General features: G+C 34.5%; 11 protein-coding genes, 4 long non-coding RNA genes and 1 pseudogene across 20 annotated transcripts; 4 read left to right on the forward strand and 12 right to left on the reverse strand.

Moving 5' to 3' along the window:
- The first annotated feature begins 8,115 nt into the window (after positions 1-8,115).
- LOC109187613 lies at positions 8,116-24,790 on the forward strand. The gene is made up of 3 exons (XR_002055287.1): positions 8,116-8,127; positions 8,589-8,594; positions 24,716-24,790. It is a non-coding gene; the product is annotated as an uncharacterized LOC109187613 (long non-coding RNA).
- Positions 24,791-49,312: 24,522 nt separating this feature from the next.
- LOC109187345 lies at positions 49,313-50,107 on the reverse strand. Its single transcript, XM_019337534.1, has one exon. The coding sequence runs from the start codon at positions 50,105-50,107 to the stop codon at positions 49,313-49,315; it is 795 nt and encodes a 264-aa protein (XP_019193079.1).
- Positions 50,108-53,165: 3,058 nt separating this feature from the next.
- LOC109187607 lies at positions 53,166-54,650 on the reverse strand. The gene is made up of 2 exons (XR_002055285.1): positions 54,620-54,650; positions 53,166-53,404 (listed from the first exon to the last, which is right to left on the reverse strand). It is a non-coding gene; the product is annotated as an uncharacterized LOC109187607 (long non-coding RNA).
- Positions 54,651-55,350: 700 nt separating this feature from the next.
- LOC109187587 lies at positions 55,351-56,624 on the forward strand. The gene is made up of 4 exons (XR_002055283.1): positions 55,351-55,622; positions 55,738-55,801; positions 56,254-56,343; positions 56,547-56,624. It is a non-coding gene; the product is annotated as an uncharacterized LOC109187587 (long non-coding RNA).
- A 10,350-nt stretch (positions 56,625-66,974) lies between these two features.
- Positions 66,975-70,468, reverse strand: LOC109188210 (probable amino acid permease 7). Of its 2 annotated transcripts, XM_019338785.1 has the most exons (8): positions 70,069-70,468; positions 69,690-69,923; positions 68,771-68,864; positions 68,322-68,536; positions 68,047-68,180; positions 67,707-67,934; positions 67,177-67,603; positions 67,108-67,124 (listed from the first exon to the last, which is right to left on the reverse strand). In XM_019338785.1, exons 1-7 carry the CDS (start codon positions 70,193-70,195, stop codon positions 67,202-67,204), a joined length of 1,434 nt encoding a protein of 477 aa, XP_019194330.1. In that variant the 5' UTR covers positions 70,196-70,468; the 3' UTR covers positions 67,108-67,124; positions 67,177-67,201. The 2 variants fall into 2 exon arrangements, with proteins under 2 accessions (XP_019194329.1, XP_019194330.1); XM_019338784.1 differs by having other exon boundaries at positions 66,975-67,603.
- A 4,647-nt stretch (positions 70,469-75,115) lies between these two features.
- On the reverse strand, positions 75,116-77,653 carry LOC109188212 (probable amino acid permease 7). The gene is made up of 7 exons (XM_019338786.1): positions 77,556-77,653; positions 77,227-77,451; positions 77,032-77,125; positions 76,722-76,945; positions 76,356-76,489; positions 76,033-76,260; positions 75,116-75,731 (listed from the first exon to the last, which is right to left on the reverse strand). Exons 1-7 carry the CDS (start codon positions 77,632-77,634, stop codon positions 75,330-75,332), a joined length of 1,386 nt encoding a protein of 461 aa, XP_019194331.1. The 5' UTR covers positions 77,635-77,653; the 3' UTR covers positions 75,116-75,329.
- Positions 77,654-86,337: 8,684 nt separating this feature from the next.
- On the reverse strand, positions 86,338-94,990 carry LOC109188173 (enhancer of mRNA-decapping protein 4-like). 2 transcript variants are annotated; one of them, XR_002055362.1, is made up of 13 exons: positions 93,925-94,990; positions 93,249-93,298; positions 93,009-93,165; positions 92,709-92,927; positions 92,083-92,211; positions 90,039-91,622; positions 89,534-89,881; positions 89,206-89,325; positions 88,705-88,875; positions 88,245-88,391; positions 88,035-88,160; positions 86,516-86,933; positions 86,338-86,462 (listed from the first exon to the last, which is right to left on the reverse strand). XR_002055362.1 is itself a non-coding variant. In XM_019338731.1 (12 exons), the coding sequence occupies exons 1-12, from the start codon at positions 94,762-94,764 to the stop codon at positions 86,625-86,627; spliced, it is 4,200 nt and encodes a 1,399-aa protein (XP_019194276.1). In that variant the 5' UTR covers positions 94,765-94,990; the 3' UTR covers positions 86,402-86,624. The 2 variants fall into 2 exon arrangements, 1 of the variants encoding a protein (XP_019194276.1); XM_019338731.1 differs by having other exon boundaries at positions 86,402-86,933.
- A 4,012-nt stretch (positions 94,991-99,002) lies between these two features.
- LOC109187585 lies at positions 99,003-99,919 on the reverse strand. The gene is made up of 2 exons (XR_002055282.1): positions 99,845-99,919; positions 99,003-99,316 (listed from the first exon to the last, which is right to left on the reverse strand). It is a non-coding gene; the product is annotated as an uncharacterized LOC109187585 (long non-coding RNA).
- A 1,753-nt stretch (positions 99,920-101,672) lies between these two features.
- On the forward strand, positions 101,673-106,340 carry LOC109188381 (DNA damage-inducible protein 1-like). Its single transcript, XM_019339030.1, has 16 exons — positions 101,673-101,998; positions 102,099-102,131; positions 102,232-102,362; positions 102,819-102,927; positions 103,087-103,203; positions 103,326-103,391; positions 103,492-103,554; positions 103,645-103,689; positions 104,161-104,222; positions 104,674-104,767; positions 105,101-105,193; positions 105,299-105,368; positions 105,487-105,557; positions 105,640-105,688; positions 105,902-105,927; positions 106,008-106,340. Exons 1-16 carry the CDS (start codon positions 101,933-101,935, stop codon positions 106,134-106,136), a joined length of 1,224 nt encoding a protein of 407 aa, XP_019194575.1. The 5' UTR covers positions 101,673-101,932; the 3' UTR covers positions 106,137-106,340.
- A 2,129-nt stretch (positions 106,341-108,469) lies between these two features.
- LOC109188382 lies at positions 108,470-109,988 on the reverse strand (annotated as a pseudogene).
- An 8,008-nt stretch (positions 109,989-117,996) lies between these two features.
- LOC109187346 (heavy metal-associated isoprenylated plant protein 47-like) lies at positions 117,997-118,538 on the reverse strand. The gene is made up of 2 exons (XM_019337535.1): positions 118,454-118,538; positions 117,997-118,283 (listed from the first exon to the last, which is right to left on the reverse strand). The coding sequence occupies exons 1-2, from the start codon at positions 118,536-118,538 to the stop codon at positions 117,997-117,999; spliced, it is 372 nt and encodes a 123-aa protein (XP_019193080.1).
- A 4,381-nt stretch (positions 118,539-122,919) lies between these two features.
- On the reverse strand, positions 122,920-124,230 carry LOC109187347. The gene has a single exon (XM_019337536.1). The coding sequence runs from the start codon at positions 124,228-124,230 to the stop codon at positions 122,920-122,922; it is 1,311 nt and encodes a 436-aa protein (XP_019193081.1).
- Positions 124,231-125,882: 1,652 nt separating this feature from the next.
- On the reverse strand, positions 125,883-126,377 carry LOC109187348. Its single transcript, XM_019337537.1, has one exon. The coding sequence runs from the start codon at positions 126,375-126,377 to the stop codon at positions 125,883-125,885; it is 495 nt and encodes a 164-aa protein (XP_019193082.1).
- Positions 126,378-129,046: 2,669 nt separating this feature from the next.
- Positions 129,047-129,850, forward strand: LOC109187350 (protein YLS9-like). Its single transcript, XM_019337538.1, has one exon. The coding sequence runs from the start codon at positions 129,047-129,049 to the stop codon at positions 129,848-129,850; it is 804 nt and encodes a 267-aa protein (XP_019193083.1).
- A 4,878-nt stretch (positions 129,851-134,728) lies between these two features.
- LOC109188428 (fructose-bisphosphate aldolase 5, cytosolic) lies at positions 134,729-136,784 on the reverse strand. Its single transcript, XM_019339096.1, has 3 exons — positions 136,676-136,784; positions 135,721-136,403; positions 134,729-135,242 (listed from the first exon to the last, which is right to left on the reverse strand). The coding sequence occupies exons 1-3, from the start codon at positions 136,701-136,703 to the stop codon at positions 134,880-134,882; spliced, it is 1,074 nt and encodes a 357-aa protein (XP_019194641.1). The 5' UTR covers positions 136,704-136,784; the 3' UTR covers positions 134,729-134,879.
- Positions 136,785-137,289: 505 nt separating this feature from the next.
- Positions 137,290-143,913, reverse strand: LOC109188426 (uridine kinase-like protein 3). 4 transcript variants are annotated; one of them, XM_019339095.1, is made up of 16 exons: positions 143,768-143,912; positions 143,106-143,239; positions 142,337-142,495; positions 141,063-141,154; positions 140,898-140,967; positions 140,685-140,803; positions 140,159-140,255; positions 139,427-139,506; positions 139,080-139,274; positions 138,872-138,955; positions 138,695-138,755; positions 138,559-138,619; positions 138,290-138,383; positions 138,130-138,202; positions 137,903-137,985; positions 137,290-137,695 (listed from the first exon to the last, which is right to left on the reverse strand). In XM_019339095.1, exons 3-16 carry the CDS (start codon positions 142,482-142,484, stop codon positions 137,546-137,548), a joined length of 1,407 nt encoding a protein of 468 aa, XP_019194640.1. In that variant the 5' UTR covers positions 142,485-142,495; positions 143,106-143,239; positions 143,768-143,912; the 3' UTR covers positions 137,290-137,545. The 4 variants fall into 4 exon arrangements, with proteins under 4 accessions (XP_019194640.1, XP_019194639.1, XP_019194638.1 ...); XM_019339094.1 differs by having other exon boundaries at positions 142,685-143,239; XM_019339093.1 differs by lacking the exon at positions 143,106-143,239 and having other exon boundaries at positions 143,768-143,913.
- Between the last annotated feature and the right edge of the window lie 266 nt (positions 143,914-144,179).

Below are 144,179 nucleotides of genomic sequence, written 5' to 3' on the forward strand. Positions count from 1 at the left end.
CTCCGTTAGTTATCAAAACACATCGATCCTATCGACTGTGTTTAATTTCCGCATGCAATTTGGCGCACGGCGATAGTGCAGTGCGGTACGATCTCCTTCTCCTTCTCCTTCATTTCAATGGCGACAACAGTACACTTCCGACCCTCGATCACATCTTCGTTTGAATCGACGTTGTGTTTTGGGCTGGCCGATCCAACAACGGTGCTAATTATAGAAGTTGTTTTGAAATACAAACGGTGGATATTCTCGACAAATCGGCGGGGCCAGGTTGTTGATTTCTTCGAGACAAACTCCGACGACTTCGCTTGTTTCGATTCTCCAGGGTTGTCGTATTGTGAGTTGAGAGCCCAAATTCGTCTGTGGTTGCCGGGATTGTCTCCCTCCTTATGCTCCCAGCTTTCCCAACGAATCTTCGTGTACGCGCAACAAGTTGCATTTGTCAATGCCCGCCACCACCTCAGTGACAATGGCGGTGCAAATAAAGTCACGGCTTTTGTGGAGATTGAGGAACCAGAATTGCAACCATCAGACGACGACTACGTCCAAGTACAAGGTTACACGGGCGTGCGGGCTGATTTTGATGATGATGATGATGGAATAGTCTTATACTTTGATGACGATGATGATGACGATGATTATGACGATGATGATGATGATGATGACGACGATGACGATGATGATAATGATGGAATAGTGTTATACTTTGATAATGATGAGTCGTCGAAGCGGCCAAGGGGTTTGAGTTTGGATGAGATTAACGGGTTGAAGCAAGAAAGTTTCAAGAATGGTACTGATGCTGAGGAGGAATCATTGATGTGTTCGATTTGTTTGGAAGAGTTCTCGACGGGAGTCAAGATTACGCCATTGCCATGTTCTCATACCTTTCACCATATCTGCATTGCTTCATGGCTTCAGAAAAAGGGAAGCTGTCCGTTTTGCCGATTCGACATCACGCAAGAATGCTCATGACCGGCCATCTTTAAAAGTGTTAGCTAGTAATGAAATTATTTGATGTATCTTTTTTGTCTTATACAACTGTTGCTTGTCAAAATCATGTCTCGTCCTATCATTTTATAGGTCTGTGTGACATGACAAAAAATAATAGGCCTTACATGAAATTAACATTAACATATATTTCACTGTCAGTTTAATTTTTTACATAACAAAAAAATACTAATGTCAAATAAATTGAAATAATAAAATTAGCAATTTTGAACAATTTTACCTACAAAATAATAATCATTAAAAAAGATTGCAAGTGTTTTCCAAAATTGCAAAATATCAATAATTGTACGTATTGTTCATAAATAAATAATTATATAGTTTATAAAAATGAATAAACAATTTAAAATCAAATAAACTTACCAACAATAACATTTATACAATAAAACTTACAAATAGGGGTAGAGTACGTTAAAAATCTTTTTGATTGAGCGAGAAATCAAAATACTTCACAACGCGTTAAAAATATTCGTAACAAAATATAATACATACTAAATTAGATAAAATAGTTTGAATAAAAACACATTATAAATCACATGGAGTTGGGAGATTGAGTTTGATTTTAACTGGGTTTATTAGTGTTGATTAGAATAATAATTTATTTTTTGTGCGTTCAAAGAGTTACCCATGGAGTATTTGAAGTGGCACATAAAATATATTGTCCTATTGTATTAAGAATAGGAATTTTAATGTAGCATTAAAGTACGAATAGAAAAGTAGGACACAATATATTCTATTAGGAATTGTATTACATTATTTTATAATATTAGAATAGGAATTGTAACCTAGAATTACAGTACGAATATGAACGTAGAAAACAATATATTTTATTAGAAAGCTAGAATTTTTAAGAATTGGCAGGAAGTTAAAGTTCAGAATTTTGTTTTTATATATGGTATAGATATAGAAGTATAGATTTTCAATATTCACTTTGTAAGATAATGGGAGTGTTATAAATATATGATTTATACTTATCTAATGAAAGAGGTAGACCATTTTTTCTGAGTTTATTGATTTCTTTATTTTTTACAAACATTTTCAATATTCACTTTTTTCATTTCTTCTATTATTATTGACACAATTACAAATTGATATTTTATAAAATTTTCTCAACTATTAAAATTTAAAAAATAATAATAATGATTTCAAGTGAATGTTGTACTTGTTGTAATGTTGATTACATGAGGTTCCTATTCCTAATCCTAATCAAATTAAAATATTTAACCCCAGAAAGAATTGGACAAGCAGTATCGTTTCATATCCATTAAGTTGTAAAATTTAGACGAGGTATCCTATTCCTAATCTTAATCTTAATCCTATCCTAGTCAAAATATAAATAAGGGCTATAAATAAAGTTAAGTAGCTAGGCTTGTATATCATATTGATCTCCTTCAATTCATTATTGGTTCCATTGTATCATATCAATGGCGACATATGCATACTACCGACCCATGATCAGACGATGTTCGTTTGAGTCGACGTTGTGTTCTGGGCTGGCCGATCCAACAACGCTGCTAACTATAGAAGTTTTTTTGAAACTCGTACGGTTGATATTCTTGAGAAATCAGCGGGGCGAGCTTGTTGATTCCTACGAGACAAGCTCCGACTCCTACGCTTGTTTCGATTCTCCTAGGTTGTCGTCTGAAGAGTACTTGAGAGACCAAATTCGTCTGCGGCTGCCGGGATTGTCTCCCTCCTCATACACCAAGCTTTCCCAACGAATCTCGGGGAAAGTTGCAGTTGCCAATAACAATGGCGGTACCCGTGCAAACAAAGTCACGGCTTCTGTGGAGATTAAGGAGCCACATATCCAACCAACAGGCGACGACTATGACCAAAAACAAGAATACAGGGGCATGCAGGTTTATCTTGATGAGCTTAATGATGATGGAGTAATCACATACTCTGAAAACGATGACGATGACCACGAGAATGACGAGGACAACGAGGATGACGATTATTATGAGCCGCCGAGGGGTTTGAGTTGGAATGAGATTAACAGGTTGAAGCAAGAAAGATTCATCAAGAATGATACTGCTTCAGAGGAGGAATCATTCATGTGTTCGATTTGCCGGGAAGAGTTCTTGACGGGAGTCAAGATTACGTCATTGCTATGTTCTCACACCTTTCATCACAACTGCATTGCTTCATGGCTCCAGAAACAGGGAAGCTGCCCGCTTTGCTGATTCGACATCACACCATATTTAAATGTGGTTTCTATAGAAATCAGTTGATGTATTTTTTTTTCTCTTATACTTAAATAGAGGAGGGTAAGCAATTTTCACTATTCACAAACAATATTCATCAATACAAAGTTCTTATATTCTTTCTATATATTTTTCCTATATTTCCCATATATTCCGTTATTCTAACGGTAGTGTTGGCATGCCGTTGACTGTCTAAAAATCATAAAACCAACAAATATTTATACAACAAAACTTACAAATAGGGGTAGAGTATGTTAAAAATCTTTTTGATTGAGCGAGAAATCAAAATATTTCAAAACACATTAAACATATTCATAACAAAATATAATACACACTTAATTAGATTAAATATTTCGAATACCAGGATTATGTGGTCTAATGGTATCCGGGTTGAATTTCCATTTGGAAGATTCTAAGTTTGAGTCTTAGTGGAGGCGTTATTGGTTCTTTGTGTTTCAATAGGTTGAGAAAGTATATGAACAGATACTACAATGTGATAGAACCAGTAGCATTCTATTAATATACGATATTTATAAATACTTTTTATTTCAACTAGATCAATTTCAAATTTTTATTGAGTGATTTGAGTCACAAAATATATTTCATATAAGTTACTTACTTAGCTTTATTTTCTTGAATGTATGGATAAATTTATTAAAGAGATAATCGATAGCTCTACATCACTCTGATCTCTAAAGTAACAATTTTATATATATATATATATATATATATATATATATATATATAAACAAGAGATCAGATAAGAAGTTTCTCCCTAGTGAAATATGCGTATTAATCACAATCGTCCATCTAACGCTCATCACTTGATTTCAACCATTGATTGCAATTTTTAATTCATAGTTAATTATGTTCGAATTCACACGTTGAGGGTATAAAAGTTTTTTTTTTTTTTTTTTTAAAGAAACATACAACATCTTGTTCACTACTTCCTGCTGTTTTTGCATCTTTAGCACATCAATTAATTACTAATAGGCGAGAAGAAGTTTAAAAACTTATGCATGAAGGAATTGATTATGCGTGTACCATTTTCAAAGTTTTGCAAATATATGCACCTTAAGGCGCAAACTTATGCACCTTTAGGAGCAAAATTTTGCAATTGAAGTTTCAACTTGGTGGTTTCAAAATTTTGTAAATTTATGCACCTTAAGAAGCAAAAAATTATGCAACTGGAGTTTCAACTTCGCAGTTTCAAAATTTTGTAAATTTATGCATCTTAAGAGGCAACTAGATTTTCATCTTCAGGTCTTCACAGTTTCAAAGTTTTACAAATTTATGCACCTAAAGTTTAGATACAAAGAAAAAAGAATAGAGCTTTGGTCTCATGCATGCAAATTAAAGAGTAAAAGAAAGTTAACAAAAATGTTTATAGATATTAGGAAAAAGAAAAAAAAAAAAACCCTAATTAGCATTTAAAAAAAAAACACAGCTTTTTTGTCATGACAACCAACTTCTGTACTCGTAGTATGCGGATAGGGGGTTGGTATAAAACTAATGTATAAAAAGAATATCATTAAAAAGTTCTAATTAAAATCTTTTGGATGACATCCATATTGATATATTTTATTTTTTATTTTTAAATAAATCTATAGGTACATAAAGTCATTACTTTAGGTAATATTTATATACATCAAGCTATGTTTTTAAAATGACATGTAGAAATAACATTATGAACCTACTATAAAATGAATGGAAATACATATCATGATGTCCATTTAGTTTATGATTTTTAGACATTACAATTTATGTTTATAGACATATAGAATAAATTTCAACCTTAGTCCGCTGACTATTATACATAAATCACATTTCAATCTTTGACTATTAAAATTGTGTAATTAGGTTCATAATGTTATTTGACTTATTTCTATATGTCAATGGCGGAGAAATCAATGGCCTCCTGGTTCGCCGCAGCAAAGACTTTCCATAGAGAAATCACTGCTGCCTGCGACCTCTCGCCGGTGGTCGCCGCTGCTTCTGTCAAAGCCTTTCGCTTCCTTAAGCGCTTCTACTGATACAAGTGAGTTCCTCACACTAAATTAACTCCATAATGCTCTGTGATCATCAAAGGATAAGATTATTTGTCAAAAGCTTATTCGGAATGATTGTTCTTCGTTCTGTGACTGATGCACTGGAAAATGTTTTGAGTTTTTAAGATTTATTTTCTTAAATGTTTTTTAAGTTTTTAATGTGGAGGCCGGACCAAACAGAGCAGGTAATATATTCACTGAATAAATTGCATTTGATCCCTTTCCCTCATTTGTCTGTGTTTCCAAAATTTCACATGTGCCTAGCTATCACATTAACATTTTTGGGTTGCTGGACTAGGATCCCTTTTATCGTAGTTTTGGTCATTACATTTTTCACCAAGCTATCTTGATATGAGTATCTCCCCCATGTTCTTGATATGAGTCAACTTCACTTGCTCAAAGTCGATATGTCCAGTTGCTTGTGCATGCTCTGACGCATCCTGCACAGCGAATATAAGTTGGTAGAGAAGAGAGTGAGTATAAGTGAACCTTATTGCTAACCAACCCTATTTAGCAAAGCGAAATTGGGGGCAGTATCAGTATAGATACTTGTAAAGAGCCATAACAAAGTAATTAATAAGACAAGAATAATGTCTCTATCACCTTAAAACTATAAAGAACACAAACAGTTTAGCTAATAACACTTAATATATATACCTCCCCACTTCTTGCGGTTAAGGATCCACTCACAGTAGTCTTGATTGGTTTTCTAGACTCGGAGTCGAACCGACCGGGATTGAGGCACTGCCTCGGCCATGGTGACTGAGGCCAAGGTGGCCGAGGCACGGACCTTTGAAATTTAGACTAGGCGTGTGACACCCTGATATTTTAAACAAACTTATTTTAATAAAGATATTCTCAAAAATAAAATTTATTTTTTAATCCTAAATATTTTGGCAGGGATGCTTTCAAAACAAATTATTTTATTGGCCATGATTATTATACCTAGCGATTTTTTCAATCATATCTAACTCGCATTGTAAACCTTAGTTCAAAACAACATTCATATTCCGTTTTTATAATTAACATACACATAATATGTTAATTGCAGGTATATAATCTGAATATCATTTTAGATCAAAATTCACAATACGATATAAACCCTAGTCCATGGTATAATATGCCAATGATTTACTAGTTGTGCAACCAAATATGAAAATAATGCTTGTGTATATATCTTGGTTCAATAAATACATTGTTTAGGCAAGAGTTGTTAACAGAATTTTCCATGCCATACTCTTCCTTAGACACAAGAAATTTGAACAGAGTATTTATATTTGCTATTGGCCTCTTACAGAGTATACTCAACAGCTTAAATAATATTTGGAGTTGTGAAGTTGTAAATATTATTTTAGTTTGGTAGAAAGTTAATTAAAATACTGAGAGAAATGTATATAGCTAATATGCTTGAGAGTATATAGCTATATGCTTGTGATATATAGCTAATATGCTTGAGAGTTATAGCTAATATGCTTGAGAGTATTAATGCATGTTTGGATATGTTCATGCGTAAGGTTTGGGGCATTTTGAAGCTATATGCTTCAATACTACACTTAACGTGCTTGGAATATGCACTAAACGTGCTTGGAATATGCTCTTCTATTTATGCATTTTGAAGCTATATGCTTCAAAATTACACTTAACATGCTTGGTATATGTAGCTGTATGCTTGAGATTATTGAACTACATATATGGATATTATTTATATTTATTCTTTGCATGTTTTCATGCGTAAGGAATATATAAATATATATATGTATATAATTTTTCATACAGTTACTGACTCAAAATAATTTTATTATTTCTCCGGTGATAGATATATCAATCAGGATATATCTTATCTTATGGAAGTTGAGCTTTAAATCACAGCAACTTCCATGTAACTTCTCCAAACAGATATATTTTTCATCTATAAATATATTGGAGAAACATCTGATAGGGATAGGCAATTTACATGCTTTTTACAAGCAATTATTTTGCAGGAAACCAAGATACTTCACAGGCTTACATCTCTACAGGGAATTCTCAAACAAAGCAACTTGAGAATTTCATTCATCTTCTTGTATCCCATAAGATTAAATCTTGAACCTTGTTGCTTTTATAGAGGGAGATTTAAAGCTTATAGGAAAGTGATTACACGCCTGAAGATATCAAATGATCCAGTTTTTGTTCCCTGTTGTATTCTGTATTATTGTTGTATCTCAAATGTATTACAGATTATAAGCCCTTTTTTCAAACAATCTATAAGCTTTAAAGTTATAAACCTGTGATCATTGGTCTTGCCTTGAAAGTTTTGAAGGCAAGATGTCTGGCGTGAAAGAATAGTTTTCCATTACGGTAATTTTTTCGGAATGAGATTTCGAATATGGTGATGGGAGGATGACATAAATCACTTTTGGGTTTGTCGTTGTTTATGTACAAGAAGATTTCTGTGTAGATTTTGCATGGTGTTCATGGCATGCTTATGTACATGTTGTACATGTGGTTAAATATTTTATTTCACCAGTTCATTAATAGGATATTAAAATTCTATCTATCATCATGTTTAGTTGGCTAAGTGGATGAGATTAAAAGGAATTTTGATATACTTGAATAAAACCATTAATTATGGTTTGGTGTATTTGATAGATATTTTCATCCTGAAAAGATATTCTAATGCCAGTTGAATGTGTAATCATGAAACTTGTTCCTCATTTAGTAGATGGATATTTCTGCTTGGAGGAGGTGTTGTTTTATGTGTTTCTAAAAGCAAAGATTGATTTTTCAACTACGGCATATAAATTTCTTGCATTGGCTTTGACATGCAAGAAGTTGATTGGCTAAGGAATTTGATTATTTAGATTCCGGTTTGGCCAAAACCGATGTCACCAGTTTAGTACATTATGACAATGCTACTACACTGACCATATCATATAAACAAGTGTTTATAATGGCAAGTGAAGGCACATGGGCTTGAGATTTAGCTATGTGGAAAATCCTAGGTAATAGTGTTGTAGCACTGGACTTGGTACAGTCCCGGTTTTAACGGATCCGTTTGCAAGAGTCCTTGCAAGGGACATGGTTCATCGGAAGGGATACGGAAAGCCTAAATTAAAATTGCAAGTGAAGGAAAGCTCAACTCACGTCTAAGTTATTACGTTAGACCTTGACTTCAATGTAGATGAGTACTTCATTTTGTGATTTGCAAGCATCAAAAGTTTAATTAAAATTGTATCCAAAGAAAAGGTGATGCTTGGTTCTGCATTGTTGTAGGGATGAGTTTTTACTCTTAACTGATCTTTTGAAAAAATGCAAGATGCAGTGCATGAGATAAAAGATTAGCCTCTGTGAGCATGAAGTGTGGCCGCTTCAAACAAGTTTGGGCTTTACTTGGTACGTGCTCATTAAAGGATACGGACACATGGCTATAATAGTGTCAAGTTACAGTGAGTTGTAATGACTGTAAAACTTGTGTGTGTTATATCTACGTTTCTTCAAAGAGACTGCGTGATTCAAGGTTCGTCCATCACTGCAATCCGAATTAATGTAACGCATATAATACTATGTGAAAGTTCAATCTCTAAGACACTTTCATTTATGCATAAGTTTTGGATTTATCTTGGTAAAGTATGAATCTTTACTATATAAATGGAGGAGGAATGTTGGAAATTTATATAGTAATGGAGATTAATGCTTCAGATGAACTACCATGAAAGCTTAAATAATATTTGGAGTTGTGGAGTTGTAAATATTATTTTAGTTTGGTAGAAAGTTAATTAAAATACTGGGAGAAATGTATATAGCTAATATGTTTGAGAGTATATAGCTATATGCTTGTGATATATAGCTAATATGCTTGAGAGTTATAGCTAATATGCTTGAGAGTATTAATGCATGTTTGGATATGTTCATGCGTAAGGTTTGGGGCATTTTGAAGCTATATGCTTCAATACTACACTTAACGTGCTTGGAAGATGCACTAAACGTGCTTGGAATATGCACTTAACGTGCTTGGAATATGCTCTTCTATTTATGCATTTTGAAGCTATATGCTTCAAAATTACACTTAACATGCTTGGTATATGTAGCTGTATGCTTGAGATTATTGAACTACATATATGGATATTATTTATATTTATTCTTTGCATGTTTTTATGCGTAAGGAATATATAAATATATATATATGTATATAATTTTGCATACAGTTACTGACTCAAAATAATTTTATTATTTCTCCGGTGATAGATATATCAATCTTATCGGCCCGCATGGGTAGTTCAACTGGTCATAGAGGTGAAACTTTGGAAGAATGATCAGGGATCGAGTCTCACCAGCGGCAGTTCCTTGTGCGCAGTGAGCACCAGTCTAGCCTCTGTGATTTACAACCTCCTACTGCTCTGTCGGGCCTGCTGATTTACAACCTAATTGCTTTTTACAAGCAATTAGTCACCAGTCACCATGATTTACAACCTCCCACCGCTCTGTCGGGCCTGCTTTTTACAAGCAATTATTTTGCAAGCAGGAAACCAAGATACTTCACAGGCTTACATTTCTACAGGGAATTCTACAGGCAATTCTCAAACAAAGTAACTTGAAAATTTCATTCATCTTCTTGTATCCCATAAGATTAAATCTTGAACCTTGTTGCTAAGATTAAATCTTGAACCTTGTTGCTTTTATAGAGGGAGATTTAAAGCTTATAGGAAAGTGATTACACGCCTGAAGATATCAAATGATCCAGTTTTTGTTCCCTGTTGTATTCTGTATTATTGTTGTATCTCAAATGTATTACAGATTATAAGCCCTTTTTTCCAACATAATTGAACCTTGCAACTCTGACAGAGCCAACAAATGCAAATACAATGACAACCAAACATATATAGGTATATGAAAGAAGAACAATCTTAAATTTTTAATGGTCGTCCAAAATTCTATTCTTTTAATACGTTTTGAAGTATTTTGATTTCTCGCCCAATCAAAACGATTTTTAACATATTCTACCCCTATTTGTGAGTTTTGTTGTATAAATATTATTGTTTGTACGTTTATTTGATTTTAAATTGTTTATTTGTTTTTATAAACTATAATTATTTATATACAAATGATTATTGATATTTGAAACTGCACACACCATAATGCAATTAGGCCTCATCGTCACCGTCACCGTCATTGTCGTCATCATCATCGTCACCCTCATTGTCATCGTCGTCATCGTCATCGTTATCCTTATCAAAGTATAAGACTATTCCATCATCATCATCATCATCAAAATCAGCCGGCAAACCCTTGTAACCTTGTACTTGGACGTCGTCGTCGTCTTTTGGTTGCAGTTGTGGCTCCTCAATCTCCACAAAAGCCGTGACTTTATTGGCACCGCCATTGTCATTGAGGTGGTGGCGGGCATACTCGAAGATCAGTTGGGAAAGCTGGGAGCATAAGGAGGGAGACAATCCCGGCAACCACAGACGAATTTGGGCTCTCAAATCACAATACGACAACCCAGGAGAATCGAAACAAGCGTAGTAGTCGGAGTTTGTCTCGTAGAAATCAACAACATGGCCCCGCCGATTTGTCGAGAATATCCACCGTTTGTATTTCAAAACAACTTCTATAATTACCACCGTTGTTGGGTCGGTCAACCCAAAACACAACGTCGACTGAAACGAAGATGTGATCGAGGGTCGGAAGTGTACACGTGTCGCCGCCATTGATATGAAGGAGAAGGAGATCGTATCGCACTGCACTATCGCCGCGGGGCAAAATTGTATTCGGAAACCTAACACAGTCGATCGATGTATTTTGATAAGTAATGGAGACACAGATATTTGATACTCAGAACTACAAGCCTACTTAATTTAATTTATAGCCCTTATTTATATTTTGATTAGGATTAGGAAACCTTTCTTTCAAAAAAAAAAAAAGGAATAAGAAAGTTCGTTGAAATTTTAAAACTTAAATGGATATGATACTGCTTGACTCAGTTGACTGCTTTTCCAATTTTTACTGGGATTACATACTATATACTATAATATTCCCCTCAATTTTTATACTCTATGGGGTGTGGTCGAGTCAGACGTTATGCCATGGAACCGTGTTCACAATTCATGGTGAACACGGTTCCAACGGTGTTAGTACACCGTTATCTTTTTTTTTTTTTTTCCTTAATTAATTGCGTGACTTTTCTTCTTTATTTTCACATTTTGCGGTTTCACTTTAATTTGAGGTGAACAAAGATTTCGGACATTCATAAATTATGAATTCATGCCTGCACATTCACTTTGGAACCATGCCTACACATTCCCGTCCGAAATCACGGACATTCATAAATTATGAATCCATGCCTGCACATTCACTTTGGAACCATGCCTACACATTCACTTTGGAACCATGCCTACACATTCACTTTGGAACCATGAGATTATGAATTTTCTGTTATAAGATTATGAATTTTCTGTTATGAGATTATGAATTTTCGATCAGTTATGAGATTATGAATTTTCTGTTATGCGATTATGAATTTTCTGTTATGAGATTATGAATTTTCATTACATTCATAATTTCGGACATTCATAAATTAGGAATTCATACCTGCACATTCACTTTGGAACCATGCCTACATATTCCCGTCCGAAATCACGGACATTCATAAATTATGAATCCATGCCTGCACATTCACTTTGGAACCATGCCTACACATTCACTTTGGAACCATGAGATTATGAATTTTCTGTTATAAGATTATAAATTTTCTGTTATGAGATTATGAATTTTCAATTGTGAGATTATGAATTTTCTGTTATGCGATTATGAATTTTCTGTTATGAGATTATGAATTTTCATAAAATTCATAATCTCATAACAGAAAATTCATAATTTGATCAAACGGCGATGTTAACTCCACATCCGCGATTTTTTTTTTTTTTTTTGCCTAAAAACGACGTCGTTTTGCCTTGTGTTCACCATTCTCGGTGAACACGATTCCATGGCATAATTTACTCATACATCCTTAATCAAAGATTAAGAATTTAATTATTGACTCTGGATACATCTCAAAAATAATTGATGGAATAATTACAGAGCGGATCCGGAGCGAAGTAATATGGAACGGATCAGACCCGGCATCGAGTAGACTACGCACACGGCATGACGAACCACCCCGGGGTTGGCTAATCACCCCGAAGTCAGCCTCGGCACCCCAGCGTCGGCCCACGTAGGCTCGGCCACCACGGGGTTGGCCAATTATTTTATCAAATTAATTATGTTTCATATTTTGTTGTGAATATTTTTATAAAGTTTTGATATGTTTTATTTTTCGCACATATCCAACAATATTTATGGCTATACTTTAAGTGTTTTATTTTGTTTTTTCTTCAAACTATCTCTTTTGTTATGTTTCGCCCCGGAAAAAATTTATGGAGATCCTACTAATTAAGTACATTGGACTTTAAGAACCGTTACACTTTCTCTTGCTTCACTCTTGACTGTTACTAATTGACCGTATTGATTGCTTTGACTGTTTCGAGTCAGTCTAAATGTGCTTCGGGTCAGCCCCGACACTACACCCAAACTAAGAGCGTAGCGTAGTCAACTAGGGAATAATGATAGTGTATACTTTTTAAATATCTCGTTACCAACCCCTACCCACAGACTACGAGTGTAAAGAAGTAGGCCAACTAAGAATTAAAAAAAAAAATTGTATAATAATAATAATTTTTAATTTCATTTTAAAACTTTGTGTTTTTCTAGATTTGGATTGGAGTCGACCCGACCAGGTAGGGTTGAGACATTGCCTTAGCCAAGGTGGCCGGGGCATTAGACTAGATGTGTACGTGACACCCCGATATTTTAAACAATCTTATTTTAATAAAAATATTCTCGAAAATAAAATTTGCACTTCTGTAACCAAATATGAAAATAATTGTTGTTTATATATCTTGGTTCAATAAATACATTGTTTAGGCAAGAGTTGTTAACAGCATTTTGCATGCCATACTCTTCCTTAGACACAAGAAATTTGAACAGAGTATATATAGTAATATACTCAACATCCTTCAATTCTGGGAGTGGTGGAGAGTCTCTAGCTGAACCTTGCAACTATCAACACTCTGACAGAGCCTACAAAAGCAAATACAATGACAACCAAACATATATACGCATATGTACGAAGAACGATCTTGATGGTCGTTTAGGATTATATTCTTTTTTACTTAAGGTACATCTCCACGGGGAAAAACACTACTACTGGCGAAAAGGTTATTGCTCCTAAAAATCCCACCACCTGGTTGAAGTAGGGGAATTCTCCCCCACAAGTGACGATCCCATTTGGGCCAGCTTCTGTGCCTCTCGGAGCAAATTGGGTGAACCTGGACCGTTAAACGGACATAGAAAGGTCCGGACCACAATGTGTAGTTGACACCAAAAAAAAAAAATTATTAGTATTTTTTTTTATGTAAATAAAACAGTTAAAACTTTAAACATTAAAATATATGTTAATACTGTAAGGCCTCACGGACTTATAAAATGATAGGACTAATTTTGACAAGCTAAGCACTAGTTGTATATGGAGAAAAAAAAAAAAAGAAAAAAAGAAGAAAAAGATACATTAAATGATTTTGTTACATGCATGCTAACACTTTTAAAGATGGTCATGAGCATTCTTGCACTATGTTACTAAACAGGACCATTAATTTTATCAATTCCGAGAGTACAAGGACCAATTGGACAAAAATTAGGGCATGTGAACTAAACTGAATAAAATTGTATAGTACAATAAACCAGATCAAGGTAGATAATGAGCTTAGCCAAATTTGCGGGATAAATAAAACAGATGTATTTAGCAGAACTGCATATAGAACAGAAAAACTTGGATTTTTTATAATCTCAGATGAAAGTTCACAGGAATGAAAAGTTGATGAATACCAAAATATTTCGTTGATTTGACGAACTAAAATGATAGGAAGTGACATGATTTTGACTAAGAGAAAAAAGATACATTAAATGATTTCATCATCATCGTCGTCCTCATCGTCACCCTCACCCTCATCGTCATCCTCATTGTCATCGCCATTGTGAATGAAATTATAACCAATGAAATTATTACCAAAATATAAGACTATTCCATCATCATCATGTTCATCACGATCAGCCCACACTCCCATGCAATCTTCTACTTGGTCGTCGTCGTCTGTGGGTTGCAATTCTTGCTCCTGAATCTCCACAAAAGCCGTGACTTTATTTGCACCGCCATTAATGTTGTCATTGGCAACTGCAACTTCTTGCGCATACTCGAAGATTCGTTGGGAAAACTGGGTGCATAAGGACTCAGACAATCCGGGCACCCACACACGAATTTGGTCTCTCAACTCACCATACGATGACAACCCAGCTGGAGAATCGAAACAAGCGTAGTCGTCGGAGTTTGTCTCGTAGAAATCAACAACTTGCCCGCCCTGCCGATTTCTCAAGAATATCCACCGTTTGTATTTCAAATAAACTTCAATAATTAGCAGCGTTGTTGGATCGGGCAGCCCAAAACACAACGTCGACTCAAACGAAGATTTGATCGAGGGTCGGAGGAATACATGTCTCGCCATTGATATGATATGATGGAACCAAAGGAAACGCAGTCGATCGATGTATTTTGATAAGTAATGGAGACACAGATAGATGATACTCAGAACTACAAGCCTACTTCACTTAATTTATAGCCCTTATATCTATTTTGATTAGGATTGGGATTAAAACTTAATGGATATGATACTGCTTGTCCAATTTTTATTCCGATTTTAATATTATATTTACATTTACAAACTTAGGGAATAAAGTTAGGTCCTAACAGCAACAAATATTATTTTGATTTTAGTATTTTTTATTATTATTATTTTCTACCCTACCTTCTATTATATCATTTATTTTTCTTAAATGTCTATGTATGTCGTCAGTGCAAAATTTAATTAGTAACGACATATTCTTTTAACTATTTATTATTGTTAATTTACTCATTGATTTTCATAGAGTTGGTCTTCGCTAGGTTCGAACCTCATCCCAATCAAAATCAAAATTGACATAATTGTTAAACTTATACTATGAATATGTTAGATTAAAAAAATATTCGGTACTATATAAAATATATAAATAATGTTAAATCCCTAAAACTAAAATAAAATCTGTATGGACTATAGATGTTTGGACTTTGAATTTTGGAGTGAAAATATGAATTTATTATTATAGGTAATAAAATCTGTATGGACTATAGATGTTTGGACTTTAGATTTTGGATTGAAATTATAGATTTATTATTATAGGTATTGAAGTAGTTGGATTTATTATAATAGATATTATTTTAAGAATTTAAAAATTTAATTAAAAAAGTTTCGGTTAATTGCTTAACAGACCAATTAACCGAAAAAATTCAGTTCGGTTAATTCAGTAATACAAACTTCGATTCAATTAACGATTAAAGATTTAAAAATTTCGGTTAAAATGGTTCGGTTAATCGAACGATTAATTGAATGCACACTTCTAATTACTGAAGAGACCATCGCACGATACTCAGGGCGATGACTTTTAAATATGTATAGATTATGCTAATCTAAACTAATTGGTCAGTTGACTTCTGCAAGTAGTTCAATTAAAATATTGACTTTTCCAATTAAGATACTCACTCATAGTGCATTCATGCTGGGTGAATTGCAAACAATCTATCCTTTGTGTATTCGTGTATTAACTTTTGTGCATTTTCGAAGGATTTTACGGGGAGATGTGGTATCATTTGATTATATATATATATATATATATATATATATATATATATAAAAGATTGGTTCACTTGCAAAGGAAGTCTCTGATGAAAAATGAAAAAATAATAGAAGAAATAATGTGTGAATCTATCGTAATTATGTGTTAGAAATAATAGAAGAAATGTAAAAAGTGAATATTGAAAATGTTTGTGTAAAAAAAAAAAAAAAAACAAGAAACTCAGAAAAAAGGGTATCTTTCATTAGATAATAACCTAAGAATATGGATTTATCTTCAATCTTTAAAAACTCGTAACATGAAAGTTGTAGGGAATTGTCTTAATTTTTTTTTATAGAAACTTGAATCACCTCAATTAGATTTCGCCATAAAAGATATATAACCAAAATACTCTGAGCATATTGTTAGGAACATTGTATTAGGATTTTGATGATACCAATGTAATGTAGAAAAGTAGACCCCTAACCATTAGCTGTTTTTGTTTCGCTGCTTTCGTCTTAGACGAGAGTTGCCATAACTCCCTTGTAATTCGTGTTAAGCTAGACAAACACACGAAAATGAGTTATGACTAGATGATAGGGTCTCCAAGGCGAAAGAAGACACGAGACATGAAGAACAACAACAAGAGTCAAGCAGGAGTTGTCAACAAACACGAAAGGACAGTGTTTGTAAAAGACGATCTTCATTAAACATTACTTCTCTTCAACAACGAGAAGAATGTTTCACCTGTCTGATTTGACAACATCCTAGGACAATAAAGACTTCATCTTATGGGACTCACTTTTCAAGGAGCATTAAATGAGGATGTACTATCTCTTGGAGCTAAAGGACAAAACCCTAATGCTGTCCATACTTTCAACGGCTACATGGTACAACTTCATTAATGGAGCATTTAATGCATGAAGCTCCCCGGTCCTTGTCCAATGGTTAAAAGGTTCGAAAATTTCATCTCCCTCCAACGGATGAATTTTCATCACCTATATAAACTCACCTTCATCAACTAAGAAGGTGCTGGTTCATTATCACTCGACTTACTCACGTACAAAAGCTCTTGAAACATCTACGATTTACAAAAAGCTTTTGTGAACCAGTTTTTGAGGTGTTAAGTTATTTGGAGAATCACTTATCTTATACCTCAAGGAAGTCTTGACATCAGTTTGTAGCTATCATATCTCAGAGTCAAGATCTCTTCGTTGGAGAATTCAAGAAATCTTTTTCTACCAACCTCAACTCAGGAGAAGAAGTTGATAGAGGCGGAGTAAACTCAAGGAGTTAAAAAACCTACGAAGGCTGTCCGGCTTAGTGATCAAGGAAGTCTTTGTGTAATTGTACTAAGAGTGATAGTGCAATCCTTCCAACAATTGTGGAAGAAGAGTGGAGTAGGCAACATTGGCCGAACCACTATAAAATCTCGTGTCCTCTCTATCTCTTTACTTACGTTCTTTCTTTTTGCTTTCATATCAATTCTTCATTATCCTTACCGAAATTTTGTCTAAGTACGCAAACTCGTGCAAGTATTTAAAACGAATCTACCTTATCCGCTGCGCCAAGACACCGAAAGGTGACGTTTAGGGCCTCTAACGAAAAGAGTCTATTCACCCCCCCCCCCCCTCTAGACTCTCATCTCACTCTATCGGGACCAACACATATTACAAAGTGCATATTTTGCATTTTTGCTCCCAACACTTCACCTCATGCTCAGAACACTCCATCAAATGAAAGAGACAACTTGAGTCTGAGATCAGCTCGTGATGACAAACTGGAAGCATCACCGAGTGATCGTCGACTCTGGTCAAAAGGAGAAAAGCATCTAAACCGACTCCCATGAAGAATACATCAATGCTGAGACTCTTCTAACGCTTCTCTCGGACACGGTTAAGGCGCTCAAGCTATAACATTAGAGGTATAATGAGCAGCGCGAGCAAGATGCTGAAATGATGGAACACTGGTCCACACAGATGACCGCTATCTTATCAATAGTATCCTCTATAAAAAAGAGCCAACAGACACCTGATCTCAGTCACCAAAATCAGATGCTTGACAAAATTGCTAAGGAACAACATTCGCTCAAGCTCTCCCAGTTTGGTCTCAAGGAAAGAGTAGATGTATCTTGCTCAAAGATTGATACAGCTAATAATAACATCTTTACAATGGGTGACTATCAACTCCAAATTCTCAATTATCTCAAAGATCTCTCGGTCAAGGTTGACAAACTACTGAAGCCCTCTGACTCTCCGACTGATGATGCCAAAAAGGGGGAAAAGGGCTACAAGAAAGATGATGATGATGAAGATGAAAAAAGAGGAGAAGGAACATTCGACAACAAACAAGACAACAGATACAACACACCTCTTCCTCCATCAAAGTCTCGTCAAGCACCTCCATCAAAGTCTCGTCAAGCACCTTCATCCAAGTCTCGTCAACAATCCATAAGACCACGTGTAACACCCCGTGTTACGGCCTTCAATCCCGGATTAATTATTTAATTAATCCCGTTAAATAATAATTAAATATGATTTAATTATGTTAGACTTACCTTTAATTAATTAGTAAGGTCTACCATGAACCGTGGACCCTTGCCCGAATAAGAATCTTAAGCCTGTTAGGAATAAAGGAAGTAGGCCTTTTACTATTCAGATTATGATTAGGATCCTCTTTAATTAATATGGTCCACTATGGACCATGGACCCTTATCCCTAAAATAAGCCCTAGCCCTATAAGGAATAGAATTAGTAAACCCATACCATTCAGGCCCTAACTAGGAGTCTTAAATATATAAATAGGGAACTTAGGAGGCACCTAGAATCCCCACCACAATAATCCCTCACCACCCAAAGAGTTCCAAGAATCCCCTTAGGAGAAATCAAGAAATCAAGAAAGCTTAAAGAAAGATCCTTCATAGCCAAGGAATTAATTAAGGCTAAGAGGTAACCCATGTCTCAACAAAACCTATTTTCATAGCTATGATTCCCCCTTAGGGTTTCCCCCATATTACTGTGAATGGCGAGATCTGATGATTATTATTGATGCTTGATGTGATGATTCCATGAGGGATCTTGATAATCTTGATATTGGGAGATTCTTGATAATTATGGTGTTCTTGATGATTATATGGAGTTCTTGATGATTATGTGTTGTTCTTGATAATTGTGTGATGTTCTTGATGGTTATGTGTTATTCTTACCGAATCTTGCAATTAGAAGACGAATCGTATCCTTGTTGATATAAACGTGATTAGAACCCTAGGTTGTATCGTATGTTATGATTCTTGGATTGTGGGGTGGGGAAATCGCATGTTTGGGTGTTGATTATGTCTAGAAAAGCATGATAGGTTATGTGCCGTTCGTTTCTCGTATTTGATCCGTTAATTGTCTACGTGTTGTCGTTAATTGCGTTGTAAGGTGTCTAAGCATGGTTTCGGGTTCCACAATGGTTCCCGGGGCGCAGAAGTGATGAAAAGAGTCAGTGGGGGGTAGGTGGGGGGGTAGGGGACCCGCCACCTACCCACGGCCGTGAAACACCGCCCGGCAGCGGGTAGCCGGCGGGCGGGCAGCTGCCCGCCGGCGACCCGCTGCCCGGAACAGTACTTTCCAGCGGGCAGCCGGCGGGTGGCCCCCACCCACCGGCTACCCGCTGGAAATTCCCCCACCTTGGGTTCCCGGCTTCCCCGTTTGATGTTCCCCTGTTCCCCGTGGTGTCCCAACGGACTCCGTTTATCGTGCCTATGTCTAGTTTGATGTTTTGGGTACCGTTCGTAGGTTTATGAGTCTATTATATTGCATGCTAGTTGAATTGGTATCCCGTTGACCTAGGTGGAAGGAGTATGAACCCCTTAGGACTATTCTTAGTATGTGATGGATCACGCATAGGTTTTGTTATGCGCTTTCTCCCCCTTCCCAATGTGTAATATGGGTTGCATGTGCTTGCTATGTGTTATGTGTGGGTGTTACCCCAATTCGGTTGCGATCGGATTGGTTATCCTGAGCTGCGGTTCAGAAGCTGGCTGCGGTCAGATTGATACTCTTGGGCTGCGGTCCACCGTTTGGTTGCGATCAAACGTTTCTATACGAGCTGCGGTTCGTCCTTTTTCCTGGCTGCGGTCAGATGACATTCTCTTGGGCTGCGGTCCACTGTTTGGTTGCGATCAAACACTATGATGAGCTGCGGTTCATCGGTCGGTTGCGATCGACCCCTCCGTGTTGCGATACGGGGCAGGGTGCTGCGGGGCCGTGTCAGAGCTATATGCGCTGACCCTCATGTATGGGCATGCGATTGGTCCTGTGGCGCCAACAAAGTGTGTTATGTGTTGTGACATGGACGAGTTGTGATTACGAGTGTCTTGGGGGATGTGACTATGGGATTTATATTGGGGATTGTTCATGTTGGGTTATGATCATTGTTTATGCTTTGCCTTATCTGCCTTATCTGTTGTGAACTGCATATGCTCGTTATAATTGTTGCTTGTGTCTGGCCTTATCTGTCGAGTCATTCCCGGTTTTTAAAGCTAGAGTTCGTAGGATATATCTTCATGCTCAAAATGGTTTTCGTATATCTATATATATCTCTATATGTATTGTATTTCAACGCGTTGGAGTGGGTTACCAGCATCTCTCGCTGAACAGATATATTTGGCTTTCAGGCACAGAAGATTAAGTCACTGGAGCGCGCTAGAACTTGGAGTATAGGAGTAGATAGTTTTCCCTTTTGGCCTGCGTGCCACGTTTACGTAATTACGCTTTGAGGATATTAGTTAGTTAGCCTGTGCACTTGGGTTCTCTAGCCCAGGTGTGGCATAGCACCCCGTACGCTTGTATTTATTTCTTGGGATTTAATGAGATTCTACCTTTATTATAAGTTTTAAAAAGTCTTGAAAATCTGGGGTGTTACACCACGCCCATCCTACGGCTCCAGATCTGTTTACTCATTTACAGTACGAACCCACAGAGAAAAGATGAACCTTCGCAATAGGCTGATGAGGGACAACACTGTGACAATGGATGGCTCAGGAACTTTCGTTCAGTTCAAAGAATACGAGAAAGGAAGTTGGAAAAGGTTCGAAGGTTGCAACTTGCCAATTTGGCTAAAGAAGAAAGATAACACAACAAGACAAGAGTATCAAAGAAGAGAGAATGAGAAGATAAGGAAGGAAAATGAAACACTCTGGCTTGAACATAAAGAAGCTAGAAAATTGAGAGAACAAGAACTCACTCGTTTTCAAGAAATGCAAGAGAAGATAAAGGATGTTTCATCAATTGAAAAGGATGCAGATACGAGTGTCAAATACGATGCCGTGTTCAAGATACACAGAGAATCCGGCAAAAGTTACGATGAAGGAATGAATTCCATCAAGCTCGTGACATGGTGGAACCTCGGCATTATACCATGGCGAAACATCTTAGAGGCTTACAAAAATTACATGAGGTACAATCTTGTAGAGAAATATGAAGATCTAGTTCGAGAAAATTCAATCCGGACATCAGAGACTCAATCAACAACGAGCTAGACATCAACATGACACCAACCAACCAACCCTCTTACAGAGTATACTCAATATAACATCCTTCTAGGAGTGGTGGAGAGTCTCTAGCTGAACCTTGCAACTATTTTCTTTTTTCAAAAAATATTTAATAATAATAATAATAACTGTTGCTGCTGCTGCTGGCGGCGGCGGTGGCAACGGTGGTGGTAGTGGTGTGATGTTGGTGTAAAAGTTGGAAAATGACTTCCCCATGAAAAAAGAGAAGTCATTTTCCTCCAAAACAAGCATATTTTCCAAAGTCAACGGAAAATGATTTCCGTTGACATGATTTTTCAGGCACATCTAAATACTGAAAAATAATTTCCAGAACTCATTTTCCAGGTTTTCAAACACACCCTTAATGGATATATGCTTGTCCAATTTTTAATGGGATTAAATATTTTGATTAGGATTAGGAATATGCAACCTCATGTAATTAACATTACAACAACCCCAACAGTTATTTGAAATCATCAGTGTGAAAAACTTCATTTTTTATTTTTAATAATTGAGAAAATTTTACAAAATGACTAACTTATAATCGTGTGTCAATCAATAATAATAGAAGAAATGAAAAAAAGTGAATATTGAAAATGTTTGTAAAAAATTAAGAAATCTACCTCTTTCATTAGATAGGAATAAAATATATATGTATAACACTCCCATTATCTTACCGTGTTCCTATTTCTTTAAAAATTTTCATAAAACAAGCTCGTGGCCGGGATAAAACTAGTTGAGGAAAATAATACATGATTGACGGTAAATATGTTACCGGAGTATATTTAGAAAGAAATTGTTAAGTAGAGTGTATAAGGTCTAGAACGTGTTTTTCCCTACTTGTTATACAGACTCAATTTTTATATTGTACAATGGTAATATCTACAATAATGGTTGTAAACGCGAAAAACTTGAATTGTATATATTCAAAATTCAAAGTATCGGTTACAAGTAGTATCAAGTATATATCAAACAGGAAAGGGTACAATCTCTGTATAGGAGAAGTCCTCTGATTCTCTACTACAAGTATGTTTATTGGAAGTATGCCGAATTTGAAATATGTCAAATTGGAAGTGTGCTGAGTTCAGAGTATGCTGAACTGGAAGTATGTCGAGTTCCTTGATGGAAGTGTGCTGAGTTCAGAGTATGCTGAACTGGAGTAGTTCCTTGCTGAAGGGCCTCCGGAGTTAGTAGCTTGTTCCTCAATGAAGGGCTAATATGCAGCTTGATCGTCAAAGAAGGGCTTCCGGTGTTCAAGTGACGTGTTTCTCAGCGCGGTATACGCAGTACAGGCGTGTTCCAGACGATATCCTGGAGAGATTTCGGCAGAGCTTCGATATGCAGATTTCCAGAGCACATTCTTTGAAAATGAAACCACTATTTATAGTGGTGAGGGAGAGGAAAAATCTCCAACCAACTCTTAATTCCTTATTTAATTTAATTTCTTTAATTAAATTAAGGAATGTATCGGGACACCATTGCGTCCAGGTTCATGATTCATTAAATTTTCAAATAATATCAAATATTCCAATTTCTTCAAAATTATGTAATCCACATATAATTTTAGTGGGCCAAGACCAAGTCAAACCCGCTATATGCAACCCAATTAATCCAAGCAGCTTGGTCCGACTCAATTAAATATTCCACCAACTTAGGCCGAATAATCCAACATTCAATTACATTTAATTAAGTAATTAAACTAATTAAATATTCAATGTGCCATTTAATTAACCCGATTAAATAAATATTAGTCCAATTAACTTAATTAAAATAATTAATTTTAGAATTAAATATCCACCACGGTCCATGGTACTAACTGCTTCCTATTGTGCAACAGCTCCTTGCCGTAAGTGTACATTAGAGCTCCTCAGTAATTGTTGTGTGCTCTCCTACATAACTACTCTTTGATGAAGCGGTATCCTACTAATTAAGTGCATTGGACTTTAAGAACCGTTCCACCTTATCCGGCCTGTTTCACTCTTTGTTACCAACTAACCATGTTGATTGCTTTGACTGCTTCAGGTCAGTCCAAATGTGCTTCGAGTCGGGTCTAATGACTAATCCAATTATCACCAGCCCCCTAGTCCTAAGCTAAGAGCGTAGCAAAGTCAACTAGGCAGTAATGATACTATATACTCATTAAATATCCCGTCACCAGCCTCTCTACCCTCATACTATGAGTGTAGAGAAGTATGCCGTCTAGACAAAAAGGTTATTCTTTTTTTTTTTTTAAATGCTAATAAGAGGCTTTTGTCTTTTTTCCTAATATCGATAAACATTTTTGTTAACCACATTATACTCTTCATAATTTAAATACAGTAGATTCATAATTTCTATACAGTAGATTCATAATTTTTAAACTGTAGATTCATAATTTATGTACTGTAGATTCATAATTTCTAAACTGTATAGTTATCAAATTATGAACATATAATTCTGTGATTTGTGAATACAGAGTTAAACAATTGGGAATATAAATATCGAAAATTATGAACATAGAGTTCTGTAATTATGGACATATATTTATAAAATTATGAGCATATAGTTCTATCACATGTTCACAAACCTAATACTGTAGATTCATAATTTCTATACTGTAGATTCATAATTTAAATACAGTAGATTCATAATTTCTAAGCTATGCGATTGCGAAGAGAGAAACACCGTTAACAGCAAGTGAAAAACAATTTTTTATAAATTAGACGGCGTCGTTTTCAACGAAAACGACGCCGTTGTGGAACTGTGCCCACCTTGCAAGGTGGGCACGGTTCCATAGCATAATTTGCCGATAGCAAAATCATGCGCCATAAAATAATTTATTTAAAATATCGAAGTAAAATAATTTGTTTTGAAAACATTCTTGCTAAAATATTTAGGATTGAAAAATAAATTTTATTTTCGAGAATATTTTTATTAAAATAAGATTGTTTAAAATATCAGGAGTGTCACACACGTAGTCTAAATTTCAAAGATCTGTGCCTTGGCCACCTTTGCTGAGGCCACGCCGCAGCCCGCAACCACTATAGCTGAGGCAACGCCGCAACCCCGGTCGGTTCAACTCCGAGTCTAGAAAAAAATTTTAAAAAATAGAAACAAAATTAAAAATTATTATTGTAATACAAAATTAAAAAAAAAAAAAATTCTAGTCGACCTACTTTTTTACACTCGTAGTCTGCGGGTATTGGGTTGGTGTCGAGATTTTTAATGAGTATACACTATCATTACTCCCTAGTTAACTCAGCTACGCTCTTAGCTTGGGAGTAGGGGCGGGTGATAGGATAATTAGATTAGTCATTAACCCGACCTGAAGCACATTTAGACTTACCCGAAGCAGTCAAAGTAATCAACACGGTCAGTTGGTAACAGTCAAGAGTGAAACACGAGAAAGTGTAATGGTTCTTAAAGTTCAATGCACTTAGTAGGACACCGCCTAATCAAAGAGTAGTTATGTAGGACATTGTAGTTACTTCATTACCTTTCCAACTTTTGATGCATCCACTAGAAGGTACCAGGTATGCATGTTTCTCTTGATCAAGCTGATATATATCCAATTAGGGACATCTGTTAGGAACAAGTGTAATTATATAGATTTTGATGATACCAAACTTGCTAGGATTGTAGACCCCTATTTTCATTTTGTTTTAGAACTTTCGTTGGAAACGAAAGTCATTGTAACTCAACGTATGATTCGCACTAAGTAGTACACGAATCTTAGTTGAGACTAGTATAGTAGGTCTACTTGAAGACATGAAGACAAAAAGAAGAACAAGAGATCAACTCAGACCGAAAGATGGAAGGGTCTAACTCTCGGACAATCGTCAAATGACGAGGAATGTCATTCGTTCAAAGGAATGTCGAAAGATAAGGTCAATCTTTCGAGTAACCTTTTCAAGACAACAAGTCTAAGTCAGATTTGTAAAGATAACTTCTATTAAGTGAAGCAAGAAGAATGTTGTCTATGTCTCACGGCTGGGCAATCATCCTAGACAAAAGATGTCCTAGGAATGATATTCACATAAACCAAGGAGCATTAAATGATTGGTACCATCTTGTCAGTGAAAAGGACAAAAAGCCATGGTGCTTTTTGTCATCAACGGCTACACAGTACAGCCATATTAAATGCCCCATGCCCACTCGTCATTACCCGCTGGTTAATAGGTTCGAAATTTCATCTCCCTCAACAGATGAATTTTTCCTCACCTATAATACCTCTCTTCACCATTGAAGAAGGTGCATGCTGATTGTTCAACAGATTTTATCCTTAGAAAAGCTCCTTAAACAAAGTTCATTCATAAGCTTTTCATGATCAGCGTGTACGTTTGTGAAGATTTCAATCCTACATCTATACTTCACAAACCTGAAGAAGTCTTGTATCTTTTCTCAAGTGAAGATTCATCCAGTCAACAAGTCAAGACTTCAACCTGTTGGAGAAACACAACATTATCTTTCCAACACTCAACTCTGAGGAAGAAGTTGATAGAGGCGGAGTAAACTCGAGGAGTTGAAAAACCTACCAAGTAGCTGTCCGGCTTAAATTAGTGATCAAGGAAGCTAGCTTGAAGTAGTTTGTACTAGGAGTGATAGTACAAACCCTTTCACAAGTTGTGGAAGAAGAGTGGAGTAGGCTTTGTTAACAGCCGAACCACTATAAAAATCTCTCTCTCCATCTCTGTCTTTACTTACAGCTGATTATCTTTCGTGCATTGCATCTCATACTGACCCAACGATAATTCCTCATAACGAAACTGTGCAAAGTTCAAGTTAAAACAAACTAGTTATTCTGCTGCGCGTCACTCCAAAAGGAGTTGCTTTGAAAAATCGAGTAGAGTCTATTCACCCCCCCCCCCCCCCCCCCTTTTCTAGACTCTCATTTCGACCTACCGGGACCAACAACATCTCCTCGTAGACACTCTCAAACACTCCCACTGGAGAGCACGAGAAAATGCTTCAAACATTGAAATTTAAGGCTGCTCCATATCAAAGAATGAATGTATGAGTCAATTCCACTCAACCACACCCTTAGTTAGTTATATGGTATAAAAATATTATAGTATATACGGAGTAGTATTTAATCCCAATAAAACTTGGGCAAGAAGTATCATATCCATTAATTTTTATTTTTTATTTTTTTAAGAAAAGAAAGGTTTCCTCATCCTAATCATAATCAAAATAGAAATAAGGGCTATATATAAATTTCTGTGTTTCCATTAGTTCTCAAAATGCATCGATCGACTGTGTTAGGTTTCCGCATGCGGCGATAGTGCTACGATCTCCTTCTCCTTCAATTCATTGCTTCTATCATATCATATCATATCAATGGCGACACATTTTCACCTCCGACCCTGGATCAGATCTTCGTTTGAGTCGACGTTGTGTTTTGGGCTGCCCGATCCAACAACGGTGCTAATTATAGAAGTTGTTTTGAAATACAAACGGTGGATATTCTTGAGAAATCGGCTGGGCGGCCAGGTTGTTGATTTCTTCGAGACAAACTCCGACGACTATGCTTGTTTCGATTCTCCAGCTGGGTTGTCATCGTATTGTGAGTTGAGAGACCAAATTCGTATGTGGGTGCCGGGATTGTCTGAGTCCTTATGCACCCAGCTTTCCCAACGAATCTTCCAGTATACGCAAGAAGTTGCAGTAGTTGCCAATGACAATGGCGGCGGCGGTGCAAATAAAGTCACGGCTTTTGTGGAGATTCATGAGCCAGATCTGCAACCAACAGACGACGACGACCAAGTACAAGATTGCATGGGAGTGTGGGCTGACCGTGATGAATATGAAGAGGATGGAATAATCTTATATTTTGGTAATAATATCATTGATGATGATGATGATGAAGATGAGTCGTCAAAGCGGCCAAGGGGTTTGAGTTGTGAAGAGATTAACGGGTTGAAGCAAGAAAGGTTCAAGAGCAGTGGAAAGGAGGAATGTTCGATTTGTCTGGAAGAGTTCTTGACGGGAGTCAATATTACGCCATTGCCATGTTCTCACACTTTTCACCATAACTGCATTGCTTCATGGCTTCAGAAACATGGGAACTGCCCGTTTTGCCGATTCGACATCACGCAAGAATGCTCATTGCCATCTTTAAAAGAGTTAGCTAGTAATGAAATCATTTGATAGATGTATCTTTTTTGAGTCATGGCTTATTACTATTTCTCTTTCTGTGAATCAATTTTATGCTTGCTAATCACAGGCTATAATGCAGAAAATGTCAAGGGACAACTCAGAATTTTCATTGAATCTGGAACTCTTGTACTGCCATCTTTTACTGAGATAAATGTGTAAGTTCCTCAGTATAGTTTGCATTTCCATTTTCTTGAATGGTTTATTTTCAAACTTTTTATCAGCATGCTTTGCAATTTATAAATGCACTCTTATTCCGTTTATCCATACAGGATAGATAACCAAAATAATTATTGAATTGGGCTACAGGTCAGGCTAGCAGCTAATAGTTGTGTCACCAAGCATATAAATGAGCCAGGGGATTATGGCGGCTTCCCTGCTGTAAGGAATCTTATGTTTAAGTTTCTCACTTATGTGTTGATTGATTAATTTAGTGTTGATAAAATTTGGCCTAGTGTGCAATATAATATGTTAATTGTAGATAATTATGTGTTGAGAAAGTTTGGATGTTGGAATAAAGTGTTGATAGAATTAAAGATTGACAGTGTTGATGAGTTGATTATATTGGTTGGATTGTACAGGAAAAAATAATTTACAATTTCAATATCTTTGGATCAGGTTAGCTGCACTTCAATGTATCAATTGTATTTCATAAATTCTATATTTGCCATTGCTGAACATTTTTTTTTTCTATCCACAGATTTTTAAATCTTATGATTGTGCTTAAACAGGTTTCTCCAGAAGAAGCTGAAATTATTGAAGAGGTCAAATCTTTATTAGGAGAAAATGATGGCAATGAATCAAATTTTATTGCTCCCTTTCCATTGCTCAATAAGAATGCAGTAGAGTCCTTGAGATATAGAGCTGAGGTAATAATATATATCTGTTGTATGAAACTGTTTCATAAAGCTTGTTGAATGATATTAATCGGAAAATGCTCTTTTGATCAATTTTGGTTTATTTGACCACTATTAATTGTTTGATTTAATTAAAATATCAATATAAATGTTTGGTTAATTAGCTTTTTGCAACTCCAATTGGCTAAAATTCAAAAAGCTACTCCAAGCAACTTTTTCAATTAGCTTCTTGAGAAATGAAATTATACCAAACAGCTATCAGCTAACAATTAATTTACCCAAACACTTTTCTACAATCAGCTAATATTATCAACTATTTATACCCTCTAATTAATACAATCAGCTAACAACTAACAGCTATCAGCTAACAGTCATTTTACCAAACAGGGCCAATATTTGTGCTCTCTGCTTGATAACTGTAACTTTTGTTTTCTGATATAGGCTATAGCAGCTGGAGGTATAATTCTATTTAAACATAGATTTCATTGTATGTTTGTTGAATTTGAAACTGATCCTCCATTTAATAAGGGGGTGTTGTTGATATATTGCTTGTTGCCTTTTGTCATTCAAAGAAAAATTATTTATGCTATATTGCAACACTTACCTTTTTGAACGGGGATTACTTTCGGTTTATTCGCATTTTGAGTAATTCTTCTTGTTCTGTTATTTTATTTTATTTTTTTTTTCCTTTATTACTATCCCTTTGTGTGCGTGTATTGACAAATACTTGTTCCTCTGTTTTGTTTTTTTATTTTCAGACCAGGTGATACGGAAAGGAGCAAAATTGCTGGAGATTCTCCAATTGCAAAGGCTGCATACTATAATGCCATGATGCGCTATTAATAAATATTTTTTTAAAGAAAATAGTAATCTGCGTTTGTTTCTATTCAGGAACATACGCAGATTATCTAGCCAGGATATTTTTTTATTAAAAAAAAATAACAATCTGTTTACAGGATCAGACGCAGAGTATGGACAATCTAGTCCAAAGCCACTTCGAACGCGGATTATTCAACCAATCTGTGTCTTATTTCAGACGCAAATTGTTCATTTTGTACTAGTGATGTATAGATTCTACTCATCTAAATGAATTAGTCAACCGGTTCTGCAAGTAGTCTACTTAAAACATTGTCTTTGCTAAGATACTCATTTGCAATGGAATCTCCTCGGCAAAAAGATTATTAACTGATTAAGGAAAATCAGAGATAGTGCCAGTAAAAGTCTATCCAAACGCAATTTTAATATAGGGTGCTATAAGGATCAGGATGTGACATGTCCCGCAACAACATACATAACTTCGTCGGGTAGATATGCGATAAGCATGGACATAATGTAAGAATATTGATAGACCTAAGCTTGGGTAAGAGGATTGGCTACAATGGAACAACCTTCTAGAGCCTGAATTTAAGAAGTCGAGCACAAGAAAGAGCTCTCAACACACTGAGATTTTTGACAACGGAAAAGAGGAACTAGTTGGGTTTTTCAAAGCAGATAATTTAATTTGATGAAGTAAGTTTAAGGGAGATAAAGTGATGGATTCTTTGTAAAGTATTTATTGGGACTCGGGTGGGTTAGCAGTCATGGATTGTTTCTTTACCGATACTATATGAGTATAAGAGTTTCTAGAAAGAGTTTTTATTATTGATCAATATTGTTTACAAATTAAAGTACAAGAATGGATGTATTTATATGGATACAATAGATAGTCATAGCTAGAGTATGACTAGTAAAAATAGAGTTACAATAATATACAGAGAGGAGTGAAATCCTAAAGCTAATAAAATATAGAGTCCTAATAAAAATGTCATAGTTTTACATCAAGGGTCAATTAGTGTGTCACGTTTAATAATATTTTCATGTATTATGTTCAAAATATTTATTCTATATGTTAATAAACCGAAACCTTAATGTACATAAACACTAAATTGAAAGTAGATTATATGCATTTCTGTTCACTTTATAGTTGGTTAATAATATTCATTCTATATGTTTATAAAAATAATGATTAATACATAAAGTACATAGCATGTGAATCATGTTTAATACTCCCTCCATCTCAGTTTATGTGTTTTATTCCGTTAACGGGACTTGACTAAAGTTATTTTTAATTCAATTTTTCATAATATTAAGTTTAGTTTTAATATAAAAAAAATTGTATATTTAAAAATTACATTAAAAATACTATTAAACACACAAAAAATCAAATTTTAAAATAATTAAAAAACACTAAAGAAAATAAGAAAAAAAAATAGTTTGACCAATAAATAGTAAACATAACATGTAAAACGAGTAAGAGGGAATAACATTCATTTGTACTATATTAATAATATTTATTCTATATGATCATAAACCTAAAACCTTTATATATGTGTGTGTGTGTGTGTGTGAACATTAAACTATGGGAAATTAATATATATACATTTCCATTCACTTTGTAGTAGATTCATAATGTTTTTAGAAAATAGTAGATTTATAATGTTCCTTTTATATATTTGTTCAAAGTTTAATATACACAAACATTACAGTAAAATAATGACATGTGTACTTATAGATTTATTTTTTAAATTTTTTAATAAATAAATCAATATAGATGTCATTGAAAATATCTAAATTTGAGTTTTTTAATGTTATATTTTTTATACATCAATTTTATTTGTACAAATAGAAAATAAATTGAAGTTAAAAATGTTAATAAGAAAAAATTAGGATGTGTTGTGTGCATGTGCACTATTGTCCACGATATAATTATTGATAACTACGGATTCACATGGGATGTATTAAGCATACTAGTTTTTCACGCGCATTGCGCGATTGGGATAGTGCTCAATGTTTTATTTTTAAATCAGTATTTTAAAGTATATCAATGCAAAATTATATTGGGGTTGTTGATGTATAGATAATTGAAAGTTGCATTTGCGTATTTAAATATGTAATTCTAAGTTTACAAATTCAAGATAGTATAGTCAATTATAATTGTCAATAAAAATAATTGTATAGGTATGGTTGAAACCAAATACAAGACATAAGAGAGAGCAAATAAATATTAAGGCATAAGATATTAAATCTATCTATATCTATATCTATATATATATAAAAGTAAAATCCTCCTAACAAATTTTCCCCCCAAAACTTTTGTAGTAAAGTTTATTTGGTAAGTAAATGTCAAATGGAAATTAAATAAATCTATTAATTGTTATATTACATAATTGGTAATATTATGTATGGTATTATATTCTATAATATAATTGAAAATATTATTGTTCAAATATAATAAAAATCTTATGAAATAATGTAAGCATAATAATAATAATAATAATAATAATAATAATAATAATAATAATAATAATAATAATAATAATAATAATATAAAAACCATATAAATTTTTCCCCAAAACTTAGTGGCATTTATATAATATCCTAATATCTTAATTTTCTAATTTAATTAATTATCAAAATATTGAAATTATATATTATATATTATTCATTTATGTGTAGACATACTTATTACTGTATATAAAGTAAATTAGGTAAATATATTCTTCAAATATAAATTAAGTATCTATATATAATTTTTTGGTAAGCAAATGTAAAATTGTAACTCTAATTTTAATTGGTAATTGGTAATTGGTAATATAATAAAAACCATAAATGTTACCCTTAATCATATCTAAACACCTATATATACATCACATTCTCTTCAATACAAACAGTACCAAGTTACGAAGAACCTAAGGGAATATTCTCTGCAACTGCATAGCAATGGTGTAGAGAACAGGGACATTCAAGAAGAGGAGGAACAAGACCCATATTCTCTGCGTATCCAGAAGAGCTGTTGTACTACACCTACACATTTGGTAAATCTCTGTATCCTTTTTCAACTCTTTTTTTTTTTAATAAAGAATAGAAAATCATATATACCATTGGTGAAATTTAAAATCTATCTACATATATTATATAAACTATGATTATATTGATCATATATATCATATGATCTTCTTCATCATTAATCTGGACGAGTTTGCTCAACCCATTAAAAGGTATTTCTCTAATATCTTATCTCAATCCATTAAAAGTTGTTTATTATTGGACTTTGGGCAAGATTAAGTAATGCACTATTCATAGTGATAGAAAAAAAAAAATTGACCATCTGATTATTAGTGGACTCTGAGTAACTAGATCTGCAGGTCATTTGCATGAGAGGGGACATCATTGAATGAGTTTGGACTATTAATATTTTTTTTTCCTGATGTGACAGTCCTTCCAGCACCAATAGGAGTAACACAAGGATTTGGAGCCATGGCAATGTGTTGAGGATCGTGAGTAGTGCTCCTTGACAAAAGCCTAAAGCAACAGCATATGAATATGATAGAGATTTAATTATTTTAATTTTTATTGATAAAGATTATTCTCTAACCAAACAATTAGTAATATTTACGATTTATTGAACCAACCTTCATATTTTTGGTCAAATGAGTACACATGATGGAATATATGTTCATTGCACGGAATCTTAATATTCATTGAGTTTCCAAATCGTATATTGCATAAGAATTATTTTACCATAATATGAATTGTAACCAATTTAATAAATCTAAATATTAACAAGTATGTATGGTAATTTTATGTATGTTAATATTATTTCATATGGACGTAATACTATAATATGATTTATAACCAATTTAAGAAATCTATATTGATAACCAATAATATGGTATATAACCAATAACCAATATGGTATATATATATATATATATATATATATATATATATATATATATATATATATATATATATATATATATATATATATATATATATATATAATTTTTCACTCCTTATTATAAAATAATAATTCAATAAAAGTTTTATATAAGTAAATAATCTGTAATATTTATCTTAAGTATAATTTGTCAAATTAATCAATTTTAATTTGATAATGATTATTTTCTAACCAAACAATTGGTAATATTTATGATTTATTGAACCAATTCATATATATTTTTTATCATCCAGACTAATTTTAATGGTCAAATTAATAATAAATTTTATTAGTTATAGATTAACATAATATTAATTTATTATGCATAATTACTGTATAAAAATAAATTACCGTTCAAATATGATATACATGTTCATTGCACGAAATCTTAATATTAATTGAGTTGTCAAATTGTATATTGCATAAGAATTATTCTTACCTTACTATATACAATTACAAATTTATTCCGAAATTCTGAAAATTAAATAAGTTAGAAATCTAATTTTAAGTATGTATTTCCTGTTTTTTCATTTTTAATTTATACAACTAATTTATTAATTTATATACACAATTTTTTGCTACTTTTAATAAAATAATTCACTACATTTTTTTCAGTAAGTAATTCCTCTAAGCAAATAATTCGTAATATTCCCTGATATACTTTACACAATTTAATCATTTTTTATTTTTATAATTTCTAATTTATTAAATAATATATATATATATATATATATATATATATATATATATATATATATATAATTTAATATAGATATAATTAGATAAAGCTTATTTTGTGACCAAACAATTGGTAATATTTACGATTTATTGAACCAATTCGTAAATGAGTCAATCTATACTATAATTAAAAACAAAATCCTATTTATTTGATTTTCCACCCAAACAATAGTAAATAGTAAAGGTAAATTTTAAAAAAAAGAATGGAAAAAAAGAACATAAATATTTCACAATAATATTCTACATCATCCGTTAAAAATGGAATGGAAATTAGGTAAACTGAAAAAATAACTGAATATTAATAATTGACTGAAAATTAAAAATGAAAAAAGGAACATAAATTAGGTTAATTGAAAAAGGAAATAAATATTTATAATTGACTAAAAATAAAAAATGATCCATAATTGACTAAAATGAAAAAGGGAAATGGTCAAATTATTACATTTTAATTTTTTACAATAATATTACACAATATAGTACATCAAACCATAATTATGTCATAAATCTTTCACAATTTTAAAAATGGAACAGAAATATTTCAATAATAATATTTTACATCATCAAGTAAACGTAAATTAAAAATGAAAAGGAAATATTTAAATAACAATATTCTACATCATCAATAATAAAGGCATATTCTAATCAATAATAAAGTTAAATTAAAAATGCAATGAAAATTAAAAATGAAACAAAAATATTTTAATAATAATATTCTACATCATCAATTAAAAATGGAACGAAAATTGGGTAAAATATCACTACATCTGATATTCTAATTGACCAATTGACTGAAAATAAAAAAGAATAATTGGCTGAAAATGAATATGATATTACTAATTAACTGAAAATATAAAATGAAATGAATATTAATAGTTGACTGCAAATAAAAAATGATCTATAATTAACTAATATGAAAAAAATAAATGGTTAGATCATTGCATTTTAATTAAAAAATTGATGGAAACTAAAATTTGACGGAATATTTCAACAATAATATTCTACATCATAGATAATAAAGGCATATTTTAAACAATAATAAAGTTAAATTAAAAATGCAACGGAAATATTTCAATAATAATATTATACATAATCAATTAAAACTCGAACGAAAATTAGGTAAAAATATCATTGCATATGATATTCTAATTGACTAATTGATTAAAAATAAAAAAGAATAATTGGCTGAAAATGAATATGATATTACAAACTTACTTAAAATATAAAAAAATTCCTAATTGACTAATATTCTACAATTATATATTTTCACTCGAGTCACCCATCATGATGGACTGAAGGTGTTAGCTATAGACGATGATGGACAAGATTGTGTTGCTACTACCAATGTCGAAAGATGTTTCAATAATGTGTACATACAATCGTTGATATTTTTTTAAATGACAAATTTGCTATATATCTAGACAAAAAAATATATATCTTCCATACAAATGAATTAAGATAGTAATTCATTCCTATAACTGAGTTGCTTGAGAATGAGCACATTTGACTAATTTATAATTAAAAAAAAAAAAAAAAAAAAAAAAAAAAAAAAAAAAAAAAACTAAACAATGATAAGTAAAATCTCCAAAATTACAGCACCGCATGCGTACATCTACACATTTAGCTATTAATTTGAGCAATTATTTGCTCAAATTTAAGCAATGATAACATCAAAACACATAGATAATCCAAACCATATGTTCAATTGCACTATATAATATTTGATGTTCTAATTTAAATAATTATATATTGATCCAAATATTCTTAATATATTACAACAAATCCATTATGTGCATCGAACGGGTGAAAATACTATTATTCTAATAATTTTTCTTTCCTTCTTTGGTGTAATTACTATGCTAATGTATTTAAATATTGAAAGAGAATTCTATAAAAAGGATCCTTAACTCACTAAAATTCTATATTATTCTTAAAAACTAAACCCCCATTTCTTACTTACCCGTCCAAACAATAAAAAAAAATAAAATTACCAATTAATGATACTAATAATAATTAGTAAAAAAGTTAGTAGTAAAATAGAAAAAAAGATCCTTAATTCACAAAAAATAGAAAAGGAAACGAGATTCACTAATTAATTAAAACTAACAATAATCAGTAAAAAAAAAGATCTTTAATTCACTAAAAATGAAAATATAAACGAAATTTACTGATTATGACTAATAATAATTGGTAAAAAAAAAGAGTCTTAATTCAATGAAAATGGAAAAAAGAAACGTAAGGGTGTGGAAGAAAAAAAAGTCATAATAAGGATAACAGTAAAAAAAGAAAATTCTACCAAAAATTAGAATAATAAAAAAATTTTCTTAATTCACGAGAAATAGAAAAGGAAATGAAATTCACTGATTAATTAATAGTAATAATAATCAGTCAGAAAATAAGCAATAAAATATGAAGAAAAAAAAAGATCCTTACTTCACTAAAAATGGAAAAATAAACGAAATTGACTGATTAATACTAATAATAATCAGTAAAATTGAAAATAAAAAAGGATTCTTAATTCAATGAAAATGAAAGATTTTTTTTTTTTAAAAAAAAAGGGGTCATAATAAAAATTACAGTAAAAACAATCCTACAAAAAAATTGAAAAAAAAAGATTCATAATTTACGAAAAATAGAAAATGAAATGGAATTCACTGAATAATTAATACTAATAATAATCAGTAAAATTAAAAGTTAACATTAAAATAGAAAAATATAAAAGGATCCTTAATTCACTAAAAATAGAAAAAGAAACGAAAGTCACTGATTAATACTAATAATAATAAGTTAAATAGGTAAATATAAAAAGATTCTCAATCTATACCATTATTAAAAAGAAAATCCTTCTTCCTTACTTTCACACCCAAACAATAGAAAAAGAAAAAAAAAATCTATAATATAATTAAAAACAAATTTCTATTTACTTGATTTATCGCCCAAACAATAGTAAATAGTAAAGGTAAATTAAAAAAAAAATGATAAAAAAAAAAAGAACAAAAATATTTCACAATAATATTCTATATTATCAATTAAAAATGGAATGAAAATTAAGTAAATAAATAAATATCTGTTCAAACATATTTTCTCAACCAACACCTTCATTAAGGCTCAATCTCATGACTTCCCACATAAGAGAAGTCACTACATGCCATCTAAGCACAAGCTACTTGGCAACAAACATTAGATTAATTGAAAAAGGAAATGAATATTAACAATTGTTTGAAAATAAGAAAAGATTCATAATTGACTAAAATAGAAAAAAAAAATGGTCAGATCATTACATTTTAATTTTTTACAATAATATTACACAGTATAATACATCAAATCATAAATATGTCATAAATTTTACACAATTTTAAACAATAGAATGAAAATATTTCAATAATAATATTCTACACTATCAAGTAAAGGTAAATTAAAAATAAAAAGGAAATACTTCAATAATAATATTCTACATCATCAATACTAAAGACATATTTAAAACAATAGTAAAGGTAAATTAAAAATGTAGCGAAAATTAAAAATGAAATGAAAATATTTCAATGATAATATTCTAAATCATCAATTAAAAATGAAACGAAAATTTGATAAAAATATCATTGCATTTGATATTTTAGTTCGCTAATTGATTAATTGACTAAAAATAAAAGAGAAGTAATTGGATGAAAATAAATATGATATTACTAATGGATTGAAAATTTAAAAGGAAATGAATATTAATAATTGACTGCAAATAAAAAATTATTCATAATTGACTAATATGAAAAAAATAAATGGTTAGACCATTGCATTTTAATTAAAATGGAAGGGAAACTAAAATTGAACGCCAATATTTCAATAATAATATTCTACATCATAAATAGAAAATACATATTTTAAACAATAATAAAGGTAAATTACAAATGGAACAGAAATATTTCAATAATAATATTATACATTCTCAATTAAAAATGGAACACAAATTAGGTAAAAATATCACTCCATGTAATATTCTAATGGACTAAAAATACAAAAGAATAATTGACTGAAAATGAATATGATATTACTAATTTATTTAAAATATAAAAGGATCGCTAATTGACTAATATTATACCATTATATATTTTCACCGAGTCACCCATCCTGATCAATTGAAGGTGTTAGCTCTAGACGATGATGGACAAGATTGTGTTGCTACTACCAATGTCGTCTACAAAGAGGTTTCAACAATGTGTAAATAAAATCGTTGATATTATATTTTTTAAATGACAAAATTGCTATATGTATAGACAAAAAAAATATCCTCCATACAAATGAATTAAGATAACAATTCATTCATATAACTGAGTTGCTAGAAAACAAACACATTCGTATAATTTATAAAAAAAAAATACTAAACAATGATGCAAAAAAATCTCCAAAGTTATAACACTACATGCATACATCTACACATTAGCTATTAATTTGAGCAATTATTTGCTTAAATTCATACAATGATAATATAAAAACACATAAATGATCCAACCCGTATATTCAATTGAACTATATAATATTTGATGTTCTAATTTAAATAATTATATATCGATCCAAATATTCTTAATATATTACAACAAATCTATTCCGTGCATCGCACGGGCGCAAATACTAGTATATATAAAAGTAAAATCCTCCTAACAAATTTTCCCCCCAAAACTTTTGTAGTAAAACTTATTTGGTAAGTAAATGTCAAATGGAAATTAAATTAAATAAATAATAATAATAATAATAATAATAATAATAATAATAATTTTATTACCTTAAATAAATAAATTATTATACTTTCCTTTTGAATTAGTATTTTCTACCTATAAATACAAGGGCTTCTTCAATCAAAGAATCTCACACTCATCTCTCTGCTTTCTTCTTGTATGAATTTTTTACATTTTTCTAACTATATTCTCACGTACTTCAATATGTTTTGCAGTTTATATCGTCTGGTATGAGTTTGAAGGTATTTAAGGAGGCTCTGCTTCAACAAAAGGAAATTGAGGAGGAAGAGCATTTGTAACAGAACCATATTGGTTTAGTTTTTATGGAAGATTGTAGAGATGCGATCGAGGATGATAAAGATGATAATTTTGATGATTTTGTAAGATTTTCTGAAACTTAGAGTTAGTATGTTAATTTCGAGATTTGTACATGCCATTCAAATTTCTATGTTTTTTTTTAACAAGCATAGTTCATTTTACAGCATTTTTATAATTAATATATATATATATATATATATATATATATATATATATATATATATATATATATATCCGTAGTATAATATAATAATAATAATGTTATTAACTTAAATAAATAAATAAATTATTATTCTTTCCTTTTAAATTAGTATTTTCTACCTATAAATATAAATTAGTATTTTCTACCTATAAATATAAATTAGTATTTTCTACCTTAAATAAATAAGTTATTTTGCCTAATTTATATTATATTCTTTAAGCTACAATTTTGACATGATATCTTCGTAGCCCATTTTATTATATTGAGCCTTGGTACACAAGTCCAAATCAAATATATGTATGTACACGCATAACAATAATCCTAATCTATAAATTTTTCCCTCAAAACTTAGAGGCATTTATGTAATATCATCCATTATTTATATATAGATATTATTATATGCATTATATTCAAATCAAATTATAGTAATTTTATATTCATCTCCATTTATATTAGATATATTCCTATTTCCGTGTATTATAGGACTTCAATATATTAGGCATAATCAGACTCAAATCAAATCAAATTATAGTAATTTTATATTCATCTCCATTTACATCCTAATAGTATTCCACTATTCCTATTTTTGTGTATTATAGGACTTCAATATATTAGGCATAATTAGACATGCCTAATAACATTTACCGTGCAAAATATATTATTATATTGGTTAAATTTAATTATGGTGAATATTTAATTTTAATTATGACCATTAACATTCAATATATTAGACATAATTAGACATGCCTAATTTTAATTGTGGGGATGACAAGTCAAAAGAGTGCGGATCGTAAATATATGTGTATTAATTTTTTTTTTTTCATGTTTATATTCACTACCATTATATTTTTAAGATTTATATATATATATATATATATATATATATATATATATATATATATATATATATATATATATATATATATATATATATATATATACTGTATTTTTTTTTCTTGAATAATTTTAGGCTTAGTTTGTTGATGTATCAATAACATTGTTCAATCTCTGTGAATAAGGATTATTCCTTTGTTGTGTAGTACCATACAAAATTTACTATACAATCATGTAAATGAAAATTAAAAGTTTCATATTTAGTTCTTATTAATATACATGCAATTGCATATATTAAAAAAGTAGTATATAAATTTAATAAAGTATATTTTATTGGTAGTTTTATTTTTAAAAAAATGCAATATTTCACAACTATTTCAGGTAAGCATTTTAGCAAGTTGTTTGTATATTATATTTATTAATTACTTTATTTTTTTTTATTTTGTGAATATATTTCATGCATGAAAATTGAATTGTAGATGTATCATATTCAATTCTTTATCATAATATTCTTTTTATTTTATTGTGATGAAGATTGTATTTATGAGTTTAGACATGGGATGGATTAACAACTATCATATTCTTTTTAATTTAATTGTGATGAAGATTGTACAGATGAGTCATGAGTTTAGAAATTGGACAAATTAACATGGATGTTAGTAAAGGATGTGGCAACACCTAACTTGCACAATTAATATATAGATTAATTAGTCTTGGTGTAATCAGAATTACTGATAAATGAGAATACAGATTTTCTTTTGTTGTTTACTAAGATGTTTGTAATAATTTGTTATTTTAAAATAGTGTATTAAAAGTTTATTATTTTAGCTAATTATCCATTTTAAATATCAAATCTTATTTAATTGATAGTATGATTTTGGAAATCAATAAAATAATAGTAATTTTTTTTTTCAATTGTAATATTGCAATGTTTCCTATATAGTTATTACACAACAAAACTTTAAAATGAATAAAGGTTACATATCGTATTTACACATGAAACTTATTTACAATAATAGTTGTTAGTATTATAAAATCACTTCAACATAGAAATATTAAAAAAAATGAATTTAATAATTAACTAATTAATATGTATTTAAAAGAATCATTGACTGAGAATAAAAATGGCATAAAAAGTAGATCAATTTGAAAAGGAAATGATAATTAATACTTGATTAAAAATGACACAGAATATATTACTGGAAATAAAAATATATATAAATATGTTATTAATAATTAACTAATTAATATGTATTAAAAAATCATTGACTGAGAATAAAAATGACATGCAATTAGACCAATTGAAAAAGAAAACGATAATTAATATTTGATTAAAAATGGCATAAAACATATAAATTCTAAATATATATCGACAATTATATTAATAGTAGTATAAATTAATTGATATGTACCAAGACTATGTGGTCTAATGGTATCCGGGTTGGACTTCTATTTGAAAAGTTGTAAGTTTGAGCCTTAATGGAGGTGTTATTGGTTCTTTGTGTTTCAGTAAGTTGAGAAAGTATAAAATAATTGACTGAGATTAAAAATGACACGAAATATACAAATTATGATATATTTTTTAAAAAAAGATCTCCAAATTAACAATGTCGAAAATGAAACGGATTAACAATAGTATATGTAAATTGGAAATAATAATTAATAATTTACTGGAAATAAAAAAATTATATTAATAATTATCTAATTAATATGTATTAAAAAAGAATTATTGATTGGTAATAAAAATGACATGAAAATTAGGCCAATTGAAAAAGAAAATGATAATTAATACTTGATTAAAATGGATTACAATATATTACTGGAAATAAAGAAATATGTTATTAATAAATAACTAATTAATATGCAATAAAAAAGAATCATTGATTGAAAATAAAAATGGAATCATTGTCAAAAAGGCTCTTATTTAATGAAACTTATCTTAGTGGTTTGTTATTTTAGTTTTTTTTTTTTTTTAAATTGTTTTAATTTATTAGGGGGTTTGGGAAAGATTAACCCAAAATGTATATGTATTGTTTTAGTTTTTAAGAGGTTGAAGCAAATTACTAAGTTATTAAATAATATTTTTGGTGTTTTAATTAAATATAAAATATTAAACATGCGAATTTGTTAAAATTTTATCGAATTTGCCAAATAATCAAATTACAACCACACGACAACAACAACAACAACAATAATAATAATAATAATCCAAACAAAACTATATACAAAATAAAATTAAAATTAACAAAAAAATAAATAAATAAAATAAGACAAAGGGGAGTCACATGGTCCCTTTGTAAATGATATGAGATTATTTTGATCTCACATTGAAAATATTTAAAAAGATGTGTTCTTGAGCTCCTCTATATAAGAGGTACAAACATAATTGTTTGCCAATCAATGTTGCAAGTATTGAGAAGTCAAAATGTTCTTATTTAAGAAACCTTAGCTTTGTCTTCTTATTTTAGTTTTTATTCATGATTTATTACTGTATTTATTATTTATTATTTATTTATTATTAGTGGGTGTTGGGTAAAATTAACACAAAATGTATGTGTTGTTTTAGTTTTTAGCAGTTTAGAGCAAATTATTGAGTTATTAAATAACATTTTTGGTGTTTTGCTTAAAGATAAATTGTTAAAATGACGAATTTGTTAAAATTTTGGTGAATTTGTCAATCTCAATTTTTTTAAAATCGTCAATAATTAAATAATAATAATAATAATCATCATCATCATCATCATCATCCAAACAAAACAATATACAAACTAAAACTAAAATTAGAAAAAAATAAGAAGAATGATGTGGGATAATTTTAATCTCACATTGAAAATGTTTGGAAAGAGGAGCTCTTGAAAATGTTTGCAAACATAATTGCTTGCCCGTTACTGTGGGCAAGTAGTGATAAGTCCAAAGTTTTTTTTTTTTTTTTTTAATTTTTTAGAAGTAAAGGAAAATTAAAAATGGAAAGGAAATATTTCAGTAATAAAATATTACATCACAAGTAGTAAAGACATATTTTAAAAAATAGTAAATGTAAATTAAAAATCATCAAATTAAAATGTAACGGAAATTAGGTAAAAATATCACTACATCTATATTCTAATTGACTGAAAAAAAAAATGACTGAAAATGAAACTAATATTACTAATTGACTAAAAATATAAAATGAAATGAATATTAATAATTGACTGCAAATAAAAATGATCCATAATTGACTAAAAAAAGACAAATAAATGGTCAGATCATTGCATTTTAATTAAAAATGGAATGAAAATTAAAAATTTGAGGAAAAAATATTTCAATAATAATATTCTACATTATCAATAGTAAATGCATATTTTAAACAATAGTAAAGGTAAATTAAAAATGGAACGGAAATATTTCAATAATAATATCTACATCATCAATTAAAAATGGAACGAAAATTAGGTAAAAATATCACTGCATTTGATATTCTAATTGACTAATTGACTGAAAATAAAAAAAATAATTTGCTGAAAATGAATCTGATATCACTAATTGACTGAAAATATAAAAGGATAACTAATTGAGTAATATTCTACCATTATATATTTTAACCAAATAACCCGTCCCGATGAATTGAAGGTGTTAGCTCTAGACGAAGATGAACCAGATTGCGTTGTCACTACCAATGTCGTCTACAAAGAGGTTTCAATAATGTGTAAATATAATCGGGGATATTAAGTTTTTTTTTTAAATGAAAAAATTGTTATATATCTTGACAAAAAAATATATCTTCCATACAAATGAATAAGGATACCAATTCGTTTCTATAACTGAGTTGTTAGAGAACGAGCACATTTGCCTAATTTATGAAAATACTAAATAATGATAAATAAAATCTTCAAAGTTATAGCACCATATGTGTACATCTAGACATTAGCTATTAATTTGAGCAATTATTTACACAAATTCAAACAATAATAACATCAAAATATATAAACGATGCAAACCATATCTTTAATTGCACTATATAATATTGGATGTTCTAATTTAAATAATTATATATCGATTCATGTATTCTTACTATATTACAACAAATTCATTCCGTGCATCGCACGGGTGCAAATACTAGTATATACTAATATAGTTTGAGGGGATTCTTGCAGGAGGACATAAGGGACAGCAAATAAAGATTAGGGCATAAGATATTAAATATATACTAATATAGTTTGAGGGGATTATGGCATAAGGTTGAGTTTGAGGGGGTGCCGGCAATCCAACATATTGCAACGAAAATTTGTTTATACAAATAATATTATAGAAATATGATAGGAGATGAACAAAATACCTGCAGAATTCGCAGTTGATGTTGTGCCTGGTCAAACTAAGTTGTGCCTGATCAAATAAGTCTTAAGTAGTTGATGTTGTGCCTGATCAAACTAAGTCTTAACACAGAATTCTGGCAAATCGCTTAATATATAGACTAATGATGTAGTTATAATTCTATAAGGATTTGTGAGTTAGAGTTCTATTAAGACTTACCTATTAGAATTAGACTAATGATGTAGTTATAATTCTATATTAGACTTTAATATTAAAATTAGACTAATGGTGAGTTATAATTTTATAAGGATTTGTGGGTTAGAATTTTATTAAGACTTTAATATTAGAATTCTATAAAGATTTAATTTGTGTGCTTTTCTTTGGAAGCAATGTTAACGGTGAATTAACGGAGAAGATAATATTTAATAGAAAAATTAACGGTGAACCATTCATTTGATTTAATAATTTGACGGACATTTTTTCTACCCATTATAGGCTAACTTTCTTTGACTAATGATGTAGTTATAATTCTATAAAGATTTGTGGGTTAGAGTTCTATTAAGACTTAAAGATTTGTGGGTTAGAGTTCTATTAAACTAATGAAATAAATCTTTCAATTATTCTTTACCACGAATATACTATAATTTTGACCAGCGCCCATGCTTGGAGGGGGGCAATCCACCCCATAATATATACGGAGTATTAAAGTAAGTAATATACATTTTCTTTGATTGAAGATAGCGTGGCATATTTGGTACGCCATATAATTGTTATATGAAAAAAAATTAAAAATTAAAAAATATTTTATTAATAATTTTGAACTATTTTAGCTTAGCTTTTTTTTTTTTTTTAAATACTAATGAAGCAAAAAAGTCAACAACACCTCAACTATTGCTCAATCTCATGACCTCCCACATGAAAGAGATCACTACATGCCATATGAGCACACAAGATGCTTGGCCTATTTTATCTTAGCTTATTAAGTATGTTTTATAAAATTTTATTAATAATTACTTTTTATTATTTATTAGGATAACAATGATATTTTTGTAAGCTTATTTGATTTTAAATTATTTATTGGTTTTTTAAAACTATAATTATTTAATTATTAAGATTGATTTAATTATTGATTATTTTATATTTACAAAAACACATAGAGTTTTTTTTTTAATAATTAATTATTCGTTATGTATGTAAAATTGTTAAAAACATGAATCTTGTTTCAAGTTATATGAGATTAGTAATTTTTTTTTTCTTTATGTAATTTAAACTTTAGACCGGACATAAAAGTATATGATAACTTCAGGTAGAACCTATTATTTTTTGCCAGCCCCGGACGTATATATATATACACTAGTTTTTTACACGCATTGCGCGATTAGGATAATGCTCAATATTTTTTTTTTAAAAATAAATACTTTAAACTATATCAAGTCAAGATTATATTGGAATTGTTCATGTATAGATAATTGAATGTTAAATTTGCGTATTTAAATAGGCAATTATAAGTTTACAAATGCGAGATAATATAGTCAAGATTGATTATAATTGTCAATAAAATAATTGTATAGGTATGGTTGAAACCAAATACGGGAAATAAGGGAGAGCAAATAAAAATTAGGGCATAAAATATTAAATATATACTAATATTAAAGAGCTAACTGTCGATTGCCAAACAAGGACATTGGGAGATAGTTTTTCACTTAAATTTGTTGTGTGATTTTTTTTTTTTTTTTGAAAGTAAATTTGTTGTGTGATTTGAATACTCTTTTTGTCAATAAATCCCCCAAGTAGTTAATATGATTGGCTTAATTATATTTTTATTTTTTTAAACTATATATATATATATATATATATATATATATATATATATATATATATATATATATATATATATATATATATATATATATATATATATGGAAGGGTTCAAGTGCGGGTATAGCTTCCCGTGCGGTTAAATATGAGCAGTTGATCAAATTTAGATCAACGGCTCAAATCAATGAAAATTTAAAAAAAAAAAAATAAAAACGCGTGCCTGGAACAAAGAAGTATAAGCTAAGGTGCACCTTAAGTGTTAGATTTTAATCACAAACTCACGCACTTTAAAACCAACACACATTAAGCACAACCTCACGCACATTAAGCACAAAACCCACGCACTTTAAATATTAACTCACAGACTTTAAGTTTCAACAACTACTGACATTAAGTACAAAACTCACGCACATTAAGTACAAAACGCTTGCACATTAAGCACAAACATCACGCACATTAAGCACAAAACTCACGAACTTTAAGTATTCACTCACATACTTTAAGTTTTAACAAATATTCACGTTAAGCACATCCCCACGCACATTAAGCACAAACCTCACGCACATTAAGCACAAATCACACGCACATTAAGCACAAAACTCACGCACATTAATCACAGATCCGCTCACCTTAATTTTGACCTAGATGCAAAAATTACAAAATTGCCACTGCGTTTTTTTTTTAAACTTTGATAATCCTGGACGTTGATTAAAGCGAGACGAATGGCTCAGATTAAACCGCACAACTGCACCTGAAGCCCTCACCCGCACGAGAACCTAAATCTATATATATATATATATATATATATATATATATATATATATATATATATATATTTAGGTTCTGGTGCGGTTAGGGTGCCCAGGTGCGGTTGTGCGGTTTAATCTAGACCATTCATCTCGCTTAAATCAAGTCCAGAAACGTCAAAATTTTAAAAAAAAAAATGCGGTGGCAATTTTGTAATTTTTGCATGTAGGTCAAAATTAAGGTGAGCGGATCTGTGATTAATGTGCGTGAGGTTGTGCTTAATTTGTGTGGGGTTTGTACTTAATGTGCGCGAGGTTGTGTTTAATGTGAATAGTTGTTGAAACTTAAAATCTGTGAGTTAATATATTAAAGTGCGTGGGGTTTGTGCTTAATGTGCGTGAGGTTGTGCTTAATGTGTGTGGAGTTTGTACTTAATGTGCGTGAGGTTGTGCTTAATGTCAATAGATGTTGAAACTTAAAATCTGTGAGTTAATATTTAAAGTGCGTGGGGTTTGTGCTTAATGTGCGTGAAGGCTGTGCTTAATGTGTGTGGGGTTTGTACTTAATGTGCGTGAGGTTGTGCAGACGCTATCATTTGTGTAGACGCTATCATTTGTGTAGACGCCATCATTTGTGTAGACGCTGTGTGTAGACGCTATCATTTGTGTAGACGCTGTGTGTAGATACTATCGTTTGTGTAGACACTGTGTAGGAGCTATCTTCTTCCCGACACGCGTTTTTTTTTTTATAATTTTTATTGATTTGAGCCGTTGATCTAAATTTGATCAACAGCTCAGATCTAACCGCACAACTGCACGGGAAGCTATACCCGCACCTGAACCCTTCCCTATATATATATATATATATATATATATATATATATATATATATATATATATATATATATATATATATATATATATATACCCTTATGTCATTTTACATGTTAATCTAAACAGCTAATTTTTTCGAATATGTTTTTACCAACCGTTGATATAATTCGCTGGTCAAATTCGCTAATATAATCCGCTAACGCTAACCGCTAACTGCTGATTGTCAAACAAGGACATTGCGGGGTAGTTCTCACTTCAATTTTTTGTGTGATTTGGATACTCTCTTTGTGAACAAATCCCTCAAGTAGTTAATATGATTGACTTTATTAATTATATTTTTTTAATTTTCTCATGGTATTAATAAAATACTTGGTAAATAAATATATAGCATTATTTTGTACTATAACTTTGATATTTAATTAAAAATAGTGCACAAAAAAGATAATAGACAATGTAGTGAATATAATCAATTGATGAATTTTAATGTAAAGAATTTTTACATTGGAGAAATATAAAGACAATATAACTAATAAATTATTTCTCTTAATTAATTTATTGATAATGAATAATTTTTTTTAATAAAGACATTGTAGGGACACTGTAGCGAATATAATCAATTGATGAATTTGAATGTAAAGAATTTTTATATTGGAGAAAAATAAATACAATATAACTAATGAAATTATTTCTCTTATTTAATTTATTGATAATTAATAATTTTTTTTTGAATATAGATATTGTAGACACATAATTCTAAATTAAAGAAATGCATATGTATTATTTTTTGTTGTAGCTACTAAATTATTACTCCGTATTTAATTTAATAATAAGAGTAAAATAGAGTACTAATTATGTCAACTTTGATTGTGATGATGTCCGAACCTAAGACCTTTTTTTTATTGAAATCAATAAGTTAACGGTGAACTACCTGAAATTAACGGAAAAGATAATATTTAACGAAAAAGTTAACGGATAATCATATTCATTAAGGATAAATTAGGAAATCTTAAGGAAAAATTAAAATTTGATCAATCTGAGTCATTCATTTGATTAAAAAATTTGACCGCCATTTTTTCTACCCATTATAAGCCTAACTCTCTTGTGCTCTTATTAGTATAGGAGAAAATTATTACTCTGTATTTTAATTTAATAGGAGTAAAATAGAGTACTAATTATGTCAATTGGTATGAGGTTCGAACCTAAAACCTTTCTTATTGAAATCAATGAATAATTTAACGGTAAACTCACCAAAATTAATGGAAAAGATAATATTTAAAGGAAAAGTTAACGGATAATTATATTCATTAAGGATAAATTAGATAATCTTAAGAAAAATTAAAATTTGAGTCATTCATTTGATTAAAAAATTTGACCCGTCATTTTTTCTACCCATTATAAGCCTAACTCTCTTGAACTCTTATTAGTATAGTAGATATAAGCCTAACTCTCTTGGACTCTTATTAGTAATAGTAAATATGATAGGATGGATGGGACATGATTTGACAAGCAATAGGTGTGCGTATAAGAGAAAAAATATACATCAAATGATTTCATTTATAGCTGCGCTAACACTACATTTAAAGATGGTGATGAGCATTCTTGCGAGATGTCGAATCGACAAAGCGGCCAGCTTGCCTGTTTGTGGAGCCACGAAGCAATGCAGTTATGGTGAAAGGTGTGAGAACATGGCAATGGCGTAATCTTAACTCCCGTCGAGAACTCTTCCAAACAAATCGAACACATTAATGATTCCTCATCTGCAGCAGTACCACTCTTGAAACTTTCTTGCTTCAACCCATTAATCTCATCCCAACTCAAACCTCTTGGCGCCTTCGACGACTCATCATCGTCATCCTCGTCGTCCTCGTCATCATTTTCAATGTATGTGACTACTCCATCCTCATTATAATCATCAAAATCAACCCGCACGCCCGTGTAATCTTGTCCTTGGTCGTCGTCGTCTGTTGGTTGGAGTTGTGGCTCCTTAATCTCCACAAAAGCCGTGACTATGTTTGCACCGCCATTTTCATTGGCAACTGCATACTCGAAGATTTGTTGGGAAAGCTGGGTGCATAAGGAGTCAGACAATCCCGGCACCCGCAGACGAATTTGGGCTCTCAAGTCATCAGACGACAACCTAGGAGAATTGAAACAAGCGTATACGTAGGAGTCGGAGTTTGTCTCGTAGGAATCAACAAGCTCGCCCCGCCGATTTCTCAAGAATATCAACCGTTTGTATTTCAAAAAAACTTCTACAATTAGCAGCGTTGTTGGATCGGGCAGCCCAAAACACAACGTCGACTCAAACGAAGATATGATCGAGGGTTGGTAGTGTACATATGTCGCCATTGATATGATACGATGCAACCAATAATGAATTGAAGGAGATTGTATATACTCCTGAAAGATACAAGCCTAGCTACTTAACTTTATTTATAGCCCTTAGCTTTTTTATATTTTGATTAGGATTAGGATTAGGAATAAGTTTTAAAATGCCGAGGAGGTTTGCTATTCCTAATCCTAATCCTAATCAAAATATAAAAAAGCTAAGGGCTATAAATAAAGTTAAGTAGCTAGGCTTGTATCTTTCAGTAGTATATACAATCTCCTTCAATTCATTATTGGTTCCATCGTATCATATCAATGGCGAGAGATGTACACTACCGACCCTCGATGAGAATTTCGTTTGAGTCGACGTTGTGTTTTGGGCTGGCCGATCCAACAACGGTGCTAATTGTAGAAGTTTTTTTGAAATACAAACGGAGGATATTCTTGACAAATCGGCGGGGCGAGTTTGTTGATTTCTACGAGACAATCTCCGACTCCCACGCGTGTTTCGATTCTCCTAGGTTGTCGAATTGTAACTTGAGAGACCAAATTCGTGTGTGGGTGCCGGGATTGTCTGAGTCCTTACGCACCCAGCTTTCCCAACGAATCTTGGAGTATGCGCAACAAGTTGCAGTTGCCAATGACAATGGCGCCGGCGGTGCAAATAAAGTCACGGCTTTTGTGGAGATTGAGGAGCCACAACTGCAACCAACAGACAACGACGACCAAGTACAAGGTTACACGGGTGTGCGGGCTGATTTTAGTGATGATGGAATAGTCTTATATTGCATTGATGATATAGCCAATGACGATGAGGGTGAGGGTGACTATAATCGTTGTGACTATGATGATGATGGCGATGACGATGACGAGGATGATGACGATGAGGGTGATGATGATGATGATGACGACAACGATGACGATGAGTCGTCGAAGCCGCCAAGGGGTTTGAGTTGTGAAGAGATTAACGGATTGAAACATGAAAGGTTCAAGAATGGTACTGATGAAGAGGAGGAATCATTGATGTGTTCGATTTGTTTGGAAGAGTTCTCGGTGGGAGTGAAGATTACGCCATTGCCATGCTCTCACACCTTTCACCATAACTGCATTGCTTCATGGCTCCAAAAACAGGGAAGCTGTCCGTTTTGCCGATTCGACGTCACGCAACAATAAATGCTCATGATCATCTTTATAAGTGTTAGCTAATAATGAAATCATTTTTTATTTAATGCTGCTGCCTACGGGCTCTAATAATGAAATCATTTGGTGTATCTTTTTTCTCTTGTACAACTATATGAGAAGACATTTCAAGTCAAGTAGGCTTGTAGTTCTGAGTATCATCTATCTGTATCTCCATTAGTTATCAAAATACATCAATCGATTGTGTTTCCGTGTGTAATTAAGTATGTTTTATATTTTGTTATAAATATTTTTTAATGCATTTTGAAATATTTTGCTTTCTCGCCTAATCAAAAAGATTTTTAACGTACTCGATCTATCCTTACTTGTAAGTTTTGTTGTATAAATATTATTGTTTGTAGGTTTATTTGATTTTAAATTGTTTATTTGTTTTTATTAATCGTGACGCACTAATTGACCCTTAATTTAAAACTATGATTGTTATTTTTATAAGAAAAAAATTATCCTGGCTAGACAATTTGCGTTTGTTTCTAAATTATCCTGGCTAGACATTTTCTTGTCACGGATCCCATGTCACAATTCTTCTCTCACCTGCAAATGGACCCGCAAACACTTTCCACCTCTGCACGCTGTCGCTCTCCCTCCCGCCTCCGCCGCTGTCTCAGCTTTCTCTTCGTCGTCGCACCCGCCTCCGCCGTTGTCTCAGCCTTCTCTACGCCGTCGCTCCCACCTCGTCCGACGTCTCAGCCTGCACCAAAGTTTCTGCCGTTGTTGCCTCTTCCCGACTCTATCGCAGTCTCCATCGCCATCCTACAGGTTAGTCCTCTAATCTTAAACCCTAATCTTGAATTTCCTAACTCTATTGAGCAGACCTGTGGCTACTTCCTAAGAGGGGCTTGAGGTAATTTCTTTTCTCTTCTCTCATTTTAGGGTTTAGGTACTTTTCTCTGGCATACATATATTTATGAGCTGAATGGAGTTTTATGTGTTACTCTTATTATGTCAGTTTACTGTGGATGAAGAGATAAGAAGACCGCCAATTTCAATCACTCATTTCAAAATGTAAGCGTTTTTCTTTATAGCTCAAGTCTAATTCATTAAATATTGAGGTTTATTTCAGCATACCAATTCTGGTTCAGTATATTGTTACTTTATAAATTAATATTTGTGTGTGAATTTCTATAAGTGAGGAGACTGCCTAGGATTCAGCATCCACCTACAAACACCGAAGAAGAATCTGTTTAATGATGGTCAGTAGGTTAAAATTGAAATTGATGAGTCTTTGAGTTGATGATTCAAATGAATTTTCTGAGCTTATTTCAGTTGTAATTTCTGATTAAATGGGGAGAAAACAGCCTAGGATTTGCTTGTTAGTCTTGTTACTTTCATTATCGTACTAATCCTCTAATGTTTCTGACCCACACAATCATGTAAAATTTAAATTATATTGCAGCTGCACTGAAATTTTCTGCAAATTATTATCCATCAAGATAGGTCATAATTTAAACATTTAATAATGATAATAAAACTTTTAAAAAGCAGAAATAAATAAGTAAATAAAAGAATGCATGTTTCCTGCCCTTTCTTAATGATTTTGTTTTTGAAATGGCTAAATTTGTAAGATGTGTAAATTGTGTATCTTTCTTTTTACATGTTCATATACTTGCTGACAGGTGTCTCATCATTCAAGCGCCTCCTTGCCGAATTACCCCCAAGAGTTCACTCAGTGTACTACAGGGATAACATAGGGAATATTTCATCCTCTCGTTTACGTACTGTCACGCCCCACTTCTAGGACATGACCCGGCCGTATCGTTACGTGAAGACTTGTAACAATACGCAGCCTAACCATACATACCTCTCGGAACCTTCATAATAACACTTGAATACATGATAATTCCATAGTTAAAATGGCAAAATATAATCAACTAGTTCTTCCCAAAAACTCATCAAATCCACTATTAAATATTTACAATCAAGAGTAGTATGTCCAAAATGCATCACAAGCACCGAAACCAAGCACAATGGTTTACAAAAAATACAAAGGGTCAAAGAGAATATCCAAATAAACAAAAGCCCGTGATAAGGTCCAATACTAGGACTAAGTCTCCTAGTTTCAAGAGTCAACTTCAAGAACCCACCACTTGTGCTCGTGCTATTCACATGTCCTTAACTACTCTGAAACATGAGGAAAAAAAAATACAAATAATGAGCTAATGCCCAGTAAGTGGTATTCCTCTCAACCCCGGATCAAGTAAACCCAAAATATTACAAAAAACTTTAGAGTAATAACTCGATGCAAAACTCGATCTTTAAACTATATCGAAGTCATAATACTTTCTTCATACTATACACAAGTTCACAAAAAAAGAAACTTTAGCTACACGGGCATCAACAATATTTCATAATACAATACTTTCAAATGCACAAACCATTCCTTAACATATGACTCATTGGCAACCTACAACCACCATTATCGGCATAATGGTCCAAAAAGACTCGACGATTCGGAATGAGTCGGGCTCGACGATTCAGAATGAGCCGGATGGAACGTTCCAACAAATAATTCAAAAGACTCGACGATTCGGAATGAGTCAAGCTCGACGATTCGGAATGAGCAATTAGGAACGTTCCAAGCCAAACAAAACAAATAACAAAATGTAGGTTGCCTCATGAGTTTGATCAAACAATCAAAATAGTTCTTATAATCAAATAGCCCGATGTAGCAAAAATCATTTCCTTAAGATGACATAACAAAGTTCATATTTCCAAAATAGATAATAAGCTTATCAAACTAAGAAATATGCAAGGTATAAACCATTCTCAAAATAATAATTTTCTTAGTACATAACTCTTTAAAAATCGGGGAATGGTTTATTAAACCAAAATAGTTTCAAAAGAGTTGAAGTAACTTAATTGTAAGGAACTTAAATGATTAAACATGAAGTTAAGGGTTCAAGTATTACTCTAAACATAACAAAAATTATTTTACAAGTGTAATATGTACATTTATATATAAAATAAATGTACAGATTACTAGCAAGAGGAATTGAACCCACAACCACTTGCTTACACAACAACACTCCTACCAAGCCACCATGTCTACACATTATTACAATTGCAGTCCAACATTTGACTTAACATTTCATTGCGAAACACAGTTCTAACGGACCCAAAATGAAACAATTCCAGTCCATACTCTAAAATATATAGCAATTTCAGTCCAAACTTCAGAAATCATAGCTTAGCATTTTCAGACTCAATAACATATCATAGTCCAAAATATTTTTAACTCATACTAATCCTAAAATAGGTATTCAAAGTAGTAGAGATTTCAAAATAGGTTATATATATGGGTTTTGCAAAATAAGGAGAGAAGAGTTAACCACTTACCTAAAAACATCCAAATCTTAGCTATTAAACTCGCCCAAATACTCCTTGTCAAAATCCCTAATATTTTCAAACATTAATCTTAGGGGTCAAATGATAAACCCAACTCAAAAAGAGTGAAAAAAATGGAGATCAAACTCACCTAGAATACTCCCAATAACTTGAGACCTGAGACCTAAACTTGAAGAAGATGGAGATCAAAGCTTCAAGATTTTTCCTTCCCCTCTCTCTAGTCAATTCTCCTTATCTTCTTTTAAAAGAGATCTTTCTCCAAGACCAAGAGATTCCTTAATCTTTAAGGGTAGAGAAGGGTAATTTAGTAATTTTATCTAATATCAAATTTTAATAAGCTTTGACTTGTTGACCTCATTTACTAAACATATATATATTTTATTTATAAGGTTGTGGGTATTACACGTACAGCTGCGAAGAAGGTATCTCCCATGTTGCTCTCCATCTCTAGCCCTTATTATTCTTATGGTAAAATAAAACTGAGTATTTTTTGGCGAATGCTCGTCATGCATTTGTTATTTTTACAATTTGCCTGTTATTTTCATCTTCTCTAGATTCTCTTTTAGATGGTTAACATAGTAGTAAACCATCTAAATACGGTTGGAGCTGTTCAAGTAATGAGATGCCATGCACTAAAATCATGAGCATAGGATAAGTTTAACCATGTCATTGTAATTTATTTAACACCCAGAAATCATCTATACTTATCATTTTAAAACACTTTCTTGGTCCTTTTTAAAGGGGCGATTAGGAAAAGAGAAAATTCATGAGAAAAAATATCCCTCTAATTTACAATCTCCATTTCCTTTTGCAGTCCGAGCTCTTAATTGAGCCACGATACCCGTTATTTGGAGGCTGGAAAGCCACCTATGTCATTGGATATGGGGTTCCATTGAATGATTTTCTTTATGAATCCACTAATGGTGATTGCTACCTAAATTATAGTTTTGGGTGCCCTCTTGCTGAGACTGTTGTTGACAAGCTGACCATCAAGGTGGGTTGTCTGATAATCTAATCTGCTTAAATATGCAGTGTTGACTTTTTGTTCCAGTTTTTCATAGTCTTCTGCAGATGTACAGATAATATGATGCAGTGCATGTGTATCTCAGGTGGTCCTGCCGGAGGGTCCAAGAACCCATTGTGGTTCCTTTTCCTTTTGAATAGAGATTAGAGGTAGCTGTATTGAACTGATTTCCGTGTGTTTGTTTTCTTGCTAACAGGGGTCAATTTGACCACTGTTGAAGCAGGTTTCTCAGGATAACATGTTATTTGTCCTTTTTAGTGATTCTTTTTGTTTCAAGTGTGATGTGTTACTGATCTAAAACTAGTGATGAGGAGACTAGATAATAACCAAACCTGTGAAATGGCCTTCACCTCGTGCTTACAGTAGATCGGCTGAATGATTTTATTTTATAGCCTTAAATCATTCAACTACTAGCGTTAAAAGAATGTCATTTGAGTTTGAGGTAAAAATATGGTTACTACTTAGTTTAACAAAGGATTGCATATCGGTTTTCCCTTTCCTTTTCCCCCCATCTCTCCATGTAGTAATTATCGGCAATTGCCTTGTAGATTCATTCACATTATACTCTTTAACTGAATTGCTCTTATTTGGATCTTTGCAGAAAAAGTACTCATACCTTGATGTTGTAGGAAGGACAGTGATGGTCCTGGAAAAGAAAAATGTAGTTCCTGAGCACAACCATCCTTTCCAAGTGATCTTCAATGTTTCTTCTTTTGTCATAGTACTTAAGAGGAGCCTATATTATATGAATTTTGTCAATTTGGTTCCTTTTACTTCATAAATTGATAAAATTAATGATAAAGACTCACTCTGTTAGTCGGAGCCATCAACATTCCCTTCACCGTATGTGTCTATTTTTAAACTTCTAAAGAAACTCATTGGCAATTCCTGCAGGTTTACTACCAGTTCAATCCAATTTTCATGCTTGCCGAGCCACTGATGTTGAGTGGTGATGTGAGATGTGAGATCGACTGGCTCTTCATCACCAGATTCAATATCATCACACTTTGGTGGAATGAGTTATCCCTCATTGTTCAGTTCCAAGCCAACTACCTATGGGTCTTCTCGAACAAAGGTCTGTTTAATATCAGCGGAACATATTGTTCTTAGGTTTATTTAATATGGTCTTGGTTCTTAGATTTAGTGCAAATAGTTGAGAATTCTCTATGGGCTGACTAGGTATAATTATTGTTTATAAGAATTTGAATTTCAATGTTGCATAGTCTTTTTATGTTAGTATTTCCCTTTGTTGTTCTTTAAAAGTAGCTACACCCATATTTTTTTGATAGTTGATTTAGAACATCCTCACATGTCAGAAAACATCATTATATTAAACCACTGTTGCACAAAACCAAACCACATTAAGTTGTGTATTGAAATGATGATATGAAAACCATATTTAGCAAAAAGAAAATGTATTTACCTCTGGATACTTCTCTTACCACATTGATCCTAGAACATCCAAACTTTCATTTGAAATTTTTAGAAGCACGCAAATTAAAATATAGCAACAACAATACAGTGGGTAGCAAAAATAAGAATACATTGATTTCCATCCATTATTTGAGTAACTGGTGGTAACCAGAATAAAAGCTAAAATAAGGTATTGCAAACTATACTGAGGAACTTTCACTCTTATCTCAGTATAAGAGATGGCAGTACAAGAGTTCCAGATTCAATCAGTTGTGATATATTTCAAAATTTTGATTAGCAAGCACTAAATTGATTCACAGAAAAACAAAAAAAGAAAAAAAAGATAGATCTATCAAATGATTTCATTACTAGCTAACACTCTTAAAGATGCTGATGAGCATTCTTGCGTGATGTCAAATCGGCAAAACGGGCAGCTTCCCTGTTTCTGGAGCCATGAAGCAATGCAATTATGGTGAAAAGTGTGAGAACATGACAATAGTGTAATATTGACTCCCGCGAAGAACTCTTCCAAACAAATCGAACATTCCTCCTTTATAGTACCATTCTTGAACCTTTCTTGCTTCAACCCGTTAATCTCTTCCAAACTCAAACCCCTTGGTGGCTTCGACGACTCATCATCCTCGTCGTCCTCGTCATCATCGTCATCATTACCAAAGTATAAGACTACTCCATCATCATCATGAAAATTAGCCCGCACGCCCGTGTAATTTGGTACTTGGTAGTCTAGCGTTGAGTGCAGTTCTGGCTCATTAATCTCCACAAAAGCCCTGACTTTGTATGTACCGCCGCCATAGTCGTCATTGAAGCGGTGCCCAAATGCAACTTGTTTCGCGTACACTACGAAGATTCGTCCGGCAAGCTTGGCGCATAAGGAGGGAGACAATCCCGGCAGCCATTGACGAATTTGGTCTCTCAAGTCACGATACGAAAACCTAGGAAAAACGAAACAAGCGTAGGGGTCGGAGCTTGTCTTGTACAAATCAACAAACTCGTCCCGCAGATTTCTCAAGAATATCCACCGTTTGTATTTCAAAAAAACTTCAACAATTAGCTCCGTTGTTGGATCGGGCAGCCCAAAACACAACGTCGACTCAAACGAAATTCTCATCGAGGATCGGTAGTGTGCATGTGTCGCCATTGATATGATACGATGAATTGAAGGAGAAGAATGAATTGACGGAGAAGGAGATCGATTGTACCGCACTGCACTATCGATCGATGTATTTTGATAAGAGATTGAGACGCAGATAGATGATTGATACTGAGAACTACAAGCCTACTTCACTTTATTTATAGCCCTTATTTTGATTAGGATTAGGAAACTTTCTTTTTAAAAAAAAAAAAAAAAAAAAAACGGAATAGGACCGTTGAAAATTTAAAACTTAATGGATATGATACTTGTTGTCCAAGTTTTATTGGACAGACTTCTATATCATCTCATTAAAGAGGAATTGGTTATCCCTTTAATAAATTTTTCCTTACAATCTAGAAAATAAAGCTAAGTAATTTATATGAAATATACCAGTACTATGTAGTCTAATGGTACCTGGGTTGGACTTTCATTTGGAAGATTATAAGTTCGAGTTTTAGTGGAGGTGTTATTGGTTCTTTGTGTTACACTAGGTTAAGAAAGTATATGAAATAATATATTTTGCGATTCAATTATTAAAAAAAGAAGATAATTTACTTTTTTTATTAAATATATTTTGTGACTCAAATTACTCTATAAAAACTTGAAATTGATCCAATTAAAAGACAAAGTATTTATAAAGATTATACCAATATATAATATGCCTAATTTATATAAAAAAAAATTATACAATAGGTTGAAAAGTATATGAAATAATATATTTTGCGATTCAATTATTAAAAAAAAAGAAGATAATTTTCTTTTTTTATTAAATATATTTTGTGACTCAAATTACTCTATAAAAACTTGAAATTGATCCAATTAAAAGACAAAGTATTTATAAAGATTATACCAATATATAATATGCCTAATTTATATATAAAAAAATTATTCGAACTATTTTATTTAATTAGTATGTTTTATATTTTGTTATGAATATTTTTTAACGCATTTTGAAGTATTTTGATTTCTCGCCTAATCAAACAGATTTTTAACGTACTCTACCCCTATTTGTAAGTTTTGTCATATAAATGTTATTGCTTGTAAATTTATTTGATTTTAAATTGTTTATTCATTTTTATATACTATATAATTATTTATTTATGAAGGCACTAATACAATTATTGATATTTTGCATTTAGGAAAGCACTTACAATCTTTTTTTAATGATTATTATTGTGTGTAAAATTCTTAAAAATTTGTTAATCTTATTTCAAGTTATTTGACATTAGTATTAAAATATAAATGTTGACTTTCAGGTAAAACCTACTATTTTTTGTCATTTCATGGACCTATAAAATGATTTTGACAAGCAGTAATGTTGTATAAGAGAAAAAAGATACATCTATCAAATGATTTCATTACTAGCTAACGCTTTTAAAGATGGTCATCATGAGCATTCTTGCGTGATGTCGAATGATTTAAATTTGACAAGCGTAGTGTTGTATAAGAGAAAAAAGATACATGCATCTATCAAATGATTTCATTACTAGCTAACACTTTTAAAGATGGTGATGAGCATTGTTGCGTGATGTCGAATCGGCAAAACGGACAGCTTCCCTGTTCCTGGAACCATGAAGCAATGCACTTATGATGAAAGGTGTGAGAGCATGGCAATGGCGTAATCTTCACTCCCGCCGAGAACTCTTCCAAACAAATCGAACACATCAATGATTCCTCCTCTCCATCAGTACCATTCTTGAACCTTTCTTGCTTCAACCCGTTAATCTCTTCACAAGTCAAACCCCTTGGTGGCTTTAACGACTCATCATCATCATCATCATCATAATCATCATCATCGTCGTCATCATCATCATAATCATCATCATCGTCACCCTCATCCTCATCCTCATCGTCATTCTCGTCATCATTGAAATTATTACCAAAACGTAAGACTATTCCATCATCATCATGTTCATCACGATCAGCCCACATTCCCATGCATTCTTCTACTTGGTCGTCGTCGTCTGTTGGTTGCAATTCTTGCACCTGAATCTCCACAAAAGCCGTGACTTTATTTGCAACTGCAACTTCTTGCGCATACTCGAAGATTCGTTGGGAAATCTGGGTGCATAAGGACTCAGACAATCCGGGAACCCACACACGAATTTGGTCTCTCAACTCACAATACGATGAAAACCCAGCTGGAGAATCGAAACAAACGTAGTCGTCGGAGTTTGTCTCGTAGAAATCAACAACCTGCCCGCCCTGCCGATTTCTCAAGAATATCCACCGTTTGAATTTCAAATAAACTTCTACACTCAGCAGCGTTGTTGGATCGGGCAGCCCAAAACACAACATCGACTCAAATGAAGATCTGATCGAGGGTCGGAGGAATACATGTGTCGCCATTGATATGATATGATGGAACCAAAGGAAACGCAGTCGATCGATGTATTTTGATAAGTAATGGAGACACAGATAGATGATACTCAGAACTACAAGCCTACTTCACTTAATTTATAGCGCCCTTATTTATATTTTGATTAGGATTAGGACGGTCTTCTTTTTTTTTTTTTTTTTTTTTTTTTTTTTTTTTTTTTTTTTTTTTTTTAGGAATAGGAAAGCTCGTTGAAATTTTAAAACGTTATGGATATTTAAATTAACAAACCTAATAAAGTTAGGAAGTAACAAAATATTGGTGTAATTGTTTTTTGAAATTAATGACTTATATTATTTTGATTTTAGTATTTTTTATTTTTTACTATACCCTTTATTGTATTATTTATTTTTCTTAAACGTCTATGTATTTCGACATTGTAAATTTTAGTAATGAAATATTCCGTTAATTATTTATTATTGTTAACTTACTCATTCATTTTCATAAGGTTGGTCTTAGCTAGGTTCGAATTTCATTCCAATCAAAATTGACATAATTATTAAACATATATATTATGAATATGTTAGAGTGTATTAAAAGATAAAATATAAAATATATAATATAAAATCCCTAAAACTAAAATGAAATCCCTATGGACTATAGATGTTTGGATTTTGGATTTTGCTTCGATTGAAAATATGAATTTATTATTATGGGTATTGAAGTAGTTGCATTTATTATTATAGATATTATTTTAATGATTTAAAAATTTAGTTAAAAAAATTCAATTTGCAGGTAATACACAGTTCAGTTCAATTAACGTTTAAATGTTTAAAAATTTCGGTTAAAATAGTTCGGTCATTGGAACGATTAATCGAATGCGCACTTCTAATTAATGAAGATACCATTGCACGATACTCAGGGCGATGACCTTTAAATATGTATAGATTATGCTCATCTAAACCAATTGGTCAGCTGATTTCTGCAAGTAGTCCAATTAAAATATTGACTTTGCCAAGATTCTCACTCATAGTGCATTCATGCTGAGCGAATTGCAAACAATCTACCTTATGTACATTCGTGTAATAGCTTATGTGCATTTAAACAATATTTTTTCTCACTCATAGTCGCAGGATTGGAAATGGGTGCAAGACTAGCATATGGGATGAGCCTTGGCTACCAGATGTCAGACTCCCCGGCCCGTTCTGGTTTGCATGGTTCGGCCACTGTTTCTGGTCTAATAGATCCATATATTGACCTCTGATTGGGATGTTCCTCTTCTTGAAGAGATGTTTTGTGATAAGGATGTGGCATTAATTACGAAAATTCCCATTTCGGTAGCTTATGAAGACCAGTGGAGTTGGCGTGGTGACTTAAGGGGTGAATATACTGTGAAGCATGGGTATAATAAGCTTGTTACTGGAAATGTTGATGCTGTGAATTCACAATTTTCTGCGTGGAGTGCTTTATGGAAGCTTCTGTTAGATAATATAATAAAGCTAACATAAACTGAAATAAACGAGTAACCTGACTCGTTATAGCGGAAGCTTTAGGACCTTTGAACATCCCTAGCCATAGTTGTGGAAATTGCCTATGGAATGGTAAACTTGTAGAAAGTGTTGTTTTGTCTACCACTTCTCTCCCGAATATTCGATGGTGTGTGTATGCTGAACACGGGAGCTGTGGGAGGACTATTTTGCTTAGAAGCCGACATGCCATCAATGTAGGCAAATATTCAGTAAAAACTTAACTGAATATCCTGAGTTGCCTAACAGATTAAGTCACTAACTGACTTAATCTTCCACTTGCACCACAACCACCCAATAATACAATATATTATATATTGTATACAGGAAAAATACTTACAGCTTTATCTACCCCTAAAATTCTGAATTTTATGTGGAGGTGTGCAAGAGCTATTCTTCCTACATGCACTGCTTTGGCTTCAAGAGGAGTTAATATTGAGGTACATTGTCCTCTTTGTCGTTCTTCCCCGGAAACCCCCATACATCTGTTTAGACGTGCCATACTCTTCCTTAAACACAAGAAATTTGAACTGAGTATTTACATTTGCTATTGGACTGAAAAGGAACATGACACCAACCAACCAACCCTCTTACAGAGTATACTTAACATAACAAAGGAACATGACACCAACCAACCAACCCTCTTACAGAGTATACTTAACATAACATCCTCCTGGGAGTGGTGGAGAGTCTCTAGCTGAAACTTGCAACTATCAACCCTCTGACAGAGCCTACAAAGGCAAATGCAATGACAACCAAACATATATATATGTATATGTACGAAGAACGATCTTGATGGTCGTCTAAGATTCTATTCTTTTCAACTTTAGGTACATCTCCATTGGAAAATACACTACTACTGGTCAAAAGATTATTGCTCCTTAAAATCCCACCACTTTGTTGAAGTAGGGGAATATCGCGATTCCAACCGACTATAACAACATAAGCAGTTTGGAAAACCAATCTCACTAAATTCAACCTAAAAGTTTTGTCCTATAAATGTTATTGTTTGTAAATTTATTTGATTTTAAATTGTTTGTTCATTTTTATATACTATAATGGTGTATTTATGAATGCACTAATACAATTATTGATATTTTGCATTTTGGAAAGCACTTACAATCTTTTTAAATGATTATTATTGCGTGTAAAATTGTTAAAAATTTGTTAATCTTATTTCAAATTATTTGACATTAATTAATTAGTATTAAAATATATATGTTGACTTCAGGTAAGATCTATTATATATTTTTTGTCATTTCATGGAGGTATAAAATGATTTTGACAAGCAGTAATGTTGTATAAGATTGAGAAAAAAGATACATATATCAAATGATTTCATTACTAGCTAACACTTTTAAAGATGATGATGAGTATTCTTGCGTGATGTCGAATCGGCAAAACGGGCAGCTTCCATGTTTCTGGAGCCATGAAGCAATGCAATTATGGTGAAAAATGTGAGAACATGGCAATAGCGTAATCTTGACTCCAGCCGAGAACTCTTCCAAACAAATCGAACACATCAATGATTCCTCGTTTGCAGCAGTGAACCTTTCTTGCTTCAACCCGTTAATCTCTTCACAAGTTAAACCCCTTGGCGGCTTCAACGACTCATCATCATCATCGTCATCAACGATATTGTTACCAAAATATAAGATTATTCCATCATCTTCATGTTCATCACGATCAACCCACACTCCCATGCAATCTTGTACTTGGTCGTCGTCGTCTGTTGGTTGCAGATCTGGCTCATGAATCTCCACAAAAGCCGTGACTTTATTTGCAGTACCGCCGCCGCCATTGTCATTGGCAAATGCAACTTGTTGCGCGTACACGAAGATTCGTTGGGAAAGCTGGGAGCATAAGGAGGGAGACAATCCCGGCAACCACAGACGAATTTGGTCTCTAAAGTCACCATACGACAACCCAGGAGAATCGAAACAAGCGTAATCGTCGGAGTTTGTCTCGAAGAAATCAACAACCTGGCCGCCCCGCCTATTTCTCAAGAATATCCACCGTTTGTATTTCAAAAAAACTTCTAGAATTAGCACCGTTGTTGGATCGGCCAGCCCAAAACACACCGTCGACTCAAACGAAGATCTGATCCAGGGTCGGAGGTGAAAATGTGTCGCCATTGATATGATATGATATGATAGAACCAATGAATTGAAGGAGAAGGAGATCTATCGTAGCACTATCGCCGCAAGCGGAAACCTAACACAGTCGATCGATGTATTTTGAGAACTAATGGAGACACAGATAGATGATTGATACTGAGAACTACAAGCCTACTTACTTAATTTATATATAGCCCTTATTTCTATTTTGATTATGATTAGGATTAGGAAACCTTTCTTTTCTTGAAAAACAATTAAAAACTTAATGGATATGATACTTCTTGCCCAAGTTTTATTGGGATTAAATACTACTCCGTATATACTATAATATTCCCCTGAATTTTTATACCATATAACTAATCTAGGGTGTGATTGAGTAGAATTGACTCATACATTCATTCTTTGATACGGAGTAGTCTTAAATTTCAATGTTTGAAGCATCCGCTCGTGCTCTCCCGTGGGAGTAATCGTGCTCATAACACCAAAATACAAAGGCAACTTCGACTGAAAATAATGAGAATATTTCTAGTGTAAGATTTAAAATAAATCATATACACAATAAAAGCAATTTGAAGAAGGATTTTCTGTATTGGCAAAGGAATACTACAATAGGAATTACAAATATAACACTTGTATTCTACTCTCTATATTTTTGCTATGCTAATGGGATGATTCCTGATGGAATGGGATGAAATGAATTGGATGAAGAAGAGTTGTCTATTTATAGCAAATCTACCCCTGCAAATTCCCCTTGCTTTTTCTTAAGAATGAGCAGGCATTTCTCCTTGCTCTTTCTCAAGCCTAAGAATGAGCAGGCATTTCCGATCTGCTCTTGATTAAGCTTAAGCTTAAGCTTAAGCATTTCTTCTTCAAGCTCAAACCTTAGCTTAGCCTAAGTGTTTGCTCCTTCAATCTCAAACCTTAGCTCTTAGCCGAAGTGTTTGCTCCTTCAAGCTCAAACCTTAACTCTTAGCCCAAGTGTTTGCTCCTGCTCAAACTTAAGCAATCCTCCAAACCTCATCCCAAAGGTTCTGCCTATTTCCACATTTGACTTTAGTATTTACATTTTGAGAGTGTCTACGAGGAGATGTCCCTAGTTGGATATCAGCTTGATCAAAAGAAACATGCATACCAGCTGGTGAATGCATCAAAAGTTGGAAAAGTAAAAAAAAATACTGCAGTTGTGCGTGTAGATTATTTTTAGCAGAAATAATCTTTCCAAAATTCCAACTCTTTGCAAAAATTTAAAGTGATAATCAGCATAATAACATGCCAACAACGGTCAGCAATGTAAATGTCCATATATCCATGCTTGAAATAGTCAATTTTTTCTCCAGTAATAAATTGACGGAAAATAAGCCGGAAGGATCATTTTTGCATTAATAATAAAAATAATAATAACCGTAAACCAAAATTACAAGGTTTGGAAGTCGTGGATCAATCCTGATAGTGCTACTATAGTCATGTGACTAAAAGTGCAAAAAACTCACCTATTTCATTAGATAAGTATAAAACATATATGTATAACACTCCCATTCCACCATTATCTTGTCATGCCCCCTACTTCGTTAAAAAATTTTCATAAAACAAACTCGTGGGATAAAACTAGTCGAGAAAAATAATACATGATTTACGGTAAATATGTTACCGGAGTATAATTTGAAAGAAATTGTTAAGTAGAGTGTACAAGGTCCAGAGCGTCTTTCCCCAACTTGTTACATAGACTCAACTTTTAAACTATACAATGATAATCACTACAATAATGCTACTAACGGCCTCCTAATAAGTGTAACAACTCCCCGTATCAGAGCTCCTCAGATCAGTAATTGTTGTGCCCTCTCCTACATAAGTACTCTTTGATTAGGCGGTGTCCTACTAAGTGCATTATTGAACTTTAAGAACCATTACACTTTCTCGTGCTTCACTCTTGACCGTTACCAACTGACCGTGTCGATTACTTTGACTACTTCGGTTCAGTCTAAATGTGCTTCAAGTCGGGTCTAATGACTAATCTAATTATCCTATCACCAGCCCCGTACTCTGAAGCTAAGAGCGTAGCGGAATCAACTAGGGAGTAATGATAGGGTATACTCATTAAAGATTCCGTCACCAGTCCCCTACCCGCAGACTACGAGTATAAAAGAGTAGGTCGACTATAATTTTTTTTAAAAAAAATTGTATTATAATAATAATTTTTAATTTTATTTCTATTTTTTAATTTTTTTTCTAGACTCGGAGTCAAACCGACCAGGGTTGAGGCACTGCCTCGGCCATGGTGGCTGAGACGTGGCCTTAACTAAGGTGACCGAGGCACAGATCTTTGAAATCTAGACTAGGTGTGTGACACCCCGATATTTTAAACAATCTCATTTTAATAAATATATTCTCGAAAATATAATTTATTTTTGAATTCTAAATATTTTAACAAGAATGCTTTAAAAACAAATTATTTTATTTTGAAATTTTAAACAAATTATTTTATGACCCATGATTATTATATGCATGCTTAGCGATTTTTTCAACTATGACAAAAATAAACGTTGTGCACCAATTGTGTAAAAAAAAAAAAAAAAAATGTACTTATAGACAAGGTGGGAAATGATTTGCAATTGTTATACCATTGGCTCGCGTACAACTTGCATTGTAAACCTTAATTCTTATAGTTGATATATATACACATAATATGTTAGCTGCATATACATAATTTGAATATCATTTTGGATCAAAATTCACACTACAATAGAAACCCTTGTCCATGCTATAATTTGCCAATGAGTTACTAGTTGTGCAACCAAATATGAAAATAATTCTTGTTTATATATCTTCTTTCAATAAATACATTGTTTAGGCAAGAGTTGTTAACAGCATTTTGCATGCCATACTCTTCCTTAAACACAAGAAATTTTAACAGAGACACAGAGTATTTACATTTGCTATTGGACTGAACTAGAACATGACACCAGCCAACCAACCCTCTTACAGAGTATACTCTATAAAACATCCTTCTGGAGGGTGGAGAGTCTCTAGCTGAACCTTGCAACTATCAACCCTCTGACAGAGCCTACAAAGGCAAATACAATGACAACCAAACATATATAGGTATATGTACGAAGAACGATCTTGATGGTCGTCCAGGATTCTATTCTTTTCTGCTTTAGGTACATCTCCACCGGGAAATACACTACTACTGGCCAAAAGGTTATTGCTCCTGAAAATCCCACCACCTGGTTGAAATAGGGGAATAGTACCGCGATTCCGGTGACTGTAGCAACATAAGCAGTTCGGAAAACCAATCTCAGTAAATTCAACCTAAAACCTGGTAACAATAACCGCTTCAGATCATAATCTTTGTGCACAATGTCACTCTCCGGGAATTTCCTCCCAAGCCAGCTCTCAAAATTTTCAAACAATGGCTGGCTGAATACCTAAGAATGTACATACGAAAATAAACAAAGTGAGAGAGAGACTGAATTGACTAAAACTAGCAGATCAGAGTGAGGTAATTTGGAAAAGAAGTAGAATGTGTACCTGATATGCTCCAACAAGATGAACCACGACACATGCGTTTGCGATATCAACTAGCCAGTATGGCTCAAAGAAACCGAATCCTGTCAAAAGGTTCCCGGGCGTGTTGGTGCCAAAGGCTGCATAACCAAATCCGCCACAACATAGGTAGAAGAGAGTTGTAATGCAAACTGCTATTGTTGACGCTTTTTTCATGGTCACCTTTTCTGGAGGAGTTTCCTTCAATGTATCCTTCACATATTCGATGTTTTTTCCAATCATATAATTAATTAAACATTTCACTATCGGTTATTCTTGTTCAACAGAAAATGTACAATTCTCCATGATAGCAAAATTGGTGCACCTGTATGTTTAAGAAAACAAGAGAAAATGGGAAAGCAAAGGCAATGTCTCCAAGCGCTTGTGCAACTGACCATACTTTCTCAACCGCATTGTCAGAAGGCAATCCAGTAATGCTACCCTTTATTTCTCTATTCTCTGAAAATTAAAATTCGCCCAACGTGTAAGTTTAAGTGCATGGAACGCCCATCAATTTTAAAATCTGGCAAGGAAATTATTGTCAATTTTAAAATGAAGATGGTTAGGTAATGAATGATTGTTTGGACATGGATAACCTACCAATTACTTTCGCTAAGCCTAGTCCTGCTCCAATAAATGAATATGTGAAAGACATGATTGCTGCAACTACGGAGAGCCACTTTGTGTTCTGAAAATCACGAACCTGAGACACTAGAACTTGAACCGCTCCAAATATAACCATATGTATTGTAGTTGAATAGCTACAAGCAGCATCATGCCCTTCATAGTGATAGCAGTTAGACTTCAGAATTGCTCTGCACTAAAAAGAGGAATACATCACTAAAATTATCCAAAACTAAGAAAACGAAGCCAGCATTTCAAAAGCACAATGTACGGCTTTATCTAGGACTAGCAGCCGATTGTTTAGAATGCTAAACTTGTTGCTAGACGAATGAGATTACATGGAAAAGCAATTCGTGTGTCCTAAATATTCAGCATCCAGTAGCTGTAAAATATTGTAAAGGAAAAGCATATAACTTTTGGCATACCCGATACTACTAGCAGTGGTGATTGTATACACAATTGCAACCTTGATGAAGTTAATTTGAACAATGATCCCACAAAACCAAGCGCTTTTCTTTCCTGATCATACAGAATAAAGCACGTTAAGTCATAATGGTTTAAGTTCTCTTACACTGCATATACCAACAAGTTTGAGGGCTCTTACATTTTGTAAGAAAACATTTTCGGAGAATGGCTTGGGATTGTTCAGACTTGATAAAAGTAATAAGCTTGAATTTAGGCTTCAAACTAGATACTTATGTTTTTCTCAGATAGCAAAGTTTAGGATTCAAACTAGATACGTATGTTTTACAAGTGAAACAACTTGATCTTATATGTTTAAGCTTGTCTAATATTTCAATTGGAAACACAATAAGAAACTAAGGAAGCTGGCTGCAAGTATTTTTGTTTTCTTCTCATATATCAAAATTTGATGGTAAGCTCCATCAAGCAAAAAGAGACAAAAGCTGTCTATAAAGAATTTATAAAGTTTCTTTGATTATACGATAGAATCCATGGATATGCCAAATGGAAGAGGACACACTATTACCATACACATAACTAGAAATAGGACACCAGCAGGCAAGAGTACATTAACAATAGTATCATACTATGCTCACTAATCAATAGAGAATTTTTGACATAGTGTTAAGCGCTTGATCCTAACAAGGGGTATCAGAGCCAGGAAATAAAGTTGCGCCTTCACTACGAGCTATAGCTTTTGGCATAGTGGTAACTGGTAAACGCTTGATCCTAACAATTCTTTTTTTGGAACATCATGTATTTATGTTTACTTGGCAAAAGGAAACATGGTAAATTACATCCCGAAAAGTTTTGGAGAAGCAATAGTACCAGAAAGAACTGCCAAAGGCCTAAAGTTTCATACTTTGATCATGCTTTGCTCACCTAAAATTGACCGAACTGCATCAAGGTAAGAGCCATGGCGGATGGTGCACTCTGGGTCAGTGGATTTGTAACAGTTGCAGAGAAGAAATGCAGAAATAAGCGTTACAGAAGCAAAACACAGCACGGAAAATGGACCTGCAATCCATCCTAGTTGTGCTATGCTCCAAGCTAATGATAGCACACCTGAGCCTATCACTGCTGTGATTATATGTGCCAAAGCAGTCCACTCGTTTCCTGAGTAGAAATTATAATCCGAATTCTCAATTCTAAAATTTGAATTCTCAAACTGGTAGAAAACACTAATTTCCTTTGTGTTCGATGAAATAAGTTAGTAAATTTCACAATTTTAAAAAATAATAAAAAATGAAAGAAAAACTACCAGTTCTTTTGAGTGGATCCTTCATAGTTTCAGTTGGTGGAGTTGATGACGGCGACGATGATGAAGGAGAAGAGCGCGTATGCTTCAAGGGCATCTTAACACTATCAACCTCTTCATCAAATCCCATGGCCTACGATATCTCTGCCTTTGATGCACTCTGTGACTCCGTGTTCTAGGCTTTCCCAGAAGCCAGCGAATGCGGACAATTATCCACCGAGTCTATATTGTTGCCTTATTGGCGCATTTATTTCTTTATTCCGCCATGCCCAACCAATCGTCTTGGTAAAGCAAGTGAAGAATAAAAATAACTTCCACGAAACGAAGAGACCCACACGCATAAGATAATTGGATAAGACTTTGCGTATTTTGACTCTTTAGACTACCCAAGACTTTGACGTTGAAATGTTGAACCAATAAGCAACTTGGGAGGGCATGAGTAGTCTTTTTTGTCTTAATTGCTAGGTGGAGGGCTGGAGATTTTATGGTGGTTGGCGATGGTAGAGGGGGTAGAGAGCAATGGTGGTGGTGGCATCGATAGAGGTGTCACACGGTGGAAGCAAACAGTGGCAGTGGTGGCTGGATTTTGTCGGAGATACTGCGGCGGGGTTTGATGGAGGTTTGAAGATTGGGTTTTCTATTTTCGGAGAAAGGAGGTTGGAGGGTGAAATCTGGTTTTTGAGGGGATGGCGCTAAGATCTAAACGTTTTTTCAGAAGAATTGATGAATGCGGAAGAAGGAGGCGGCGGCGACGGCGGCGATATGGAGGCATGTCGCCGGTGGTGTGCAGAGCTAGGGTTTCTGAGATCATTGCTTTTGGGCCTGTACATGCTGTTTTTTGGTCTGGGCCGGAGGTTTTACAGATATTTGGGCTTAAATCGATTATTTATATTATAATCAATATCTCGTCTATTAGCTTGGACAAATTATGCTCCGTATCCGTATGCACCATGCACCACATGGTGCATACGAATGCAAAAACGACGTCGTTTTGTATCAAAACGCGTGTCGTACTTAAAAAAAATCAGTTTTGATTTCCAGTAACAATATAATGTTATTCATTTTTTTAGTTCATTCATTCATGATTTTTAGTTATGAAATTCTGGATGTGTAGTTATGCAATTCTGGGTTTATAGTTATGGAGTTATGAATGTGTAGTTATGCAATTCTGGATGTATAGTTATGAAATTATGGATGTGTAGTTATGTAATTCTGGATGTATAGTTATGAAATTATGGATGTGATGAAATTATAGATGTGTAGTTATGTAATTTTGAATTATTTTTTTTTTGAAGTTAGACGTCAAAACGGCGTCGTTTTTGCATCCGTATGCACCATGCTTGGTGCATACGGATGCATAGCATAACAATTGATTATCTTGCATTTATATACTTTAAATTACTGATTTAAATAAACAAATTCAATATTCAATTACCTATGTATGAAAATCGTCTATATAATCTTGTATTGATTGATATACTTTGAAATATTTATTTTAAAATAATCATTGGACATTATCTCATTCACGCAATGCGCGTGAAAAACTTGTATATATTAAATAAAATTGAATGATCAATACAATTATTGAACTATACATGGTTGCTTCTATCTTTCGATTGATTCATGATTGATAAAACTTTGAAATCGAATACACTCGACAAACTGAATATGGGAGAGGCTGAGAAGAAGACAAAGATGAGGAGAAGTGGATGAGAAGAACACAACGAAGGTGAGAGAGGCTACTGCATAAGGAGAAAAAGGAGAGAACAGGAGAAAAAGAAAAAGGAAAAAAAAAAATGACAAAACAAATAAAGGGAACAGCAATAGTCATTTCTTTAGAGTGACCGCCAATTAAAGTGCTCCAACGGGGACGTAGTGCTCTCCAAGCGCGCCTTCTGACGTTTATTTTTTTCTCTTGCAAAAACTCAAGTCTTTACATGAAAAAAGTTTAATGAAAAATCAAGTTTTCTATTTGTTTAAATATCTCAACATCAATCTTTACGGTTCCAAAAACATTATTGGAGATGCCCTAAGCTAATTGGTGCCCAGATTCTTGACTTTTGGGGCTCAAAAAATTTCGTTAAAGTTGATTGCGAAATATTGGAATTTTCTTGTTTAATTTTCAAAGAAAATGACTGTTGCTTTAATAGCTCAAAGTCTTTAACCAAGTGCAAGCCCATCATAATTGCGGGTCAAGTTGGTCATGTCCTCTTTTTTTTTTTTTTTCTTCCTCCCAATTAATTGAACCATTTCGTTATATTTTTTAACCGTGTTAATAATACACTCATTTTATCCAACCTTTCATATGTATTTCGATGACTGAAACTATTAAAAAAAAAAAACATTTGGAGTAAAAAATTGTTTAGCTCTCATGACTGATCTGAGTATCATTAATGTGCATCAATAATCTTCCATGGCTGGCAGTGCACAATGATGGTCTTGAAACTTTTCTTCTCCTAAAAGTTTGAATTCTCAACTCTAAAGGCTTCGCACACTTTAACTCGATAAAATATTTAGAAGAGTATAAATTAAACTGATTCACTGACACAATAAGTATGATTAAATATCGATGTGCACAATAAATTTGCGGATTGGTGGTCCCCAGTCTGAATTGATTCCTGACTCAAGTACGAAACAGCGACTAAAAAAAGATGACAGAAAATTATTGTCTCTTTACTGTTTATCGACCCAAGAATGTTTGTTTGTTTTGTTTGTTGTTTTTTTACCAAAGAGAAGACGAGGAATCGAATATCATTAGTCAATACTCCCTACTCGTCTACCCCACAGAGACTTTGGTTTCTGTTTTTCATTTTTTAAATAATAATAAAATACTGAAATAATTCTAAGAAAGCACTATTATTTATACTAAAAACGTAGTTGAAACTTTAAAAGATATAATATTTAATAAGCAAAGTTTTTTTTTTAATGCTACTGACTCTATTACAATGTAGTATCTCTTAATAATTAATACGCAAAGTTGATAAGTAGAGTTTGTAATGTTTGTAACATTATTAATAATTAATAATACAACCTTTTATCGACCCTTATAAGGAATTTAACTGGAAAAATTATATTTACCAAACTAATTATTCAATCAACTTGGTTAAATATTGTCCGGAGTTATTTAACTTTTGTTGGTAAACTTGTAATAAGAGCAGTATAATAATTCAAAATGATCCATTGACTATTGATTTTACTAGTAATTCACCCGCACGATGCACGAAAAAAAAATTATGTTATTATAAAATATAAATAAAAAATAAAAAATAAAAATATTTTAAATTGTTTAATATAATAATATTTTTGAGCTTCCATTGGTCAAGTATTTATTATTTTTATAAAATACAAAATTACAATTAAAATTAAAATTAAAATTTTGTATGGTTAATATAATCTCTAATTATGTACATATTCAAATAAACTTATAAGAGAATTTACATAATTCCATTGATTTATTCTTAATTGTATTTCATCTATATTATAATTTTCACAATACGAATAATAACTAAGATAATTATATTTAGAAAGCAAATTTCAAATTTTGTAGGAGTAAATTTAAACTCTAATTGAACACATTTTTTTTATATGATTATATAATATAAAAATAACTATTTTATTTTTCAAATGTTGTTGTTTTTTTTTTTTTTATAGTAAAGGATGTTGTAGATGGCTATTTTATAATAATAATTTAATAAAGATAAAGATAATAATTGTAACATTAATTACTTCCCAAACTATATAACTTTATTATAGTTAAGATTTCAAATGGTCATTCAATTAAATATTAATATAAAAAATATTAAATTTAAGAATAATAATGTAAAAGTTAGCTTATTGTTGAGATGGTCAAATTAAGTTCATACATTTAATATATTGAGTTCATCATTGTGAATACCTAAAATTTTTATTACCCTTAAATTTAATGTTTATTAAATTGATTTTTAACTAGAGAACCAAAATTAAAAAAAAAAAAAATCAACAGGGACCACTTATGGACTTATATGGTTAAATTAAAAGTCGATGATAAAAATTGATACATACCAAAAGTCAAGAGACTATTTATGCTCCAATTAAAAAGCGAAGGATAAAAATTAGTAAATGACAATAGTCAATAATGGACCATTATTGAAATTAACTCAATTTTAAAATTTGAAAACTTAATTGCTCTTTTGTATAATATTTGATGACTTATTTAAGCTTTTTTTCCAATCATATATGTACATCAATAATTTGAAGAGATATGTAAGAGGATTACTCAATTATTGGGCATTAATTGCACAGGCTGTTGCATCCGGAAACTATTTTTTTTTTTTTTTTTTTTTTTAGAACGAAAGGTTAATTCATTAACATATCCGAAATAAGGGAATTACAAATGATAGAGGGAGGGTTCGTAAACCACGGCAATTTATATCCTACACCACGGCGCGCATTGCAATATGCGCCAAGATGCAAAACGACGTCGTTTTAATTATTTTTTTTTTTTGAAATTTCCCGCCTCAGTGAATGGCAGTAGTTTTTTCTTTAAAAAAAAACCCGTTGTTCAAGAATGTACATAATGTTATACTAGAATACACATAATGTTATACATGAATGTACATAATTATATAATAAAATATACATACTCTTTTTAAAAGATAATACACATAATCTAACATAATACATAATAAACATAAACTTTTAACATAATACACATCAACTCTTAACATAATACCCACAAATTTTCTGATTCGGATGTACATAATTGTATAAAAAGAATGTACATAATTGTATAAAAAATACACATAATTGTATGAACCAATACACATAACGTTGTGAACAAATACACATAACATTGTGAACAAATACACATAATCTCAGCAACTTTCTACCGCGCCTCCCAACACTACCCCAAAACGACGTCGTTTTGGGAGGCGCGCGGCGCACAGTGCTATGTGCGCCGTGGTGTAGGATATAACGATTGCTAAACCACTCCGAGCAACCAGACAAAGAAGCAGACTGCCTAGCTAACAGATGGGCCGCCTGGTTCGCACTTACAAGGAAACTATATTACTTCAATTCTTTTGTGGCCATTATTACTAATCACTACAATTATATACATAACTATAACAACAGAAAGCTTTACAATGCCGCAGGATTGATTTAATTAATAACCTGATTCCAAGATTCATAAATTCTTGAAATAATCAGCCATGAAGGCCTACCTGGAGTTATTCTACAATCTAAGTATATATATATATATCATACTTATATTCTGCTAATTAATTTCAACTCAACTTTTCAGTTATGAGTCCTTCAATTGAACCAACCAAACCCACAATTGACACACACAGACAGATCATGCTGAAAATCTGAAGAAAAACCCACTTTCTTGTCCACCCTCCAATTTTCCTCTGCACAATATACATTTCTACTGGGAAATAAACGGCCAATGGCCAAAAGGTCACAGCTCCCAGCACTCCTAAAACCTGGTTGAAGTAAGGGAACAGCATTGCGATGCCTGTAGTGGATGCAACATATGCGGTTCGGAAACATAGCCGGAAAAGGCTCAGCCGGAAAGCCGGCAAGTATGGGAGTTTTAGAGCATGGGGTTTCATCAACACTCGGCTCCGTGGGAACCTCTCTGAGAACCATTTCTCCGCAAATGCAAAGATTGGTTGGCAGTATATCTACAAAGTTTAGGAGCTTAAAGTTAATGTTGAGATTGAACAAGAACAAGAAATAAATAATAATGGCAATGTGCCTATATCATAGTGAAACTATTCTTATATTCATAGTGATGGTGATAATGGTGACACAACACCTATGAATACAACTAGTGTATTTATAGACATCTAATCCCTATACAATGAGTCTCTTCACTCCTATTCTTAGTATGAGACAGAATCATATTGTTAATCCATATATGAGACAAACTGAACAGTTAAAAGGCTTGTTTGACAGTTTTTCCTAGCAGGGTATATGGCATACCTGGTAGCCTCCAACTAGATGCAGAATAATGCAGGCATTGGCTAAATCTACGAGCCAATACGGCTCGTAGAATCCGAATCCGGTCAAGAGGTTGCCGGGTGTGTCGCTGCCGAAAGCAGCATAGCCAAAGCATCCACAGCAGGTATAGAAGAAAGTGGTGATCAATATTGCAGCCAATGATGCCTTGTTCATGGTCTGGTGTTCTGGTGGGGGTGACTTCAGAGTATCCTTTAGATCATCAAATACATAAAACCAACCCCCTTTAAGGATTACTACAAGAATAAACCAAGGTTAAGGTTTCAGGTTTCAAGAAATTATAGTACCTGTATCTCCAGGACAATAAGGGTGTATGGATAGGCAAAGGAAATGTCTGCGATGGCCTGAAATGTTAACCACATCTTCTGAGCACCAGTGTGTGTTGATACCCCAGTTATGCTTCCCTTAATAGCCCTGTTTTCTGTAACCATTACCCGAAAGTGTGCATTAGATAAGTCTCGACTTGTAACCTTAACCAACAAATGAATACAATAAAGTAAACCAGGCCAATCTAAGTTGTCTATAGCTGACTGACTGACTCAAACTGAGAAAGTCAATCGAGCTTGTAACCAGAAGGTTATAAGTCGACAGGTCTGACCAATTTGATTGGGTGGACAACAAAAATGGTGGAATTGAAGGAAATGAATTGATACCAATAACTGTGGCAAATCCAAGGCCTAATCCGATGGAGGCATAGCCAAAGGACATGAGTGCAGCAACAATGGAGAGCCATGCCATGTTATGAAAATCAGGTATCTGCGACGCAAATATCTGGGCAATTCCAAAAACCAGCATAAACACGTTGGTCCCAATCCCAGTACTATTGCAATTAGCTTCGTGCCCGTTCTCGTGGTAGCAGTTCGATTTCTCAATCGCCCTGTAACACAGATAACTCAGTTAGTTCTTAAGTGACAGATTGTGAACAAGAACGTAAGATCGAGCCCTAACAGAAGGGCTACTAACCTCATACTTGTGGAAGTGGTAATAACATAGGCGATACAGGTCCCATACATGCTCACATACTGAAGCAAACCACACATCCATCTATGTCTCCTTCCTGAACCATCACCATAAGCAAACTTATTATATACACACACAATATATACAATAATACAAATCTCTGCAGGCCAATGGATAAGCTACTATATATATACCTACCCAGATTAAACCTGACGGCATCCATGTAAGTGGGATTCCGGTGCCCAGAAGGAGACATATAACACTGGGATATAAGAGAAACAGAGATGTAAGTAACCACTGCAAAACACAGCAATGCTACTGGCCCTGCAATCCATCCTAACTGGGCTGTGCTCCAAGCTAGAGACAGAACGCCGGCGCCAATCACGGCGGCGATTATATGCGCAACCGCGCTCAACACAGTTCCTGCCACCCACAAAAACAAACAATTTTGCTCACCCAAAATTATTACCAGGAGTTCCTGCTAAAAACCCATGTGGGTATTGCTTAATCTGAAGCTTTTGGTTTACCTGTTCTGATTACATCATGGCCATCACTGAGGATTGGATCTCCTTTGGGTGGTGAGGGGTGTTGGATTTCCATCTGCATGGTATGTAGGTCAATCTGGTTTAGCAGAAAGGCAGAAGAGCTAGAAAAGCCTATTGGATATACCCACAGGGTGTCTGCCTTGTTGGGTATTAAAGGAAGATATTTCCAGAAAAGTACAGTCTTTCAATCACAAGTAACACTTATCATAATACACCGAAGAAAAAAAAAAGATGGAATTGCCTACTCCGACCTACAAGATTCTGGAGTGGTAAATTATTGTAACTAAATTGATCAATAGGTACTAGATTTTTGCTCTGCTCACTATACACAAAGATTTCCGCTTATTAGACACGGTAAGAACTCTAACAATTGTATTGAATGTATTCATTACAAAGAGTACTGATAATAGGATTTTCTTTAGACAAATTACAGGTTATTACCGGTTACATGTAATAATGTTATATTAATCATATAACTTGCAGAAATGATAGCAGTATAAAATCATGCAAATAATGTGATGTAGGACCATAACGGCGCGTCGTGCCATACAATAACAATAATTTGGGTTATCAGGCCAACCCAGAGGAAAATCCAGCCACATCAAGTTTAATTGGCACACAATATTGAATATTCAGCCATACAACAACAATAATTTGGGTCAAGCCTGTTAGTAATAATACGGAGTATAATGTACACCTATCACGTGTGGTGATAGCTTGTTTAGTTCTACCTAACCTATTATGTATGAGACTATTATGTTAGTTATTTTCTATAGGACTCTAAGATTGTAATCTCTCTCTTCTGAATTGATTGATTCTGTTTGCGTAACATTCATCTAGTATCAATTAGCGTTAGGCTTTCCTATCCTAATTTTTCTCCCCCACAAATGTCGACACATTCCTCCGAGCGTACGGTGAGTGCCGCCACCGTACCTGCTCCGGCCACCACCAATACCCTCACGTCTGCCCACCATTTCGTTTCAATCAAGCTTACAACAATAAATTTCTTATTCTGGCGCACACAACTCGTCCTGTTCCTCAGGGGACATGGCCTTCTCGGATTCATTGATGGTGAACACCACATCACCGCTGCTCCACTCTCCGGCGAAACAGCTTCTGGCGGGACGGCAACCACCTCGGCGTTGAACCCTGCGTACACCGCCTGGATACAACAGGATCAATCGATCCTCTCGTTACTCATCTCGTCCCTTTCCGACGAGGTGATGTACCTCGCCGTCGGCCGCAACACCGCCCGAGAGGTCTGGCTCTCCATCACCACCGCGTTAGGTTCTAGCACCCGAGCCCGTTGTTTGAATTTACTCGGCCAATTCCAGGCCCTACGCTAAGGAAGCAGCTCGCCGGCGGAGTACTTGGGCCGTGCTAAGCTGATCGTGGAAGCCCTCTCCCTCACCGGTGATATGCTTTCACTCGACGAACAGGTTCTGTACGTCCCCAGACTACGACCGGAATTCCGGGCTTAGGCCGCTACTCTCACGGCCTCAGGTACACCCGTGACTTTGCCGCAGCTTGCCGATCGTCTGCAGGCTCAGGAGTTTATTTACTCCAACGAACTTCCGGCGAGTGATGGCCCAGACGCGACTGGCTCTCCCATGGCTCTTTTTGCCGGTCGTGGTCGCGGGCAGGGGATGGTTAGAATTTCGGCGGCCGCCAATCGACGAATAGAGGCCATGGACGTGGCCGGCAGGGTCGCGACAGAGGTGGTCGTGGACGCGGTGATACTCCCCGATGCCAAATCTGTAGATCTCGTGGACATACCGCTATGCACTGCTACAAAAGGTATGCTGGTCATCCGCAAGCTAATGTCGCTGTCTCTGGCGAGGCCCAGTCTCCGGCGTCGGTGGATGCATGGTATCTGGATTACCGAATACCAGCGCGTCGTCGCACGCAACGCCAGATGAACATATGCTGAACCAGTCGAAAGTCTACACCGGCAATGACGTACTCAGAGTCAGTAATAGCGCATGTTTGGTTGTTTCTCGTGTGGGTCGTGCACTTATCTCTTCCGCGTCAAATCTCTTAGTTTGTCAAATATCTTACATGTACCTAAATTTTCGTTACCACTCTTGTCAGTACATCGCTTTACTAACGATAACAATGTCTATTTTGAGTTTCATAAGATTTTTTTTTTACTGTGAAGGACTGACCACCAAGGCGGTTCTGCTTAAAGGGCCAACCTCGGTTGGGCTATACAAGTTATTGATCCCGCGGTCGCATTTTGCATTCATAAGTGCCCGGGCGTCATCCGTGGTGTGACATCAGCGTTTGGGTCATCCGCATTGCCGAGTCCTTCAGCGTGTACTGCAAACCTATCCAGTCACTTCAAATAACACCAGTTCGTCAAAAGTGTGTGCGGCGTGTCAGCTTGGCAAATCGGCATGGTTCCTTTTAGATAGAGTACCCACCTCTAGCAAAAATGTTCTAGATTTATTGTACACGGACATTTGGGGTCCGTCTCCAGTTATTTCAGATTCTGGTTTACGTTATTTTCTTTTATTTGTAGATGACTATTCCCGTTTCTGCTGGTTTTATCTCTTACGGCTAAAATCAGACATATATAAAACTATTGAATTGTTTCATGTGGTGGTAGAACACAGGTTTTCGCGTTCTATCAAGGCTATACAGTCATATTTAGGGGCCGAGTATCGCCGTCTCCACAAAGTTTTTCAATCCCTAGGCATTGTGCACAGGCAATTGTGTGCCTACACTCACGAACAAAACGGTCGAGTTGAAGGCCGGAATAGACACATTGTCGAAATCGGCTTAGCACTACTTGCTGAAAGCTCGGTCCCGTTAAAATATTGGGATTATGCCTTCGAAATAGCCACACACCTAATAAATTATCTTCCGTCATCTACAATAAACTTCGAAAGTCCACATTACCTTCTGTACCAAACCCCACCAACATACACGTGTTTTCGCGTCTTTGGGTGCCGGTGTTATCCCTATCTAAGGCCATACAATCGGCACAAGATAGAGTTTCGGTCGGCACCCTGTGTCTTTTTAGGTTACCTAGTTTCATTTAGGGGATACCGTTGCATAGAACTAACCACTAGGAAGACCTTTATCTGCCGTCATGTCCGGTTCGATGAATCCGTCTTCCCCTTTTCCACACAGCTTGCAGGAACAATCGCGTGCGGCAACCTGCCATGGGGGTCCGTGCCCGTACTCCCGTAGTGGTCCATTCTCAGTCCACACCGGTACATGAGGAACCTCCCCTGGCGCAGGAACCAGCACCCTTAGCTTTGGAGGAAGCCGCTCCATGCACCATGACCCAGGCTAACCAGGGTCAAAATCACCAACAGGGGCATGCCATGCGCACTCGCCGCAAAACTCGAGGAACGGGTGAACAGTTCTTTGCCCGGTTTCAAGTGCTTCGAGACAAGCTCAATGTTGTGTCTCTACAACCTTGTGCTTGAGGAGGCATGTTAGTAATAATATAATGTACACCTATCACATGTGTGGTGATAACTTGTTTAGCTCTACCTAACCTATTATGTGGGAGACTATTATGTTAGTTGTTTCCTATAGGACTCTAGGATTGTAACCTCTCTCTTCTGAATTGATTGATTCTGTTTGCGTAACATTCATCAAGCCAACCCAGAGGAACTTTGGTACACAATATTATTTGGAATGAGTTAATTCCACCAGAGGTCTCTTGTCTTTGGTGGCAATTCCAAATTTAGTTCCAGACTATCGTTTTTGCCATTTAACATCCCTATACTATTATTTTTTGGACACTTTTAGTCCTTGTCATCACCTTTCCTATTTTTAGTAAGGGCATTTTTGTCTTTTCATATTTTTCTTTTATTAGTTTTTCGGTTTCAATCGGTTTAATTGGTTTATAACTTTAGGTAACCTCTGATTTTTTAGTAATAATATTTTTCAACCAATTTGTAGTAAAGTCCTAAATCAATTAAACCAGTTAAAATCATAAAAATAATAAAAGAAAAATATGAAGAGACAAAAATGGTATTTGCTCATTTCAATTTCTCAAAAAAAGAGTAGTCAATTTCATTTAATTGTTTAAGAAGAAAAAAAAAATACACTACTACTCATTTACTCAATGTAGGGACTTAAAAACCGAACGCTAGATTTAAGGACAAAAAGAGTTTGTCAATTTTGTCATCTTCCGATCCATTGCAGTGTGTGTCAGGATTTGCATATGGGTGTCTCTTTCGATCTGCAGACTGCAGGACCCAACCTCTACTCAGCACAGAATTATTAACTATTGGGTTGATTTTTGTAGATGCATCATAAATTGACATAATTTTTTAAAGAGTTTTTACAGGTGTGATTATGTATAAAATAGAGAAAAAAGGTAAAAAAAAAATAAAAATAAAAAAAATTGAAAAATAAAATTTGAAAAAAAGAAGAAGGAACAAATGCATATTAAAGTGTCCATTAGTCGTGTAGAATGCACTCGCTTAACTGAGCGTAATTAGAGAGAGTTTTTTTTTTTTTTAAGTGGGTCCCACTTTAGAGACAAATATCATGTCTTTGCATATTTTCTTCTCTCATCTATCTCTTTCCTCCATGTAAGCATTACAATCTCAAAAATTTACCCAAAAACTTCTATTGCGGTTGCCCTTAAAGCATCTTCAATAGTTGAGATTTTTTTCTAATTTTTTGTAGGCCCCAACATTCACTATCCCTCTCAATTACAAAAATCATTCTCCCCATTGATTTTAGCTTCTTTTTTTTTTGGTTTTTTTGTGAACCACTATTTTACTATCCTATATTTTAACTATTTCTTTATTTATTTGAATTATAATTTATAATTGTAATGAAAATTAATTAAAATAAATGTACCTACATTTAATTAAATGGGGATAACTATAAAATGGAATGAAGCGTGCCACTATGGAGGTCTCGGACCCCATACTCACTGTTGCAAAAAATCAGCCTAGGCGTTACGCACCCTTAGGCCAAGGCAAATTACCCCTAGGCGCACAACTCGGCAAATTTCGTCTGAGGTAACTCGTCCAATTAAGCCGAGTTAACTCAGCCGAGTCGCCCTTGTTAATTTTTTAAAATCTTATATTATATTATATTATATTATATGTATGACATAAACCCACACACGTGTACGATTATTTTTTTTTTTTTAAGTTAGCCGCCTAGGCGCTACTCTACCGCCCGACTAGCGTCTAGCGCTTACTGGAACTGTGTCCCTACCATTCCTCGTTAGAACAGTCACTCCCGCACGAGACTAGCATGTTGATGCTTTAATGATTCGAATATCGTTATGTCGGTTGACATGTGTGAATATTCAGGATACTCAAAAAAGAATCACTTATGTAAGAGAGAAGTAGGGTCGCTTCAAAGGAGAATTGATTTGGCTCAATTCTTTAGAAGCTCTCGCAGAACCAGGAACGATGACCCATAATTAAAACGCGCACTCCCATGAGAACTGAATAAAGGTTGAAAGGTTCCTATGTGGGATATGTCAACGTCTACACAAATTGTAGTCGGTTTAAAAACATCGTGATCTACCAAACAGCCAATAGAGTAAATATATCTTCACAAGACACGGGTTCAAAGGGTAAAAACCTACCTATGCTATGCATGGATCGACTGTTGCGCATATTCGTGTAATCGTGTCATTTTTCCACATCCTGAAAATCAATTTTCATTCATGTGGAGGATTGTTGAAATTTTTAGCATAAAATAAAATAGAAAGTGGTTATTTTGTAGTACAAATATATGTGGGGTCTACTTCCAATTTGAATCGTGTCGAAGTTGATTCGGGTTCTTTGTAGTAAGGCAAAGAGATTTATATATTTTACGCTAAAAACGGATAATGAGTTAATGTGTTGATTATGAAAGTAGACCCATTTGACTTGGAAAATGAAAGTGAAAAGGCTTTGTAAAAGCACTTGTCCCACATTGGTTTGGGAAGTGGGTTTGCACCACTATATATACAAGAGCCTTTTAAGGGCTCTCTTTCGGGCGCAGGGGATGCAAATCAAATTTGTTTTACCATTCAGAACATTGAATAAATAGTCACCCGTCACCATTCAGACTATTGACTATTCGGTTTGACCCGTGGGTAATACTCGAACTACTTTTCGGAGTACCGCTCTGAAAGTGTTAATTCTTATTCGTAAGAATTAATTTCGAATTAATTCTAATTTATTTTTAAAAATTAACGGTCATAACTTCCATATTAAAGAACTCTCAAAATCTTTGTTTTCTCTTCTCCTCAATTTCCAATTAATTCTAATTCATTTTTAAGAATTAACGGTCAAAATAGTTGTGTTAAACTCGATATTAAAATTGTTATGTTCAGATGTTAATGTCATTATTAATGCTATTAACTCTCCATTCTCCTATAAATACTTGATGTTAGACAGAATTGTTTTTGGCTACTAATTTTGAGCTCTCAAAACCTTTGTTTTCTCTTTTCCTCTCTCAAAATCGTTTTCTTCAAAGAAAATTATGCCAAACAATTCTGTAAATTGTACGGAGTGATCGCCTATTGTTTTAATTCGCCAGACCTTTTGTTTGAGCGCTCAAACTTAAGGTCGTGATTCATTTTATCCTGGGAGACTGACACTACAACGCTCCTAGCACCATCTAATATCGGTAATGTTAAACTCCAAAAACAGAAATTGTGGAGAACCTCCTAATCTAGTAACATAGACATGAGACTTTATAAGAAATTATTAATCTCGAATAAGAATCAAATAAGATGAATTGAAAAGAGACAAAAAGACAAACCTGGTCATGTTGACCAACATAGCAAGCCCCCATCATCAATGGTTGTTGATCATCTCCTCTTCCTGTTTGGACGCCCATCACTCACCCTCTGAATTGTCTATTCACAAAATCTACTTTATGATATGATCTGATATGATACAACTAACGAGTAAATGTACTCCAACTCCCTCTTTTTGAATTATTGGCTCTTCAATTTGTGATGGCTTATTGTAATTTTCCTGGATGGTTTAATTTCGCTCTTAATTTCTTGGCCTGGGAAGTAGTAAGAAGGGTACGGTTGAGTGTACGCAAGCAAGGGAAGCAACAATGGTGGTAACTGGCTAGAGAATGAGTACTTGCCAGTGGAAAGGGTACGCAGTCACCATCATTATTTCATATAATATAATGTATACAATTTTATATATTGCTGAGTGCTACACAAAGATTTCTAAATACTTTTTTTAGTATAATTTTGAATTCTCTATTCTCAACTTGGTGAAATGACAAAACTTTTGACAAATCAATATTATCAAAAGAAAAAAAAATAACAAATGAAAATCACGTGTGTACAAATCTTTATGTAAAAATATTGCAAAATCAGATCAATTAGGTAAATCAATGCGTATTTAAAGTGTGTGCATTTAATTTCTAGCTAAATTCGTAAATGTTTCAATATTTTCTTTTATGTAGTGTTGTATACACCTATAATATAAGTTTTATGAATATATAGAACAAATATTATAAACATATAAAAGAGTAAATAATGTTACAAATGATGCATCAATAGTGTATATTTTAACCCTAAGGGCCTTTTTCTAATTTTTTTTTTTTAAATATAAGGGCCCGTTTGGTTCACGAAAAATATTTTAAGGGAATAGAATTGAAATTCCATAGAAAAACAATTACTATGGAAATAAATTTCAATGTTTGGTTGGTGGAAAAAAATTACTGGGAATACTAATTTTATTGTTTGGTTAGATTTAGAATTGCAAAAAATAAGGAATAATATAAAGACCTATATGCACATACAAATTAATAAGAGTAATATAATTAAGAAAGAAAGTAAGGGTAAAATAATAAAACCATATCATTTTTATTTCCCATCTTCCGGAAAACAAAATACCATGTCCAACCAAGGATTTTTGTTTTCCTCAAATTTGAAGAATTTATTTTCTAATAGAAAATAAATTTCATGAACCAAACATAACAAAATAACATTTTTCTTCACTTTAAGAAAAAACTTTTCCATCCAACCAAATATCTCCTAATGGGGCATTTGGTAGGATGGAAATTGCAAATCCTTCCAACCATGAAATTGCAATTCCTAGGTCCCCCAATCTAAATTCCACGACAAATCATAACTTTGTCCTTATTATTTTACTACTACTTTGTCCCTCGAACTTTTGAAAGTTACAATTAAACACATTAACATATTAATTTAGTATATCAAGACCCACAACCCTAATTGTGACCTGTTATAGCAGGTCAGCAACACCGGTCGCTTTTTCCGGCGATTTGCTGGTCACTACTACTAACTGTCTCCCAAACTTTTGAAAGTTGTAATTAAACACGTTAACATATTAATTTAGTGTATCAAGACCGACAACCCTAATTTTGACCTGTTATAGTAGGTCAGTGGCACCGGTCGCCTTTTCCGACGATTTGCTGGTCAATCCCTTGTCGAAATGTCATCGGAGCTCTGTTGACCTGTTATAACAGATCACATTTAGAATTTTGATGTACTAAATTAATATGTTAATGTGTATAATTATAACTTTCACAGTTTGAGTACCTAAATGACTTCTTATACAAAGTTAGAAGGTGCATTTAACTCTTTTCCTAAATTATTTGGAATAATTTCCCGCGATTTATTCCGGATAGCTACTCATGTGTCAGTTTAAATTTATTGCTTACCAAGTGCTACTAGGATAAGCTAAAAATTGTAAGGCAACGAACGTAACATACAACGCTGCAAAGTTTCAGAGTTAATCTTCAATTAATAATTTAATCCCAAATAGTTATAGCATTGACGAGATAATAATTTAATTTTCAACCCTAAGATATCAGTATCACGATGACATGAACATACTACAACCATAATCAAAGACTAAATCAGAAATAAACTCAAAATTTCATTTAATAAATGGAGTAATCCAAAACTAACAAAAACTTGAACATCCCCAAGCTGCTACACACTCTTAAAGAAAAATGAATATTAAGAACTGCTATAAACTCCAATTCTACAGACCGAAATTAGCTCGCTCTACATGAAAGTAATATAAAATCCCTAGAACTTTGTACAGACTTACTTCTGTGTGCTCCACAACTCAATCATTTAGGGCTCATTAACATTGAGTTGATAACATGCATGATCAGGCGGATGCTGGACTGGTCGGCACCGCTCGTGGTGGGAAGATTCCGATGATGGTTTAGTATCTGATACACTTGCTCGAAGATAGGACGGACGTGCATTGCAATCATCGGATCGTTTGGGTTTAGGGCGGATACCACGTCTCTCATCCATGACAGTTTCCGGGTTGTCTCTTTGCTAATGTCGCAAGCTAACTGTTGAAGTAGTGAGAGGAATACTCCTTGACTCAATGGGAGAGGGTTCATTGATAAGATCCCAGGCATATCAACCTGAAAGAAGTGAATCAACATAAACCCTAACTGAAAACGGGAGGGAGAAGGGCTCAACACACCCAAACTAAATGTTATGTGAAGCAGTACAGTTCTAATCTACAATGTAAAGTTATAAAAAACTGATGGACTGAGAAACAGCCCCTTCACTTCATGTAAAACAGAGTAAATTTGTGTTAGGATTCAAGACAAACACTGAACTGAAATACATTCGCATCATTTTACCAGAACACTCATTGTTACACCTCCATGGGGAAAACAGTTGAACAAATCAAAACTCATGGAAAACGTATTTCATGTGTTTTTTTTTTAAATTTTTATTCCAAAAGTTGTCGTATAAAATATAACAAATGTTTAGAACCTTCCATCTCCAAACTCTTGGAGAAGCACTAATCCACAGCCATTAGCCTCTCTCTCTTCTTTATTCTTTTCCAACTCTCACATTCCCTCCTCTCATTTTCTCTCTACCATCAAACTTTTTCTTCTTTTCTTTCTTCATTTTCCTCTCTCACACTCTCCCTCTGCTAACAGAATAGGGCCAGCAACCTCTGTTTCCTACTCATCTTTTTGAGTCCAATAAATTAATTATATAGTTAATCAAAACAAGAGATTAAGGAGAAAGCAGCAGTTAAAGAGAATACACGGAGTAAAAGAAAGGGCCATGTTTTGTTTGTAGCAAGAGACATGTAGAACTGTAGAAGAATATGATATAGAGAAGAATAAAGAACTGGGAAGCTTTTGGTTTTGACAAAAATATGGAAATTTCAGAAACCATAGATAATGCCACAGTGACCATGTTGCTCATAACTTTTTATGCAAAGCATATTCTAGTGTTAGGAAAGATTTTACATCCCTTTTGTATTGAGTTTTTCTAGTAAGTGAATACCATAAACATTTTTCCAATAATACTGACTGAAGTTACTGAACAATGGAAGTTTTTCCCTGTAAAACAGTTTCCTTTAATATATTTTTTAAAACGAGATAATGGAGCATAAATGAAGGTGAAATTTCTTGACAAGGCCAATTACACAATTAAAAAAAAAAAATAATCCATTTCAATCCTATAATCAACTACATCAGCAACCACAGCAGAAAGCATACCTGAGAGCATAGCCAGGATACAATGTTCACATCACTGATCTGCAAGGCTGCAGTGAAGGCCTCCTCATATTTCCTCTCCACCAACAATCTAGATAACTCTTTGGTTGGATCCACGGGTGCTTCAAACTGTTTCAAACATCCCAAACAGAACCAGTACATTTAGCACAGAGAAGAAATTCCAGCAAAAGTATCCAGAGTTTAGTAAAAAACCTTCTCTTGGAGCAAGGGCCCATTATTCAATGGGTTGACAGTTGGATTTGCGGCTTTAGAATTTGCTAGAGCAAGCAACTTTCTTTGACCATCAGCCAGCTCACCACTTAGGGTTTGTGTCACTGATGATGCCGAATTGATGGCATCCTGAAACTTGATTAAATTAGTCCACATAAAGAATACAAATTCATGATGGATTCAAGTAATATTAGAACCACTATAAAGTTTAGAAAGATGGATCTTATTATCTTAACAAAAATGAACTTCCAATTGCTGGCAGTGAGTGAAAGGAAACTGACAAAAAGTTATGAAATCATAGAAAATGTAGATGGGTAAGATGACATTAAACTCACCTCACAGAATAGGCAAACCAAAAGGATTTTTAAAAAAAATCTTTAAAAATCAATTACAACATAAAAGGAGCAGTAGTAATAACAAAGCTAGTAGCCAGGCAATGTACCCTTAAAGCAAGAGCCAGTGGTGAATGCATTGACTCAAACTGTTGCTGAGCAGCAGCGGAATGTTCAGCCATTCCCTTTTGAAATGTAGCATCCACTTGCTCAAACATTGCCTTGCATGACATTTCAAAAGCAGGGACAAGCGAGGCTTCAAGAATAGATTTCAGATTCTCCTGCATGACACAATAGAATATGATAACAACAAAGTCAGAAGGCTGCCCCCCTTTGGCCACAACCAGAAGATTGCAAAACTAACTTAAAGAAATGATGGCTCTCAAACCAGTCTTCAATCAAACATATTTCGATGTCAAAGTGAGCCACTACTAGGCTGTAAGGCTCACACATAAACAAGCAGAAAAAAGGAGAAACTGAAAAAGAAAATTCCCCACTTGCAAGTCCACAACTTCCATTCATTTCAACAGTAATTTTTATGCTATGCATCCTTAACAAGTACTGGTAATTTTTTTAAGAAATTCAAAAGGCCATCTAATATTTATGCTTACCTGGAGAGCTTGTTTTCCAGAAGTCTGAAACTGTGCTTGGATTTGTCTTGCAACAGTAACTTCAAGTTTGGAATTGACTGATTTCTCTAGCTGGCTCACAGCCTTGTCACCAACTCCTTTCTGAATAATAAAGAAAGAATTAAAATATGAAATGTGTATGTTCAAGGCTAGGATGTCCATAAGTGACCAAAATGTCAAGGCTGGTATATGATAGGAACAAAACAAAAATAAAAAGTCCATTAATCAAAGTTATGTTGAAAAGCACACTGCACAACAGCCTCTTAGATTATCACATGTATTTTGCAACTGAAACTCCATTTATACCAACCTGCAAAGTTTCTGAAATAGACACTGATACTGTTTTCTCAATACTCCGTGCAACAGTTTGCCCAATGGCACCTAACTCTTTCTTCACAAGTTTTTCCACCAACACTGGAAGGTCCTTGTTTAGGCTGTTTGAGATCAAATTTGTTATCTGTTGAGTACGCTCACGCAATAATTTTTCCTGCCTAACACTTTCTTCTTGAAGGCGAGCCCATAAAGCATCAGCATTGGCCTTAGCAACTTTCTCCATCTGGCGTCCCAAGACTGTCTCAAGCCTTTTTCCCTCTTTGGTAACTGGAACAGCAACCAACATCCCCATCTGCTTTTGTGTTTCTTTTTGCATGGAGATGAGCTACACGAAAAGAAATGGCAAGATTGAAAAAGAAAACAGCATTAAATATAAAGTTCACAAGACTTCACTCATCACAAATCAATACACAGACACAAACACAGAAATGTAGACAGGAAGAATGCTTTAGGGTATTAGTATTTAGTAACCAAGCAAGCACCTGATTCAGCATCTCATGCATGGATGAAATTTGTGTAGATGCAGCTTCCATCGAGGGGATACTTGAGATGACATCTGCTTCATTGTGAGAATCAGTTGGATTGACAACACCAGGTGATAATGATGATGGACCAGATCCTTGAGAACTTTTCCCCTTCTGCTTTTTCCCCTTCGTAGTAGGTGCGGGTGGCTGTTGAACAGGAACTGGGTTAGTTGAGTTTAACTCCTTTCTGGGGACATCTTTGGTAGAATTGCAATCTTCCTCTTGATCATTTGATGGTTGGGCCAGTTCTTCACCTCCATTAGCACTATGAATTTGCTTAGAATCTTCAACAATATAGGTTTCAGGTGAAACATCATGGCACTCTCGAGCCATCTCCATTCCAAGATCAGAGGCTTGAGAGCAAAAGGATTTCTCCTTCTTATTTGAGACATTAACGTGAAGTTCTTCTCGAGTGTCATTATTCTGACTAGATATTGATTCACCCACAACCTTAACTTCAACCTCCATGTTGCGTGCTTCATTGTTGATTACAACATCTTGTATGTTCTTTTCTCCATCATTCTTCTGCTGATTTGTAGCCATCAAAATCTCTGAAGGAGTAACCAGATGAGTGGGATGTTTGAATTTGATAGGATTATTGAGACCTGAGGAAACCTCCTCATGAGAAACCTTGTTTTCATCATCATCCAGAGAAGCTGCATCAGACAAATTTGCATGAATGGCATCCATTTGTCTGTCAACTGAATATTCAACAATTGGATCTCCACCACGATGATTAAGAGAAGGACCAGGTTCAGAGCTGTTTGATGGGCTTCTAAAACTAGAAAGCTTCTGAGACAATCTAGGACTCAAAGGAAGAGGAGGTGATGCAATGGGAAGAATATCAGCATTGGCATTTACAATGGAGCTAGTAGCCGGTTTGTTTTCCATGCTAGAACTGAACTCCTGTGGCGTAGCTATCTCAATAGAAGCAGAACCAACAGGATTCCTCACTGTAGGCACACTCTCAGAACCACCATCATGCACAGGAATTTTGGGTGCAGAACTAGATATAGGTAATTCCGTTGGTTTACTTCCAGAGTGCTCATTTTGAGCAAATCCTTCAATACTAATAACCTCGCGTGAGGCACTAGATTCTGACTTCTCTAACATGGCAGTCTCCAGTGGAGGTGGCAAACACTGGGATAGGTCCAAAGCATACTGCTGAATAGCCTGTGTTTGCACACAATACACCTGAATAACCTGTTCCCCGTGCGGTAGTAAATCACTTGTCCCAATAAAACTCAATATTGGCATAGTAACTGTGAATTCTGCTATGTAATTCATCCGTGTTGATGCTGGATTAGGGCCATATTCTAGGTGCACTGCATATATGGCATTCTTTTTTGCATTTGCCAATAAAAATAGACCTGCTTGAGACAAAGCCATGACTTGATTAAAAAATGCTTCTTCGACTCGAGCTTCACCTGAATTCTTCAACTCCAATGTCTGTGTACAGTGCCATGATTCAGCATCACTGGGAAGCAACCATCCTTCTTCACTTGTAGATACCCATACCTTCAGTTCTCTGTTCAGTGGGCCCTGTCAACATCTTCAATAAGTCATTTGCAATACAAATGCAGAACAACAAAGTCAGGGATAACTTAGCAGTGACAAAAAAACAGTATTTGTAGATATATATATATATATATATATATATATATATATATATATATATATATATATATATATAGTAATAATCAAATGAGACCACCTCTTCCCGTGAGTCCTGTGAGACCCTTCATAAATGCACACAATTTACTACATGAATGCACACAGACTAGATTGTGTGCAATTTGCCCAACATGAATGCACACAATCTACCCTGTGTGCATTCGTGTAATAGCTTGTGTGCATTTATAAAGGGTCTCACGGGAAGAGGTGGTCTCACTGGAACATTACCCAATATATATATATATATATATATATATATAGAAAGTATAAGATACACACACACACACAGTGTATAAATGCCTCCAAAGGACATTTTGATTGAATATACCCCAGTAATAAGTATGATGTGGTCTGGGCGCTCTGGAGCAACCAAAAATGTAACCGAATGAACTGGTTGACCATCATATGGCCTTAGTACTGCAAGTGGCATGGGCTTGCGGTCATCCCAAATCTTGATCTGTGTACAAAAAAAGAAAAGAAAAAAAAAGCCATACACACATCAACCGGGGTTCAACATAGTAACAAAAGTGCACAAACAAAATGATGTATATTATGAAATCTAAAGAGTTAATTCCAAATTTAGTCCTCGACTTTTAAAGCTACCAAATTTATCCCTTAAGTATTGAATCATTTCCAATTGTAATCCACTATAAGCTTGTCACTGTGTAAACGGTTACAATTGAGGGTAAAATTGGAAAGTCATAACCATTGCACCAATTGTTTTCACTCGAGGGAAACAAAACCCTAATTTTCTTATTCTAGCAACCCTGCAGTCAGAGCACTAAATTCGGAATTAACTCAAATCAGAATGTGGAAGAGATTTGATATTGATGCAAACACAAACAGCCGTGAAGGAACAAAAAATCCGCATCCTTAACATGTGGGAATTATTTCATTGAGTTGTTAGCGCAAAAAGGTGAAAAATCTTAAGAAGTTTGAAGAACATTCACCAACCATGCCATCCACTGAAGCAGACACGAGACGAGTGGTCATCCACTGGCACATTGATAAGTCAGTAATTTCTCCATCATGAGTACCAACAAGCTGAACCCCTTCAACCAACCGATCAAATGGGCATCTCAGTGGTTCTTCAGCCGAAAATACTTCGCCTTTTCCAACTTTGGTTGTATCAATTCTCAAAATTCTCTTTCCAACCCCAACCACAAGAATTTCCTGCATAAGAGTGCAGCAGGATGAAAAGACTTCAAATAGAATCACCTAAAATTATGTAAAAATGCAAAGATCAGAAAATACTTGTTTATGACAATGCCAACAAACTCGTGGATGAAAAGATTCTCCTTCTCCCACAACTTGAATAGCAGTAACCATCCTGCCAGTTATTTGCTGCTTGTCTTCCTCATCCGGTCCCTCAGTGATTTTCCATATATAAACCCGCCCGTCAACACTTGCACTGTGAAATAAGTGAATTAGAAAGACAACACAAATTTAAAAGATACATACATATATATTATGAGCAACATTAGAGATTAGTACCTAGCCAAAAGATGAACATCCTCTGCAAAGAAAGCCATGTCCGTGACCCTCTGAAAGAAGATACATCTTTTAGGTACATACAATAGAACCTTATTCCTTTTGGCCAATGCAGAAAGGTTGAAATACTAGCTGAGTTGTTCCATTTGACTAATGTTTGATGAAAAACAGCTGACCAAGTTGAGATATCCCCTTTCTTTCATTATGATCAAGTTTTTACCTAGCCATCTACCACAGACTACAAGTACAAGGCCACGGGTATGGGGCAAGTCAGATTGCCCTCAAAAAGCAATTACAATTGGCAAACAAGGACCAAAACCCATTTGCAGGCATAGAATTAGCAGCTGGAAATGAATTATGGTGACCTAAAGTTCACCCAGAAAGTCAAAGATCTCCCAACTTTCATTGTTTTCTTCTACCATGGCAAAGAGTTTAAAGTACTTGAAACTAAATTGCTCCTACAATACTTCAATTATTTCATGTAGTCATTTTGAATGAACAATAATCAACTGGTTACAAAAATAAAATATAAATCATTCGCAATGTGGATAGACAAGGATAATATGTTAAATTGCCCATATAAACGATACAGAAAAGCAAGAGAATATCAACACCACAAAGTTGTTTAACAAATTCCATTATCAAGGAGAAAAGACAAATATCCAAATGGGAACCCAACCTGCGCTAGGCCCTTTAGCAATGATCTGAGAGCAGTATTGATGTTAAGGACCCGAACAGCACCCAACTTCAATCCGTAACATATGTAAGTCTTATTGACTGCAATTTGCCGGCCCAAAACAAGTCCAGGATCTGAAGTATACTTTGTAATGGGAGTAACCTCGAGTTGAGGCTGCACCTCACCAGGCAATCTAGCATCAATGTCATAACTAATGTGGTCGCCACTCAAATGCCGCCCTATACACAGCTTACTGCTGGGCATCCGCACTGGCAGAGGACCCGATAGAGACCCGGGAGCACCGTGGGGCAATGGAAATTCGGAAGGGTCCGACCCGGAAGCGGCAGAGTGAATGGGCGGCACTGGCATTATCTGTTGCGGAGTTTCGAGAGTGGAAGGCGGCGCACCTAACAGAGCCATGAGGCGAGCCCCTGGATTGGGGGTAGCATTAGGGTTCTGGAACTGGTGAGGAGTCGCCGGCGGAGGTTGAAGAGGTGGGGTGGGGAAAGACATGGATCTCTGAAGCCCTTGGGCTTGAGGAAGAAGCGGGGCGGTGTAGGGAGGGAGGTGCTGGTGGTGGAATTGGGGGTGGTGGGGGAATGGAGCGGAGGTCTGAGGCGGAAAAGAGTAAATATATTCCATCCCGGAGGTGGGAGGATAGGAAGCAACAGACGGCGGAGGAAAAGGCGAGGAGGAAATGAAGTTAGGGTTTTGGGGAGTAGGGTTTGCGGCTGCTACCGCCGCCGCCACAGGCGGCGGTGGTGACGGCGCCGATGTCTTGAAGAATTTGGGCACGTCGAATGGTCCTCCACCTGGTTGATTAAGATTTCCAGGGGAAGCCATCACCTAGATCTGATCAATTACACTCTAACTTTCTTGGCCTACGTATATGTATATATGTATATAGATTTGTGTATGTATAGGTAGAGCGTGGAGATTCTCAGAGATGGAAGCTAGGAAGCAGAAGAGCGTCCACCATTAAACACTTAAAAGAGTATTTGGTGATTTCAGTCTTTTTGGGACAACGTTACTATGATGACGATGAGGAAAATGGAGACCGCCCTGTACCAGTTTTCTGAACCCAAAAAAAAAAAAAAAAAAAAAAAAAAACAATTGAAAATAAGATTTTATCCTTTGTGGTCGAGCAATATAGCTATCAATTTTCAAATGAAAAGTTTTAGGTTCGAACCTTTCATTTTTAGAAAAAATCAATTTTATTTTGATATAACATTGACTTTTTGTGCTTCACTATGATGATAAAAACAAAAAAAAAAACAAAAAACAAAAAAAAAATCAGTTTTCATTTTTAGATTTTTAAAAAAATTCAATTTTCATTTATTATTAGAAAAACAATCTTTAAATTCGACTACTTTCTAATTTATAAAACATGTCAAGTATCTTGTAATTTAATGGCACAGATACTACATTGTAATAGAGTCATTAGTACTCAAACAAATTTATAAAACATACAATTTTTAAGTTATTTTTATTTAAAAAAAATATGAATTCAAACGGGAACTAATAATATATTGGTGGTAGTTGACGGGTGGAGGGGGGTCAAGAAAAGAGTTGGTTGTAGATAAAATGGATAAAGTAAACGATAATAGTAATGAAAACAACATCACATATTTACATAAAATCAAAATTTTACACAATTTGGTTGGCTATACACGTTGATCATGGATTATTTGGGTTAATTATTCTTGACACCAATCTTAAAAGTGTTATATAAATCCATAGCTAAGTGTGTTGAGTGATTTAACTATGTTACTTGTAGTTTTATTTTGGTTATTTTTCACACGTATCTCTTATCGCTTATCTATTATCTATTATCTATTATCTATCTATCTATTATACTAACAAAAGTCCAAGAGATTTTTCTAATAGAATTGGTTTGTTTTCCCGCTCAACTCAAATGTATTAAAATAAGTAATACGGAGTAGTTTTTTTACCCAATATATTATTGTTAATAAGTAGATAGCGATATATCTACTTATTTATTGCATTAGGTTTTCTTTTTTTGGTTTGTGAGATTTTCTTATTTTTCGAACTTCAAGTTGCGGTAAGTAAACACCTTTTATAAGTTAAACAAGTTAAATAGGTTGTAATCATTCAATTTATTACTAAGTCATATCATATGGAACAATTAATATGACCAATACTTTGTCTTTTAATTGAGCTATTAGTCTAAATATATACATACTTAAAAGTGTCTGATGTGTTTAACTCCCGTATGCCCAAGTCAATGCGTATTTATCTGACCGATAATTTGGAAGCATAGTTGGGCAGGTCGGCCAATTCCGGGTTCATAAACTCTCAAACAGTACCCCCTCCCACCCCAACTTGTAATAAATGTGATAAGGACGATTTCACACATCCATCAAGTATCAAATCACAATATAAAGTTTAGATATCATTCAATTGGAGATGACTATTGTAATGTTAGGAATTGATACAAAGTGGAGTTAAGCACAAGTTAAAACTATCCTTTTAGAAGCTATGCCTATTGTTAATGAGTCGAGTTGATAAGATTAAGCAAATAGAAAATTAGACAAGTAAAACAAAGGACCGGGATTTGGTTGATTCAAGCTAAGATGCCAAATATTGTACTAAATATTATGTAATTAAAACAAGGCATAGGGTAAGTGAGATGTACATAAATGTCTAAATACCACTCTCATAGCTATTTGGATTTGCAACCTCACCTTGAACTCCACTCTCGTGGAAATTCAACCCAAAGTTACTCAAACAATAATACGGGACATAAATTATCCTTAACACCCGAAATACTATCGTAATGGGCATCAAGTGTGTGAATGTGTGGCTAATGTATAAGTTCTACTCTCGTAGCAACAAACACACTCCAAATAAATCATATAATTTGGATCCAATAAGTATACACAATTTCACAACAATCCCTAAAATACCCAATAATCCCTTTTATGCAATATAACACATATAGACATCAATAGCAATAAATCAAACCAAATCCTAGTTCCAAAACACTTAGTTAGTCATAATATAACAACAGATATACAATATTAAATGAGTAATTGAAAGCATAAATGAAAAGTAAAGGGAAATATGAATAAGAAAACTTCTTTATTGAAGTCTTGAAATTCAAAATTGCAAAGTATTCTTGAGATAAGAAATGGAAAGGAACAAGAAATTTACTATAATCCAAGCAATTTTAGAGCTAAACATAACTAGGGAATGAAAGGGAAATGAATGATGTGTTTTTGGGTGGAAATTAAATGGTTCTCCTCAAAACAAGGCAAAATGTCTTTTTAAAAGTTGCAAAGGTTGGGCACATGCAGGGGCATGGGTGTGCCTTTGCTAGTGCCCAGCATAACCATGCCCATTGTATTGTAGGCACAGGTCCAGGCAAGGGCGTGCCCATACCCGTACCCACAAGGTAGAACATTCTACTTGCTAGCCATGGGTGTGCCCACGCCCGTGGCTAGCAGAGGAGGCCTCCAAGGTCTTCGGCAATTGCTTTGGTGCTCTCTTCGGTGACGGGTCACGCCATGGTCCATCCCAAAACTTCAAAAATCATTACTTTGGTCATTCAATTGTGCTCTCATGTTAAGGTGGCTCCAAAGACTTGATCAAATACTTCATCGAATGACTCAAAACATCATTTTTTTTTGTCAAATCACCTAAAACACACAATAATTCCATAAGTGACCAACATGGCTTCATAACATAATGAGTAATAAGCAAAAAATACAAAAATGTGCAAGAAAAAAGCATTAAATTAAGACATTCATCAAAATGCACCTTATATAGGCGAGTCTGGAGACCCATGCCGAAGATCTGGCATGTCCCCCACGTGGTGGATGTATGTTGGTCGGCCAAGGAGGCATTGCCAAGTGTTTGACCTAAGAGAAATTGACATATAGGACGTGATTAGACATTGTGTCTAGGGTTTTGTACTTGGTTAAACATGCAGCGAAGCAACCCGCTTTCAAAGTCTTGAAGGTGAATATTCCGGTCAGCCTAATCGGGAAGTCTCATCGGTTACATAGTTCTGCCTGGTAAAGAGCCGGTATGGTCGGTCGCAATTGTCCAATTAGAAACCAGTTGGGCGTATATGCATTATAAGTGTCTCCTACAGGGCGTTTGGTTGGAGAGAATTAAAATTCCATTTCAACTTAATTCCCACTTAATTTCGAAGGAAAGTAAATTCTTTGGTTTGGTTATAGGGAATTGCAATTATTTCATTTTCATGGAATTAGAATCTCATCCCTTGGGTATTTCAATTCCTTGGTTTTTAGGAAGAAAAAATAAAAATATAACTTTGATACAAAACTATCCATTTTTTTTAACCTAAATTTGATGTATAACATCTCACTATCGATTGCATGAAAATTAATTACAATATGTCCAGTTCAAGAGATATGGTAGATGTGTGGTATTTGAATATGTTATTTTTTAAGTGTTTGACTATGTAGATGGGTCCAATTCAAGAGATGCTTGTCATTTAAGATTGAAAATAATAATAATAATTTTTCACACTTTGGTCAGCAAAATAACATGTCAACAACGGCCAACAATGCAAATGTCCATTTTAACCCTACTTGAAAGGGAAAATTTTTTCTCCGATAAGAAATTAACGTAAATGCGCCGGAAGAATATTTTTGCAACAAAAATAATAATCATACATTGAAATTGCAATGTTTAAAAATTATGAATCAATCTTAATAGTGTTACTATAGTCGTGCGACAAAAAAAATGGGTAAAACTCCTAAGATCTATCATTATAATAAAGCACTAAGTTTCTACCTAAAACATCTTCCCGCCTAAAGAATTCGGCGTCGTTTTAATGATAGATAACACAATCAGTCTAATTAATTGTGTTCACATTGCCTTACGCTTTTCAATGTGATACTGCCGGCTAAGATTGTCAATTACCAATGTAATTACACTTTTAATAATGAAAGACTTCTAATTACATTGAGAAACTAACCTATAATCTACATTTATTTACATATATATATATATATATATATATATATATATATATATATATATATATATATATATATATATATATATATATATAGATATACACATACATAAAATGCTTCGAAAAAACAATCTCTTTAATGTAGTCTTGGGTCTTCAAACGTTTCCAGCAAGATTCATAGTTCCAAGACAATATTCAAAATTGGAGAACAAATTTCAGCCTCTATATAAAGCTCCTTCATATCAATATTCACCCCCAAGTTCACCATCTCCCTGGTTTGAACCACCCGCAAATTAGAAACGAAGAACCAAAATCTGTGTGAAGATACCATGCCATCTATGCATATTGCTGTTGAAGAGGAACAACACAGTTGCTTGAAGATTAAGGTGAGGCTTAGAATTGAGAACACCTGCACATTTGTTAAATCTTTGTATACACACACTTAGCACAATGCTGTGAGTTTTAGAAGTGAAATAGTAACTGACAGTTACATGCTTATGGCTTAGGCATCAAACGGTAGTATTCATCATTTGCCTTTTTGTTTAGTTATTTTCATATACAAAGATTATTTCATCAGATGGAAACCAGTGAGGCAGTTGTAATTTTCAATGCAAATACACACAGCTAACCTATATTGTTGCTATGAAAATATATGACAGAAAGTGGTATGTATATATAAATATATAAGATTTTATTTACAAGCATGAATCACAAAAAGTTTTCAGTTGCAAGCAAGCAAGATGGATAATGCAGTACAAACAGTCCTAAAGAGGCATAAGGGATTTCACAATTTGGTAAGCATACTTGATTTTACCCTAACAAAAAAGTTTCTGTTTTGGCTAAATATTATACAATTTTTGCAGGTTGGTGATTTTTATGTTCCGGGGTTTAGGGTTCATGGTTTAGGTTGGTGATTTTTAATTCCATTGGAATAAGTTACTGAGTAACATTTACCTGGGTTGCTCTGGATACCATAGCGAACTCTCATTTTTTAACCCAATATCCTATTACTTCAAAGACACACATCCTGCATATAATAAAAGAACGTTATATAATTGAATAAAATGCATAGTTGAATGAAAGGCATAATTAATAATGTAAATTGCACATGTGCAAGGCAATATAGGTTTTTCGATTTTATATAGTAAATAGTAAATACAGAAACAGTACGTCGATTTTGATGAAAAGAAGAATGCTTTCCAGCCATCTATGTGATGTTTTGCTGTGGGTAGTCCTTACTAGACATTTCGTTCTAATCCTACTGGACATTGGTAACTTTATTCTGTTAAGTTCATGAACTTTTTTTGGGGTGCATGCATCATTGTTTGAAAAACATTCTTCTTTTCATCAAAATTGACAGATTAGAAGTTAAGTTGCAGTTTTTGAATATCATACTTTAGATAAGTCATTTTACCCCATGATTAATCAAACGACTCTTCATTAAGAAGCTGTGAGAAAAACATTTGTGTTAAGAGGTAAAACAGTCTAAAAGAACTAAAAATTTATAAACACTTATATTTAAGAGCTAAAACGGACTAAAAGAAGATAACAAACACGAAAAGCTTCTAACTGACAATTTTGGATGTTATAGAAAGCTTTTGAAACTCAAACTTACTATTTACAGGTTCAATCTTATATTAAAAACCAGGAATCTTATATTTATCTAATATTAAAATATAGAATGTTTAAAAAAAAAAAGTCTGATGGAGTATGATAACAAACATAGATGCCACACAAAAGCACTTCTATATACTGAACAGTTAATAAAAAACAAAACCCTTCAATCAAATTTTTAAGCCTAAAAAATATTACACTTAAAAAAAGGAAGATAAACTTTGTTGTAGGTTTCTGACATTCCAAAGGAATTGGAGTCATTAATTGGAATGCCAATGATATTTAAGATATCACTGAAAATGAGCCAAATGAAGGGAGCCAATCCAGCATATACTGTGACTAGGATTTTAAGGTATGAGACATTAATATCTACCCACTGTTCCAAAATTAAGGACAAACAAGAAAAAGATTTAATCTCGAAAATGATTGATGAGGATGACGAGGAGGAAGAGGAATCTGATCAGGTAATTTTATTTACTTCACTATTTTTTAGTCTTTATGTGAGATTTTAAATTTTAATCATTTTTTTCTATTTATAGGAAGCTTCAAATGGGGAAAATGAAGTGAACAGCCCTAATAGTGTCCAGCAGTCCCAAATGGCAGAGAGTGAAACTGCAGAAGCTTCTGTTGTGAAGAGATCCATGTTGGACCAGTTTTCTTCTTCCAACAAGCTTAAGAAGGCCAAGGCTGTGACTGCTCACTAAATGGTTCCTAAGTTCCTAATATTTGATATATTTCAGCAGACAATTGTCCACCTTTGTGTGGTTGTTTTAATTTTTGGATGTTTTTTTGGGGAACCATCAATCATTATAATAAAGCAGCGTCAAGAGTTAGTAATCCAAAGGGTTTAAAAATACTTATCTGTGATGAAAATGTAAAATCTAAAAATACGACTACAAATGTCGTATATAAAGAAGTTTTCAATAATGTCTAATAAATTGGAAATTTGTCTCTACCCTATTTGTTTTTTATATAATACTATATATTCTTTTCAATAATGTCTAATAAATTGGAAATTTGTCTCTACCCTATTTGTTTTTTATATAATACTATATATTCTATTATTTATATATATGGCCGTGCATCGCACGGGTGCAACTACTAGTTGGTCTAAAAAAAAAGAACACAACAAAAAAAGGGCTGCGTCGCGTCTCCTACGGTCGCTGTCGATTCCTAGCTTGAAGCCGAAAAGTTAGCAATGTAGTCACCGTAATTTTAAGCGTCTTTCTTTCCGCCCCGTCAACGAAGCATAGGATTTCTTTGGCAGCAAGATAAGAAACCTAGCAGGAAAGAAACACATTAAAGCTGCCAATTTTCCTAGTTTCTTACTTCTCTTTTACAATTGAATTCCCACAATCCTATACAGACCCTTCATCAATCCCCATTTAGTTCATAACCCCTTTCGGAAATCAACCAAAAGGCGAGAAGATGAAGGTCACTGTAATGACTGTTGACGAGCAAATCATTACCCTCGATGTGGATCGAGACGAATCTGTAATTATTGTTATTATTTGCTTCTTTTTTTAAAGTTTTATATTTATTCATTGATCGTTGGTACCCTAAGTTTTTCTGATTCTGGTTTTGATATTGCAAGGTCGAGAACTTGAAAGCATTACTGGAAGTTGAGGTTAGATTAAAAGGGCTTTTTTATATCCTTCTTTTTCAAAATTTCTCTGCAAGTTTCTTGGTCTATATTTGCTTAATTCGTGAATTTTTGGGACGAGAAGACACAGGTACCGCTTCAGCAACAGCAGCTGCTATATAATGGGCGGGAGATGAGAAATGCCGAGAAGCTCAGTGCTCTTGGTGTTGCTGATGGAGATTTGGTGATGATGGTGTCAAACGCATTGCAATCAAGGTGTGTAATTTGCAATTTCTAAAGTTGATATCTGGTTGATCTCTACTTGTTAAGCGGATAATTACAAGATAGCTCACAGCTTTGAGGTTGTTATGCATTAACCTTAATCCCTCCCTACCTTCTCCACTAAGATGGCCAGATTTGCATTTTTATTAAGTGCTAAATCTTAGTCTTTCTGTTAGGATGAAGTTCTAGCTTTATAATTGTTGCTCCTATTTTAATATCTTGTCAAGATTAAGTTATGATTCTATAGCTGTTTTAATTGTTGGCTGATGCTTTTCCCCCCATAACTATTGGGTTTTAAAGCTCATTCTTTGTGTGATCTGTCTACCTATGTCTTCCTTAGTAACCTTCATTTCTGCTGCTCCTGGTCCTCTGTTATTGTCCTCCAGTAATACAAAGAAAATATAGCTCTGTCATGTCTTCTCATGCTAACGATGTACTGGTAAATTTCAGTGCTTCTAGCAATGCCATGGGCTTCAATCCAGATGGCTCTGCAGTGAACCCATCAGCTTTCCAGCAGCACTTGCGGAATGATTCCAATTTGATGACCCAATTGTTCCAGGTAGAGTAAATTTAGTCTGATTCTTTATGGTCTGAACTCTATAGGGATAACTCTAGTCTAGAAGCATATAAGCCATGCCTTCATTGAACTTGTATTAATGATGGATGTAATGGTTTTATAGCTGACGGCATTGATACTATGTGGTGTTTCAACTTGCAGAATGATCCCGAGTTGGCCCAAGCTGTTCTTGGGAATGATCTAAATAAGCTACAAGAGATCCTGCGCATGCGTAATCAGCAGAGAGGAGAACTTCGGCGTAAACAAGAAGAGGAAATGGTAGATGAATCTCATTTTTGGTATTCCTTAATGCTTTGATTTTCTGTTTTAGAAATATCAGAATAATAGAATATTAGCTCTTAATTGGTGCGTTTTTACCTGACTGAACTCTTGTGATCCAGGCACTACTTTATGCGGATCCATTTGATGTGGAGGCACAAAAGAAGATTGAAGAAGCAATCCGCCAGGTCTCTTTTCTGTTTCTATTGCCTCTTCTTTTATGCTTTTAGATTTGATATGTGAAAATGCTTAGTTATTTAGTCTCATTTGTATACTTTTATCCTGCAGAAAGGTATTGATGAGAACTGGGCAGCTGCCGTGGAGCACAATCCTGAAGCTTTTGCAAGGGTGGTATGTGAAGATGCCTGTTTTATTAATTTATTCACTATATGCATAGCATGATTGTTAGTAACTGAACTTAATTTTGTTTGCTACTCGCAGGTTATGTTGTATGTTGACATGGAAGTAAATGGTGTCCCTTTAAAGGTGTGGAAGCAAAATGTGCATGGCTTGCTTCTGTGTATCTTGTTTTTTGTTTTTTGTTTTGTTTTGTTTTGTTTTTTTTTTTTTGTTTTTTTTTTTTTTTTTTTTTTTTTTTTTTTGTTTTTCCTTAATCGCCTAACACCCATTTTGCAGATGAAAAGGGAGTGCCTGATCTCATGATAGCCAGCTCTTTATGTGTTGAATACTTTAATGCATTAAGATTATCTTTATTCATGTGGTGGTAGAGAATAAATGTTATTGCTCTTATGATTTTTTTTACCATCTTGATTCTCTGATTGGGCTGACTAATCTTGTTAAACTACTTATTCTATTCCCGTTCTCTCTCTCTTTTTGTAACTTTGTGACTATTTATTGCTACTTGTGTAGTATGTTGTTCAGTTCACTTCCAATACTTTGTTTATTGTGTTAGTTGTTTTAAGTTGATCAGAGGAATTATCTTTGCGTTTGTTTCAGGCCTTTGTGGATAGTGGAGCTCAGTCAACAATCATATCAAAAAGCTGTGCTGAACGCTTAGGGTATGATGAATTTGTGTTTCTCTGAATCATTTAACTTTTTCTTGTGCTGTTAATTTATCTTTTGTTTTTGATTGCGAATAATAATGAATCATAATATTGTTAGCTGTACAGAAGAGTGAGTCTGAAATAAGATGTATTATATGTAACTGAAAGTTGCTAAAATTTTCTCAAGCATATATAGACAGACTAGTAAAGCAACTGGGATTCTAGATCCTAGCATTGGATTTGTTCATTCTTTCATACACTCTCGTGAGTAACATTTCTGGAGATTTGTTTGATTACTTGATTACAGTTACAGAAATTCAGTTTACCTCCTAACAAAAAAATTGTATTATATGTATATTGTAATGTCGTATAAAGTCTGAATTTATGGGGAGGGGGTGATTTGTTCTTCTGAAATGATAATCCCTATAATTTAGTGGTTAATTACTGTTCACATGTTTTCTTTCAGTTTGTTAAGGCTTCTAGATACACGCTATAGGGGCATTGCTCATGGTGTTGGCCAATCTGAGATACTTGGTAGGATTCATGTTGCTCCTATCAAGGTTTGTAAGATTTGAAACTCTCTTTCTCGCTTCTTTGATGCATGTATGATTCAATCTCTCGTTGTAGCAATAGAGGATGATAGTTTATGTTAGGTATATATTCTATCGTCCTGTGCTTTTGTGTGAGGAAATATGCATTATTTGGTTTCCCGGGTTTCCCTTGCTTTTGATTTTATTGAGATGTGCTGTCCTACATTTATACAAAGACTCGAGTCACAGGACTGACAAAATAGAGCCCAGTTATCCTGTTAATTATTCGTGGAAGTCTTTATTGTTGAGAAATTATCATGCAAAATTATTTTTTCATTACATAATGTGTCCGGGTCATGGCAGATTGGGCAAATATTTTACCCTTGTTCATTCCTGGTGCTGGATTCCCCGAATATGGAATTTCTTTTTGGACTAGACATGCTCCGCAAACACCAGGTAATATTACTACTTTATCCCCCTCCCTCGTCTTGGGAAATCATTTTACTTGTTGTTGATTGTGTACAACGGGACGAACGTACTTACCCGGGGGCATCATTGCAGTGCATGATTGATTTGAAGGAAAATGTCCTGAGAGTCGGTGGAGGGGAAGTGGCTGTACCATTCCTGCAAGGTTAATCACCTTCCCATTACTTTTTTTAAGCAGTAATGCCAAATTGAAATTATTAGCTTTACAGAGTGAAGTGGAAGTCCATATTCACTTTTTCTTCATTCGCGTTTTGAAATTTCAGAGAAGGACATTCCATCTCACTTTCTCGATGAACAGAGGCACGCTAAGGAGGCTTCTAGCTCTGGAGCACAAGTAAGAATGCGCTCTATCTCCGGTAAATTTACTTTGTTATGACGCTGAATTTGGTATTGACTTTTGCTGTCTTGATGTTCAGGCAACATCTGCTGGGGAGAAGACTAATACCTCTACAGGAGGCCCTTCTGGTAAGCTCTAGAACACCTTAATAAAATCTCCTATTTCATTCGTTTTGTACTGCTGAATTTGAGTTAACTTTTTTTTTTTTTTTTTTTTTTTCCAAATTTAGCATAATTGATGCCAGCTTGGTGCAACTATTTTTATCGAATTTGTTTAATCGTTCTTTCTGATCAACATTTTTTCTTCTGTTACATTGAATGGTCTTCTCTTTTGACTTGCAGGAAGTTCTGGTCAGACCCAGACACAGGTAAATACCGTCGAATTGGTTAACTATATGATGCGAAAATTCGTCGCAGAATAGGTTGTTACAAAATGTTGTATATGCAGGGACCTAATTTTGAAGGCAAAGTAAGCAAGTTGATTGAGCTGGGATTTGGAAGGGAGGCTGTGATACAAGCTTTGAAGTTCTTTGATGGCAATGAAGAACAAGCTGCTGCATATCTTTTTGGGGGTTGATCACCATTCAAATTTGAGCTGTAATATACACTTTTCACTTCTGATATGTAACTCTTATTATTTTAGACCCACATTCATAGGCTGCACAGGAACTGTTGCAGTTTAACTCCTAACATGGGGTTGGTTGGGAGAGAAGGAAGAACATCATACACATTGTTTTTTTTTCACTTTTTCTAATTGAATTTCTAAAAATATTTTTATCTACCCCTAACACTCTCCTATCTCTTAAGTATCTATTTACTCTTACCACTACATACTAATTAAGTAATTAACTAGGGTTGGGCATTTCTATTTGGGTTTGTTTGTTTGTTTGTTTGTTTGTTTTTTTTTTTTTTTTTTAATTTTAATTTTAATTTTTTATTTTTAGTTTAGTTTGAAAAAAAATGAAACTTGGGGGTTTTTTATTTTTGAAAAAATGAAACTATTTGTAATGTGGATTATACCCTACTCATATGTTTGTTGTATATGTGCTTGATATATGTACAGGTGACCAAGAGGCCTGTTTTTTTGAGCACAACCTAACATCTGTATGTTCTCCCTGACCTAAATGTGATCGAGAGGATTATATTCCCCGTTTAATCGAGTGTTCCCCACTCAGAATTTCTGGTTGGGAATGCAATTTCTGAACACAAGATTTTGTTTGGATGCGTTATACGATCACATTATCCATGTGTGTGTCAAGAATCTTAAGGCATATGGGATCATTTGGACCACCCTCATTGAGACTGGTACATGGAAGACACGTAGTTGACATGTCGGACTCTCGGCATGTGTTCCCTCCAACCTCTATATAAGGCGTATTTTATGTTATTTTTTTGGGAGGGGGAGGGGAGATTTTGCATTTTCACCTATACCATACCTCTCGAGCGTCTGATCACACATTCAACTACCTGAGATCATACATAGTGGCCGAATACTATACATCAGCATTTGTTGCATCAATTTGGTTTTAAATTTTAGTTTGGTTCAGTTCAAAAGAGTTTGATTTTAGCTCGGATTTGATTCAGTTTGAGAATCCAAACATTCCCTAGTTCTTTTAGGTACATATATAACCATAGCAATCGCCAAGGGCCTTCAATGGGCTTGGGATAGAGGCGTTCGTGATATTGCGATTCAATCTGATGCATGGGAGGTGATCAAATGGATTGATGGGCACAACTTGCTTAGATGACCACTGCACGAGATCATTGAGGACAACATTTGACATGACCACAGTTTCGATTTGGAACCGCCGATTTTGTTCTGAAAATGGATGAACCAGAACCTTAATAAGGTTCCGATTCTAGTTTGAACCGTCAGTTCAAACCGTGATTCTTTTTTTTTTTTTTTTTTAATAAAATAATATTTTATGTTATGTTTTAAAATTTTAGTTCAAACTTCCATTTTAAATTTGCATGCTAGCCAATTTATATTAGCCAGCATGCCTTGCGCCAGGCCAACTGGCGATTGGCGAAGTGTGTGGCCTACTGGCCACTTTATATTAGCCAAAGTGCCAAAGCTGCAATAGTTATGGTATGGAACCGTGTTTATTATGCGCATAGTAAACACGGGATAAATTCATAATTTTTAAACTGTAGATCCATAATTTTTATAATGTAGATTCATAATATCTATATTGTAAATTCATAATTTCTAAGCTGTAGATCCATAATTTCTATATTGTAAATTCGTAACATCTATACTGTAAATTCATAATTTTTATACCGTACTGTAGATTTATAATTTCTACAGTATAAAAATTATAGATCTACAGCATAAAAATTATGGATCTACCCCTGCGTTCACCATGCGCATGGTGAATACGTTTTCACAGCATAATTTGCGCCAAAACTGTGTTTGGCAGTTTGAAAAATAATCGTGAAACGGAAACTGAGGTTCCTAATCAGAACCAACCATTCTGGTTCCAGTTTTTCTATAACCGTAATCGGAATCTTATATTTTTCTATAGGTTCTGGTTTCGGTTTCAATAGTGCACGATTCGGTTAGAACCGAACGATTCGAACCGACCGTAGTCATGCCTAAACATGAAACGATGGTGTAATCTTTTCTCGAGGATTGCCTTCACCGCTATTTGGCGTGAACAAAACTATGCAGCGGACTAGCTGGCCAACATTGGTGCTTGCCAAGGTAGTGGTTGGACGGACCACATCGTTCCTCCCCGGGGTTTGTTGGAGATTATTGATGACGATATGATGGGGGTTCCCGCCACGCGTCGTGTGGTTAACACTGTGTAGCCTGGGTTTCCCCCTCCGCTTCGATCAAAAAAAAAAAAAAAACATTTGAATCGATGTTTTCACCTGCATCTTGTTCATTGATGAAAAACATTTGGGTATAAATAAACAAACATTTTGGTGTCTCCATTTGGGTAGAGAGAGAGAGAGAGAGATTCATACTCATAAGCCTTTCCAGACAGCCAGAAGAATTTCACGAAACATTTCACAGATGAGTTCTCTATCTGCGTATTGCAGAAACGCAGTAAATTCATCGCGAATTTCAAACACCTTACCGAACTTACAAGATACTCCATACAGCTAAGCTTCAGTTGCGGCAGCTCATAAAGCACGGCGGCTTGGAGCCTTTCCAAAACATTCTTGCAATCGATGTCTTCCAGCAAGCTTTTATTACACGCCTCTTTCAAATCCCCGACGTCGTACTTATCCGCCGCTCGGAGAAGCTCCAATCTATGGCCTATGAAATCATCGTTCTTTATGCTGCCGTACATGTAACTCAGGAAAATCCTGCAAGTTTCCACCGACATGTCGGAGATGTCCACGCTGGACGCCTTTCTCTCTTTAAGGTCGCCGGAGAACATGGTGTGAAACACCGGCGATGCGAGGACCGCGCGATGAGCCTCGATGCTTCCGTCTGATGCGTTGATTACGATGTCTGTGAGAATGCTTTTGGACAACATCGTAGCCAAGGATGATAAGGAGTGTGCGTTGGATTCTTCCCGCTTGAAGGTTTCAGCCCAGATTGAGCAAAGCTCATCCCCTTTCTGCATTCAAAAGAGAAGACGCCAATGCCAGGCCATTCGACTACCAGTTAGTATTAGATTTCATTGTTATGGTAACCTAATTTAGTTGGAGCAATTTATCAAACACATAATGTTCAATCTCTTTCCAACGTCCTTTTCTCAAATACCCCAATTAAGATGGCAAGAAATTGCAAAAGAATAATAGTATACATTGGGAGATTGAATCTTGAGATCAAGAAACTCAATGTCTATGATGAATTTGCCGGAAATTGGGGTTTGAATTGTCCAGAGGAAAGTGGTTTCAAGCTTGAACTTCTTGTTTATAACTTCTGCATGCATATATGATAATGTGATGTAACAGTTAAAGAAAGAAAATATATAAATGAAAGAAACAAAATAAAATGGATTAATGGTGGTACTATACCTTGATGGACCAGAACCTTGCGATCAGGTCCAACGTTATTGGACACTAATCTAATTATGAAAGATGCTATGGGAGGATTATCTCTTGTTGTATTAGATATCTGTGGGTGGAACTTAACGAATAATGATTTGTTATTCTCCACAACTAGAAACCTTCAATATATACAAATAACAACCAATTCATAAAGAAAACAATTCAAAATTTAAAAAATTTACATGTATATATGTTATATATATAAGCTAAGACTTACCATTTCCACTTGCCCATGATAAAAGGCTGGGACCTATAGTAAGTGCAGGTAGGCAAGTTTTCGAATCTCCAATGTGCGAAACGCGATATGGTGTACACTCGGTAAGGATCCTCGGTCATCTTTCTGATTTCATGCGATGCACAGAGTGTACAGATAAGGAGTGAGAACTTAGGAACGAACCGGATTTGATTCACAGAGTATACAGGTCAGGAGTGAGACCTTGAGGACTAACGGGATTACTGGCTGCTTTTAGGCAGGAGTTCTGGGAACTGAAGATTAATCTGGATAACCTAGCTTGGTGTTAGGTATTATTTTCAATTCGCTATCCTAGCTCACTATTTTCTGACAAAATCTGCGACAGATAGAGCAAACTTGCAGGAATTGAGTGCATGTGCATGTGTATATATATATTTCCAGAAATTGAAATGCTCGATGGGCTATTATTATTATATACTAATGGTGAAGTAGTGAAGTTAGTTTGCAGAAGGGAGTTTCTTTCTGCTGATTTGTTGGGTTTTGCACCCTACCTTTCGGATCTAATTTACATATATATAGTTTTTGTATGCAATTGCTAATTTAATTGTTACTTTTATTTATTTATTTTTAATTGAAAATTGTTTATAATTTGTTTTTGTAGGTGTACAAGGCATGTGTGCACAGGAAGGAAGGTCTAATTCTTTGTTTTCCTTCCAAGCAAAGTATCCCCAATTCTACTTGTATTAAATATTTGACTTTCAATACTTTGATTTAGGAAAAAGTTCGTAAGGCTACCTGGATGTGTAATTTAGGTGAAGCTTGTCTTTTTTTTTTTTTTTTTTTTTTTTTTTTTTTTGCTTGCCTTATGATTTTAGTTGATAAAAGACTACAAAAATATAAACTAGCCTAAAAATGTTATGGTATGATACACTACAAAGAAATAAATTAAATTAGCCTAACAATAAAATAAAAAATCTATAGAAAAAGTTACGTTATTGTCAATGTATTCAATATAGAACTTTATATATATATCACACACGGCTGGAAATCTCGTCATTTCCGATCAACATTTCCGTCCAACAAAAATATTGATTGGTACGTACTTTGCTAATAATAATAATAACAACAACAATAATATCTATTCCTTAGTGAGTTGAACCAAACAATTCAATGGATTGGAATTTTTATTCTATTCATTTTCTATTCCATTCCGTATGGAATAACATTTCTATTCATTCAAAATTTATTATGTGAACAAAAAATGTTCGTTGTTAATACGTACTATTAGTCCTTAACAAAATAAAATAAAATAAAATATGTTACTGGTATAAGATATACGAATTCATTATCTTTTATGTTTTTTTTCTTTATTCCAACAAAATATATAAAAGTACATTTATATATTATTTACATATGAACTTTGTGTTGCATTCCTTACTTCCTTCTTAATCATGAAATGAAAGATAATAATCATACAATTTGCAATCTATAGTTTTGTTTTTATTTAACTTTTGGCGCGCTAGCTAGCTAGCTAATGAGCAAACTGAACGTAACGTCTGAATTCCTGGTTCCCCGTTTTATTCTCTCCTCCGATCCCATTCGTTTTCCCTTTTCTCCAATCCCATATATCCCTAATTCATCTTAGGTTTTCCACCTCCATCTCCAGTTTTCCGGCGAATGGACCGCCAACGCCATGAACCACTTCCACCTTGAATCCACCAAGTTCCTCAACCCCGTGGAGGCATGCAGCGCGCTCGCGTGCACACACACTTATATTACTCACCGCCTATTCGTCGCCTAGTAGACTAGATAGTCGGCGGCATCTTGCCTTGATAACCATGCTGAAGACATGGAATGAAATTGAAACTCATTATCCATTTTAGCATAAAAAACTTATAAATGTAACCTATTCATTATATATGATTTAATTTATTTGTCAGTGCAGATTCTAGGAGCTGTATGGTATCTGATATCAGTACAGTGGCACTTCTCATGCTAGAAGATGGAATGTAAAAATGAGGATTTTTTTTTTTGGGGTTTAAACAAAGGGTCTTTCTCCGCTCTGGGAAGCACCAAAGCCGGTCCAAAGAAAATCGTCACTTAGGGAAATCAAACTTGAGTTATTCCAGAATTCTTCTCCACAAAAAGAGCTCATTTGTCACTTGAGCTACCCTGTTGGGTTAACCAGTATTTCTTAATTGTTCATACATCACAATGGCTAAGTGATACACATTGTCCATTGTGGGTTCTTTAAGGTCCATCACTACATTCTTTAAGTTTCATTGGTGGAAGGAACAATAGAGTCCAATAAAAAGTTTATTTGATGGAGGAAAGAATTATAGTGGTCCGTTCAAACACAAGATCCAAGTCCAAACAATTAATTAAGACAGATCTTCATTTGATGGAGGAAATAATTATAGTACGTGGTCAACTTGCATGGCATCTTACATGCAGGGGCAAGACTTGTGGGAAGTAGTCAATGGTGCTGAAGTGGTTCAGCCAGATGCAGAGGATGCAAATGGTTCCTTAAGGAAGTGGAAAATCAAAGCAGGCAAAGCCATGTTTTCCCTTAAGACAACAATTGAAGAAGAGCTCTTAGAACACATTCAAGATGCTAAAACCCCAAAGGAAGCTTGGGATACACTTACCAAGCTATTCTCGAAGGAAAATGAGTCGAAGCTTCAACTTCTAGAAAGTTAGCTACTCTCTATAGCACAACGCGACATGACGGTTGCACAATATTTTCACAAGGTGAAGACGTTATGCCGAGAGATTTCATCGTTAGATCCAGAAGCTCCAATAAAGGAAACTAGGGTGAAACGAATTATCATCCATGGTTTGAGACATGAATTTAGAAATTTTGTTGCAGCAGTACAAGGGTGGAAGGAGCAACCATGACTTGTTGAATTTGAGAATTTGCTAGCTAATCAAGAGGAATTAGTTAAGCAAATGGGAGGAGTCTCATTGAAGAAAGAAGAAGAGGCACTCTACGTCAACAAAGGTAGACGAAATTCAAAACAACATAATATTGGTGGATCTAACAAGAATGATGATGAAGCAAGAGAGCATCTGAATGAGAGGAACACTCGTGGGGGGGGGGGGGGGGGGGGGGGGGGGGCGGGGGGGAGTTCCAAAGAATCAAAGTCGTGGAAAGAGATTTGAAGGGAAGTGTTTTAACTGCAATAAAAAGGGGCATATGGCAAAAGACTGTTGGTCGAAGAAGAAAAATGTGGAAAGTAATGTTGCCACGTCCAAAGTTGAAGAGGAATGGGATGCCGAGGCGTTATTCGCTGCAGATGGGGAAGAACTAGCCTTAACTATGACGACTGTTAAGCATATTGATTATGGAAATGACTGGATTGTTGATTCAGGTTGTTCTAACCACATGACTGGTGACATGAAAATGTTGCAAAATTTAGCAGAGTACAAAGGGAGTCGTGTGGTAGTAACAGCGGACAATTCTAAATTGCCGATAGCCCATGTCGGCAATGTAGTAGTTTCTCCTCAATGTGGTGAAGTGGATGTACCACTGCAGGATGTCTATCATGTTCCAGGTATGAAGAAAAATCTCCTCTCAGTATCACAATTAACATCTTCTGGTCACTTTGTCCTATTTGGTCCACAAGATGTGAAAGTGTATCGAGGCCTTGAGATTAGTGCAAAGCCTATATTGACAGGGAAAAGACTAGAGTCAATCTACGTGATGTCTGCAGAAGCTGCATTTGTAGACAAGACAAGGAGGAATGAGACTGTTGACTTATGGCATATGAGGCTTAGTCATGTTAGCTATTCTAAGCTAGACATGATTATGCGAAAGTCAATGCTAAAAGGTTTACCCCAACTTGAAGTGCGGTCTAACATTGTTTGCGCAGGATGTCAATATGGAAAGGCACACCAGCTTCCCTTTGAAGAGTCCAAATACAGAGCAAAGAAATCATTAGAGTTGATACACTCTGATGTGTTTGGGCCGGTCAAGCAATCGTCTTTTGGCGGGTTGAAGTATATGGTCACCTTCATTGATGATTTTTCGAGGTATGTGTGGGTATATTTTATGAAGGAAAAATCTAAAGTTTTGTCAAAATTCAAAATATTTAAGAGTGAAGCAGAAACAGAGGTTGGCAGTAATGTTTGTTGCCTACGAACTGACAATGGGGGAGAATATACCTCATATGAGTTCTCAGATTTTCTTCATAGTTGGAGAATAAGTCATCAATTCACGTGTTCAGGCACGCCACAACAAAATGGCGTTGCAGAGAGGAAGAATAGGCACTTAGCAGAAGCTTGTCGTAGCATGCTTCATGCTAAGAATGTTCCTGGTTGCTTTTGGGCAGAGGCGATGAAAACTGCTGCTTTTGTGATCAACAGACTTCCTCAACAGAGGTTAAACTTTCTTTCACCTTTTGAAAAATTAAAGAATGTGAAACCTACTGTTGGCTATTTTCGAGTATTTGGATGTGTTTGCTATGTTTTTGTTCCTGACCATCTACGGAGCAAGATGGAGAAGAAGGCTGTTAGGTGCATTTTTGTAGGATATGACAGTCAAAGGAAGGGGTGGCGATGTTGTGATCCAACAACACATAAGTGTTACACATCAAGGAATGTAGTGTTTGATGAAGCCTCTTCATGGTGGTCATCTAGAAAGGAAGTGTTACCAGACTCAAATGTTTTGAAAGAGGGGTCGCATCCTTCTACAGTCCAGTTAACTATAGAAAACGATGAGATTGCAGCAGATAGTGAAGGTGTTGGAACTGTCTCTGTTCAAAATCCATGGCAAACTGGTGTATATCAACATCAAGAAGAAGAAGGTGGTTCCAATGATGTGAACACATCGCCACTGGTACGGAGGTCGACAAGAGTCAGGAAGCCAAATCCTAAGTATGCTAATGCTGCGATAGTAGAAGAGGAAAAAGAACCTGAAACCTTTGATGAGGCATCTCAAAAGGTAGAGTGGATCAATGCAATGGAAGAAGAGATTGTTGCACTAGAGCAAAACCAAACTTGGGAGCTTGTGGCGAAGCCAACTGATGTTAAGCCTATTTCATGTAAATGGGTTTATAAGATAAAACGCCGTGCCGATGGTTCAATCGAGAGGTACAAAGCTCGTTTAGTAGCTCGTGGATTTTCTCAGCAATATGAACTGGATTATGGTGAAACATTTAGTCCAGTGGCAAAATTTACAACTGTGCGAGTGTTACTAGCACTCGCAGCAACTAAGAATTGGAATCTTTGGCAGATGGATGTAAAAAATGCATTTTTGCATGGAGAACTGGATCGAGAAATCTATACGTGTCAGCCAATGGGTTTCCAATGTCAAACTCATCCGGAATATGTCTGCAAGCTTCGGAAAGCTCTGTACGGATTGAAACAGGCCCCTAGAGCCTGGTATGGAAAAATTGCTGAGTTTCTTGTTTATAGTGGTTACTCCGTGGCACCTTCAGACTCTAGTTTGTTTGTCAAAATTGAAGAAGGTAAGCTAGCTATTGTTCTAGTTTATGTAGATGATTTAGTTCTAACTGGTGATCATGAAGAAGAAATTGTGAGAACTAAACAGAATCTGTCAGTGCGCTTCCAGATGAAGGAACTTGGATTGTTGAGTCATTTTCTTGGCTTGGAAATAAACCATAGTGAAGAAGGGATATTTTTACATCAACACAAATATTCTAGAGATTTGCTGGAAAAGTTTGGCATGTCTGGGTGCAAACTAATTCCAACACCATTGGAGATGAATGCCAAGTTATGTGCGCATGAAGGGAAAGACTTGCATGATACTTCAGTGTATCGACAGTTAGTAGGTAGTCTAATCTACCTTACGTTAACGAGGCCCGATCTTTCGTTTGCAGTTGGAGTGGTGAGCAGATATATGCAAAACCCGAGGAAGCCTCATTTGGAAGCAGTCCGGAGGATCTTGAGATATGTCAAGGGTACTCTTGGTCATGGTATTATGTACAGAAAAGATGGAGCTAGCAGATTAATTGGCTATTGTGATGCTGATTATGCAGGTGACTGTGATACGCGACGTTCGACTACGGGCTATGTATTTATGCTAGGGTCTGGAGCGGTTTCGTGGTGTAGCAAAAGACAGCCAACAGTGTCTTTGTCAACCACAGAATCAGAGTATCGAGCTGCAGCGATGGCGGCACAAGAGTGCACTTGGCTTACACAGTTGTTAAAGGATTTACATCAACCAACAGAGTGTTCAGTTCCTCTATACTGTGATAGTTTCTCAGCGATATGCTTAGCAGAGAATCCCGTGTTTCATGCAAGAACTAAGCATGTCGAAGTGCACTACCATTTTGTTAGGGAAAAAGTCCTTGAAGGAGAAGTGGAGCTGATACATGTAGGAACAGAAAGCCAAGTTGCGGATATATTCACAAAAAGCTTGAGTAACAGCAAGTTTGAGTATTTCAGTATTAAACTTGGTGTGGTGAAGAATAAGACTGTTGGTGTTGAGGGGGAGTGTTAAATGTTGCAGCACCAAGTGTGAGTGTCCTACTGGTTCAGACATCATGGGGAGTGGAAATAGGATCATGGGATCATGGGATCATGGAGTAGTTTATTATTTTGTGATTGTTATTGTTTTTAATCCTGTTGTGTAGTTAGGATTTCTATTTGGTTGTAGCCTATATAAAGGCAGTATTTCTTTGTTTATGCAGTGCATTAGAAAGCAGTAATATAGAAACATTTTCTTTCCTAATTTTCCTTCTTGTTTGAGAGCCATATTTCAATTGTGTGTTCATTTGTTTAGCTCTGTCTTTCAACAGTTGGGTTAACCAGTATTTCTTAATTGTTCATACATCACAATGGCTAAGTGATACACATTGTCCATTGTGGATTCTTTAAGGTCCATCACTACATTCTTTAAGTTTCATTGGTGGAAGGAACAATAGAGTCCAATAAAAAGTTTATTTGATGGAGGAAAGAATTATAGTGGTCCATTCAAACACAAGATCCAAGTCCAAACAATTAATTAAGACAAATCTTCATTGGTTATGTTCAAAGACGGTGGAAATTCAAGTCAAGCCCAATTGCAAAAGATAAAAAAGAACTCAAGACTTTTTATAATTGTTGGAGTGCTGATTTTGGGATTAAATTAGACCCAAATTAGTCTTATTATTTTTAGCCATCATTAATTAAAGTGTTTGGCATGAGAGAAAGAGTTTATATTTAGAAAGGATTTCATTTCTATCATTGCATTTGAGAGTTATCTTGAAACAATGGTCCATCTTCTTCCAAAAGGCTGAATTCCAACCCTAAGGGCCAACAATGCTCCATCTTATTTGAACGGTTCGTATCAGTTTTGGTATCAAAGCCTAAGTTCATATCACTAAGCGCCGAGGATGGGCTAAGTCCACAAAAGTAATGCTAAAACTACACCAGATGGTTTTGAGTTTGGAATGTAAAAAATAAGGCAAATTATACCGTGCACCGCGATGCATAATCGATTATGCACCGTGCATCAAAACAACATCGTTTTGTTAAATGAAAAAAAAAAAACGACATCCGTTTCGTGCCGTTTCGCACCCTTCCGCAAAAAGTAACTATGTTATTCAGTTTCATTTTGTATACACTGCACTTTCAGTTCAACACAACTATAATTTCATTCGATATTTATACACTCAAATATGTGAAAATGTTATTTAATTTTATTTTATATACACTATATATAGTTTTATTAAAACACAACTACATGATCATTTTGATATAATTACAGCTTCATCGTACAATATACACTCAAATATGTGAAATGTTATTCAGTTTCATTTTATATACACTGCAGTTTCACCACAACTACAGTATCATTTTGATATAACTGCAGTTTCATTTGATAATATAAAAATAATACGTGAGGCAGTGTCGATTTAGATACACTGTAGTATCAGTTGGTAATTAACATACAGAAAAATGCGCGCTCCGTTAACACTAATGGCAAATTATTGTGTGGATCATAGTTCACACAATGTTATGTGGATCATAACAAAAAATACATTTTTAATATATTAAATGTACATTATTTTTGTATTGTAGGTACATTATACAATATAACTTACACTCAGTACAAAAATAATGTACATTCCCTGAATATAATGTACATTATTTTTATACTGAATATACATTATTTTACAGTATACAAAATATGGTCCATACAACTTGTGTGAACTATGTTCCACGCAATAATGATTGAATCTATAAATCATGAACATAATAAAGACGGAAGCGAGCGGTGCAATAGGCATGACTACATAACGGAGCAACTTGCGGGTGGATTGTAGTCGTAAACTGGTTGGCATATCGGGTAGTACTGAACGCCGCCGCCGCCGCCGCATGGGTCGCAGCAATAGTGCGGTGGCGATGGGGTTTTGATTGGGGGGTCATCGATGACCGGTGGTTTGACTTCTTGAATGCTCAAGATCCTGGCGCACTTGAATTTCTTCTTTAGGCATTTCATCAAAGCATACGAATCAACCCCTACTCCCACCACTTCCATTTCATTTTTATCCCTATCTACATCCACCGATATAACCCCTGCATTCATACATATATAAAACTACATAATTCTCAATATTAATTAATTTTTTTATTGGCTCACGAATAAAACTCGCAACTATTATCAATAGTGTAACGTACGGAGTAACTAGCTCTTGGGTTAATTTAGTTTTATTATAGGTTGTAAATAATTGGGTATGTATAATTACCTGCAATAGACACTGCAATGTTCATAGCCATTTGACGACATCTTTCCGTATTCACTGCTAAATTGACTGTTATCTTTTGCTGCATGCACGGACGTAGGCGTGTTGAGCATATAATATAACATAAACATAAATGTGCAATCCAATTATCAGCTTAGATTTTTAGTTGAGATGGAGCACATGCTTCAAATTGGCTAAACCCAAACACATATTACGTTGTTATTACATTAGGGTTAACCAAAAAAAAAAAAAAACATGCATGCATGCTCCAACAATCTTCATATTAATTACCTTCATATTCAGCTAGCTTACGTTGCTTGGATGGATATATGTGATGATATGATCTATGGCGAGGAAGGGAAACTGTGTGTATATATAGAAGCAGTTGTGCCCATCCAACTGTTAGTTGTCTGATATGATCTGTTGAGACAAACTGTACGTTTAATTATGTCAACTTGAATTGTTCCCTGCCACTAACATACGTATGAACTAGTCAATTCACAAAGTCAACTTCTTTTGAAAGTCTTCTCATCGTACGTTTACTTATTCCTTCTTACTTTTGTTGATTAATTTGACTAAGTAGTACGTATGGCATTCCATCTAATGATTAAGGATAAGGACAACGCTATCTCTACAATATAAAATTAAATGTTTAATAGTACGTGTTAGTCCGATCCATTCGTAAATAATAATTAATGAAACAAATATAATAATTAAACAATATAATGAAAATTATACAATTTGGAGTTACTTTAATTTTTGTATCTAATGGAGGAGGACACCCAACACTATGCCTCAATGATCACTTGCATGCACAACGCGGTTGGCTGGAATTCCTAACAATATAATGCGATTGGCTGGATCGGAGTTACTTTAATTTAAATCCAACTAAGAACCTTTTACGGGTAATTTATACCAAAATTTCACTCTAACTCTATTATTATAGCTAGATTAATTATTTGAGAGATAAAACGTGTACTACTTCAATGTTAGTTTGATGACTAGAAGTAACTGCACTAACAATTGCGATACTATGTCTACTAGAATATAATTAATATTAAATTAAGAGTGCGTTTAGAAACTCGAAAAATGATTTCAGAGTTCATCTTAGAAATAATTAAGAACATTAGAGAAAAACATAAAGCACCGAGTAACCTCTAAGAGATGTATATGCTTGCATTCCGGCATTCAACCACTCCATTATGTTGGGGGTTGTCAACACAAAAGCTTATATATGTGGATAATCCTATGATTCTATAGATAGGTATTGAGACTATTAATGAAGTATTAGTTAGAGTATCCTCACTGGATGAGGTTTTATGTGAATTTTTATGTGCCAATTAAATTACAAAAAAGGAGAGAAGATGAGGAGAAAAAGAAATAAAAAACAAAAACAAAAAACAAGTCTGATAAATGTGTCCGCAGAAAAAAATGACAAAAGACACTTTTACGCGCCCAGTCTGGTACGTGTAGTGCATGCGCCAAATTGGGCGCATATTTGTGCAGTCAATACGCGGGCGATGACAACTCCTTTCTCTCACCAAGTAAGGCCCACAATTATGATAAAAACCAACTCTTTGCAGGAAGCCTCAAATCCTTTTCTCTTCTTCCTCTCTCTTTTCCACATAAGTTTAGATCTCCACAGAAACTGAGCAAAAATCACTAATGGAGATGCTTTTAGCATTATCTGACATGAGTGTTTGAATCTTAGCTAGAGTTAAATTGATTTTGAACCAAAAGGTTTTGAAGGTTTCAAAACTTTTCCAACCTTCTACTTAATTTTCTGTCATGAAAAAAATCCAACTTACCCGCGTATGATCATCAACGTATGTCAGACACCATCAAGTGCCAACTTACATGCATCACTACGAATCAAAGGAAAAGTAGTTGAAGGTTTGTATGGAATTTGAGGATAAATTGTTCAAGCATGTTTTGCAATATGACAAATTTCACATTGAAAAGGTGTTGTAGTTTTATTGATAAATAGTGTATGAAAAAATTCTGCAAGGTATAGAAATCTAGGATGCCCAAGATGATAGTGTAACAATATGATTTCACTATCTTTATCGACAATGGAATAATTAGACAGAAAATGATTCTAAAATACTCTGAGATTGGACACAACTTGCTTGAGAAACTTGATTTGAGGGTTGACAACATGAGAAACGATAGAACCCGAACCATAGTCTAGCACTGTCAATCATCTTCTTGAAAAACACACAAGTTTGGAAAAAATTAGTAACACATTAAATTGAAGATCAAGAGCCAATTGCTATTACTTCATGGCTAAATTAGTAACACATTAAATTGAAAATCATTTTCTTTCTACTTTCTTCATGCCTAACCTTTGAGAAAGCTTCCCTGAGATTTGGGAGTGGTTTAGTCCCCATGGTTCGACCCCGAACATCATCTAACTCCCCGTTAAGTCCTAATAGAAACTTGAACAATTTTTTTGTTCCTTAATCTGCTTGTATTTTGTTGCATCTTCTGGATATTTCCATGAGTGAGTCTCAAATAAATCAAGTTGCTACTAGTATTGTGTGATAGTGTTGTAATACTGAGTAACATATTGTTCTCCGATCCTTGGCATAAACCATTGAATGTTGATTCAGCTACAAACAATTCTAAAGTACTTTTAGAGCTAGAGTGAGTCTCCTGGGTTGCATCCCATATTTCTTCTGCAATCTCAAATAGCAAAAAATTTCACCTAATTAATTGTTCATGGAATTGATGATAATCCATGACATGATCATACTATTTTTAATCTTTCAATTTATGAAATTTGGATAGGTTGTCATTGAGTTGGTTGTTGTTCAAGTGAGATATCCATCCTTTCCCTTACTACAAATAAACAACATCACAAATTGTGACCAATAAAAATAATTTTGGCCATTCAATTTGTTTCTTGTGATGAGAATAGGAGAGGAATCACTACCACTAAGGTTTTGAGTTTCTAAATTGCCTCCTACGAGAATTCTAATGTCATGATGTTAGAAGTTTGTCATGGCTCGAGAATTGAGAAAAGAAGGCCAAGATAAAATTTGATCGGTATGGATTAGGGTTCAAAGGCCTATACCATGAAGAAGTTCTAAAATTCTTAAAACTTAAAAACAAATCATGATTACAATAGCATATATACAAACTACATCAATAAAGGAAAGAACTAATTAGCTTAATTCTTTTCTCAAAACTAGGAAACTGAAAATCAAGAGACAAATTAATTATAAGATTGCTAGAGACATATGGAACGTTACAGTTCGCCATGTCAATAGGTCAGCGAATCATTTGGCTCATGTACTAGCACGGGCTTCCGATTCTATGTCAATAAATTTCCTAGCTTTGACTCCATACTATTCAACACATGTCTATGATTATTTATCTAGTCTTGATTTTTGAAGTTCTGAAATCCCGTGCCATAGACATCTCCTTGCGAGAATATGTTCTTTAGATCCTCCTATATATCTTTTACATTCTCAAAGTAATTAAATGACACTCTGCGCTATGGAAACACTCACAAATTTTAGCAACCAAGAGCTTACTAGCTATTATGTTAAACCTTCTCCAAGTTGTGAGCAATACAAATATATATACAATGCAGAGGGCATTATTTATTGAAAACTAAGGCCTTATGGCAAAGAAAATAACCACTCCTAACAAATTAAAAGTGAATGAGAAAAGACTAATTAATCCTTGTGTTGATTTGTCCCTTTTGAGCTGCTGTTTATGCTTTTTGTTAAAGAGTGACTTAATCATGATTGTCCCAAAAGGAGAAGTGAAAATAATTTCGAATTATTAGATAATAAAAAAATCACATGAGACTATCACAATATTCGATAGAAATATTTCCACCCATCTATCCATTAAGAATTTGTAGGCATAATTTTGCAAGGTTATCTATTTTCCTAAACATGAGAACATATGCAACTCATTTTCTGGAACTCATTTATTATGAGTCTATCGGTCAAAGTACCTATAAGGTCCCTGTACTTTAATTTTATTCATATTAGTTCCTATACTTCAAAAATTGAAACAATTAAGGACAATAGCTGATGTGACCAAATATTTATGAATTTATTTTGGACATATTATATATTGGTAGTAAAAATAATTAATTTTAAATATTTATAAAATAATATATGAGTTGACATGTAAGTATGATGACGTGGCAGAGATAATGTCAGCGCCACATAAGTTAATGTTCTTAATTGTTTCACTTTTTAAAGTACAAGGACTAAATTGAACAAAATTAAGGTAGAATGACTAAATTGAACAAAACCTAGTATAGAGACGTCAAATTATAGATACTTTGACCGAGTCTATCTTGTAGAGATGATTAATATAATTTGTCGTTTACCAGCAGAACAAACCTTAATTAATTAGCCAGTAAAAATGTCAATTATAATATTTCAATAGCTTGTTATGAATTCATTCCTTTTTTTTTTTTTTTTTGAAAATTATATGGTGCTTTATTAGAAATAAGTCGAAATAATGTCAGGCAGGTAAACATCCCAATACATAGCAGTATGCTGCTGGTACGTCGAAGTAGCTAGTGCATGAGCTAAATAATTGTCTAATCTAGTAATATAATTAACTGAACAAGACTGAAATAAAGACACAGCTGCTCTGCAGCTGTCAATGGCATAGCCGACGTAAGAGCGAAACGCAGCAGGTGGCGTAGTAAGATATCGTTGTAGTGTCAAACAATCCGTATAAATGTTGATGTGCTGTTCCCCCCGATCCTTTAACCATGATAAGGCTTCCTTGCAAGCCAGCGTCTCGGCCATTAGTGGTGAGGAGCAATCCAGGAGAGGCGCAGTAAGAGCCGAGACGTATCCCCCATCCACGTCTAGGAGAATAGCCCCAACCGTGGCCTTGCCCGAGCCATGCACGTATCCCGCGTTGACGTGGCATATCCTTCGAGACGGTGCTGGCCGTGTAGCACGGAAGACGGGGTGTGATGCTGTAGATGGCGCCGTTCGAATTCGGGCAGTAGCGGGTTGCCGTGCTTGCATGGTAATCCTTGCCGCCGTGACCAAGGATGATGGGTGTGGTAGACATGCATTCCAAACCGCCCCGTTCCATGCTCTCCAAATATTGTATAGAATTGATGCTGCATACACAATCCCATCAGAGTCTAAAACATTTAAAAGCTCACCAAACCAAATATGAAAAATATTTGTCACAATATTTGGGATTGGAAGGTTGGATCGTTCCCAAATGTTCTTCGCAAATTCGCACAACACTAAAGCATGGATAGTGTCCTCTTGAGATATTCCACACATGGCACATTGTGGATCCACATCCACCCTCTTTATAAGCAAGTTAGTAGTAGTTGGCAAAATATCACAAATGGCTCTCCACAGAAACATCTTCCACTTTCGGGGGATTTTGAGTTTCCATAGGGTCAGCCATTTCGTAAAAGTCCCGGTACCACTTTCATAATTTCCAACTATCAACCTGTACCCGCACTTTACTGAATAAATTTCTCTCGGGTCGCCATGCCAATACCACATATCATCATATTCCGGGGAGACAGGTATTTTTATAATATTTGCCACATCATTAGGTTGAAACAAATCAGTTAGAATTGAGTGATCCCATGAACCTGTCTGTTGATCTATCAATCCCACCACTTTGGCATCCTCCAACTGTATTGGCATCTCAGTTTGTATCATGGGGTCGTGATCATCCTGTAACCAGGGGTGAGCGCATATGAGTGTAGACTCCCCGTTTCTAATTCCGCGTCTTACCCCACTACAAATTATACTCTTAGCTGCCATAATACTCCGCCAACAGAAGCTGGGGTTATTTCCTATCTGTGCATCAAAAAATGAACCCTTAGCATAATAGCGAGCCTTATATACACGAGCCACTAGGGACTCAGGTTTAGTAAGCATCCGCTATGCATGCTTCCCCAACATTGCTAGGTTAAAAGCACGTAAATCCTTAAAACCCAAACCTCCATATTTCTTTGGGACACATAACTTATCCCAAGCCTTCCAATGTATTCGCCTATCAGTTCCAGAGTCCCACCAGTAGCGATTCATAGTCCTTTCAATTGCTGTGCACACAGATTCTGGTAGTAAAAAGACACTCATTGAGAAGGTAGGCATAGCTTGTGCCACACTTTTCAACAATATTTCCTTTCCTGCCTGTGATAATAATCTCTTGTTCCACGACCCAATCCTTTGGCGTATTTTATCCTCAATATATGAGAAAGCTGCTTTTTTGTTCCTTCCAACAAAAGAGGGAAGACCCAAATACTTGCCAAAATTAGGAGCCTGCCCTACTCCCAATAATTAACCACCTGCCCAGATAAACTCTCATAAACTGATAGGCATCGTTTAATCTCATTAGCCTCCTCCACATTAGCCTTAAAAAATAAAAGACTGTCATCAACAAAAAACAAATGAGAGATAGGCGGAGCACCTCTCGCTACTCTGAAACCATGAACCAAACCTGAGTTATGAGCCTGCTGCAATAGTAGAGAAAGTCTCTCTGCACAAATAATGAATAGATATGGAGACAACGGGTCTCCTTGCCTTAAACCCCGCGAGGGTACAATGGTGTCACTCCGGGAGCCATTTATCAATATGTTATACGAGACAGTAGTTACACACTTCATTATCAACTCCACCCATCTTTCATCAAAGCCCAATGCCAACATCATGCTTCTAAGGAAAGGCCATTCCATCCGGTCATAGGCCTTTGCCATATATAGTTTAAGAGCACTCCACCCCACCATACCACACTGCTTTCGATTTAAAAAATGTCCAACCTCCGCAGCTAATAAGATATTATCTGTGATTAGCCTATCAGGGATAAAGGCACTTTGAGACTCCGATATAATCATCTCCATCAACGGCTTCATTCTATTAGTAATTATTTTTGCCATAATCCTATAAATCACATTACTGAGAGCTATATGACGCAGATCAGTGACTAACTCAGGGGAATTCTTTTTCGGGATTAAAACAACATCTGTACTATTCAAATCAGGAGGTAAATTTCGAGAATTTAGGCAGCCAACCACAAAACTTGATACATCACCCCCTACCACATCCCAGAAATGCTGATAGAAGCCCGGATTCATTCCATCCGACCCCGGAGCCTTGTCTGGAAACATTGCAAACAAAGCAGTTTTAACCTCCTCCAATTCAAAGGGCCTGAGCAATGTTTCATTCTGTGCCTGAGTTACCCGTGGGGCAATACCTTCAAAGAAACCCTCTCCAGATCCCGTATTTTCAGAGCAGAAAGTATGATTGAAGTATTCATAAATAATCTTTCTCATAGGCTCCCCTTCCACCCAGTCCCCACTATCATTCATTAATTTAGATATAGTATTCTTCTTTTTACGATGAGAAGCATACCTGTGGAAAAACTTCGTATTGGCGTCGGCCTCCTTGAGCCAGTGCTGCTTAGCTCTCTGCCTTCAGTAAGCATCCTCCTGGGCTTCAGTGCGACTTAGAAGCTGTTCTAAGCGCTGAAACTCGGCAAGTGAGGCCGGATCAGTACATCCCCTCAACCGTTGCTGCTCCTTGTTTAGGTCATTAATCTGTTTGCCATATTTGTGGTACCGGTCTCCACCCCATCGTGTTAACCGATCTCCACAGTATTCAATACAGCCCTGCAAACCCTGTCCCCGTCCTTCCTGCCATGACTGCTGAACCACCTCCCTACACCCCTCATCATACAACCATGCCATCTCAAATTGAAATCCCCTCTTACCAACCCCATTCCTCCCTAAGGACTCATGAATTCCCAGAAAGAGAATCGAATGATCAGATTTTCGAGTTCTCAAATTTGACACCCTGGCCCTCTCAACTATGTTGCGCCATTCCTCAGTTACTAAGACCTTGTCAAGCCTCTCCTCAAGCCAATTAACCATCCCCTTCCCCTTTTCCCATGTATACGGGTATCCATCCATCGACATTTGGACAAGCCCACAATCCTCAATAGCATCCCCAAAGCCGCGTAGGATGTTATGAATTCATTCCATTTAACCTATTTGTTGAAAACATATTTGATTTTTGAATTTGAAACAATCCCCACCCCCCCCCCCCCCCCACCCCCCAAAAAAAAAAAATCAACCTCTATTGTGTTAATTTAAAAATATAAGCTATCAATTTAGTTCCCGAGTTAAGAGACCATTATTATTAACAAAAAAGTAATCAAATAAGCATTCATGTTTAACTACACAACTAGACATCTCACATTTTCTAACCACTTAAGAACGGTAAAAAAAATTAGAATTTCTCGTTGAAAATGGTAATTTAATTTCTACCAACTTCCATCATTTTGGGTATCCATACATAAAAATCATGCATGATTCTTATTTCCAATTACCTCATTAAAAGTAGCTAGTCTGAAATACCGATCACCATTGAAAATGGTCGAAAACTTTGTTTAGAGAGCGAGGTTGCGGGATGTATTTATGATTTTCAATCAATGGGTGATTAACAAAAAAGCATCCATGTGATTAATTAATTAATAATAAAAAACATAATATAAAGATTAAACCAATATTTTAGCTGGATTAACCAAAAGGAGGCAAAATAAATCGAGTCAAAGAAAGAAAAGAAAAATAAAAGCGAAGAACAGATAGTATTCGTGAACTGCATGCCGTATAAAGCAGAAGCCACTTTGGCTACGTACATGTCGTCTGTAATAGAATTATTGAAGTAGGTGTTCATTTGGAACACAGAAAAGAAAAGAAAGCACGATATCTTAACCACATGGTTTTGAACCACTTTTCTCTGCTACTTTATTTTCTTAATGGGTAAGAATCGATCAAGAAGGATATGATACTAAGCATCGAGCAGCCACCATTATTAGTATTAGTATTAGTAACATAGTTAATGTTGTAACAAACCTACGCCGTTGATTGTGTCGACCATCTTTACATTTGACAGGTCAAAGTCTAAGGATTACAACTTCATCAAAAGGTGGTAAAGGCAGAGAAGCTCAGCAAAAGAATGCCCATTGCTGGGGCCACTTATCCCCACTCCTTTTTTTTTTTTTTTTTTTTTTTTGGTGTGTGTTAGATTTCAAAATCCCAAAGTATTCATTTAGTCCATAATGTTTGATTAATTTTACCTTAGGCTATATTATTTTTTGGGAAAAAATTGTTCTTATCCCTAATAATTATTAAAATTGCTGAACGCACTATAAATTTTGCAATATTGTGGTAGTTTTAGTCCATCTACAAACAAAAACCTAAGGATGGTCACACAAATATTTAAACATTAATGCTGTCTTATGTTTATTTTCATTTGTCGATCGTGAACCAAAATCAGCACAATCATACAAAATTGAAGGTATATTTTATAATTTTTAATTTTTAATGGCGGGAATAAAAATGACTAATCGTGAATAATTCGGACAAAAAAAATATTTTCCCTTAGCTTTATTAATATTATACATAGATAACATGCCTATACATACATATACATATACATACAATATATATATATATATATATATATATATATATATATATATATATATATATATATATATATATATATATAATTAGGTTCTGGTACGGTTAGGTTGCCCAGGTACGGTTGTGCGGTTTAATCTGGGTCATTCATCTCGCTTAAATCAACGTCCAGGATTATCAAAATTTAAATAAAAAAAAAACACGGTGACAATTTTGTAATTTTTGCATCTAGGTCAAAATTAAGGTGAGCGGATTTGTAATTAATGTGCGTGAGTTTTGTATATAAGATGCGTGAATTTTGTGCGTAAGGTGCGTGAGGTTTGTGCTTAATGTGCGTAGAGTTGTGCTTAACGTGATTAATTGTTAAAACTTAAAGTTTGTGAGTTAATACTTAAAGTGCGTGGATTTTGTGCTTAATGTGCGTGAGGTTGTGCTTAATGTACGTGAGTTTGTACTTAATGTGCGTGAGTTTGTGCTTAATGTCAGTAGTTGTTGAAACTTAAAGTCTGTGGGTTAATATTTAAAGTGTGTGAGTTTTGTGCTTAATGTGCGTGTGGTTGTGCTTAATGTGTGTGAGTTTTGTGCTTAATGTGCGTGAGTTTGTGCTTAAGATCTAACACTTAAGGTGCATGTTTCTAACTCAAGGTGTGCCATTTTTAGCTTATGCTTCTTTCTTCCAGACACGCGTTTTTTTTTTTTTAAATTCTCATTGATTTGAGCCATTGATCTAAATTTGATCAACGGCTCAGATCTAACCGCACAACAGCACAGGAAGCTATACCCGCACATGAATCCCTCCCTATATATATATATATATATATATATATATATATATATATATATATATATATATATATAATGATTGAATATTTGTAAGAAATAGCAATGCAAATTAAAGCAACAATTCAAAACTAGACATCTTACATTCTATCAACTTTACTTGCCAGTGCTAAAGCCTCTGCCAAAATTTTATAAGGGCTACTGGCCCCATTATATTGCAGCACATATCAATAAAAGCATTTTTTTTTTCTCTGCACCTTTCCTTAATCAGTATAATATTGTACATATAATTATTATTATTATTATTCATCCAAGATTCCTCTGATCTTCTCCATCCCCCTTCTTCAATCCCCTCAACACCCATCCATCCATCCATGACTTCCTCTGAGAATTTGAGTTTCTTTTCTCCCGAATACTCTTCTCCCAGGATGCTTCCCATACCCCCAACCCCACCCCCACTCCCACCATCTCGGAAACAAAGGCTTCCGACCATCCCATCCCCGGAAAATCAAGAATCCAAGCTCCCAACTTCATCGGCGCCGGAGAATCCATGGTGGAACAGGCAGAATAAACCAGAACAATACCCAGTGGTTCTAAGACCACCTCGCAGGAAGACCAACCCAATGGTATGGTGTGGCGCAATCGTGTGTTTGATCTTTAGCCTGTTTTTGATCATCTTTGGGGTGGCAACTTTGATCATCTTCCTCGCCGTAAAACCAAGAACCCCGGCGTTCGATACGCCGGCGGCGAGCCTAAATTTTGTCTACTTGAACTCTCTGCAGTTCCTGAACGGGGAATTCTCGTTTATCGCTAATTTTTCCAACCCAAATCGGAGACTAAACGTCAGGTTCGAGAGTTTGGAAGTTGAACTGTTTTTCTCTGACAGTTTGATAGCCACCCAAATTCTTCAACCGTTCAGTCAGAGAGAAGGAGAAGTGAAATTGATCCCAGTTCACCTGATATCAAGCTTGGTTTACCTGCCACCAAATCATGCTTTGGGGCTTCAAAGGCAAGTGCTAAGCAACAGAATTGTGTACAACATAAGAGGAAGTTTTAAGGTGAGGTTTGATATAGGGCTGTTTCATTATTCTTATTGGTTGCATGGGAGATGCCAAGTAGAGATGACAGGTCCACCAAATGGTGTTCTTATCACCCACACCTGCAAAACAAAGAGGTGAAAATTAAGGAAGATGATGATGAGAGACATATATACAGACAGTTATTGTGTTTGTAATTTGGTGTAGCCTTTGCAAATTTTGGGTGTATGATGTTTGTGTCTTTGGCACTCTATGTGTACAGTAGCAACTCAGATCACAAAAGAGATTGTGGATACTAATTGGATGGATGGATACTTCAATTCATAGCATAAATCACAAGCTAGCTAGCAGCTTTAATCTTTTGGTAAATTAAAGCTTGCAATATATGTGATTTAATTCTTTGTGAATTTCTCCTTTTGTTCTCTGATAGATTTGGTTTTTTCCTGGGCACTAAGTTTCAAAATAAGATATCCTAGCCTCGTGGGGCTAACTTAAGTGGTAGACCACCTGACCTGAATTAAATTCACCAGGCGGGTGGAGGTTTGATATCCACCAACAGCATCTTGGAGTTAGGCCTTCTTAGAAGACGACAGGGACTGACTGACTGTGAATTGAAATTGCTTAGACAAATTGCGATTTACCTCTTTCAGCGACTTTGATCTGAGGGCTTTGGATTAGTCTATGGTAAACTAGAAAACCTAATGTATTAAAAGTAAGAAAAAAAGATATTCCAATGTATGTCCAGATTCAACTTAGATCTGCTGGACTGCTGGTACTGATTCTCCATACAAATAAAGCAGATAAGTAGAATATACCATGACAAAAGAGGAGGTAGCTAGGTATACTGAAAGTAGAGAGATGATAGGAGGAATTAATAATGTTTGTAGCTACAGAGCTCACAAAATCAAACAGCAATAGAACTCCTAGGTTGGTGCTAATAATGTTGTTTACCATTATTGTTCTCAAAAGGTTGAATCTCTAGCTCCAAGAGCCCCCACGTCCCGACCGACAAAGGATCCACACGGTGAGACTCGATCCCGAGTCATTGTTCCCAAACTTCACTACTGTGACCAAGTATTGTTTATACAATTATGAAAGACATGAGCATATTCAAAGTGAACAAAAGGCAATTTAAAAAATGTCATGAGAGGCTAATTAACCTAAGTTGATCTAACTCAAAGCACTTCCAATATTAAATGAAAACTAGTTGCACAACATGCACCACAATATTGCATTCACCCAACAATTGCATTTCCCATTTATATGGCTTTATATAGCTTATGGTCCCACATATGTTATTAAAGAAATTCATGTTAAAATATAAGATTTGAATCAAATTTACACTAATAATGAGCTAGTTTTTATTGTATAGTCAGAGACATGATTTGTATTATGATTTTTATCCAAATTTTCAATATCATGATTTAAATACGTCACATGTAAATATAAAAAATTATTCAAAAAAGAATATCTATAGGCACAAAAGATCAGTCACTTTGAACATAACCTCACATGACTGGCCGCAAAGGGGATTAGTTTCCCTTTCATGTCAACATTTAATACTCCGTATAATTAAGTTAATAACTCCCTCAATTAACACGATTTCTTTCATTGCCTTTGTAAATCCCTTCCGCTTTTGTAGGAAATATAAATTTAGTTCACCCAATTAAAGAAAAGTGGCGTACGTAGTGGTTTAAGGAATGATTTTTTAATTTATATATCCTTGCATTAAAGGATCCATCAGGTCATGTCATGTTTTCCATTCCTTGTTAATCAACACCATTAATTTAATTTGGAATTTATTATTTCTAAATTATGTTGGTAGAATATCAGCAAGTGGCATTCAAGAATTGAAGCTCTTCGCAACCACCCACTTTATCGTCTCTTTTACTTTTGCATTTAGCCTTCTTCATTCCTCCCTACTAAGGATTCGATGGTGAAAATATAAAAATAATACAAATAATTCCAAAAGTAGCATCTAATATCAAAGTGAAAATATAAAGCTAGTCCCAAAGAAAAAACACACACACACCAATTGTTTATCCACATTATAAGTCAAAACCATAAAAACTTAAAACATAATTAGATATTTAGAGTCCGTTTACTAACTGAACATTTTTCTCTAGTTTTCTGGAAAATTAAACTTGAGAATTGGGTGGGGAACAAAAAAAAAACAAAAACAAAAACAAAAACAAAAAACATGTTCACTAGCACAATTTTTCATTTTGAAAACTGAAAACTGAAAACATTTTTAGAAAACTTGAGAACTTTGAAAATTTGTTTTCTAAATGGAAAACATAATCATTTATCATCTTTTTGACTACATATCACTATTAATCACATTCTCACCATTATCATATTATGGGGGGCATAAATTACAATTTTTCCTTACCAAGGTGATCAAACCAAATTTTTTTTCGGTTAACCGATTACCGAAGTTTCTTTAGCTAAAATTCTTAAATCTTTAAAATTATAAATAAAAATTAACATTACAAATTACATCAATACCTATAATACTAAATTTATAATAAAATGTACAAAAATAATACAATAACAGCACTAAAAATATAAAAGTACAAATTTAAAAAGTATAAGTATAAATAATAGTTAACCAAATATATATATATATATATATATATATATATATATATATATATATATAATTTCGGTTAATTGATCAGTTAAGTCAGTTAATCGATAGGTGAAATTGTGCAGCCGACAGGTGAAAAACAATTGAAACAGAAATCCAAGAATAAGGCGAAGGAACATGGTCAAGTGCAGTTGACAGGTGAAAAAAAAAGGGAAACGGAAATCCAAATATAAAGCTAAGAAACATGGTCAATTTGTAGGGGCATATAGGTCTTTATATTCGTTATTTCTTACCATTCTAAATTTAATTAAACAATAGAATTAGTATTCCCAGTAATTCTTTTTCCACCAACCAAACAATGAAAATTCATCTTCCTAGTAATTGTTTTTCTATGGAATTTCAATTCCACTTCCCTTAAAATATTTTCCACGAACCAAACGAGCCCTAAGTACTAACTTCATAACTTTCCATCCAGTCAAGTTTCTTGCACATTCCTATCTTTATCTATTATTTTGTGTCCTTATTTCAAAATACAATTTTTATTTTGTCACCTCTTTAATATTTTGCACCCTTGTCATGTGTGTCTTTGGTTACAGTTGCTTCATTAGTGAATTGAAACAATTTGGACTTTTTATGTCGTGTCATTTAGAGTGTTAGCTAATGATTTTTTAAATCTATTATATTTGGTTAAAGTACCTAGAAGGTTGATATGCTTGTAATTTGATTAAAACTTGAAGGCAATTGAATAAAATAAAGTAATAAATCCAAATGTTAGATAAAAGAATTTTCAAGCAGTAAGGAAAAATTAAGTTACAATGGAAGAAGAATTTGATAGCTAATGTGTGATTTTTGGAGCATGAACCATGTTTAGTCTTACTTCAAATTGAGATCACATGTAGCATAATATATCTAAATATATAATAAAAAATTTATTTATACATCGCACGCACATTGCACACGCATCGCACGTGCATTGCACGAATAATTGAACAATTATTTGCTCGAATTCAAGCAAGAAAAACATCAGAAAACATAATCAATACAACTCATTTCATCGACTGCACTATATAATATTCGTTGTTATAATTTATATTTGTATATTAATCCAAATCTTCTTAAAGTATTATAACAAATCCCAAGAGTGAAAATACTAGTGATCTTAATAAGTCTCCAACACCCATGGCAGCTGCTAAGAGAGTAGCAAAAGCCCTGTTCAGGCCTTTGGATAAGGTGGCACCTAAGATAAATTAAAGGGTAAATTCAAAAACCAAGAATTATAATATGTTTGTTTCTGAAGCATATATATAGGAATGAAGGTTGAAACAACAATGAAACTGACCAACAGTGTAAGAGCCCAGATTTCAGATTACCCAAATCCATCATAGAGGATCGTAATAGTATAACAAAGAATTAAGTGTAAGAGCTGCTCCCACTTTAGCCGAATATATGCACGATTCTTCTTGGGTTGTTCCTCCCAATTTTCTCTGCATTCTTGGCCATCTCCACCATCTTGTTCTTCATTTTCCCCGGAACAGATGATGAATCAATCCCCATTGATCAATGAATATTTTTAAGCAATACAATGAATAACTCAGAGGAGAGGATAGACTATATATGTATGTGTTGTAACACAGGCATGCAAATACAGCCTCACCAACTACAGAATTTATAATTTTATCTTTAATTTTATTATTTAAATATATATAAAAAAATTATTCGTGCACGTGCATCGCACGGGTAATTAGGCTATTATTTGCTCGAATTCAAGCAAGGATAACATAAAAAAAAAACATAATCGATACAACATTTTATCAACTGCACTATATAATATTCGTTGTTATAATTTATATTTGTATATCGATCCAAATATTCTTAAAGTATTATAACAAATCCATTACATACAACACACCGATAAAAATATTAGTTATAAATAAAAATAAACATTACCAATTACATCAATACCTATAATACTAAATCTATAAGTAAATATACAAAAATAATACAATAACAACACTAAAAATATAAAATCATAAATTTATAAAGTGTAAGGATAAATAATAGTTAACCAATATATATATATATATATATATATATATATATATATATATATATATATATATAGAGAGAGAGAGAGAGAGAGAGAGAGAGAGAGAGAATTTCAGTTAACCCATCAGTTAATTTGGTTAATCAATAGGTTCGAACTGAATTAACGGTTAATTGAAATTTTATAGAACTTTTAACCATTAATTAAATCGAAGTATTTCGATTAAAAAACGGTTAACCTAAATTATTCGATTTGATCGATTAACTGAACTTTTACCTAAGTTTGCACATCTATACTTTCGAAAACAATATCTCTGTGATCATAATACATTAAAAAACGAATATCATCCCATTTTAAGTATATTTCCGGAACCAAACATGTTGTAAAAGAAAGCAAAAATAAATTAGATTTTATAATGTAAAACTGTAAATCAATAGACGTGCACAATTATCAACCCCTTCACGCACAGAACAAGTCAACAAGTATAATCTACGCAACATATACATACATATGAGCATGGTGACGGCGGCGGCTAATTAATACTTGTATCCCGAGACGAACAAACTCTCAGTGGCGGCGCCGGCAGCGGTTCCACCAGTGTATTTGCCAATGGTGGCGTCGGAATTGGCCTTGCACCTCACCAAGAACGCCTCTTGCGCCTTCCCAACATTCTCCTTTTTCCCACCCCATGTCTTCAGTGTGGTCTGTTGCAGAGCTCGCCCGAAGGAGAAGGACAGTGTCCATGGCTTCAACACATCCAGCTTGTTCATCGCATTTAGATTCACCGTCGCCTCCTCCTCGCTCTGTCCCCCCGACAGGAACACGATGCCCGGCACCGCCGGTGGAACTGTCCGCCTCAACGCTGTTACCGTGTACTCAGCAATCACTTCTGCTGCAACCTATATATTCATCAATCAATTAATAATTAAATTTTAACTAATCCCACCATTCCAAGTTGGTCAGATTGTCAACGTGGTAATCATAAAATTACAAGTTCAACTGTAAAATTAGAATCGCACCACATGACTAGGGAATTGTAATACAAAGCCAAGCCTAGCTAACACCCTGTCTTAGGAAAATGTGGCATTGACAACTATGCAAGTATAAAAAAAAAAGTTATGTCTTCGTTACTAGCTATAACTTTTAACGTATGGTAAGCGCTTGATTCTAACAAGTGATATACGGCATGAGTAAGCTGGTGTTAGGGGAGACCTAAAGGGTTGGAGATTGTCTTTCTTGGTTTGAGCTCGTCAATTATGGATAATCTAGACTGCTTTATGATCTCTTAGTGCATATCCTTAAGTAGAAACTATGTGTTTCTTTGTCATCTGAAAAAATTAATAATTAAATTAGATAAGATAAGAATGAAAGTGATACCTTTGGGCTAGCAGAGCCAGGGGTGACCATGTTAGGCTTCAAGAGAGTTCCTTCAAGGAGGACATGGTGGTCATTGAGTGCCTTATAAACAGCAGCGAGAACAGTCTCAGTAACGGCGGCGCATTTCTTGATGTCATGACTCCCGTCGGTGAGCACCTCCGGCTCAACAATCGGAACCAGCCCATTCTCCTGACAGATTATGGCATAGCGAGCCAACCCCTGAGCGTTCTGCTGGATCGATAACTCCGACGGCTCCGTCTCCCCAATTTTCAGGACGGCTCTCCACTTGGCGAACCGCGCACCCGCCTTGTAGTACTGCTGGCACCGCGCCCCCAGAGAGTCGAACCCTTGCGTGGTGGTTTCGCCGTTGGTCCCCGCCAACTCCACCGTCCCCTTGTCCACCTTGATGCCCGGAACCACATTGTTCTCTTGGAGGACTTCCACGAAGGGCTTGCCGTCGGAGGTGTTCTGGTACAGGGTTTCCTCGAACAGAATGACGCCGGAGAGGTAGGGGAGGGCGTTGGGTGAAGTAAAGAGGAGCTCCCGGAGAGCCTGGCGATTGGACTCTATGTTTTCCACGTTGATGCTTGATAAGCGCTTGCCAATGGTGCCTGTACTCTCGTCGGCGGCGAGGATGCCCTTCCCCGGCGTCGCAATGTACTTTGCAGTCTTGATGAGCTCATCTGCAACCACATTTAGATAATATTAATAATGCATAAAAATCCTCTGCTCTTAAACGGAATTCTAGTTCTAGAGCATAATAAGATTCTTCTAAAAATTTGAATGTGGACCATAATCTCTTTTTTATCGGGTGTATGATATCAAATTGAAGCATGTGCTTCATCTCAACTAAAAGTTTAAGCTGATGGTTGGATTGCACATTTATGTTTATATATATTATATGTTCAATAAACAGATTCATATGAGTGAGAAAAGGAAAAGAGAGTGTGTTTACCAGCATATTTTCCTACAAAGGCAGACATGGCTAGTATAGGTTGTTGATATGGAGGATAATGGAAGAAGGGATTATAAAAGGGAGTCAACGAAAACTGGAAGACAATATGCATGCAATATACACCACTTTCTGCGGATATTCCCATATTATCCCGTCGAGCAATTTACGCGACACGTGTTAAAAGAGTAGCCCAACAAAGATTATCGTCCTGGGTTTCAGGAACGAGTGACCACTCTGATCTCAATGCCAAATGGCACCTTTCTGGCCTTTCTCCAATCAGACAAATATTTCACACACTGTTCTTAATTAGAAAAAATATATATGTAGATCATTTTTTTTGGTGAACAATATTTTCTCAATCTATTCTAATCTATAAAGGATATATAGCTATGTTTGTCAGGGATATTAAGAAAATAAATAACTTGTTATTTACTTTACCCTTCTAATTTTGTGTTTGTAAGTTTATATTAACTGAAACTTGTTAATATATAATCAGTAGTGTCAGATCAATTTTAACCAACCAGCATAAAGGATAAACTAGATCAGAAAAAGTAAAAATGAATAGTTAGTATTTAAATTAATAAAGTGAATATTAGTAAAATATGTAAAGGATAAAGTGGGAAAAATAGTGATGTTTAATTTAAGAAATTAAAAATACAGTGCTTCCGTGATGCTTGTTTGTTGTTTATTTCTTTTTATATTTCAAAAAGAATTGGAGGGGGTGACTCAATGAGAAAAGATAAAATAAAATAAAACAGCAAAATTATAGATTTTTATAGGAGGGTTGGGTACTCCGGTCCGTCATTGAGAAACTGAAAGAATTTGTGGTATAATCGGTGGGAAGGCTGGGCTGAGGTCAGGTCTCCGTGTTTAATCTTCGTCGGTGCCGAAATAACGATCCCCAAACTCCCCCATGCCAGGAATCACACGGAAGTCTTTATTCAGACCCATTTCAATTTCGGATGTTACGATCTTTATTCTTGGGAAACGTTTGCACACCATATGTACTCCTTGGGGTGCCTGCAAATTAAAATAGGCAGGCATAAGATCAGAGTTATTTGCATGGATGTAATATAGTCTATTGTTAGCAGAGCTTATTTAAGAACTTATAACTTATTTTGAGCTACTAATAAGCTATAAACTCTGTTTGGTTATGTTTCCAAAATAAACTCTTAGCTTAAACGCTATCTAACTCCTTATAGGACACCTATCTAGATACCCACTTACCGATATAAGATTTAGGAATAAAATGTTGGACTCAGGTACACCTTTCTTTAGCAACAAAGAAATAGCTTCCACGGCTGAATTCCCTGCACCAATAATTATAAATTATTATTTCAACATACATAAATGCGCATCCCACAAGACCAAGACATATATGGCTGCCATGCTTTGTGCACACAAATCTTCCTTCATCTCTAATCTTAAAAATCTGGGAAGGCCAAAAAGTTAACCTGTGCCTAGGATAGGATCCAACAGCAAGACGTGCCTCTCTGCAATGTCTTCCGGGAGTTTTTCATAGATAAGCTGAACATATATGGCGTTAATCATTGTGTCACAAAGTTAAACTAACACTAAAACAAATCAACATGCCAAAGCAGCTGCCTGCCTTACCTGCTGACCATTGTCACCCTCTCTGTGAATAAGGATCTTCCCAATCTTTATACCCTTACAACATGCTCGCAATGCATTTTCCATACTCTCACCACTGTTCAATTTTAATATCTTTAGTTACATATACAATTAACAATCCTATGACAGACAAGTCCAGTCTAAAAAGGGTGCTAATTGCTTGCAACAAAATCCAAATTGATTACAGTAGGTTTCCCTTTGTGCTTAAGGCTCTAAAAAGTGTAATCTTGATAAAAACACTGTGAAGTTACCTTCGAATTACAGAAACTCCACATAATCTCTTACAGAAATCAACACCAGAGTACACAGATCCTGCACTCAGAAAAAAAGGCATTAAGAAACAGTACTTAAACAGCATCTGCTTTTCATTAACTGGTAGAGCCTTACCAGTTGGAGTGATCACCTGCTTTTCAGTAAATGGAAGATGCCCAAGACCATGTTCAACTACCTGGTTTAAACATTAGATTGTAATTATTAAGTAGAAGAGTGATATCAGTGAGTTATGACAGCAAATACTCAGAATTTCACTACCAAATGAAACGAGTTTGCAATCCCAAAACCTACCAAACGGATCAGCCGATCAGCATAAAATACAAAATCATGTTTTGTTGTTTTGGAATCACGGACAAGCGTGTGCATGCCTCGTATCTAAAAGAAAAGAAATAACTTTCGGTAAAATCACAGACTCAACTTTGGGTTTAATGAATAAAATAAAGAGCAAACGTGTAGAGTTGTAGGATGTTATCTGAATTAGAACAGACAAAGATGGTACCTGAAAAGTTGATTGAATGACATAAAGATTAGGATATATTTTACATAGATCATGTTGACCAAGTTTTGTCCTAATGTGTTGCACAATCAAGTCAACAGCAACATGATTGTCTCCACCACGAGGAATGATTATGTCAGCATACTTCTTTGTTGGAAGAATGAAATCATCAAAAGCTCTTTTGACAAACTTTGAGTACTGTATGAAGATTAAAGCCAATCATTGATAAACACGATGTTAATTGCTCAGAATGTAAATATTTAGATGAGAGTAAAAGCTTCATAGAAAAATCATTATCTTCAAGGCAGTGGGACTATATAGATCATTTTAAAAAGCCACATTGTTCTAACCTGGTCAAGTACTGTAGCAATATCTCTACCCTTTTCAACTGTGTCACGTCTTATTCTCCTGGCAAGACGTACATCAGCATCTGCACTGAAAACTCTGAGATTGTGAAACCCGTAAAGCACAGGAGACCAGCCACATAAAGAAGGTAACAAAACAAGGTCATCCAGGAAGGACCGGGGTGAGAATAAGAGAAATATACAGTAGACTCATGGATGGCAATTAAATGCGCCAATCCTATGTGGGAAAATTGGCAAGAATTCTAACAAATATGATATGATATACTAGAAGTTTCAGGCAGTTAACCAAACCAATGAATATGTTATCTAATAGCAAGGATTACAGTGATTCTCTTTATTCCTCAAGCAAGTTTTCCTGAATAATAAAGATGTTATGTGGTGGATGAACAGTTCACAGATTCCAGAGCTTTGTCTAAATCTCCTCTGGATCACTATGTTTGACATATCAGCTTAAGGCAAGTGAAGTTGTATAAAAAGTTCTCCATGATGCCTCTAGGAAGTTTAGACAAAACAATATGATTGAAATATCAAAACTTCATAGATAAACAGTTTTCTGGGTTGACAAACAATGTAGCAGCCTTTTGTACATTACTTCTATATGATTAAGTCAGACAAAGGGCGCAACAAAAGTACTAAACACAGAAAAGTTATAAGCAGACACATTACATTAAACTAGAAAGTTCAAGTCAAACAATCATAGAAAGAAAAGGAAAGAACCTGTATCTACAAATATCTTCATATTCATTAGATCTCGCACACGAGGATCATGAAAAATAAGAATGCCTTCTAAAATTATGACATCTGAAGGATTTACCTGGCAAATGTTGAATAAAAAAGTGGGAAATTAATTAGAGAATTAAAAAAGAAAAAGAAAATCACAGATATATTAGTTGTTACTCCTAATGGAGGGTTGAAGGCAAAACATTGTTTCATCTAGTAAGGTAACATGATTGAGATTTTACTTGTGTCACCAAGTAATTTAGTCACTAAGCAGGGGTATCTATCAGAATCAGGGGCACCAACATGTTTGCTTTTCGAAGTCTAAATCAGGATGGCAAAGGGATAAAGGGGAGTAAAGTAACATTATATGTATGTAAGAAAGTATACAGCAGAAATAAGATAATTTGATGCATTCTTAAGCAACCAACCCACAGCGCCCATGAATTGAGTTGTGTGCTAAAAATGAACGCTTCATTAATAGAGAAAGCTGAAAAAATTGTATATGAGACTTTGGATAGATTACCCTTCGAGATGGAAATACATTGTTCTTGTAACACTTGAAGTCATATTTTGGGATGTCTACTGCTTGCCCATGCTTCAGTTTATCCATGACAGACAATAATTGCTCAGTGTCAAATGCATCTGCACAAAAGGATTAAATAAAAAATATAATATACAATATCAATAAAGAAAAGAAAAGAGGAAAGAGAAAAACTAAAAAGGAGTTTATACTAACCAGGATGATCAAAGTTGTATTCATGAACTTTTGTTAGTTCCTCAGGTGTCAAATTATGGTAGAAAGAATCCTGTTAATCAGAAACAAACATAAGAAATCAGCATGAACCTTTAAATGATTGCAGAAATAAAATTTGTTATGTTTCTGTCTGAAAACAGGAGAAACCTGGTTAACTAGGATTACACGCTGATCACGAAGCTGCTCAATAATCAAATCACAAACTGTGGTCTTTCCAGATGCAGCACCTCCAGCAACTCCTATAGTTTGGGCATTTGATTAGAGCATTCACGAAGCAGAAACATATAGTGGAAGGGAATGGGGTTTGTTATAGATTTCAAGTAGGATAGTTATTACAAGTCAGATGGGCATTTACTTCAGAAAGTATTATTAAAAGAGAGAGAGAGAGAGAGAGAGAGAGAGAGAGAGAGAGAGAGAGAGAGAGAGAGACAAAAAAAAAACAAAAACAAGCAATCAAAGTGGTTTGTTGTTCAAAACTTCAAATGTACTTTATATTGTGTCAAGATCTGACACATTTGAATGAACTATTCCAGCCTTTAGAAAGATGATTCTTCTTTAGTTTCAAAACTCATCACAGGGCATTCTTCTGAACATTATCAAACAAAGAATGTGTACAAACACCCAAAAAGACAGATACAATTTCATAGTGAATATAATAGATAACCATATTTGTATTTTCTATTGCAACACCAGGAGTGTTCATGAGTGATTTTGGGAGGTTTTAATAATGTTTATAACTGGCCCAAGCTAGAGTTTTTTGTAAAAAGTTAAATATTGCAATTTAGCTTGTTTTGAGAACAGTTTGGGCTGTTACAATATTTTTAAAATTATTTTATTTAATCGTTAAATAAATTACTTGTTATAATTTTAAACACTTCTTTATTAAGACAACAACTTACTAATAGTTACTAGTTGAAATGCAAATTAAACTTCATTCATAATCACCAATCTTAGTTTGCAATATAGCACATATTTCTTTATAGAAAATTTTATAAGTGCACAAAAAAAATTAATATAAATGAAAAAATATAATATAATATGAATTTAACCCAAAAAAAGTTCACTTCAATTTAACTAGGAAAAAGAAAAGTATCATGTAATCAATCAACACATTTATTTGTATATTTAGGTACATATGTACATAGGCATTGCATTGTGTGTATAAATAATGAGCTGTTCATTTTTTTGGATTTAATTATTTTTTAAAACCATTCCTGCCTAGTATCTTGCAGTATAATACATTATTTAGAATTGTTAAAAACAGCTGTTTGTTGGGCAATTACAATGCAGTTCTACTGTTTTTTTCTTTTTCTTTTTTTACATCCCTAGGCTAAATTGTGAATGGGTGATGGCCTAAAATCTGAATTGAGTCCAGAAATATCTTCATGGAAGAAAGAATTCTAATTCTGTGGCTAACATACCAATCACAAAGGGCTGTTTAAGCACATTTACACCCGTTGAAGTCGTTGGTTTCTCAATGTCTGAAGAATTTGGCCCCTCCATATGGAATCCTGAATAATGAACTCCAGGCGAAGCCTCTATAAAATCTTCTACTGGTTGTGAACCCATTGATAATTTACCTAGAGAATAGAAGTAATTGATGGAAGGAATAAATCTCATAGACATATGGAAATACAGTGTAACATTACAATGGTGGTAACAAATATGATATCAACTTTTGCAGTTACTATCATTTATAGAAAATCCAAGCATGCATCCATCCAGGGTCAAGCCAAGGTAAGTGTATAGATGAAAGGTAAAGTCATTACCTTTAAAAATAAATAAGTGGTTTTCTGTAGGTTGAGAGCAGGTCCATTACCTCAAAGAACCCCTCCCCTATACAGACTTAAAAACAAATCCCATCTCAAATTTTACAAACTATAAAGTGAAGTTGATTATCTCAGTCCTGACTGAATGATTCCATGCTCAGTGACATATTAGCTCACTCAATTTTAAGTGATATATCATATATATGATCTTGTTCGAATCCAAGTGAACAAAATCTGATAAACTAAAAAGAATTTTAGTTATACATCTATAATCTATAATCGAATTAAACATCTTCAGTCCTGAGAGCTGATGAGAAATGTGATCGTCCTAAATCATATTTGTTCATATGCATCAAATGCAGTAGGAAAACATCACTGATAATCCTAATTACTCCAGAGTCCGTAGCATCTGAGTTCAAACATCTTGAGGTGATTAAAAAAGAGGATCTTCAATTGTTCATATGCATCGAATGCAGTAGGAAAAAACATCACTGATAATCCTAATAATAACTCCTGAGTCCTGAGTCCATATCATCTGAGTTCATAAATCTTGAGCTGATTACAAATGAGGATCTTCCCTCTCTCCAAAACAAAATGAATTGGTAAGCCATCAGCATCTTAGTACACATTCCAAAATCCGATCCGAGGTCTCCATGCCCGAGCACAATGGGGGGATTAAACCAAATTAACCAATAACAACACTAATGCCTCGTGATAAATTTAGACTAGATAAGATAGTAAAAACTACAGAGTACTAATTTGACTTGTCGCATTCACAGTATTATACTATTCAGATTCAAGATCTTCATCAACACTAAAACCCAAATCTTCCTGAGCCATTTAAATGTATAATATTCACTAAAATAGATAAATTAACTCCATCATTTCGTGTCAGACGATCACACATTATAAGAAAACAGAGTAGTGAGATCAAATAAGATGCAATCACATTGAGATTAAGCAGAGTGAGCCGACAACTACCGGGCAAGTGATGAACAAAAGCAGAATGCGTGATGTTTGTGTGTATAATCATTAATCATTAATCACAATCACAATCACATCGGAGCTGTAAACCAAACTTACTGTTACGAGGAGAATGTGATCTTTGCAGTTGCTTGGGTCCTCCTGGGAGATGTTCGAGAGTTGGGAAGGGATTGAACAGGAATTTATAGGGAACGCGGAGGAGGGAGGAGGGAACAGAGCTCTCCGCGTAGCGGTTGAGAGGTTACATTTTGGCCTCGATATTTTAGTGAAATTAACATTGGGCCCCATGAATTCTGGATTCCGAATCTAAGTGCAAGTCTAATCTTCTGTCCATATGCAGTGAAAGGCAAGCAAAATGATGGGTTTACAGCGTGGCTCCGAATCAGATGTGGGGTCCAATTTTGCAAAGTGTGTCATTATGTCCACTCTTCATTACCGTGACAGCCTACTCACTTCACTAACTTGTCCTGCTAATATTATTTAAAAAATAAAAATAAATTCTACGGAGTAC

The sequence above is a fragment of the Ipomoea nil genome, unplaced genomic scaffold (genome assembly GCF_001879475.1).
Source record: "Ipomoea nil cultivar Tokyo-kokei standard unplaced genomic scaffold, Asagao_1.1 scaffold1421, whole genome shotgun sequence".
NCBI classification, from domain to species: Eukaryota; Viridiplantae; Streptophyta; class Magnoliopsida; order Solanales; family Convolvulaceae; genus Ipomoea; species Ipomoea nil.

What these genes read in the sequence shown, in the direction of transcription:
- LOC109187350 (XM_019337538.1), top strand. Translation starts at nt 129,047, where the DNA reads ATGACTTCCTCTGAGAATTTGAGTTTCTTTTCTCCCGAATACTCTTCT.
- LOC109187348 (XM_019337537.1), bottom strand. Translation starts at nt 126,377, where the DNA reads ATGGATGGATACCCGTATACATGGGAAAAGGGGAAGGGGATGGTTAAT.
- LOC109188173 (XM_019338731.1), bottom strand. Translation starts at nt 94,764, where the DNA reads ATGGCTTCCCCTGGAAATCTTAATCAACCAGGTGGAGGACCATTCGAC. An exon ending in TGCATGAGATGCTGAATCAG is followed by an intron (nt 89,882 to 90,038) that starts GTGCTTGCTTGG and finishes CTTTTCGTGTAG; the next exon opens with CTCATCTCCATGCAAAAAGA. An exon ending in GGCCCTTGCTCCAAGAGAAG is followed by an intron (nt 88,161 to 88,244) that starts GTTTTTTACTAA and finishes TGTTTGAAACAG; the next exon opens with TTTGAAGCACCCGTGGATCC.
- LOC109188210 (XM_019338784.1), bottom strand. Translation starts at nt 70,195, where the DNA reads ATGGGATTTGATGAAGAGGTTGATAGTGTTAAGATGCCCTTGAAGCAT. An exon ending in AGGCTTAGCGAAAGTAATTG is followed by an intron (nt 68,181 to 68,321) that starts GTAGGTTATCCA and finishes TTTAATTTTCAG; the next exon opens with AGAATAGAGAAATAAAGGGT. An exon ending in ATCTTGTTGGAGCATATCAG is followed by an intron (nt 67,604 to 67,706) that starts GTACACATTCTA and finishes GTACATTCTTAG; the next exon opens with GTATTCAGCCAGCCATTGTT.
- LOC109188428 (XM_019339096.1), bottom strand. Translation starts at nt 136,703, where the DNA reads ATGTCTGCCTTTGTAGGAAAATATGCTG. An exon ending in CTTTGTAGGAAAATATGCTG is followed by an intron (nt 136,404 to 136,675) that starts GTAAACACACTC and finishes ATGTGGTTGCAG; the next exon opens with ATGAGCTCATCAAGACTGCA. An exon ending in CTGGCTCTGCTAGCCCAAAG is followed by an intron (nt 135,243 to 135,720) that starts GTATCACTTTCA and finishes ATGAATATATAG; the next exon opens with GTTGCAGCAGAAGTGATTGC.
- LOC109188381 (XM_019339030.1), top strand. Translation starts at nt 101,933, where the DNA reads ATGAAGGTCACTGTAATGACTGTTGACGAGCAAATCATTACCCTCGAT. An exon ending in TAAATGGTGTCCCTTTAAAG is followed by an intron (nt 103,690 to 104,160) that starts GTGTGGAAGCAA and finishes CGTTTGTTTCAG; the next exon opens with GCCTTTGTGGATAGTGGAGC. An exon ending in TTCATGTTGCTCCTATCAAG is followed by an intron (nt 104,768 to 105,100) that starts GTTTGTAAGATT and finishes GGGTCATGGCAG; the next exon opens with ATTGGGCAAATATTTTACCC.
- LOC109188426 (XM_019339092.1), bottom strand. Translation starts at nt 142,541, where the DNA reads ATGTCTATGAGATTTATTCCTTCCATCAATTACTTCTATTCTCTAGGT. An exon ending in TAAACAGCCCTTTGTGATTG is followed by an intron (nt 141,155 to 142,336) that starts GTATGTTAGCCA and finishes CCCAAACTATAG; the next exon opens with GAGTTGCTGGAGGTGCTGCA. An exon ending in CTGATCGGCTGATCCGTTTG is followed by an intron (nt 138,756 to 138,871) that starts GTAGGTTTTGGG and finishes TGTTTAAACCAG; the next exon opens with GTAGTTGAACATGGTCTTGG.
- LOC109187347 (XM_019337536.1), bottom strand. Translation starts at nt 124,230, where the DNA reads ATGGCAGCTAAGAGTATAATTTGTAGTGGGGTAAGACGCGGAATTAGA.
- LOC109188212 (XM_019338786.1), bottom strand. Translation starts at nt 77,634, where the DNA reads ATGCAGATGGAAATCCAACACCCCTCACCACCCAAAGGAGATCCAATC. An exon ending in ACCACTTCCACAAGTATGAG is followed by an intron (nt 76,946 to 77,031) that starts GTTAGTAGCCCT and finishes TCTGTGTTACAG; the next exon opens with GGCGATTGAGAAATCGAACT. An exon ending in TTATTGTCCTGGAGATACAG is followed by an intron (nt 76,261 to 76,355) that starts GTACTATAATTT and finishes GATGATCTAAAG; the next exon opens with GATACTCTGAAGTCACCCCC.
- LOC109187345 (XM_019337534.1), bottom strand. Translation starts at nt 50,107, where the DNA reads ATGGCGACATATGTACACTACCAACCCTCGATCATATCTTCGTTTGAG.
- LOC109187346 (XM_019337535.1), bottom strand. Translation starts at nt 118,538, where the DNA reads ATGCAGCAAAAGATAACAGTCAATTTAGCAGTGAATACGGAAAGATGT. An exon ending in CATTGCAGTGTCTATTGCAG is followed by an intron (nt 118,284 to 118,453) that starts GTAATTATACAT and finishes GTATGAATGCAG; the next exon opens with GGGTTATATCGGTGGATGTA.